Genomic DNA, 119,047 nt, shown 5'->3' on the forward strand with positions numbered 1-119,047 from the left:
TCCCCGTTAGCTCTCTTTCTCCGTCATATAAGTATACCTCTTTACTCTATATACCATCATCATCATCATCATCAACATCATCCTTGCAAACAACTTGGATATGTGGTTCGGTCCAAGCGATGATAATCCTTGAAACTTAAACTTTTTCCTTGCACAGAGAAAATGAAACATTGAAGTGCTTATGTTACCCACAAGCTTTCGATTTTCACATTCAATTTCTACCAAATACGATAGTAAACAGACTCTCTTGGAGATTGTAGTGCACTTCTATGGGATCTATGCAGTGTGGAAACACACCCTTCTTCCTTCTTCTTCTTCTAGTTTTTCTTCATCTTCATCTTTTTCTCATTTCCCATCATGCTATTACAACTTGAAAACTCAGTTCGAAACTTCAAGCGTGAGTTCATATATCTGTCGGATAACCCTTTAGCTATTAAGGTGCATTTCGTGAGAACTTTACCGAGAGCCAAACAAAAGGATAACACACATCGCTTTGTGAGAAATATAAGACTAACAAAAAAAAGATCCTTATCTCCTGCTGGCACAGCGTGCAGTACATCTATCTATCTATTCATTTGCCCCCCCCCCCCCTCCCCCCCTACTCGGTTATGTGTAGGTTGTGTGTGAATTTTTAGGCAGCTGGTTGGTTGGGGGGGAACAAAATAAGAAACATAAGAATATACTCCTTTCACATTCATAAATCCATTACTAGATACATCTTTTGCAATCAAGTGGATTTCTTATCCTTTTGAACTCTAAGGAAGAATGGGAAATTAAAAAAAAAAAAACAAAATAAATAAAAGGATAATGCGCCAGGAAGGCTAAACAGTTTTAAGAAGAATTTCAGCAGAGGCTTTTAAATTATTTTTGATATTGAATTGCAACCAAAAAACGGTTTTTCTGCTTTTGTAAATGATTAACACGTTCCGATTCTGCTTATTTGCGACATTCTCAGATTAAGAAACTTCTTCAACATTTTTTTCTTCTGATTACTGCGAGAATATGCTTATTCAGAAGTAGGACTGAGGCTGCTATTGCGATAGCTGTTTTTAATCACTCTGCTCTTCCACTGAGCAGAGAACAGTTGCGATTGCTCTTCAATATAGCTAGCTGCTCACTGCTCGGTACTCAACCTTATAAAAAAGCAATAACAAAATTAGAACAGCCAAATTTTTGTATGGACTAAAGGTAGTAAAAAGCTAGGGTAGAGTTGTCTAATTCCGGCCCTCTCCATTAGCCGACCACCTTTCAGAAAAATCGTTATAACTAGTGATTTCGTAGGATTTATTCCAAATTTTTGCTCTTATGTTGTTCTTTTAAATGTCTCTTCTAAAATTACAAAATTCTTATAATTCTTTTTATTCAGTTTTCTTAGAAAAAATAAGTGTGAAGTGATCCAATCGGGTAATTTTACTGCCGAAAACTACTATCGTAATTAGTGTTTTGTGGAACCAATTTTAGGGCTAATGCTTTGAATTGTTGTTTTTCTTATTAAATATATATTATTCTTCAAATAAAATAGATTTTAAATATGTAAAAGATGTGAATTTTAAGGGGGGGCCGGAGATAGAACACAAAAAAAGGTTTGAAATTCAAGAGTTTCCTGTATTCGGCCTCCTTTTATTGATTAAAGTTTTAAAAATTAGGAAAAGTAAATACATTTTTGAATAATTTTATATTATAATTTATTAACAATCAAAATTGTTTCTAAATTCTTCAAAACACAAAAATTTAAATAAAAAACATTCAATTTACTTAAGCTTGACCTAATATAGTCAGTGGCCGGAAATGGGACACCAGATGGCCGAAAATAGGAAACAAAGGCCGTATTTAGGAGAATCTGACTTTTTTATACAAAAACTTCAATAAAATATTTTTGGGAACTATTACCTATTAACTTTTTTTTAACCATATCGAAAAATTAATAAATAAAGTACATTTTATTTCAAGAATTATTCGAAAATGTTGATATTTGACGTTTCTGTGCTTTATTTTATGAGACAAAATCCTTAAGGGGCCGGCTACAAGCAACTCTACCCTATATATTAAATCAATAGATGCTTCATCCAAGTGAACATAGCCACATGGGAAACACTTACACTACGAATAACCCAAAAATCATAAGCAAATTGTTCAATGACATTGCTGAATTTTGTATGTGTTTTTTGTTTTTGTTTCCTATGCAAAATGGCGAACATAAAGCGATGAAATGAACAGTTCAATTTTTACGAATGTTCTTTGCTCCTATCCTAATGATTTCACTGCTTTTTTAAACAAAAATGCTCTCTGCTCTTTTTAACTTTAAGACTTTTTTACACAAAATGTTCTCTTCTCTTTGAAAATTATCTGCTCTTTTGTGAGCATTGAGAATTTTGTTTCTGTTTTTCATATTCTTTTAAATAGCAACAATTTAGAAGACTCAAATATTAATTTAAAAAAAATTGTTTATTTTGACTTAGGTACTTTCATTACTTTTACTCCAGGGTACAAAATTTCATTACTTTTCGTCAAAAAAGGACCATGCAAATGGTTTTTGACACCAAAGAAGCATTAAGCAGAGATGAAATTTAATGTGATGTCTGCATGTCGTAGATTTAAAAATTATCAAACATTAATCACTTTAATCGGAGTGAAGAATTTGGTTACAAGAATTAAAAAACAAAACAGGTCTTATAATGGTTCCTTGAAGTACACCAAAGAGAATTAAAGATATTGTTGAATTTGCTTGTAGTTTTTATACAAATTTTAAAATCTCAGCGTTTTTATTTTCTCAAATACTTGTAAAATTCACCTTCTTCTAAAATTTATTAAAAAAAATATATATAATAATTTTATTCTTGCTGCAGGTATGCTAGTTATTGTACCTACTCTTTCGTCTGTCGGTCGTACCTGTTTTATATTATTTCAAATTTATAAAAGCAAACTTCTCAACTTGAAACTAAAAACACAAATTGTTTACATTTCCTCGATAGATCCTTTCTTGGTCACCTATCACACTGCGATATGCCCCCGCTGATGATTATTATGATTATGATGAAGATGATGCATTCTCTGACGATCTATCCTGGGCATTAGATAACAACAGAGGGACGACGATTCAAAAGGGACTCCCTCTGTACTGTATTTATTTATTTTTTCTAAAGAAAATTATTATTATTTTCGTATAATATTCGTTTGGTGTTTATATGCGAACAAAAGACAGGACACACATAAAATAAACTTCTTTCAATTCGTTGTTTGGTCTACAACACGGAACATAAATATGAACAGATTCACTCTCCGTCCTTCGTCGTCGTTGTCTCTGGCAAAGGATTCTCGTGTCGTGATGCCTTCGAGGAGTCATCGAAGCTCTTCAGTGTTCTCCTCTCATCCTGATGCCCTATGCTTTGTCTGTTCAATGTGTGTTTTTTTTTTTTTTTTTGCAGGAGTTCAGTCAGTGTTCTGTTCATATGTGGTGTGCGGCAGAACAAATCTAAGTTGGTGATCTGAAAAGGATTCCATGAGTGTGTGCCGTGGCATGTTTATGTTATCTGAAATTAAATCTCGGCTGGAGAATAAAAATTCTCGTTATTATTGTATGAAAGTGTGACTCCATTCCTCATAATAATCATCGTCTTATCGTCGGTCGTCGTCTCCCCTTTTCCTTCATTTGAGTTGGGGTTGGCTCTGTTGGGTGTGTAGGCGTTATAGTTTTTTTTTTTTTTTATTTTTACTTTTTTTTTCATTTCATCGTTCATCCTGAGTGAAGGATCTTAAATTCCAATACTTAAAAACTTGTTGTTTGTCGTGTATGAGTTTGCACTAGATTTTGTTATTCCGATTTTTTTTTCTTCTTTTTTTAATTTTTTTGTTTTTTTTTTTGTTTGCTTTTTCTCTGAGAATGACAGTTGTTGGTTGAGTGAAAAATAGAACGAAGAATTTTTGTTCTTCCTTTTCGTATACATATATAGTTTGAAGGAGTTGATATTTTGTATACAAAAGTTGAAAGTTGTCCTCACACAAAAAATCGAGAGAGGGATACATTTTCAAGAGGATTATGGCATTCAATTTGATGATTTATTGAAAAAGGATGTGACAGGGTTAATTTTTGTTCTCCTCGTGTACAATGCCTCGGGGAAGGTTGTTTATTTTTTTTTTTTTTTTAACTGAGAGGAAAGGGTTGTTTTTTAAGAGGTTGTTGGTGGGTGAATTCGAATTCCTTAAGGACAACGAACTTGACAATGTTTTTTTTTTTCTGAGAAACAAATTTAATTCTGATATCGATATTTTGTTTATCTTTTGCTAATGTTTTTGTATCTTTAAAGGCTGAAAGTATAAGGTTATGATAACTTTATAAGCTTTTACATACATTCGCCCTACTAACAATTTTGCTTCTATAATGCTTTACAGAAGCAACAATTGCATCTGTAAAGCTCTATAGAACCAAAATTGTTTGTCGGGCGCTTGTCTTTAATTTACAATTTTTCTGAACTGATTGTTAAATAAAACTGCAAATTGACTATGGCTCGATATGTTTATTAATTTTATTTATAAAATTTTTCTTTAACAAACCTTAAAATGGTACCCAAATAACTTAAATAAATTTAAATATACACATACCTATTTCATTTGAATATGTATTCAATAGATGATTCTTTACAATAAGCAATAAATAAATAGAAAATAATAAAGAATATTCTTGACAAAAAACTGACTTTCATTGATCACTACAATTTTTTCGTAAAAAAAGCAAATAGAATTTTAGGATTTATTAAACGATTTGCTCTAGAGTTCCAGGATCCTTACGTCGTAAAATTACTTTATGTGTCTTTTGTGAGACCAGTTCTAGAATACGGCTGTGTAATATGGGCACCATACTACTCAGTTCACATAGACCGCCTTGAGAGCATCCAAAGAAGGATCATGCGTTTTTGTCTACGCTTTCTCCCGTGGTCTCCAGGCTATACACTTCCCCCGTACGCAAATAGATTAAGGTTAATCAATCTTCCGTTACTAACGTGCCATAGGCAATATTTACAGTTATGTTTTATTTTAAAATTAATAAATGGGTCAATAACATCTCCATCAGCTCTGGATCGTCTAAATTTCAGCTACAGTCAAGCTAATTTACGTAGACAAATTATCTTATGTCCAATATTTAGCAGAACAAACTATATGGTTTAAATAGTCCCTTAAATCAACCGATTTCAGTCTTCAACAGATACTATTTTATATTTTCTTCATTTAATGTTAATTTTAAGAGTAAGAACTTCAAACAAAATTTCTTTAATGCACAATTTTAATGTACATATATGTAATATTGCATTTAATGTTTTTCTTTTAATATTTTTTTTTAGTATATAAATTTAATATTAAGATGTAATGTAACGTAAGTATTTAACGAATTAAATAAATATAAGAATGCGATGTGAATAAAGCCGTATAGATCGAACCCCAGACATTGGTTATTGCATTCTTTTGTGTGCTGTAAAAAACAAAATTTAAGTTTAAATGCTTATTCTGACCGCTATTTTGTAAAAAAAAAATGTTGCGACGCACATAGGGGTATTTACCTTCATGAGAATTTTTTTTGCTTAATGAAGTTGTACTTGACTAAAACCACTAATTAACAGTAATAGAGCTTTTTTCTAATGAATTTAGGTATAAAAAAAAATTTTGGATACACTGAAAAAAAAATAGTGAATTCTGATATTTTTCAATATCAATAAATATTTGATAGTTAAAATGTCACGGTTATATTTGTTTAATTGATAATAAAATATCAATTCGTCAAAAAAAATTTTTTTTAATTAAAACTGTCAATAGTTTTCACAAAACTAGGTTCACATAAAAGACGATGAAAGCTTCAAGTACAACAAATATATTTTTTAAATAAAGTACACACCTGCAACTGAAACTTCCAAAACAAAAATTTTATGTAAAACAATAGAAACAAAAAAAAATTTACTATTGCCGATGTAATTTTTCACACAAAACAACTGAACCACATTAAAGGATTACAATCAATGACTTTCAACTGATGCTGTGGCTAAATGCATGCATAAAAACAAAACAAAAATACGGGACATTATTCCGTGGGTATTTAAGAGTAGCCAAACAAAAAATCACTTCTCAACTCCACATTTTGCAAAAAAGTTATATGAGCGGGTTTTGGAGTTGAATACCCCTATGTGCGACGTTCATAATAATAATGCGTCATGTTCAGGTTAAAACATCCAACCTTACGTCAAGGTTGGATGTTTTAAGGTGTTAAAAATTAAGGGTTCCGTTTTATATCAAATAGAATTGAAGATTGAATCTGTAAAACATTTATTTCAAAAGTTCCTTTAGTTCCTGAGAAAAAGCTTCTCAAAGTTCAAAATAATGCACAAATTTCAAATGGACTTGTACCATTATTATTCTGATCTCCTCAACTGTCACTTGCCGAAATTCATAACAAGAAAACCACTGTGCGTATGTCACTTTGTTTGTAAGTTTCACCCACTCATTTATATTGATCAAATTTAAGGTACACCCAATTTTATTTTGAATGCATCATTTATAGTGCCATACTAAATTCCGGGGGTTAAGATGCTTTTAAAAAATTTAAGAAAATTAAAAAAAAAAATATAGTACGCATACACCATAGTGTACGAATATATTTCCTATTTTCATTTGGAGCAGATTTTTTTTCTGACACAATGAGTGTGTACTAGAAATAAAATGCACGACTGGGTCGCACGAACTTGCTCTTAGAAATAAAGTTGCTTTAATTTTTAAGACTTTCATATAGAAATTTGGAAAAAAAAATAAAATTCGTTTTTTAAAAAAATAAAATAAAATCTGAAATCAAATTGCCCTCCAAAACAAGTATGCAGTTTTGATTGATATGTTAAGATGCATTTTTAGAAAAAAAATTTTCAAAATCTTTAGAGCCGTTTTTAAAAAACTAATTTTTTGGAAAAATATTTTAAAATAAAATTGGTATGCCATTTTGTAGAAATCACTAATCAACATCTAAAAACAAAATTTCAAAAAAATTCAATGTCCCGTTTTCGAAAATTTGATTTTTCAAAAAAAAAGAACACCTGAAAACTTACCTAAGAATTTTTCTTACTATGTCTGGGGTGCTCGCCGCCCATGGATTCTAGGTTTAAGGGCTTTAAGGCAATTAAATCGCAATTTCTTAGTCAAAATTGAATAACAAATAATAATGTAATTCCAAAAGATAAATCGATGATAAGAAAAGGCAAATACGAAAGAACTGCTTGCGCAAGTATTCTTTCATTGTTTTTCATTAAAATAAAACAATTTTACTGCCTTAAGGCCCTTAAAGCTAGAATCCATGGGCGGCGAGCACCCCAGACATAGTAAGACAAATTTTCAGGTAAGTTTTCAGGTGTTATCAATGAAAAAAGTTGATCAAATCAGGGTTAATCCAATACTGTATCACTTTATTGTATCCTTATTTAAGTCTGAATGTTTAAAAAATAATTGGCGAATGGTTAATGTTTCATAAATTAATTTATCAACAAGTCCAGCCTCGTAAAAACAGAAAATAAAGAGGTTTTTTTTAGAAAAAAGTAGTTTTGGTTTTTTGTTAATTTCTCGAAAATGACAAGATATTTTTGAATTTGGTTTTCTGTTTTTGTTTAAAAATAAATAAAAATTTCAAAAACTAAATTAGTACTTACTTACATAAAATTTTGAAAAAATTAGTTTGAAATTTTTGTTTTTAATTTTTTTTTCAAAATTTTGAATTTAAAAAACTGTGCTATAAAATGGCTTTGTTTAAAATTTTTGTAAAAGACTAGGGTTTTGGCTTTACAAAAAGGTATAGCACATTATTGTAAGTACAACCGTTGATTTTTAATAATTTTTTTTCCAAAATAAGTCAATTTTTTTTTTAAATTGCCCCTCCCGGCTAAACGAGGGGGAATAGACCCCCCCCCCTCGCATACGATTTTTTTCTTGTCTCGACCTAACCTACACGCTCTAGCTTTTTGGCACATTACTCCTGAATCACCCTGTATAGTACCTATGTCGCAAGTAAAAAGATAAAACAGAAAAAAAAGTTGCCTTTAATCCAAGGTAAAAATTTGACGAATAATTTTTGTACGATCCAATATGATAAGGACTTTTCAAATTATTGTCTGCTGTCATTATATTCCTGCTTAAGAAAGCAAAAGTGTAATGGAAATTCTTATCTATAGTAACAAATCCAATTCAATATTTTTAAAGTTTTATAGAACACCATCATTTCTTCAAAACCCTGTTAGCATAGAAATTATGTATGTTCATAGAAAAGATACCTATTCAATCACATCAAAGCTTGCGAACTTATAAACTTAAATTGAATAAACAAAGTGAAAAATATTATCTATCGATTCAAAAAAAATAAAATATCCTCAAGATCATCTTACATCAATAAAGTGCCAGAGCCCACCCACTGGCCCCAATGACAAACAGAAACATGAAAATAGCGGTATTGAGCACGCAAGTCGGTGGCGTGGGCAGTGAGAAAAAAAGATAAACCTTGTGTATAGCACGCGTTGGATGACAGGATATAAAGATAATCAGTAGCTTATAACACCGAAGCACAGCAAGGACACCAACAATATTATAAAAAAAGCAAAAAATATATAGTATAACACCAACAGGCGACTTGAAAACCTGTTCAAATTTATTTTTGATACGAAAAAACTAATTAAGGTCACACGAAAGCGATGTTCTTAAGGGTGAACGATTCGACACGACATCATCAGTGAAAATTAATGGGTTCGATCTGGGCTTGGCCATGTTGCTTCCTCAATGTGGTTTGGTATGGTGTGTGTGTGTGTGTGTGTGTGTCTCTTTCTCTCTATCCATCCGCCTGAATTCCTGTTTGCCAGCACCAGGCCCCAGCACCATGTGGCACACGACAAAAAAAAAAAGCTGATTTAGTTTCTTGTCAATATTATTTATCGAGTGGCTGTGTATAGTGTGTGTTAAGTGTAATCTATAAAAAGTGTACGTTTGTGTGTGCGTTGCTTTTGGATTGAAAATGAGGTTGTTTTTTTGGTTTTGAGATTTTGTTTAAAGTCCATGGATAGGATATGCTTATTTTTTAACATTATTAGGCAAATTGGGCGAAAAGTTTGCCAATTAGTAGTTAGTCATTTCGTAATCTGGCTGATGTTTGATCAGTGAAAACTTATTTATTAACTAAGTCAAGTACTTTGGTGTAATGAGAGAATTTAAAAGAAACTTATCGCTACAACCGGATATTGATATTTGTCTTATTGGTGTATGAAAATAGCTGATACTTGCCTATACATTTCTCTCTGATTACCTATTGGTTTATTTTTGTTACTTATTTAAGCTGAGTATTGCTACAGTGTGGAATCGCAAATAAAAAAAATTTTCACTATGGCGTATGCGTACTTTTTTATTTTAATAAAAATAAATACATTTCTGGCTTGCTTCTAGGACTGCCAGATAAAATATTATTAATGTCGGGACAACTTGTCTTAAAAGTCGGGACAAATCGGGACATCAAACCAACTTATTTCCTACATTTTTGTGGATGGTAAAAATTTGACATTTTTTGACAGTTTTCTAATTTTTAATGCGGACTTACAAAACAATGGAGTGTGAATGAATTAAGGTGAGCAATAACAAAAGTTACCGTGCTTACAAAACATCAAGACAAGACAAAATGTTTCAAAAACATGTTTTGTAAAATTGGACCGGTAGTGTTACTTTTCATTTATACACAAAACAATACCATATCATCAACAGCGATTCATTACGCACACGGAAAAAACAGACCACATAGAATTAAGCGGATCGCACCTTAATTTAAGTGGTAAGATGACTTTCACCTTAAATTAAGGTGACAAGTCACATTAATTTCTTGAATGCGCAAATTACTACTTACTTACTAGGCTAGTGCCTTACCACTGTGCTATATCACTCTTGGAAATGAGTATGATAAACTGCAAGTAAAGCTAAAGTGTGACTATAATTTAAAATTTTTTATTTTTGGTCGGTTTTTTTAAGATGAACATTCACATTAAATTGAACCGAGTTAAAGTGGAATCACCTTATTTTAGGGTGGTGAAATTTAATGTGCGCATCATCTTATTTTAAGGTGACACTTTTTTCTCCGTGCAGTCACATTTTTTTCTTGCTGGAAGCTTTCAAACGAAGACGAATTAAGAAAAGAAATTTCGGGACATTTTGTAAATCGGGACAGATATCGGGACAGGACCCTATAAAAGAGCAATCCGCTAACACCTTCACTCATTTTGGTGTTTGTGGTACCTAATTTATTTGCAAGAATGGAAGTGACCTACAATTAACCGTCAAATCAAAACGATTAGACAGATATGCACTTTTTCATGACGTTCCCCTGAGAAAAATGTTTCATGTGGTGGAGGCTGGTATTCGAACCCAAATCTCTGACAACAGGGTCTATAGCCTCACGGGTTCTCATAACATTTTTTTTAAATCCTTTATACAGGGTGTCCTAAAAGTAATGGATCAAACAAAGTATGCTGATAGGGGATCTTAAGGGCTCTCAGAATTTGGTAACTTGTTCATCCCAAATCCTTACGGTTTTCGATTTAATGCAATTCTTGTGAAATTTCGAAAAATCCCTACTTTGCAACAGTATTTTGCTTCCTGCTCCCATTATTGATTTTTGGTATTTACAATTCTTTTACTAAAACATTGCCAAATAATTAGGAACAATTAAATAATCAAAACATTTTGTATTTCATACGCCATTTCGCTGCAAATTAGCTAACAGTTTCAAGTTTTATAAAAAGTCAATTTCTAACTTTTATTTGAGAGCAACACCGTTAAAAAAATTTGTAAGGTGTGAGAATGGTTTATTATTTTAAAAAGTTGCCCTGTTATTGTTGTTTTCAAAAAAGTATAAAAGTTCCCAAAGTTGCAGTTAGATCGCAATATATTACAATTTGAATTCAACAAAACAGGGTTCTTCAGAGCAAAAATACAAACAAAAATAAATTGCACGACTGGGGTCGCACGTACTTGCTCTTATGCTTAAAGTAACTATAATGTTAAAGCTTTTTATTCAAGAAATTTAAAATTTGATATTTTGAAGAAATTTCATAAGTAGTATAAAAAAATTAAATCTGTTTTTATAATTAATTAAACTCCGTTTTAAATTATCTTAAAGTAAAAAACAAATATGCCATTTTATTTCTCGTATAAAAAGGTATTTTTAGAAAAAAAATTTCGAAAATTGTAGGAGCCGTTTTTTAAAAAAATAATTTTTTGTATATAAAATTTTTTTAACATTTTTCAAAAAAAAAGTTGGTATGCCATTGTGAAGAAATAATTAATTTACACATAAAAATTAAATTTCAAAATTTTTCATTGATCCGTTTTCAAAAAATTGATTTTTCAAAAAAAATTTTTGAAATATTTTTTAAAAAACCAAAAATGCGTTTTTTGAAAATTTTCTAAAATTTTAATATTATCTTTACTTACACACTTTTGTATAAAAATTTTCATTTAAATCGGGTTAATGTTGTACGAGATATTCAGAAACGAAAAAAACCGTTCTATGACAGGTACCGTTAATAACGGTACAAAAAATATTTTTTTTATTTAAAAAGTTGCCCCTTATGTGTAGTACTACACACAAAAATTTTAATCAAAATCGTTAGAGCCGTTTTTGAAAAAAATTAACTTTTCTATTTCCCTTATATGGCAGGTACCGTTAGTTTTGGTCTTAAAAAAAAAATTTCAATTTCCCCTCTAGGGAATCACCAAAAACTGCTAACTACCAAGTTTGAAGAAAATCACTTCACTCGTTTAGGCTGCAGCTCCAGATAGAGACAGACACACAGACAGACAGACAGACAGACAGACAGAATTGCCGGACCCACTTTTTTGGCATTCTCCATCATCGTAATGTCATGTAAAATTGTTATCTCGAGTTCGATTTTTTTTACGAATCCTAAACTTGCCCTATAGTACCTATATCGCAAGTAATAGAGGCTTTTGTTCAAAGAAAAATAAACAAATAACAGTTCGAGAAAATGTGTTTATTTTGAGTCAAATTTTCTCAAGTGGGCCACCTAAAACCGATTTCTCGAATTTGATGCTTTTTTTTTTGCATATATTGAAAGATTTGTATGTTAAAAATAATATTCCAAAGTATTTTTGAAAAATTTCAATTTTGTTAAAAGTTATAAACAAATGAAATTTTTCACGTCTTTTTGTTAAAATGGCTTTATCTCAGTAATGAAATCATAAAAATAAATAAAATTTGGTACACATATTACCAATTGTACACCCAACAATTCACTAAAAAAAAATTATTTATAAATAATTGATTTTGTTATAAACAATTGCATTTTTTACTAACTTCTGGAGTATGTAGGAAAACCATTTTTCTTATATTCGATTTGAAATTTTATAAGCTTTCATTATCTGAAATTTTAGTGCAATTCATAAGAAAAAAGTTATGCATGTTTAAACTTTGCCGCATATTTATTTTTAATAGCACTTGTCAACAAAATTGAACTTTTTTTCTGCCACAAGAACCAAAATATACTTTTCTAGTGGTTTTTGAGGTGTTGAACTCGAATCCGAAGTCAGAAAAATGTGATTGGCCTCCGTTTTTGAAATATTACCGTTATAAAAAGCAAAAAAGCGTAATTTTGGCTAATTTCAAGGTTATGTTTTTATGTGGTATAATTCATTAAAAACAAATTTGTAACGGTGTCTATGAGAACATATTTTATTCTTCCAAAAACTGTTTAAATCTTTTCGATATCTTTTTTATTGGCCGAGATATTAAGTAAGAGATAATTAAGTAAGTCTTTGGCTCAAAAACACACGAAAAACCACTAGAAAAGTATATTTTGGTTCTTGTGGCAGAAAAAAAGTTCAATTTTGTTGGCAAGTGCTATTAAAAATAAATATGCGGCAAAGTTTAAACATGCATAACTTTTTTTCTTATGAATTGCACTAAAATTTCAGATAATGAAAGCTTATAAAATTTCAAATCGAATATAAGAAAAATGGTTTTCCTACATACTCCAGAAGTTAGTAAAAAATGCAATTGTTTATAACAAAATCAATTATTTATAAATAATTTTTTTTAAGTTAATTGTTGGGTGTACAATTGGTAATATGTGTACCAAATTTTATTTATTTTTATGATTTCATTACTGAGATATAGCCATTTTAACAAAAAGACGTGAAAAATTTCATTTGTTTATAACTTTTAACAAAATTGAAATTTTTCAAAAATACTTTGGAATATTATTTTTAACATATGTACAAATCTTTCAATATATGCAAAAAAAAAAGCATCAAATTCGAGAAGTCGGTTTTAGGTGGCCCACTTGAGAAAATTTGACTCAAAATAAACACATTTTCTCGAACTGTTATTTGTTTATTTTTCTTTGAACAAAAGCCTCTATTTTTGTTTGTATTTTTGCTCTGAAGAACCCTGTTTTGTTGAATTCAAATTGTAATATATTGCGATCTAACTGCAACTTTGGGAACTTTTATACTTTTTTGAAAACAACAATAACAGGGCAACTTTTTAAAATAATAAACCTCAAAACCTCTCAAAAAAAAAGTAAGAAACTGATTTTTTATAAAACTTGAAACTGTTAGTTAATTTGCAGCGAAATGGCGTATGGAATAAAAAATATTTTGATTAATTAATTGTTCCTAATTATTTGGCAATGTTTTTGTAAAAGAATTTAAAAAAACAAAAATCAATAACGGGCGTAGGAAGTAAAATACTGTTGCAAAGTAGGGATTTTTCGAAATTTCACAAGAATTGCATTAAATCGAAAACCGTAAGGATTTGGGATGAACAAGTTACCAAATTCTGAGAGCCCTTAAGATCCTCTATCAGCATACTTCGTTTGATCCATTACTTTGGGACACCCTCTATAGACCATTAAAATGGAGAAATGAAAATTGGGGTGGGGATTTTTCGTTTTTTTTTTTTTTTTTTTTTGATTAACTGAAGATTAAGTCTTAGAATAAGTTATTTCATCCATCGTAAAACTTTTTGCGAGTTTTTTTTTTTTTTTTTACAGGGCTTCCGAAATTTAAAATAGCATTTACCTAAACTAAAATCACTCTAATAGTTATAGGTTGTTAAAAGAAGAGGAATCATCTGACTTTTTGACCGCCAGTCTTAAAGATTATTGATATCGTAACTTAAAGATAGTTTTCCAGCTAGTCTTTTTTAATCAGCTATAAATGACTTCTTAAGGTGCTTACACCAATTCATTTGTTTAATTTGGTGGGAAGACAATCATTCCAATCAATAAAGTTTCATGTACTGGGTGTACCTTAAACTTGATCAATATAAAAGCTTTCTTAAGAGCTCATATCGCTGATTTTTATTCAGGTCTCCTTGTTGAAAATTTTCCATAAACGACAGTTTGAGCATAAGCACATCACATTCAAAACCAGCGATTACTACCTTCTTGATTCAACCACAAAATAATGGCCACTTTGGTGGCGCTAAATTCATCCACTCCAGGTGAGTCCCAGTATAACTATCCTAAAAACAGTTAACCTACGTAGAAAAATATAATTTTTTTACCGAAAACCATCAAGTTATCCAATCATAACACGAGAGGAATGTAGGTTTACCGCATTACATAACTCTTTTTCAATATTAAAATTTCTATGGAAAACCTTTATCCCATTATCATATTGACAAATGCATATTTAAAAAGCTTTAATTTGGTTTCGTACCTAGAGAATATAAAGACTATTTCCATACTTTCATCTGTGACTAAATTTTTTCCAATACACAGAGAAAAAAAACCCTTTCCAAAAAACCTTAATCTGCAATTTAAATGGAATTCACTATATTTTATCTCCTGCTAGCTGGCGAATGCCTCCCTCTCTCAAAAAATACCATAATAGTTCGACATCAAATTCCGCCAGCCACTATTTTTCCACTGACATCAGAGGAACACGCTTTGCCAGAATACACAAGTATCTACTTTCATTGCTGTTCGTCCGCGTCGAACATTGCAATTGCGGCTTGTATTCAATTTGATTTAAACGCAATAAAAGTGAACAAAGCTTTTTTGCTGCTACCAGTCACAACCACGCCGCGCCGCCATCACCAACTACCATCCAGGACAACGCAAGTAATCAGCCAACTTCAGGCTCTAGGATTATTTCATCCCGATGGGGATACACAAGTACAAACAGAGCAATACAATGACACAAAAACACAAAAAAATTAAAAAAAAAAATGGCGCCCAAATCGAATCCACACAATTTTGGAAACCTTTGCCCTGTCCTGTGCGAGAGCCGAAGCCGGGTTCACTCACAATAAATAATTGTGGCATGACAATCACGTATTAAAAAGCCAAAATGGCCGGTGGCACGTTTTCATTTTCAATATGCTCCGCTCACAAACTGAAATACAAACCGATACCTTCCCTCGGCTCTGACTCACGCGGTGATGTCCACGCGTGCCGCTGCTACCCTCTGTCGATGTCCTTCCAATGTGAAACTATCAATCTGGCTGGGATAGAAACACATCAGACCCAACACCAACCAACGCCAGATGCCTGCTGAGCTTTGGACCTTTGGTTCTCATGCAAAGTAGCAACAGCTCTACAACCAATAACAAGGTCAATTCTGTTGGTCTTAAGTCCACCTACACCCGCCCGTCGTCGTTGTTATCCAGGCCCGGAATGGGAGTGGGTAGGATGAGGGTATTGAAAAATTAAAGTGATTCCATATCCAGCGAGTGGACCAGGCGAAAGGGGTTTGGCAAAAGCATTTAAGACCAAAATGAAGGGACGACCCTGTTGTCGTGCTAGGGGGTAATGGGGTAATGGTGAACCTGAAGCCGGAGGCATGCCCACAAACTATTACCGACCTATGGAGCGATATTCAAAAGTCCGATAAAATTTTATGACACCATAAATTTTCGAGTAATTTTCCTTTCTTTTTTTTCTGCGTTGTTTTTGCTTTTTTTGAGTTCACATGCCTGTGCCTATATAGGCTTTGAAGGTTTTAGCGACCTTTTTTTTTCTGTGTTGCTTGGCGTAGTTATAGTCATTGTGTACGCGGAGTTGTGAAACAAGGAGGCGTCGTTGGGCCTGGCAGCTGTTAAGCTTTTAAGTGAATAACAATTAGGCAAGAGTATATATATATTGAGAGAGTATCAGAGAATTATAATAGCAAGTCTATAGAGAGTGATGCAAAAGTACTTCAACGAAGGGAGTGGATGAAGTAGGGGAGGGAGTGAGGGGCGTATGAATTCGTGTGTAAGCTGATTCTGATTTAGTAGGCAGATTTTACTGATACACTCCCCTCACAACAGGTTGTTTTATTTAGTTTTTTTTTTTATGTATATTTTTTTGTTGTTTTTGTTGAGTTTTTAATGAAGACATTATTAAGTTAATTATTTTAGTTGTATAAGCAATTAAGAGGCAACAGTGTTTGGTATACTTTGGCAATTATTTGGTATTAGAGAGATGGAAAGACTTCGTTCAGACGACGTATCAATTCCATGGGCATTTTTAATGACAATTAAAAAGGATGATAACGATGATTTTAGGAAGAGTGAATTGCGGGTTTTGGTTTGAAAACTTAGAAATTGGAATTTTATTTAAATATTGATGAGTAGAGAATTGATGGAATCAACGTAATAATTGTAGATGTATAATACACTTAAGTGATGTTTTGTTTAATTAACACATTTTGAAATGAGGACTTTGGGACCAATTGGTTTTAAGGTATTCCATTCGAAATATTGAATTTGTGAATATCGATTTGTGGGTGTTACTTAAAATTTCATGACTAACGCAATGTTCAGGTCCCACAGCTTGAAGACGAAACGGTTGGAATGATATTGTGAAAAAATGAGATTTATTAAAAATCTGCGACTCAAATCTGCAATTCACCCAAGTAACAATTAAGCTTTCATAAGGGTCAATGCAAGCTATTTTTTGGCTTTCATAACAAGAAGGACAGGTCTTATGCAAATCATTTTGGCGCATTTTACCGAAATTGCATAGGACTTTCCTTCACAGGTAATCCACAAGCTAATAGCTTGTGACAAACAGCTTAAAATGGCCTTACGGAGGTCTTCCTGCAGAGGGTTTATCTAATGCACAAACCTGATTACTTGCGTAGAATGTTATAATAAGGCCTTATAGAAGTTGTTGAAGGTGTTGTAGAAAATGTTGAATTTATGCATAAAAAAAAAGAATTTATTGAATTTTATTTCATTTTTTTTATTTTCTTTTGATTTTTTCTGTTTTGCATTTTTTACATATTATTTTGTTTATTTTAATTTTTTCCTATTTTGTTTCTTTTCCTTTTTTGGAAATTCCACTGCTTTTTCTGTTGTTCTGAAATGATGAGAATATTATTTTAATTGAAAAAGAACACATTTTTTTATTTTCATCACATGGCCCGGCCAGGAATCGATCCTACGTACCTCTGCATACCAAGCCAGCACCTACCAGTAGACCATACTCGAATATTAAAGATGAGTGGAAAAAGGGAGCTAATTGAAACCTCACATAAAAATGCAATGTTTTTTTTCTAAAGCGTTACAAACATTGCATATCTGCAGGATAAAAGCTTTGCATACTTACTGGTGAAAAACATTGCATACTTATGAGATGAAAGCATTGCATACTTAAAAGAACCTCTTGGAACAGGTCTTATGAAAACCTTCTGTCACTTGAAAATACAAGGCTTCTTTAGAACCGTTCGAACGGTTCAAACAGGTCTTATAAAGGTCTTCTTTAACTGATATTTACAAGGCTTCTTTTTAAAACTTCTAGATAGCCTTAAGGAGACCTTCTTTCTTTCCAAAATGGATGACTTGCGTAAGTAAGCCTTAAACTAAACGTATACAAACTATAGCTTGTGGAATCGAACAAAATGGACCTTATGCAATTAAAATTGTTACCCAAGTAACAATTTTACTTGCATAAGGTCCATTTTCTTCGATTCGGCAAGCTATAGTTTGTATAAGTTTAGTTTAAGGCTTACTTACGCAAATCATCCATTTTGGAAACAAAGGAGGTCTCTTTAAGGCTATCTGGAAGTGTTTAGAAGAAGCCTTGTAAATATAAGTTAAAGAAGACCTTCATAAGACCTGTTTGAACCGTTTTAAAGAAGCCTTCTATTTTCAAGTGACAGAAGGCTTTCATAAGACCTGTTCCAAGAGGTTCTTGTAAGTATGCAATGTTTTCATCTCTCAAGTATGCAATGTTTTTCACCAATAAGTATGCAAAGCTTTTATCCTGCAAAAAACATTGCATTTTTATGTGAGGTTTCAATTAGCTCCCTTTTTGTCACTCATCTTTAATATTCGAGTATGGTCTACTGGTAAGGTGCTGGCTTGGTATGCAGAGGTACGTGGGATCGATTCCTGGCGGGGCCATTTGTGAAATAAAAAAATGTGTTCTTTTTTAATTAAAATAAAATTCTTCCCATTTCAGAACGACAGGAAAAGCATTGACATGGCCAAAAAAGAAGAAAAAACAAAACAGAAAAAAATTAAAAGAAAAAAAAAATATCAATAAAATCTTTTTTTTTATTCATAAATTCAACATCTTATAACAACCTCCATAAGGCCTTATTATAACATCCAATGCAAATGATAGTTTCCTTAGCGAAGCTATAGTTTCCCTAAAATGTTTCATTGTTTTGTAAAAAGGCCTGCATAAGGTCGTTTTACGCTGTTCGTCACAAGCTATTAGCTTGTGGATTGCCTGTGGAGGAAGGTCTTGGGGAAATTCGGTAATGTGCTCCAAAAAGATTTGCATAAGACTTGTCCTTCTTCTTAAACAAGTCAAATAATAGCTTGCATTGACCCTTATGAAAACTAAATTGTTACTTGGGTACTTTGGCAAATCTGTGTCTGAAATCTGCGACTCGAATCTGCGACTCAAATCTGCGACTCAAATCTGCGACTCTAATCAGCGACTCAAGTCTGAGACTCAAAATCTGCGACTCAAGATTTGTCAAGATTCGTCCTTCTAAAAAATGATTTGTAGGACTTTAATAGCTGCGTTCCTTTGGAAATATTTATCTACTTTTTAGTACTTAAAACTACTTTGATCTACTTTGCTATACTTAAAAAGTAGTTCAAAGCAGCTTTAAGTACTAAAAAGTAGATAAATATTTCCAAAGGAACGCAGCTAATATTGTAATGTGTTACTTCCGGGTTCACAATAAAACTTATTTCGTTTATATTTCGAGATTCAAGAATGTCTTCGAAGGTTCTCGTCTTTGCTTCACGAAACTTCCTTTCCAATAGGGGCGCTTCATATTTCCAGTCCAGTGGGATATTTTGGGATATTCAGCCTTCAAGGGATATTTTCAGCAGTCGAATTTCTTAGGGATGTGTTCAGAGGGTAGTTTCTTAATTATTAAAGGTGATCTCACATTTCTACCTTTGGTGTAGTAGGTAGTGTGTTCAGACATTTAACTTAAAAAGAAGTTCTGAAATTCGTTACAATACTATCCTGGCATTAATATTAAGTCCATTTGAATTTGGTTTTCTACAGGTGGCTCCATTATTTTACAACTGACAAAAAAAGAAAGTACTCGGTCATAAAACGAATTTCTGACCATATCAATAGTTCTTCCTTTAAGGCTATGAAAACAATTTATAAAAGTTTTAAAAAGTTATTTGTATTAAAAATGTTTCAATATTGATAAAAAAAGCAGATAGTTGAAATTCGCAACAATACTTAAAGAAAAAGGACTATTAACACGAGACGAAAAATCATTCTTTATTCGGTACTTTCTATTTTTGTCAGTTGTAAAGCCTCACCTTATTAAACCAAATTTAAATGGACTTAATATTAATGCTAGGATAATATTAAAGTCCCTCAAATCATTTTTTTGAAAAGGACACTGCCCCGTTTCTCAGAAATTATGGATAAAAACGTTTAAAGAGAGCCATAGTTTAAAAAAAAAACTAAGTTGGCAATCTTGTTCCTACTGCTTTAAATGCAACGGTAAATGTGTGAAATCAACTAAAATGGACCGTGTATAAATATAGAAAGTTGTATCAAAAGAAAGAGACGTCAAATGATGGAATCCAAGCCCCTTGGGATAACGTTTCATCAGATCTGTTGAAATTTCTTTATTATTCTTTAAATAGTCGTTTTTTTTTTTGACAAATAGGGGGCGCTCGAAGCTTTAAAATTATTTGTTTAAGCCTAGTATGCAAATAAAGCGAAACAAAATTTTCCATACAAAATTTCGTTAACGAAATATTGAACAAAATTAACTTACTTTCTGATGTTTTTTCTTGATTTTTTTTATTTTTAGTTTTATTATTTTTACTTTGCTATAATACCCGATAGTATTTTTTTGTTAACATGTTCGTTGTTGACTTTGGAGACTTAAAAACTTTTAGTTTCGCGCAGCTGAAGTGAAGGCTTTACGCAGTAAATAATGAAATGTATATGGAACACTTAAGAGTTTTTAAAAATAAAAAATTGTTTAAATTTTAAATTAATTTCTCATGTGAAAAATATATTTCAATACAATAGTAGGTATTTATTTCAGAACAGTACAATTAAAAAATGTCATTTTCCATCCCTGGTATACGCTTTTTATTTTTGTTTCAATTTTATTCCTACCTGCGAATTTGTCTCGGCCATTTTAAACGGTTATTCTGTGTTTCCTTCCGGATTTTGTATATCACAATCACGCATCGAGTCGTTTGAATTCTTTACAACAACCATGAGTAGTCGTGCATACGTATCCTTAATATTCGAATTATCCCATACAATGATTTTCTTCGAAATTCTAGTAGCAAATACACAATCCATTTATATGTATAATCTTTCAAATAGAATTCCAGATGTCACCTAAATAGATTGAAAGAAATATCAACGAAAATTTAACGATAATCTTCAAATGTGCAAAAGAGAAGGGAACTAAAACAAAAAAATATATTTACTTCTTTTCTCTCTCTACACTATTGTGAATGATCCAATTAACTAGCGTTCTTATATCCCCATTGTTGAAGTAATAACTTCGGGTGTCGGCTGTCACATAATCTAATAAAACTTTTCATCCAATAAATCAACAAAAACAAGTCAAAAACATTCTTTAGTGTTTATAGATGTGTTTTAAATAAAATTCTTGTAACTTTTCATTGATTATCTTGTTAAATTTTCAAAATAAAACTAACTTGTGTGTGTGTGTTTTTGTTTGATGCATTTTTATTTTCAGTGCAAGTTGATGTGAAAGAAAAAAAACACACATCTAAATCTGTTTATCTCTTTCTAAAATAAATTAAGTCGTACTGCTTTAACTTCTTGTGTGTTGTTGTTTTCTTTTTCTCAACAAAAATTTTTGTCTAATTTATCGGTTGATTCTTTATCTCACTCATTCTTTGCATTCAGTCGAGAAACAGATACCGAGACAAGTTGATTGTGAATTTTTTGTGTCTTCTCTTCGCCGTCGTGTGGGTGAAGAATTAAAAAAAGAAAAAAAATTGCATGGTGCAGTGAAAATTAAATACAAATTATGAATTTAATTTGATATATTGTAATAAAATTGATTGAAAATTACTTGAAAAATATACAAAAAGTTACGCTAAAAAAATTCCCTCTGACTTTCGTTAAATTTTTTTTTTCTTGTTCGTCTCAAAAGGATTTTTTTCCTGTCAGGAAGAAGTACAAACGAGATGACGTACTATATTTTTCCGTGTGTCTGAATGAGATGTAAAATCATCGTCGTCGTCTGGAAAAGGGGTTAGACAAACCTCCTCCTTCTCTTTTTCGAATACGAATCGCTTTTGTGTGAAGATTGTGAATACTTCTTTTTTTTCTGTTCTCTTGGTAGTTTTGTTTTTCTTTTTGTTTAATTTTTGATATATTTTTCGCTTTGCCTCGTGTTGAATTCAACCAAATTGCAATTTTTAAGGATTATCTATTCAATTTGGACATAGCTTCCATTCTGACAAAAAAGGATACATCAAAAGCTGGGCGATTCCCAGAGAGTCATCTAATCGACCGGTGAAGACGGTGAGTAATGTCAAAAGCCAACAAAAAAAAAATCAATAAAATAATATAATTTTTTTTGCTTCGAATAAAAGTCCCTTTCCTGTGAATGAAGGGAAGTTTTGAGATTCACTGATCTGTAACAAGTAACACTTATTTTGGGGTTTTTTTCTTCTTTTGCTCGCAAATTATCAAGAAATAGTTTCAGGGAAGAATACAGAAATGATTTTTGATTCCTCTATAAAAATAGTTTGGCAAAAGTTATTACTTTGAATAGCAAAGAGCAGGGGAGTAATATTATGTCTGTTTTGTTGAGGGAAACAATAGAAAAAGAAAAAAAAAAGGAACAGACGCAGTTACCTTCTCTGTTCTTTGCTTAGTTTGCATGGGATAGACTTTGCTTTGCATAGAATAAAAATCGCAGACGCCTTGTCTGGAGTTCTGGGTAGGATGGCTGGGCTGGGGGTGAGTAGTTGTGCACTGCACAAGCACAATGATGGTTGTTTTTGGTTTGGGTGTTGTTGTTGTTGTTAGTCTCCTGTGTCTGATTTGTCATTAAAAAAAAAGAGCATCTGAGTTAATGGCAAACGGCATCATCAGTGAACCCAGACCTAACACCACAAGGAACGGTTTTACGAACGCTCACTTCCAGTCAAGTCAACACAACATCACCATACCCAACTAAAGATGACGATGTCAACCATCAACTATGTATAAATGGCTTGGCGTTGGTAACAAACTAGGGGCGTAATTAGCGCTGTATCCATGAAACAGGGCCGCCGAGATATAGGGCCTTAAAGAGACAGAGCACAAGATGTGCGTACGTAAAAGTTCACTGAAATCTGGTTTACCTAAAATAAAGTAGAAAAGGTGAAAGGCACTATTAAAAGTGAAATTCTTCCGTCCTATCAATATGTTACCAATGTTTGAAAAAGTGCTAGAGCGTGTAGTTGGTGAACAGCTGAAGAGTACATTGGAAACAATAATTTGTTAGTTGATGAACAGTCTGGTTTTCGAAGTAAAAACTCTTGTGAAACAGCGTTCAATTACTTAACCAATTAATGGAGGAAACAATTTTGGGAGTGGAGGTATAACCAAAATGTGAGTAAGCAGTTTTATAGCTCTATGCGTTCTAAAAACGAATTCAAAAGTCTGGTAGCTTTAAATCGCGGCTTTATATTGGTTGAAAAATGTGAGTTTTTTTTTTTTTTGAGACTTTTCTGTTTAATTTTTTGTTTTTTATTAAGAATGCAAAATTCTCCAAGAAAAGAGCTGATATGGTTAGATAAGCTTAAATCTTGATTTCTATTTGTCGTATCACCGAAATTGAGGTATTTAGGCTTAGGAGAAATGACAGCATCATTCCGTATTATTCAGAATGTGACTTTTCGCTTACTACTTAGAAAACTCGCGAAAAACATACAAAGTTGCGATTTTGAATTCGTTATTAGAATGCATTAGGCTATAAAACTGAATACTCACATTTTGGTTATACCTCCATTCAGTGTTGCCGTTTTGCCCCTTTTTTAAGCTCGGGCTCCACTTTTTTAAAAATTAGCAAAATGGCCCCTTTTTATTTATAGCTTAACTTTTTGTTTTAAAAGATAAAAAATTATGGAGAATTATAAAAGATAGAACAGTTGACTTGAATTAAGAACTTAGATCTGGTTTCTGATGTCCAGCATTTAGTCGATTGAATTCCGAGAAAGTTATTGAGGTATTATATTAAATGCTCGAGGCTGGATCTGCGGACAAGGTTCTTGAAACGCGGGTTATTTAAAAATGGTTTGGATGAAATTATGTTTGAAAACTCTTCATAGCAGTGCTTCAGCTGAAAGAGTAGTTTTCAGACTGATACCAGGGATGCCATTCTAGCGACTTTGTCGCTAGATCTAGCGACATTTCAACTTCTTCCGCGACAAAAAATATTTTGATGTCGCTAGATTATTTCTAGCGACTTTTTTAGCGACTTTTGAAGCCAAGCATTTCTGAGTTGTGAAACGTTAATACTATTTTTATTATATAACAGCACAATTAAGTTGATAAAAGAGATACAAAGAAGAAACGCAGTTGCTGTCAGTTCAAAATGCGTTAAGAGCTGTAAGAGATCGATCAATAATTGATTTGGCTTAAAGCTTAGGTTTTCTGATGAAGACATAGAAAAGATCTTAAAGCAGTGGACAAATATTAACTTTGTGCAAAAAAAAGAACTGCATGATAGTGTTAAATTTTGGGGAGAAGTTTCAAAGTACAAAGATGCAGCGGGTGTCAATACTTATCAAGAATTATTTGAGCTAGATGGAACTGTGATGTCACTTCCCCATTCTAATGCTGAAGTTGAGCGCATTTTTAGAACGATGAACCTTGTGAAAAATAAAACCAGAAAAAATTGTCAACAAAAACTTTAAATTCTATTATTCTTATTCGAAATCAGCTTAATTTACTTAAAAAAAAACTGTCATACCTATGAACTACCAGAAATAGTTTTAAAAACAAATGTATTTAAAAATAATGCTGTTGAAGTTCTTGCAACTGAGAATATTGAAGAAATCGATAGTGATTTATTTTACATTTTTTTTCTAGCGACTTCTAGTGACTTTTTGTCTCCAGAATTTTAAGCAATCTAGCGACTTTTAGGGGTTGGCCTAGCGACTTTTCATTTCAGCTTGTGGCAACACTGACTGACACTGATAAAAAATAAGCTTAAGAAAATTTACAAAAATAGATTAATTGTAAACACTAGCAATTCCTTGATGACAGCCCTTGATTCAATTAAACTAGGAAAAGATCATGAAAACTGGGTAAACCAAAGTCCAAATTAGTGTATAAATATCGAAAGTATATTTGCATATACACTGCCGCTCATTTGAATAGGTTCACATTTTAGTTCATCTTACTTTTAGCCTTTCTAGGTATTTAATGCAATGGCACATCTTTTTTATGTATGTAACGAGAGAACATCTTTATGCGCTTAGTTTAGGAGAAAAAAAATTGTCTTGGGGCCTACCGTTCTTCTCACACAGTAGCTAGACCAAATCTAGTCATAAAATCAAGCATATTTTTTGGCTCATCTGAATAGGTTCATAAGCATAAATGTTAATAAATGATGAGTTGCATGGGTCTTTTGGACTCAAAATTGTGTCTGTCAATAAATCTGACTGTGTATAACCTGTAGGGATGAAAACAGGTCGTGAAAAATATTTAGGCTCGGAAAAAATGGGGAAAATAAAAGAAGTCTTTGAATTAGCCCAAAACCAACGATGCATTTAGACAAAAACAAACACAAGTTAAAATTTAGTGAGCAGTTATTTGCGCAATAACCAAGGGTATAGAAACAACGTTAAAAGTCGATGCAACTTAGTCACAACATGGGCCGATAGATGTGCAATGATCAGAACAGCATGACTTTGCGCTAAAAATTAAGCCGGTATAAAATGCAGTTTAACGACGGCAAAACGGGTTGTCAGAAGGGGTAAACATTTGAGGAGAACAAAACTTCGAAAAAATTACCACTTTACAAACCACGAAAAGGAACTCGCTTACAATAAAAAAAAAAACATGTCGTGGGCTCTCTCTCTAGATAAATGGTGTGTTCCTTGATTTAATATGAGCTTTCAAAACAATTGACAGTAAAATATTATTGTTGAAGCTATAGTCATATGGAATAAAAGATACTGAATTAAAGTGGTTTCATTCATAATTAAGTAGAAGGAGCAAAAAGACAAGGTTTGGTGATACGATGTCGGATTCTATTGGTGTAGAATTAGGTGTCCCACAAGGTGCTCTATTAGATGTGGTTCTTATTATGAATAAACGATGTTAAATGTACCCTGAAATACTGTAAAGTTGTGTTATTTGCTGAACAGTTGTTCAAAAATAAATGCAGATAATGTTAACCTTTGGCTAAGAGCAAATAAACCGAGTCTTAATGTAAATAAAACTAAGTGTATGAAGTTAAAGTTTTTTGACCCCATCTCAGTGAACATAAACAATTGCCAAATTGAATATGTTAAGACCATTATAGTTATAATAGACACTAATCTATTTTAACGACAACTTAAAGACCATTTTCCAAGCTAACAATAATTAAAAGCTATCTCAGAACTTTGAGAAAAAGGAACAGTTATCGGACTTATTAAAAATGTTCTTTTCAAGAAGTGGCTACCTTCTGAATATAGTTTACGTAGCAGTAACAGAAACCTTGCATTCGTTTCACCACGTCATACTTAACACTTTAGTTTTTATGCATCCGTAGCACCACGACTATACAACACTATATCTCTTGATATTCGTTGCATTCGCTCAAGATACCCATTTTGGAGGAAGGTTAACAAATTGGCTATTCAATTTTGATGAAATTAATAGCATTTAAAGAATTTTAATTTGAAAGTTTATTGTAATGAATTATTTTGAATTTTGTATTCTTTGGTTTTTTTAGCTAATTTTTTGATACTTTTTTTTACTTTCGCCACTTGTTTGTAGACAACAGATTTTATCTTTAACTATTTCTTTTTATAAAAAATATAAATTATTATTATTTTGGATAGTATACATTTTTTGTGTTTTCTTATTTGGTAAAAAATAGTCGACACACCTAAATTGTATGTTGCAACGAAAGATGCATTAATTTCAGTGTTTGGTTATGCCGTTTTGTGCACTTTTTTTTTTACAAATTAGAGCTTAAACAAGTTGAACATTTTGGTACATGATTGAAAAATTTAAAATGGATTACCTTACCTTACCTTACCAACATTGAAAAAGAACTTTTGTCAAAATACTATTTCCACTCAGAAATTCGCAATGCTAACACAAAAAAGGCAACATCGAAGCGTAATACCACCCATATGACTGACTTTGACCATCATCAAATTCATCATAACAAACCTATTAAATGACCGTTTACTTGGATCTTTTATCTTTAACCATTATAGATTATTCTCATCAGATCGAAAAATGTTCATTTTGTCAAAATACTTATTCCGACCATTGTATGTTTCTTTAATCTTTGAATTTTTATGTCTTTGAATTAAATGAATCATACTTGTTTTTAGTTAAAAGGCTATGACATAGTCTAGGGATAGAGGGCCCTAAAAAAAATTGAATACAGGGCCCCCAAAGTGCTAGCTACGCCACTGCAAAAAACACACAATCGCAACGGAAATGCACTTAAAATGGGAACTCTGCAACTTTGCTTTGCTCTTTTTTTTCATAAAAAACAAAACAAAATTGATACTTCTTTTTTTTGTTTTTCATTTTCAAACTACTGTCAGTTGTGTGTGATTCGTAAATGTGTTGCGTCGTCGACAACGTGGTTATGATTGTGGTCGATGCAGATATCTCTCGCCTCGCTTTTGGACAAGACAACAAACAAACACACACAAATTGGAAAAAGCGAGTGATTCAATTAGGATTTAATCGATATTCAGGTTTTTTTTTGTTGTTGTTGTTATCGTTGATATATTGGACCGGCAGGTTTACCATTCTATTTCTATTTTTTCTTTTTTTTATATATTAGTTTTCATTCAATTCTATCCATAAATGGAAAGACAGACATTTTTGCACTAAACCAAGAGTAGTATATTGGATGGTAAATATTGGTGTTGTTGGTTTTTGGCTAACTGGGTAGTTAGTACTAGTACATATATATACTAGGTGTCTATTTTCAAATGTGTTCCAATTAGGTAGTATTTTTGAATGCAATGGGTGTTTTGAAACTTTTTTGAAGCAATTAAAATAGAGTTGGACTAAAAATAGTTGATGACGGATGATGATTACGATTGATAGAGGATCATAATATTAATAGACTGAAGGCATTAAATAGTTCAGTCAAATTCAGGGGATGAATAAAGTTGTGACGTCAGCTACTTTTAATTTTAAAAAATGGACTGAAAGTTCATTTTACTCTGAAAAAAAATAGATTTATTTTCGATCATCAGAGCCAAGGCAAACATCCTTCTCAAAAAACTCAAACACTAAATTGTTGCCTGCGAGTGAATAGAACTTTCACAAAGAAATGCAATTGTGGGCGTTTTAAGGCATCTCGCACGATTATTGCTAATGTAAACAAAGAATATTGTGTTTCGATGTGTCAAGCACACTTATAAAAAAGGAGACCTAATGATACTGAGTTGTAGAGATGGGTAAGCAAGAAAAAAACACAGACCACCTAACATTTGCTGAAAAAAACATCTGAATAAAAATGAATGAACAAGAACTAACTGCATTGGACCCGATGGTATACTCTCAAAACGATGGTACAAGGAGGTTGCGATTTGATAGTTGGGAGTGCATTATTTTGACATAGAAAAGGCCTATTGGTGAGAGTAGATCACAGAATGGAAATGTTTTCCTATCTAAATATACTGCAGAATACCATGGAGTCATATTTCTCTCCAGTAAAATAATGACCCCAAACATTCATCAAAATTATTAAAAGTTTGGTTTTCGGACGAACAAATCAATGTTTGCACTGGGTCATTTCAAACTCCCAATTTTAACTCCATAGAACATTTTTATGGAATGATCTCAGGGTTAAAACAAGAATCCCAGATGCATGTTACCTAGAAATGCAGTTAAAATGATAAAAACAACAGTGAAAATCAATTTTTGTCAGGTGATTCTTAACAATAATAATCCTTACATCATAAGATTCGTGAGATCTTATAGAAAAGAACGTATTTGTTTATGAAACTCTTTTTGTTTACCGTGAGGTTGTTGGAAGAGTTTTTATTCGATCCGCTTAAAACCGCATGTTTAGTATCTGCTAGCTGATAAGATTTCAAACAGTATAGTAATAATACAAATAAATGGCAATCAATTGTTTTTGAACTAACCATGGCAAATTGCTTCCCACAAAGTAGGTACACAACAATTCTCTACTTGTTAAAAAATCAAACTGTGCTTTTGTGCTCCAATTACTTGTACAAACAAAAAAATTATTATAAGGATACCTAAGTTTCACTTAACCTAGGTCAATAGCCTTTTATACAGATTTTCCTACACACAAAAGAGCAGTTTTCAACATTTTCATTTTTATTTTTTATCGTTCAGACGACAGAAGCAAAAACCAAATATCCTACTTATAGTACTTCTTCTACTTGTACATATGTACCTTCATTGCTTTTGCAACTCCACCACAAGCTACCTTACTTTTATGTGCAAATAATTTTTCTGCTGGTAAATGGTCTCTTTAGTGGCACTCTTTGCGTACCTCTTAAGTTCTCTGTTTTTTTTCTTCTTGTATTTTTTTTTTTTTTTTTACAATAAATTGAAAATGTGAATTTTAGGCAAAATGTCACGTTCCACCTCAGTTGCAATGAAATCTATACTTGATGAGGGGTGGGTGTTGAAAAGTCTCTCTCTTGTAAGGGTTCTATTTTTACCTTCCTGTCGTCGTCGCTTGGTGGTGGTGCTTGAATGTTGGATGTGGTTTAGTACTTTGCCTTGTCTGATGCCTTGGGGGATTGGTGCTGACAGAAAGGAAATACCAAAAAAAAAATTAAAAAAAATATTATATAAAATAAAAGTGTAATGTTGAACATGATATTCCACCTATTTTAGCTAGTTTGAAAGATTCTCCTTTTTTTTATTTTTTTTTTAGATTGAAAACATGACTTGTGGGGTAAGCTTTCTGCAAATTTGAGAATTATTTGAAATAAAAAAGAAAAGTAGAAAAGTTAAACTGTATGAAATTGAGAACTTTTTGTGGAATGTAAATAGAGTTTTTTTTTCTATTTCTTCAAACTACCCAAAAGTATAAAACAGAAAATGTGGGAGAATAAGTAGGTATTTTATAGGCAATACTAACACATTGATTTTGAAAGACTTATTATTTAAATTATAATGAAAAACGGAGACTAGTAATTTCATATTCGTGAGATGGAGCTAGAAAAACACAGCTAATCCATTCGGTTCGCATGTATCAAAAGATTCTCTTGATTAATAACCTACGTCAAATCAGTGTCAGCAAATTTTGAGTGTCAAAAATTTACAGAAGGTGCTTCAGCCAAGTTGGACCTCTGAGAGAGCTCACACTTTCTTTATATCCTTCCAAATCGTCATTTAACTGATGTTCATGTCCAAGAACATGTCAGGCAAGTAAGAGAATCCATTGTTAGTGAATGGACAGTTAGGAGGCGACTAAATAATGCCCGACTTACTCCAAAACATCCTGCAACGGGACGAAAATTGACAACTTGCTCAATTGCACTACGGCTGCGAAGAGAGGCCAATAGAGGCGAGTTACGTGAATCTAGAAAATGTCTTAAGAAGAGCTTGCAAGCGGTTTAAAACCTTGGTTTGTTAAGATATGGAGAGTCATTTCAATGGAAGGTGTTTTTTGACCAACGTTGATACTTACAACTGTACGTATTCGACGAAAGTTCAAATTTCATAAAAATAAGAAGTCGGAAGCGGTGATAATTTTATTAATAAATGTAAGTTTTATTATCCGTTCAATTTCTTAACAATTATTGGATAATGCTTAATTAATTAAATTTAATATAAATAACTATTTTCGAAAGATTTGTGTTTGACGTATATTGCCATCAAACACTTTCCAATCGAATTTTTAATTATAAATACTACTTTATGTTAATTAATTACTAACAATCACAACTAAAAAAGGGTTTTTTCGAGATTATGTTCGAACGACGTATATTGTCATCGATCGATTTCAATTTCGAATTTCACCTTTTCTTTACTATTTAGTTTTAAATGTTAATGTTAAAAAATATATCAAATTATATTTGTTTTACGTATATATTCGTAAAACAATTTCAATTTGATTTACAACTTACAATTTTTGATAGATCCTTCTCGCTTGGAATGTCGGGAAAAAGTGAGTTTCTCCAGAAAATTGTCGCCCTTTTATATTCTAATTCGAGCTTTGGTGCTGCCATTCAAATTTGTAGAAATTTGTTGAAAATAATGAACCTTGGCAGCATTTTTCTTCCAGCTACTTAGCTTTCATATGATTGTTTGTTGTTGTCGGTATATATGTTTGTCTCTTTTTCACTTATTGGATCTATTAGGAATTATAAAATATTAAATTATTAATAAATTATTAACATTTTTTATAATTCATTACAAAATTATTGTTCCCCAACTAAATATTTGTATTGTGAATAAGTTTTTTAATCTCGGTTTATAAAGTTGTATCGTCAAAACAACTTTGTTTATTCGCGCATGTTTACAAGTGACGTTTAACTTTATTTGTTTATTTTATTCGTGAAATATTTGTGTTTTGTTTAATTTTTTATTGTAAAAATATTAAAAGATTGTTAAATTAGTTAAATTTAATGTGTATTTGTTCGGGGACATAAATTTATAAGTGAAATTTTAGTAAAAATAATATGTGTACTTTGTAGGTTATGTTTTGATAAACCTTTTTGTTGTAAATTTGTTTATTTAATTGTTTATATACAATTAAACATTTTCGTTTAGTCATTGAAGTGATTATATTTGTTTATTTTAATTGTTTATGTATATTTAATACAAAAAAATAAACTTGTGACGTTGTGTGTTTTAATATAAGGGTTGCAAATTGCAACTTCAATGTAAATTGTTAATTTTGTGATTTATGTGTTGTTTTTTGTTTGTAATTTAGTGCTAATAGTTTACAAATATGAAACTAAAGCAATTTAATTTAATTTTTCTTTCATTTGCAGGTTCCAACTCCCTTATTAGGCAATTGGATTTTGCTGGTGCTCCAATGGACATAAATTTGCAATTTTTTTTATTTACATTGCATTTATAAAATAGGGTAAATTGATGATATTTTACCTTTGCAACATATAATAAAAATTTTTTTTTTTTTTCAGGATTGAAGCTGAATATTAAGAATTTTTATTAATTTTAAGTTTAGAATTAAGTTAGATTAAGAATTTAAAATGTGATATGTAATATGTGATCTTAAAAAAAAATGAAAAACAAGATTTTTAATAAATTATTTAATCTTTTAATTCAGTGTTTAGTAAATTCATTTCTTTTATAAAATTATACAATATGTTTTAATTTGTATTTAAATTCATTTTAATGTGTGGTTGAACATACTCCCCCCGTTGAACGGTTACGTTCAAGTATTCTGGCCTTTATTTTTTCTATCCCACGGCGATGGTGGTGATGAAAGACAACCTTTCCAGCCTTGTTTACGTTTACCTTAACTTGGTACCTGTCAGGTAGGTTTACCGAAAATTGCTTCCTCTTACTATTTCGGATCCTTTCAAAATCAATCCTACTAAGAGTATCCCTGTTAATGAAGAGTTCTTCCCCTTCGCGGGTTATAAACTTCTGGTAATCATTATCTATCCTCATTTTTATTTCTTGGATAGTGGAGGATGGGCGTAATCTATCGAGGGAATGTATCGTCGACCCATTAATAGTAACCGGAATCGGTATGCCTTCGTTTCTATGAATTTGTATTTGGGGTTCGGTAAAGCCTTCATTATTTTGAATAAATTCGGATTCATTCTCCACTTCAGCCGACCACCTTAATTCGGATTCATTCTCCACTTCAGCCGACCACCTTAGGTTTTCCTGTATCAATTCTACCAATGGGGTTGAAATGGTAGGTGGTGAAAACCTTATATCCTCAAGAATGGTGATATAATCCATATCGTCCCAGTTGGATTGCATATTAAACTGTAAGAATATTTATCTGTAGAAATTTGTATGAAAGTTTTATAAGTACGACACGACATGTAACTACTACAAACAACACATGGACAAAGTATTAGTATAAATTGGTTTCATGTTGTCGTAATAGTTTCGACTTGGTCGATCGGCAAACGACAAATTTTTACAATGGGTCTTTGACAAGTACTAAATCTTGTTCGAACCGTTACAACTCGTACCAATCCATCCTTTCCAGGATGAATCATTTGTATTATCCCTAAAGGCCAAGCAGTCGGTGGAGTGTTTTCATCCTTTATTAGGACAACATCTCCAACCTTAAGGCTTTGTTCGTTGGTTAGCCATTTAGGGCGTTGTTGGAGACGGTTTAAATATTCCGTTGACCATCTTTTCCAAAAATGTTGATTCATTTGTTGGACATGTTTCCATCTTTGGTTGAACGAAGAGTTTGATGCTGTTAGGTCAGGTTCAGGGATTGCATTTAAAGCCTGACCGATGAGGAAGTGACCTGGGGTTAGAACCGCCAGATCATCAATATCATTTCTCAATGCACATAAGGGTCTTGAGTTTAGACATGCTTCAATTTGAGCAAGCAATGTCGCGAGTTCTTCAAATGTGCAAACCGTTGTGCCTAGCACACGACGTAAATGATATTTGATGGATTTTACACCTGCTTCCCATAATCCTCCGTGATGTGGAGCGGCAGGTGGGTTGAAATGCCAGTTAATGTTTAAGGTTGACAAATAATTTGCTATGTTTGGAGCTGCTTCCTTGATGGCTTGTTCTAGATCGCGATCCAATTTCACCTTTCCACCTTTAAAGTTCGTTCCGCAATCTGAATATATGTCCGAGCATAATCCTCGTCGAGACACGAACCTTTTTAAAGCTGCTATGAAAGCCATTGAGGTCAAATCTGATACGACCTCTATATGTATAGCTTTGGTTGCCATGCATACGAAGATACAAAAATATCCTTTGTAATGTTTTGCGTTTCTGTGAGTGGACATTTTAAGTTGTATGGGTCCAGCGTAATCAATACCCACATGTGTAAAGGGTCTTGTGAGGTTAACTCTAGGTGCCGGCAAAGCTCCCATTAGTTGTTGCGTTGTTGCTGCTCGATGTTTTGCACATATAACGCATTTATGAATTTCCCGTGTTACGACTCGTTTTCCATCGAGGATCCAAAAATTATTGCGAAGAGTGTTAAGAACCAATGAAGTGCCTCCATGCAATGTTTCCTTATGGGCCTTATCAATAATCAAGTTACAGACGTGATGATCTCGTGGTAAAATGATGGGGTGTTTCATATCATATGGAACATCTGCGTTTTCCAGTCTACCTCTAACTCGGATCAAACCATTTCCATCTAAAAATGGGCTGAGCGTCATAAGCTGACTTTTCTTGGATAGAGGTTTTTCTGCCTTAAATATATGTAACTCAGATTTAAAGGCTGAAATTTGTACCATTTTTAAGATCAACGTGCTTGATTCATTCAATTCCTTAACGGATAACGGACTTGTTCGTTTATTTTCACGGTCGCGACAATTTTCGACGAATCGCAATACCGTAGCTATTACTCTGACAAGTTTAGTGTATGATGAATACTTTGGCAACCAGTCGCTTGAAGACATTGAAAGTAATGCATTTATAGATGGTGCCTTGGCTTCTAAGGTTGTTCCTTCGAGTTGAATTGGATTTCTTGGCCATTGGGTTTGATTTTGGCTAAGCCATTCAGGTCCATGCCACCATAGATCACAATCAAGGATTTGCCTGGTTGTTATTCCCCGCGAAGCTAAATCAGCTGGATTATCCTTTGTGGGAACATGATGCCAATACTCAGTAGGTGTCACATCTTGAATTTCTGCAACTCTGTTTGCAACGTAAGTTTTCCATTTCGATGGATGCTCTCGAATCCATTGTAAAACAATAGTAGCATCCGTCCATAGAAATACAGGAAAGGATTCAAGTTGCATGTCTTGAATCGTAGCTTTTATAAGTTTAGCTAGCAACAATGCGCCGTTTAATTCCAAACGAGGTAAAGTTATTGGTTTTACTGGAGCAACCTTGGATTTTGCAGTTAATAAATTTACCTTGATGTTTCCATTTTCATCTTGGGTTCGAATATATAGAACTGCGGCATATGCTTTAATAGAAGCATCACAAAATCCATGAATTTGGTTTGTTTGGTTGGTTTTCGATATACCAATCCATCGTGGAATTTTTAGTTTATTCAGATTTTTTAAATCTTCTTTAAAATTGTACCATTGTTGTGTGATATCTTGAGAAACCTTGCTATCCCAAGAGTAACCGCCGATCCAAAGGGTTTGAATAAGTATTTTGGCTATTATGATGATAGGCGAGATCCATCCAACTGGATCGTACAATGATGCTATTTCCGAGAGTATGATACGTTTGGTTTTGGCCTGCGTATCTGATAAACCTTGAACATTAAAAGTAAAGTAATCTTCTGCAGGATACCATCGAATTCCCAGAGTTTTTACAGATTCCGTTTCTTGTAGTTCGAGTGAACCTTGTAGCTCCTTATCTTCTGTTGGTAAGTGTGATATGACTTCTACTCGGTTACTTGCCCACTTTCGGAGTTTAAATCCACTCTTACTAAGCATATCTCGTAACTGCCTCTGTAATTCCAGGCATTCATCGATGGTTTCTGCTCCACTTAGTAAATCATCAACGTAAAATTCTGATGAAGTTGCCTTCACTGCTAATGGATATGTTTCTTGTTCATCTAGTGCTGCTTGTTGTACTGTGCGAACGGATAAAAATTGTGCAGGGGACACGCCAAAGGTGACGGTCTTAAGTTGATAATCTTTAAGCATTTTTGTTTCTGGATCTCTCCATAGGATGCGCTGAAACGTGCGATGTTCTGGGTGCATCCAAATCATTCGATACATTTTTTCAACGTCTGCTGTGATCACTACCTTATGTTTTCTCCAATTGAGAACAGTAGAGAATAACTTCGGTTGTATGGTTGGACCGATCAATAATTGCTCGTTCAGTGATTTACCATTTGTAGTTTTAGCAGATGCGTCGAAAACTACCCGTAGTTTGGTAGTGGTGCTTTGTTTAAAAACCGCATGATGTGGTATGTAATAATGTGGTTCATTTGGTTTGGGTGGTTCACACTCTTCCATGTGACCCATGGTTATATATTCATCCAAACAGGCTTCATACTCGCGTTTAAGTTGTGCGTTCTTGGATAGTTTCCTTTGTAAATATTCATAACGCCTCAGCGCGAGTTCCCTTGAGGAACCTAGACTTGGTCCATTTGGATCTGTGAATGGTAATTTTACCATATATTGATTATTTGGCAGCCGTTCATAGTTGGCTTTATATAACTCCTCACATTTTTGATCTTCTGGAGTTTGTGTGTTGAAGGTTTGCACTTCTTCCATCTCCCAGAATTTCTGAAGTAGAAATCCGAGTTCGTTGATGGGGTTTGTAGTTGCGATGAATGTCTTTACTGAAACGTTAGGTGAAATAAAATTATTTCCTAATATTATCCATCCAAATATAGTGTTGATGGCGACTACGGATCTACCTGGAGCGTAGCGTATGCCTTCGCGAATAATATGGCCATATACATCAGCTCCAAGTAAAATGTCGACTGGATTAGGTTTCCAGAATGTTGGATCCGCTAGTTCAAGATTTTTGAAATGTTTTAAGACTTGACTTGATGTTTCTTTAGCTGGCAGTAGGTCAGTGATTGTTTCTAATACGAACATTTTCACTTCTACCGCCGTGTGGTTGTTTTTAGTAGATTTAAGTCTTAACTGCACCCTTTGTTTGGAACATGCAGTTTGGTTTTTGCTTAGACCGTGAATTTGTATTGATGTGGGTGTTCCACGTATTTGCATCCTCTGACAGGCGTTTTCTGTGATGAATGAGGTTTGCGATCCTGTATCTATCAGACATCGCAATATTGTTGAACGACCATTGCGGTCACATGCTGTTGCCAACGCCGTTGGCAATAGAGCATTACAATTTTCCATTGACAGGAAAGTGTTTGTCCTTTCAGCATCATTACTGTTAACCCTTTCAGTATTTGAATCCTTTGATGAAGACTCATCGAAATGAAGTGTAGTGTGATGTGATTGATGACATTGTTTGCATTTAAACTTATTTCGACACTTTGCGTGCGAATGTTTGTTTGAAAAACAGTTAAGGCATCTATTCGATGCTTTAATTATTTTTTTGCGTGTAGGTACATCCATATTTAAATAAGTTTTACAGGTCCCAACGTAATGTTTTTCATTGCAGGCGGGGCAATGAGAATTAACGACGGTGTGATAGGTTTGAATGTTTTCCCTTTTTATGTTGGCGGTACTTGGTTTTGCACCAATGGTATTACCGATGGATTCCAATACTCGAATCCTTTTGTTTAAAAATGCTAAAAATGTTGAGTATTTTGGAAGTTCTTGGTTATCTCCCAATTCCTCTTCCCAGAGGCGCAATGTCATAAATGGTAATTTTTGAACTATTAAAAATATTAACAATGCATCCCATTGACTGGTGTCTATTTTCAACGCCTTGAGCTGCTGTAAGCACTCTTCGGTTGTATCGACTAACATTTTTAGGCTCTTTCCCGATTCAGCAGTAATTTTGATTTGGTTGACTAGGGTCTTGAGGTGAAAATTTGCTAAAGTTCTAGTATTTTCATATCGCTTTTTTAATTTACTCCAAGCCGGTTCATAATCTTGATTAGTGATGGGAGTATGTTTTAATAATTTTTCCGCATCACCACTTAGACATCCCTTTAAATAATGGAGTTTTTGTACCGGTTGCAGCTGGTTGTTATCATGAATTAATGATGTGAATAAATCGGAAAATGATCTCCATGAATTATAATCACCATCGAATTTTGGCAATGTAATTTTTGGCAATTGAGTATATTTGAACTGAGGTTCTGCTAAAACCGTTGAATTTGGGTTGGTATCTGTAGCTGTTCTATTGATACCATCTTCAAGCTCGCCCATATACTCATCGTATTTGACTTCGATTTCATCGAATTGTTGCTTTTTTATATAGGCATTCTCACACTCAGCCTTTGATATGATGATGGCTTCATTTATTTGTCGATCTTGTTTAACGAATTCATGCCAAAACTCACGCATATCGATCATTTTTTGTTTGTAAAAACCAGCCGTTCGTTTTTCCAATCTGGTTTTTTTGCCATTTTCGATTGTTTTTTCAATCTTCGTTTTCAAAACGAGTTGGTTGACTAATAGCTTGTCAAGATCATTCATGATTGAATGGATATAAATGCGATTAATTTGTGACCCGGTCGTGTAATTGATTTTTTTTTGCTGTGATTAGCACAGAAAAAAAAACAAAGTGAACAAAAAAAAATAAAAAAAAAGAAGAATATTCGGTTTTAATAAACTAACAAATTATTAATATTTATCACCGTTCCTGGATGGAACCACCAATGTTTTTTGACCAACGTTGATACTTACAACTGTACGTATTCGACGAAAGTTCAAATTTCATAAAAATAAGAAGTCGGAAGCGGTGATAATTTTATTAATAAATGTAAGTTTTATTATCCGTTCAATTTCTTAACAATTATTGGATAATGCTTAATTAATTAAATTTAATATAAATAACTATTTTCGAAAGATTTGTGTTTGACGTATATTGCCATCAAACACTTTCCAATCGAATTTTTAATTATAAATACTACTTTATGTTAATTAATTACTAACAATCACAACTAAAAAAGGGTTTTTTCGAGATTATGTTCGAACGACGTATATTGTCATCGATCGATTTCAATTTCGAATTTCACCTTTTCTTTACTATTTAGTTTTAAATGTTAATGTTAAAAAATATATCAAATTATATTTGTTTTACGTATATATTCGTAAAACAATTTCAATTTGATTTACAACTTACAATTTTTGATAGATCCTTCTCGCTTGGAATGTCGGGAAAAAGTGAGTTTCTCCAGAAAATTGTCGCCCTTTTATATTCTAATTCGAGCTTTGGTGCTGCCATTCAAATTTGTAGAAATTTGTTGAAAATAATGAACCTTGGCAGCATTTTTCTTCCAGCTACTTAGCTTTCATATGATTGTTTGTTGTTGTCGGTATATATGTTTGTCTCTTTTTCACTTATTGGATCTATTAGGAATTATAAAATATTAAATTATTAATAAATTATTAACATTTTTTATAATTCATTACAAAATTATTGTTCCCCAACTAAATATTTGTATTGTGAATAAGTTTTTTAATCTCGGTTTATAAAGTTGTATCGTCAAAACAACTTTGTTTATTCGCGCATGTTTACAAGTGACGTTTAACTTTATTTGTTTATTTTATTCGTGAAATATTTGTGTTTTGTTTAATTTTTTATTGTAAAAATATTAAAAGATTGTTAAATTAGTTAAATTTAATGTGTATTTGTTCGGGGACATAAATTTATAAGTGAAATTTTAGTAAAAATAATATGTGTACTTTGTAGGTTATGTTTTGATAAACCTTTTTGTTGTAAATTTGTTTATTTAATTGTTTATATACAATTAAACATTTTCGTTTAGTCATTGAAGTGATTATATTTGTTTATTTTAATTGTTTATGTATATTTAATACAAAAAAATAAACTTGTGACGTTGTGTGTTTTAATATAAGGGTTGCAAATTGCAACTTCAATGTAAATTGTTAATTTTGTGATTTATGTGTTGTTTTTTGTTTGTAATTTAGTGCTAATAGTTTACAAATATGAAACTAAAGCAATTTAATTTAATTTTTCTTTCATTTGCAGGTTCCAACTCCCTTATTAGGCAATTGGATTTTGCTGGTGCTCCAATGGACATAAATTTGCAATTTTTTTTATTTACATTGCATTTATAAAATAGGGTAAATTGATGATATTTTACCTTTGCAACATATAATAAAAATTTTTTTTTTTTTTCAGGATTGAAGCTGAATATTAAGAATTTTTATTAATTTTAAGTTTAGAATTAAGTTAGATTAAGAATTTAAAATGTGATATGTAATATGTGATCTTAAAAAAAAATGAAAAACAAGATTTTTAATAAATTATTTAATCTTTTAATTCAGTGTTTAGTAAATTCATTTCTTTTATAAAATTATACAATATGTTTTAATTTGTATTTAAATTCATTTTAATGTGTGGTTGAACAGAAGGTAAAAGCGAGCTGGTAGTGCTGGGTATTAAAAAGCTTTCCTTCGAGACTCAAATGTGCTATCCTTTAAAATGTCAACAATTTTTTTAATTAAGCCATATTATTTAAGGAATATTTCAGAATTAAGTAGTTTTTTTTTTCAAAAATATTTTTTAAATTCATTAAATTGAAAGAGCATAGATTGCGTCATAACTAGGTTGGCAAATAAATGTAAGTATGCATTGCATATCTATTAAAAGGAAACGATATTTTAATATGAAATAACATAAAATAATTTACATACCCTCATAAGTCATAACATAAACTTTATGTTACTATTAATATTCAAATAAGAACTCAAATATTATGTAAATGCATATATTTACATGAACAGGATAAAAAAAATTAAAAAAAAAAAGGTCCTCAAGTACAAGAATACCTCACACAGTAATTAAAATACACCAAACGAATCTAAACTAAGTACCTTACTCAATATTTGCCTGTCTCCACTTCAATTTACATTCACGACCCATTCAAAAGACTCTTAAGAGGATTTCAAATGAAAATAGAGTGCATATATACTCCCACTCAAAGAAGCAGAAGCAAGTTGTTTTTTTTTTTTTTGCAACACAAATTAAAGCCAAATATGTACTTGCAAAGAGACATCCAAAGTGGGTTTGTGAAAAATTTTCCTTGGTGACATACATACATATGGCTTAAATTAATTTGGTGTAAATGAAAACTTTTCCTTTTTTCAGCAAGTTCCTAATAAGTAAAAAAAAAAAAAATTGTTGGAAAGGAGAAATAAGTTAAACGGAAATGAAATAAGTTCTCAAAAGATTTCTACTGTCAGCTAATTTTTTGAATGAATATAAATGGATCTTTTAATTTATCGATGGTTTCTTGGGAATACTTTTTTATTAATTTTTTGTAAATTTTTCGGACACATTTAAAAAAAAAAAAAACAAAAAAAAAATTGTTTTGAGGATAGTCTTATTTTTGTATGGCTTGATTAAAATGTCTCTAATTGAAAATTGGAAAGAAAATATCATTAATTTGGTACATACGAAAATTATGTGTTAACCAATTCGGAACAATATTAATAATTCAATTCTGATAGAAATGTACGACAATATAATGCTTAAATGCTCTTAATATATGAAAAAAAAAAATATAAATCAGTGTGATATTGAGTCAAACTGCACTGTGATTATTATGAAGTTTAATACCCACACTTTTATAAAAACCTGTCTGAGTCTCATTCAGTGTGGGCAACTATTAAGTTATGAAGTTTTACCTATGGTTGGTAAGTTTAGCAAGCGTGGGTACATCTTTAGAAAGATTAAAGACAAGTAACGTATAAAATATCAGGATGAGGGAGATTGAAAAATACATAAAAGTAAAAATTGTGAGAACTTTAAATTCGATTGGACATTGGGATGAACTCCAAATGAATTTACATAACTAGATTTGTTTGATGTTATTGATTTCTGTGCGCTTTTGAAGAAGAAGTCTTTGTTATTCTAATTTACAGATAGAACATTAACAACAAATATGTACTCCATTTGAAGAGTTCGTTTCGATGGTGTAAGATAAACTTATATTTATGTTTCTTGTTTGACAATTAACATGTTGAAATTATGTATGTCAATTAAAATTCTGAAAATATCGTGGTTTTCAGAAAGGATTTAACATTTATTTTCAAATATATTCTGTAAAACTTTTGTCTAGCTACGGAATACCGTTTCTTTTTTAATTTTTGGAGCGATAGTTCAAAAGATAAAATCTTTTGGACTTATCATACTTTGAAAATAAACGGATGTTAAATTAGTTTTAAAATGGATATACAATTTTGCTTTTAGTCCCAGTCTATCAAACAATTGTATTTGAGATTAAAATACAATCTTCAGAGTACTTATTTAACTTTAAAGACGTTTTAAACTTAAGATTTTCGGCCAGTAGTCTAATATAGCATTTACACATAAAGAAGCTGTTGTTTTTGATACTAAAAAAATATTTCGCGTAGCTGTAAGATTGGATATAGATGGAGTAGATACTTCATATTTTGAAGACAGACACGTGGTTATCCCTAGAGTAGGTACAAAATTGGTCAAAAAACAAATTTTGAAAAAAAGTGGACTTATCATGTTTTGAAAATAAATGATTCAAATAATCAAAACATTTACACACTTATGTGTGGAACTGTATGTCGTTCATGTGTAACAAGATTACATTGAACAAAATTTTCGATGATTATGCCAGATATTTCGTTTTAAATGATTGCTAGTGCGTTCAATTATGACTCTGAGCTCTTCTAACAACGCCGACTTACCTAGCATAAGCAAAAACGTGATAATTTCAGCATTGAACCCGAAAAATCTTAATCTTTCGAAGAAGTGACGAAAAATATCATGACTATAACTTTTCTGGGGAACGTCGATTATGGCTGTCCCTGGCATAGACCAATGTTGAAGTTTTATAAAAACAATAGGTATGACGGTTTTAAATCACACAATCTAGGTCTGAAATCATGTGACCGTAATACTTCCATTGAATTGGATTTTTATGAGTCAATCGTTCCGCCCGCTGTCTGGGTTATGTCACCGTTTTCTTAAAATTATTATATCAAAAATGCACTTGAAATTAATAACTTTGCAACAGTCTCAAGGTTTATCATTTGAAAGCCCTACAAAACGAAGAATGTCCCGATAAAAGTAGCTTTTGACTTTTTATTCTAAATTCGTCTTTGCTTAGGTACCCTATTCAAATTCTAAAAGTTCTGAAATGAAAGTTATTAAATTAATATTTTTTTTGGCATGTAAATTGATATTTATATCATAATATATAGAATAATTAAAAAAAAACTTTAAAACGAGTCAACCTTATGCCTTGACTGGATGTCGCTAAAGAACCCATTTACAAACTCTTTCTTTAGACACTATCTTTAGAAAAAATTCACTCTCAACTGATTAAAGGAAGAGGGAGGTCGTCCTATGGTACCCTAAGCTATAAAAACTCATTTGTCAAAAAAAAAACCAAAAAAAAAAACACCATTTTGAATAAATTCTAGGTCAAAAGTGTGCCACTGATAAAATTCAAATGTCAATTTAAATCACCTTTGTGTACCTAGTTCTTCCTTCCTTTTTTCCATATAAATCTCATTTCAAATTATGCAAAATCATGCAATGTCACATAGTGTAACCAGCAGCAAAAGTTCCTTCAGCTGGTCAATGTCGTGTCCCTCGTTCGAAAAAATACCTACACAACAAAAACAAAAAAACACACACACATACAGTGCATAATTCATGATGCACTTAACAGAATAATCTTGTTCTATTATTAAAATGACACTGTAACGACCCTTATTTTCTTTTGAAAGTGCGCAATAATAATATGAACTTGTGAGTAGAGTTGTGCCAGTTTTTTTTTTCTTGTTGGGCGCAAATAAATTTCTTATGCAAATCGCAGGCATGGTTGTACGATTAGGTCTAGTTATATCGAACGATGCCGCCAACCGACAACGTCCTCTTCAGTTTGTTGTCTGTTTTAATTCCGAGAATTGTGGTATTCAAAGCCACAATTCCTGTCATTGTCATCACACTGTTTTTTATTTTTTTTTTGTGTTGCCTTGGAATAGAGATAAGAACTACTTGCGGGGGGTTAAGGGTGCATTAGCATTGTACTGCTGCTAATACTCGTATATTTTCCATTTCATTACTAATTAATATATTTTTTTTTTTTTTTCAAATTCAAAGTACTCTTTTCTAGTCTGGTCGTTATCGTCGTTGTCGGTTGCACAAAACCACAAAATAATAGAAAGAAAAAAAAATAAAAGCTGAAAATCAATTACACCACGGGAAACCGACATTGAACCTTCGCTGCTTGGCTTCGGTTCGGCCCGGGCGCAATGCGAGCATGCTTTCAGGTGCTGAACTACATGCGGTGAAACTTTTTAATGACATCGAAATTTAAAACTTGCTGCATTTATACCACATTGAAATGCAAGGCGTGAAGAAGAAGGAGGCAAAAAAAAACTTTAATTTGAATTTTGATTAATTAGTGGGATCTTTTCTAGATACTCGCTCATGGGAATAATGCCAAAAGGCATTTTTTCTCTCAAGAAATACATAAAAAATGTAAACCATTTAACAGTTTTTGATTTGTTGAAGAGGCAAAAAAAAAAAACTAAACAAAACTAAAAAACAACTATTTTTCTATTGAAACTACTTAAAAATAAAAAAAAAAAAAATGCACATAAATATTGTCAACCATGAGCCAAGTGAATTATGCTACCTACTCTTTTTTTGTTGAAGCACATTTTTAGACGCTGCACACACAACAGTGTAAAGACTTATAATCACTTGGGAGGAAACATAATTTTTGTTTTACAACTGAGTCGCTTTTGAGAATAGAAATGCCACAATTTACGGTTCTTACACCTTTTAGAAGAAAAGATTACATGAACTTTACGACGTTGAAGGCATAAATATGTAGATACTTGTATTTTATATTTTTACATCAAAATAGCATTCGGTCAAGGTAAAGTCGTGGGGAGATTATTCTTATGAGAAGGTTGTATAAAATAAGGTCTTTATACAAAGGGAACCAAGTAACTACTCAAACTGGGTTAGGATGGACCAATTGAAATAAATTTTAACCAAAATGGATGACTAATTTACATTGCTTGCTGATATAACTATGTTATAAAGTGCTTAAAAGATGGAAGTTGTAAGTGACGTTTTTAAACATTTGATAAATCCGCAGTGTTAATAAAATAAACCTTAATCTACTACTTTTAGTAAAATGCACGACTGAGTTTTTGTAATTTAAAGATATTGATTTCTTTTTAATTTCACACTCGTTAGGTACATTTTTAAATTGTAAATGTATGTATTTATGATAGCCCAGGCAAATTAGTCAAAATATGTTCATGCTTCTACAATATGATGGTTACAAAACAATTGAGGGCTCATTTTATAGATGATTAAAAGTACTATGATCCATTCTTGAACAATTACCCAAACAAATCAAAAGTTCGTCAGATATTTGAAAAAATGTTATTTTGCCCCAACCTTGCGAGACAAACCCGGACTTTGATCGACTATAAAATTGAATTTTACCAACTCACGAAATTCATTCGTACACCATTTTTTTTTTAGATATTTTTATTGTGAATAAGTTGGTCATTTTTGGTTAAAATAAGTAAAAATGGAGCTATTAAATAAAAACGGAACCAACCTCTTTTCCAAGATGTCGGGATGCTCCCGACACGTCCTATCATCCCAACAAATTGATTTTTATGTTGAGGACATACACCCGAACACATTCCATGAAAAAAAATTTGTCCCGCGAAAAATGCGATTTGATTTACTAATTTTAATTTGTCTGGGCTATAAGAATACAAAATAAATAAAAGTTTTTGGCAGGAAAGCTTAGTTAAATTTAAATCAGATTTTCGATATCGAAACTTGGCAAATAAGTTTTTTAAAGTTTATCTAAGGGTGAAATGAAATATAAGACTGAGGAAGTGACATTAGACAGTGAGCAATTATTGACAGGACAATATTAACATTTTCACGAAATGTAAAAAAAAAATATATTGACAGCAAAATGCATTAAGTGTTGAAAGTTAATAATTATGTACCTTCTTTAGTGAATAATAAACTAATCAGGAACAAAAAATTAAGTAACTGTGTCACACCCGTAACAATGAAAATACCCTACAGACAGGAAATTAATTCGAATACTTCATTTGGAATAAATTAAAATAAAAGAAATGAAAATAAAAAATTTAAATTAAATTAAAAAAGTAAAAAAAATTAAAAATTAAAAAAAAAATTTAAATTAAAAAAAAAAACAAAAAATTAAAATACATAAAAAAATATAAATTCTAAATAAAAAAAAATTAAAATATAAATTCTAAATAACAAAAGAATTAAAATAAGAAATATAAATTCTTAATAAAAAAAATTAAATAAAATGGATTTAAAAAAAAAAAATTAAAATTAAAATAAAAAAAGAATATACATAAATACCTACATGTACATTAGAGTGACCGCAAGAAATCGATTTTCGAAATTTGGTCGGGGGAACCCCATAAAATGTTCCGCCTTTGCAGATTTTTAGATAACCAAAATTTCAGCTCGATTGGATAACTCTAAATGGTGCCGACACTCGCTCAAAGTATCAAAAATCTGTTTTTTCACTGTTAGCTCTAGCTCCCAAACAGATCGGGTTATTTTCACTTTGTATATATTTAATTAAAGGTAGTGTTGGTACACATAATTCAGATGCTAAATTTGTTTAGTTTTACCAAAAAAGAAAAATTTTGTCATCAATTTAAATTTTCAGTACTTACCTCAAAAAGAGCTGAAGTGCAAACTCGATTTAAAATGAAACTTTTTTTTAAACTGTTTTATTTAAAAAAACGAAACATTTAACAGAATTCTAAGGCTGTGTGTGAATTGCGTTAAATAGTTAACACTGTGTAAAATTTTTGACACTATTGAGGTGAACAAAAAAATTTCAGCTGTATGGCTTATTGTTTAATATTTTTCTCTGCCTCTTTTCTGCTATGAAACTCCTTTTTAATAAAAAAAAAAAAAAAACAAAACAAAACCATCTGCAAAAAAAATTTAACTCAAATTTAACCAGGTCCCAGAGCCCAATAAATTTTTAACAGTTGAAAATTTTTTATTCACCTCAACAGTGTCAAATATTTTACACTATGTGAACTATTTTACGCAATTCACACACGGCCTAAAAAACAAAAAAAAAATAACATCGTGTTACATTTCTTATACATAATTAATGAAGTAAATACTAAAAAAATTTAATCAACAGATTTACAAAGTAGTTTTGGAAGCATCAGGATACAATTTTCGGCACTCACTGACTACTTGAAGTACATATTGTTTTTGTTCCTCATCTTTAGTTAAAAGGTTATTAAAATCCTTTATTAATTTGACTCCTCTTTCTGTCATGTCATTTACGACTTTAAGTGATTGTACTTTTTTAAAGCCTTCTTTAAAATGCGGGTTTTCGGGCCAAAGATTTGGAGGTTCTTTGAGAAAACTTGTGTCTATTTTCAATCGGCTGAAAAAGTTCAATGTTTCTTTGTTCACAATATTTTTTAACCCTGCTGTGACAAATTGTTCATCTTCATGTGTCTGTAGCTTTGGATTTACTATTCTGTTGGTTTCCGTTTCACTGGTTTTCAAAATTATGTTGGCCGTTTCTAATTTTGTTCGCCATCTGGTAAAGTTAGGTCAAAGAACGCCAGACCTGCCTGCTCTGAACTCAAATACCATAAATGGTTTGAGAATTTAGCAAGAGCCTTCTCTGAAATATCTTTGTCTATCTTGCGGTATTCAATGCAATTACGCAAAAGATCAAGATCTTGTTTAGAAGCCAGATAAGCTCTTGGGGCATTAAACCAAGCAAAAGTTTTTTCTTGTTGAATGTAAGTTTGATTTTGAAACTACAAAGTCAATTGGATTTTGCCCTAGTGCTTCTATTGTAGCTATAATTATGCGAGAAGCATTTCTATCAGATGCCTTACATCGATCCAATAACAAAGAAAGTTTCATTGTTAATAGCTCTTTCACCCCACGACTATACCTCATACTTTTGCTACCCGAGGGCCCAGAGATAGAGAAACATCCATTCTATCCCTATCCGCAGAATAAAACAGTTAAAAAAAAGTTTAATTTTAAATCGAGTTTGCACTTCAGCTCTTTTTGTGGTAAGTACTGAAAATTTAAATTGATGACAATATTTTTCTTTTTTAGTAAAACTAAACAAATTAAGCATCTGAATTATGTGTAACAACACTACCTTTAATTAAATATATAAAAAGTGAAAATAACCCGATCTGTTTTGGAGCTAGAGCTAATTTTCTTCGAAAAACAGTGAAAAAACAGAGATTTTTGATACTTTGAGCGAGTGTCGGCACCATTTAGAGTTATCCAATCGAGCTGAAATTTTGGCTATCTAAAAATCTGCAAAGGCGGAACATTTTATGGGGTTCCCCCGAAAAAAAATTTGACAAAAAATTTTTTCTATGGGAGTTGCGGTCACTCTAATGTACATACATATAAATAAAAATTGGCATACGAAGAATTTTAGGTGGAGTGAACAAAGAGAAGAGTAGAATCTCTTTTTTAACTTTAGTTTATTTATGCTTATTTTTATTTTGTACACGCATTCAGAAGAACTTTGAAGCCTGTTGCTTTTAAATTAGGGTTTAAATTGAGGGAATTCGAGAAGCAACATTTTGGGAACCATTATAGTCTCACAAGAAAGGCTATATGCAACCAAAATTTCAAAAGATCAGACATGAAATAAAATTAAGTGCATTTGAAATTCTTTTTCTATATTTATTAAGATAAATTAGTCGTATCAACCAGATTTTAATTCTTAATTTGTTTACCAATATTTTTGTATCTTTAACATTTTAATTTGTTTTTTTTTTTTAAGAAAATTATTTAGCTTCCTACTAGTTTTTCAGTTAGTTTGTTTGTAAAAAATAGAATTAGAAGGATATGAAAATAAAAATATTAATCTAATGCTGTTCCGTGTACCCTTTCCATTTTTTCTGAATACCTCAAGTAAATTATTTAACAAACAAATTCATCACAAAATACGTTAAAACTAATTTATAGAGAAAACTTTATAAATGACTTTCTGACAATTACCTAACAATGTAAACTTTTCATATTTCATCATTTTATCTAATCAGACATGCATTTACATACAAAGCAGTAGGTAAATATTAAAAAAAAGTTCATTATAGTAATAAAAGTTTTGCATTTTTATTATTCATAATTTCTTTAGCATCATCATTATTTCTTCCATCCAACAAAAAATTTACATTCATCCAATTTTCTTAAAACGCTTTACAAAAAATATACACATCTTATATAAAAAAAAACAGAATCTCAAGATAAAAGTAACATGTAATTGCTGTTGCTATTGCCTTTGTTGCTGTTGTTGTTTTGCAAACTTTAATGACTAGTAATGGAAATATGAGGTTTTAATGTTTCACTCTTAAGAAAATAAAAAAAAACAGAAAAAACTTCATTCTTACTCTCATTACACGGTACACGAGAGAGTACATCACACCGTGCTTATTATTATTCATAATGTGCCTTAACACCCTGTACCCACTACAATACCGCAATTACGACAAAACAAAACCCAATGAAAAACTCAGAATAAGAAAACTTTCTCATTGTAATTCAGATATACTCTCGTAGTCTACTTTCGTGGTTACATATTCACATTTAAAAAACGGTTAGTAGTTCTTTTTTTTTTATTGCTACTTACATTCCATCTAAAAAGACGTAGAGGACCATCAACAAAAATAAAACAAAAAAAAAAAGGAAAACATCATGAGGGAAGGAAGGAACCACCGAGCAGCAAGAGGGAAGACATAAGAGTATTGTTTCATGTTTGAATAGGATAGAATTTATGTAAAGGCTCGCGAGGCGAGAAAACTATTTCGCTTGTAATTAAAGTAATTAAAAAAAATATAAAATGTTGTCTCGCTTTTCTATTTACAACAGACAAGCTATGGGCGTTGACAGACTTAGCATTTGAATAAGATTGTATTCACATTAAAATTATTTAAATGGCTTTATGGTTGCTTCTTAACAAAAAAAAAACTTTAGAAAAAAATTCAACATTTTCTGAAAAAAAAATATATAAAAAAGCTTAGTTTAATTGTTTTAAATCCTTTGTATTTGGTTTGTTTGGTTTCTTTATATTTTTCGTTATTAACAAATCGATTTTCCTTATGAGTCAACAATCGATTATAACCTTCATGTAACAATAAAATAACAAATCATTTCAATTTTAATTCAATTTGTTCATTTTATTTATCGTTTCTCTTTCTTTGGAAATTATTCTATTGATTTCCTATATTTTGCATCAATTTAAATGTTTACATCTGGAATTATAAATAAATCATTTTGTTTACCTTTTATTTTTATTGGTGTTTTTTTTTTTATTGCGATTTGATTAAAACCAATTTTATATAAATAATTTGATCAATGACGAAAATAAAGGAGACGAGTGGGTCGACCTTGCATACTCTAATAATGCTAAGATTGCTATAAGACTTAGCAATGATGAGGACAAAGTGTAATAAGTGTTCTAATAACTTAGAAAATTGAAATTAGGAAAATACTAAGATAAATTCTCTGCTGCCGGGTACAAAGGAGTTAAGTCAAAAAAATCGATTTCAAAAAACTTTCAATTTCTGTTCAACAACATAAGGATATCATAAAAAAGAATTCATAATTGATGTTTCTGCATCATCACTTTTTCGAAATAATAATATGTGTGTCATGTCATGTGTGTTTTATTTGTGAAGAGAATGGGCACGAAATTTGAGTAAATTGACTAAATTAGTTTGGATATTCATTATTGTCAAATTTTGAAATTTACTCGCAAGTTTTACAGATTGCATGGGGTAGATACCAAATTTTACCTTACTTTAATAAATAAATAATATTACTTTTTACTCGTTTTTCACACAAATAGATTTAATTCTGGTACCGTAATTCTGTAATTAAAAACAATCAGCTGTCATGTTGACAAAAAAACTTTCCTAAATTTTTATGGAAAATTTTCTTGCCTAACTTTCCAGATAGCTTTCCAATTAAATTACCTAAATTATAAGGATTTTTTTTACAGTTGCCCAATCAGAGCCCGAGAAACAACCTAAATATTTAGTCCCTAACGTTTCTGAACCTGCCCAATTAAAAATCAAAAATAGCTTGAAATTTTTTTGTATTTTTTTGCAACGTAGTGAAATTGCTTCAACTTCAATTTATAAAGAATTTTGTTTATCATTTTATCTGGAGAAAATGCATTTGGTAGGTGCATATTGCGGAAATGTTACTTTTTGCAAACCTTTAAAATGTTCAATTTTTTATAGGACCTGGTTACATCTTTAAAAATCTAAAAAAAAATTACAAAAAAGAATTTGTTTTGATAAATAATCACAAATTGAAAATATTTTAACATTAATTTTAGTATGAATTAAAGATAAATAAATTTTCCATACAAATTAAAAGTGATTTTAAGCACAGAATTAATTTTTTTGACTCATTCTTTGAACGAATATTTAATCAATATTTAAGGAATCATACTCTCTTCAATCAGGGCTATGAAGTTTATCTTAAGGGCCCTATTATTACTTGCGGATCGCTAGAAAATTTGGCAAATCAAAGTTAAAAATGATATTGTCACCTCATTTTCCTTATTTTCGGTCGGCTCGCGAATCATAATAGGGCTGTAAAAATAGTTTTACATTCCTCGTAGCATTTTAACCTGCAAAATGTATCGCCTCTTCATGAACCAGGAGCTAGTCGGTGAAGACTCCAAACACTATTTTCAGAAGCGTTAAGACAGACGAAAAATCGAAGAGTTCCATATCTTTTAGCCTCTAGCTAATAAAGTGACCGTGAAGGGTTGGCGCACAATTTTGTGTTTTTGAATTCAACTAGATAGCCAAATTTCGTTAGTATTATTCAAATGTTGCCGTTTTTAACAAGAAAATCCTAAAATGCAACAAATGGCTTTTTTCTGCAATAACATCTCTCTATTTCTTCGTTTGGTCGCCAATGAATGAGTCTGAAAGTCTGCTTCAATTATGGCAATTTCCACCTCATTTGGATAAGCTAGAATATGAAGTAATTATCGACGAACGTTACCAATACCTATTCACAATTAATAGGTCACTTCATTTCGACTATTTAATTTCCCAACTTACTTCATCTTAATGAGGCGTAAATTACCTCATTTCAATCCAATTTGCACAAGTCATCAAAACTTTGTCGTCTGAATGTTATTTCGTTTGAAGGCTTGGTTATAAAAAGCTATATATTATATTTTCTCCTTGCGAGGTAGTGGCCTTGACGGCAGAAGCCTTTAATCAAAACTTTCAAAAAATTTCTGTAAAATTAAATCAACTTCTTAACCAATTGTACTATGATGAATTTCCTAAATATTGCAAGAATTTTTTTCTTTCGTAAAAGATAACGAGTGTATATTTATATTTATAATCATATTGTTTGGAATTTTTCCTTGTGTCATTCTCATTGACAAGGTAATCACTTGAAGATAAGAACACAAAAGAGTGACTATGGCTCCACATCAATTTGTCATACCGTATGTATATCGATTTGTCAATGTTTCTGCAAAAAGTGAATGACTTCTACTTGTTACGAAATCTACCCTCAATGAAATTTAATCTCCAACAAAAAAAAAAAAAGGTAATCCACTCAATTTCCTAAGCACAGTAAAAAAAAAAGTGGAAGAAGGTATATTAGCAAGCTCATATTTTGCAACCCCTTCCATTTATAGGAAGCAGCAAAGCTTTGTTTGGTGTCAATTTATTACACAATTCCCTTACCTACCACACAAACCCCCTAAATGGACTGTCATCCACATAGCTCATTGTAATTCCATGGTTAGCACCTCTGTCGCATGGCCTATTGAATATCAAAATTCACTATAGTCACATCGTTTGGTCACTTGAATCTACTATGTGTATAAAAGTATACTATGACCGCGCGCAAAAATGATTAGATACTCCTTTTGCGTGCAACGTACTCGTTCATACATATAAAAGATGTATAAGAAATTGTGTAGTCAGTCTAATTTCCGGTTGTATTTATTCCAATCACGACTTTGCTTTTGAACCAAAGACACTAATTGTGCAGAGAAAGGTGATTGATATCATAGATTTTGTTTTTTTTTTTTTCTTCTTTTTGTCTTTAAACGATTGAAGGAAATTGACCTGTTAAAGTGTAAGTGGATAAGTGGATAGTCAGTAGTTAAAGACCTAGTTTCTGTTTAACGGAAAACAAAGTGTGTCATCATCGACGTTGTTTCTTGTTAACTTTTAATTATAATACTGGCGCTAGAAATACTGGTCAGATTCATTATTGATGTGCATCGATTCATTGAATATATTAAAAAAAGGTGCATTCAAATCACAACATGCATAATTTCAGAATGTTTTGGACAGGTATTACCCAAAACTTGTCTGACATAAAAGAAACTTAAAAACGGTTATATTGCTTTGACTTCTTAATGAAGGTAACATCAAATACGGACAATAGAAAAAAGGGGTCAAGTGGAATATCAGTCTGTACCTCTAGCTAAATTTAATTAGCCCTAAATTGAGTCTGTTACGGAAATTTAAAACTAAAATTTGTCCTGCTTCACTTTTCTCTTATTCTGAATTCCGGGAAAAAAGCTGGAAAATTGAAGTTTAATTCGAGTAAATCTAGCAATTTCATTCAAAAATTCATACGCACAAAAATATTTCTGATGAAAAACTTTTCACATGAAATTCACAAGAGGGCTGATCAAAACTCCTCTGGTCTATTTTTTTGTCATTAAATTTTGGTTATAGTCTAATATCATCCAAAAAAAAAAGTCGATGGTTAAGGCCAGTCTTCAGTGTTAACACAAAAAAAGTCGAATCTGCTGCCTTCAGTGGGCGGGCTTATATTTATCATCGACTTTAACATTTTAAACGTCCATTTGATATATTCAAGAATGTATCTTTTATGAGACTATTGAGCTTTTGACACCAACTGGCCAATGGCATTGATGCCAAAATATAAAGTCGATTTATAATTGTTGCTTCAAGTATTTTAGCAATTTAAACACGTTGTCGAATGCGAAAATCCCTTCAAAATATTTGACACGGTAATTCGCTGATTTGATCCATCTTGAAAAATGTGAAATTTCAAGAATTTCGGACGAAAAAATTGCATTTTCAAAAAAAATAAGCTGAGGCTGCTATTGCGATAACTGCTTTCAATCACTCTGCTCTTCTACTACTCTCGGTCTTTGTTACATCACTGCTTTTTTTTTTTCCGAAAATATTCTCTGCTCTTTATAATTTTTCTGCTTTTGTGTAAGCATTTTTCAAATCAAATGATTTGATTAACGATGAAAAGAGCAAAGATGTAGAGAAAAGTTTACCATGATAATGACTAAACAGAGAAGAAAAATTTTATACACATTATTTCAGTGCAGGCATTGAAAGAGTTAATTTTAAATAATAAATTTTAAAATGGCCACTTATTAAAAAGGGCTTTTCAGCACACCCCTATAAAGAAGCATACAAAAATCTGCTCTAACAGAATACGCTCTAAAGACAATGAGCTATATTCCCAGACACTGAGGCATATGCATAAAAAAAAGGAATTACTAGTAGTAAAAGGTTTATAGTAAATACTAGTACTACTAGTAGAAGCTGAAACTAATAGTATTTACTACATTCGGTATGCATAAACCTTAGTTTCTACTAGCTAGTATAAACTAGTAGTAAATACTGGATTCATCCCAGTAAATACTACTAGTTCATCTGAAAGTTATAGTATATACTAGATGTCTACATGAATGATGTGCTTTTTTTTTTCTTCTGTATTTTTAACGTTCTATAATTTTCTTCTTTTCTAACAAATTTTTGTATTACAAATTGTTGATAATAACAACTGGTGTTTAAGGCGGTTAAGGAGTTTTAAAGGCCTAGGACAAATGCCGAAAAAAGCATTTTAATTTTAGTACACATAATTTACTTCACGTTGCTCCTCCCCTTCTTTCAGATTGAGAACCTTGAGATTTTTTATTGTAAAATGGATAGATAAATTTATCAGATTCAATAAAATATCTTACCCATAAAATATTCGCTTAGCCACTCAACGTTATCTTTCTCAAAACGGTAGAGCATTTTAAAATTATTATTCGCGGGCGTTCTTCGCTGTTTATACATTTTTTCAGATCTTAAATTGAAAAATGCTGCCATTTTTATATTCGAAATAAATCCTCTGTAAACCGATTGCTTTGAAAGTAAAGTCGCGACTGATGATGTTGGCATTTAACATGAGAAAGTTTTTACTAGTAAATGTTCAAGTTGGTATTAAGAAACTTGAAAAATTAGCAGTAAATACTAGAAAGTAAAAGTTCGTACTAGTTTTTTATGCATACCAAAACCAGTATTTACTACAAAAATTTATCCAAAACTAGTAAATACTATTCTTCTAGTAAATACTACCTATCCAGTATTTACTATGTTTTTTATGCATATGGAAAGTAGTAAATACTATTAAAATTTACTAGTAAAAGCATATGCTACCTTTTATGCATACGGCTCACTTTCTAAGCCGCTTCTACTTTGATCTACTCTGATCTACTTTGCTATACTGAAAAAGTAGTTCAAAGCAGCTTTAAGTACTAAAAAGTAGATAAATATTTCCAAAGGAACGCAGCTAAAATGAACATTTTTCTAACTGATGAGAATAATCTGTAACGGTTAAACATAAAATAAGGAAGTTGATGGTTATTTATTAAGTATATTATGGTGAATCTCATGATGGTCAATGTCAGTCATATAGTTGGTATTATGCTTCGAGGCTGCATTTTTTGTATAAAAAGTACTAATTTTTGAGGGAAAAAAGTATTTTGACAAACGTGTTTCAAGCACGTATACAACTGACAGACTTGTTAAGGCCCCGATTTGTAAGAAATTGGGAAAAACGGCGGAACTTAACATTGAAATTAGTGCATCTTCTGTTGCAAGTCATAATTTCTATGTGTCTGTTAAAAAATCTGTGGAGAACTGAATTTATCGCGGGAAACTAAAATTTACCAAATATACAAACACAAAAATATAATTATACTATTCAAAATTTACCTCAAATGGACAAAAAATGAAAAAAATTCACTTAAAAAAATTGAAGCATTTTGAAGAATTCACTTTATCGCGGATTGACTCCAAAAAGTCTGAATTTGGAAATGCCATTCTTTCATCAAAAACTTTGTTAGCAAAAGTACCCTTTGCATTGAGCTCGAAGAAGACAATTTTACCATGTTTATGGGAAGATAATACAGTACTAACCTCATAAAACAAAAATTGAAAAAAACTGAATTCTCAAAAGAACATATTGGTATGCTTCTTTCATTCAAAAACAAAGTTTTATGGACCACATTCTCACAAATTTCTATCTCAATGATCCGGGAAACTAAAAGGAACTGTTAAAGCTCCGTAAAAATTTAGTCAAGTTTGTTCCAGAAGCGAAAAGCACAACAACATGTCCCTTTGAGAATTCAATTTTTTTTCGATTTTTGTTTTATGAGTTAAATACTGTTATATCTTCCCATAAACATGGTAAAATTGTCTTCTTCGAGCTCAATGCAAAGGGTACTTTTGCTAACAAAGTTTTTGATGAAAGAATGGCATTTCCAAATTCAGACTTTTTGGAGTCAATCCGCGATAAAGTGAATTCTTCAAAATGCTTCAATTTTTTTAAGTGAATTTTTTTCATTTTTTGTCCATTTGAGGTAAATTTTGAATAGTATAATTATATTTTTGTGTTTGTATATTTGGTAAATTTTAGTTTCCCGCGATAAATTCAGTTTTCCACAGATTTTTTAACAGACACATAGAAATTATGACTTGCAACAGAAGATGCACTAATTTCAATGTTAAGTTCCGCCGTTTTTCCCAATTTTTTACAAATCGGGGCCTTAACAAGTCTGTCAGTTGTATACGTGCTTGAAACACGTAAAATGCATTACCTTACCTTACCTTACCAACATTCAAAAAGAACGTTTGTCAAAATACTTTTTTCCCTCAAAAATTAGTACTTTTTATACAAAAAATGCAGCCTCGAAGCATAATACCAACTATATGACTGACATTGACCATCATGAGATTCACCATAATATACTTAATAAATAACCGTCAACTTCCTCATTTTATGTTTAACCGTTACAGATTATTCTAATCAGTTAGAAAAATGTTCATTTTGTCAAAATACTTTTTCCGACCATTGTAGTATAACTTCAAAAATAAACCGATTTTGATAGTCATTTTGCCTATCATGATGTCTTAAATTTACATCTGCGATTTACCTGTGGGAATAAAAAGGGTTTAAGAAAATGTATGCATTAGTGAAAATTTTGTGAATAAGTCCAAAAATAAAGAAGTCAATGTGATGAAATTCAGAAATTTTTTAGACCAAAGTACGCTTTTTAATGAACACATTCATATGAATTCGTTCAGTGAAAATTTTATACTATAGAAATGTATGTTTCTTATATGATGATTGGCGCCTAAATTCAAACTCAAAGTTCAAATACCCACATTGGCTACTGTTGCTGAATCATTTCACTTTCAACCAAATAAACATAACCGAGGGCGTTCGCAAGACATTGCCAAGCAAATAAAAAATAATGAAACCAAAAGTGTGACCGAAATTTATTTTCATATTTTTCCCCCCTGTTTAACTGTATAATTGGGCTTAAGTAGTCATCGCTCTTCAATTTGACCTTCCGCACTTCAAAGTGTTGAGCATGTCACTACTAAACACAAAAGATTCCACAAGGCTAAAATTATTATTGTTTGAAATTATAATTGAAGGTCATTAGGGATGTAAAATTTTTGGTTGTGTGACCTACTTTTAGCAACCACAACAACAACGACATGACCGATCAAGAGCGAACTCCCACTTATGGATCATCATCATCAATAATTGAGAGCTGATGTGCGTTCCACACTCGTTGACGCCCTATCCAAAAAGCATAATTACTATCAAAACCATAAACTTGTCTATGATAAATTTGATTGATGATTGCTAGATTCCTTAAGTACTGCTCTGACATGTCAATTTAAACCGAGAAACCACTACTTCAAAAATTGACATGACATGAACTGAACAGCAAGACATTCATGTGGCATTTCGAAAACGTGTTATTCTCTCCATTTTATATCTATGTATGGTATACGGCGAGTACAACTGCCGCAGATGCTAACATATTATCATAAAAAGTACAAAAAAAAATGTGATGTGAGGAATAATTGCTTACTCGTGCCTTGGTATAGTTTTCGCGCTTCTGATGTGTCTAGAGCAGAAGAGGCTGACGCGCGCGGTTCCTTTCGGTAATTAAAATCGAAATTATTTCGGAAGAATGATGTAATGATTTTAGTTTCCTTATGTGTACACGGACATGGATGAGATGAGAAGTGACTTTTGGAGCAAAGTGGCGAATGAGATATTTAGACATGCTTCTTTCTAGTATTCGAAAGCGTTCCAGCGCAATAACTTGAGAGCAGTTTCTTCGTCAATAACATCCATTCACACAAATAAAGATAAACATGAGGCAGCTGCATGTTTATTTAAGGCGAATAAATAGCTTTAGGAAGTAATGAGGAAGAGCAACATGAAGAGTCTGATGTGACTAACCTTTATAGTATTTTTGATGGCGTAATTTGTGGTCCAAGAATTGAGTGCAAGAAATTATACAAATGAACATCAACATCAAGGCAGGTTTTATACAAATTTGCGATAAGATTTTCGACTTTTACCCTAAAGTTTCGAATTTCGAATTTGAGAAAGTTTTTCTCATATTCATTGAAGCATTTCATTTCATTGTCTTTTAATGCGTCACTTCTTTGGATACACTCATCACAATAAAATAAAATTATATTGAATTTGTGTATTTGGTTGAATGATTCCATTTTTGTGTAACGTTCATTTCTGTAGTTGATAGTACACTCCATTGTCAGATGGGTAATTACTGCTTAATTATTTCGATTCTGCATTTTCATTACACACATCTTCTTGATTATGCAACTGAATTAATGAACTTAATTCCGCACAGACAGTCATAATATGTTTCTATCTATCGTATCAAATGAAGAATATAAATTGCTTTTTTTTTTGTTTCTGTTTTAAAGTTTGGACAAATTGTACATAATTGAGAAGAACACTATAGGGTAGGAAATGTCATGTAATTTTATGAGTAGGTTGAGTTAAGAATAATGTTTACAGTTAATTTTGATTATAATGGACGATGGACCCAGGCCAACTCATTTTGTATGGTCAATTTGTTTATATTAAATAGACAATTTGTTAGAAGGCAGTGGTTTCCAAGTCCTTGTAAAAATGATGATAAACTATTGAATCATTATTATAAGGATAATTTTTAAGTACAAATATATCTATTAGAGTTTAAAATTGGTCGTATTTCCACATAAAATCATGCAATCAATTTAGTTATTTGTTTTATTTTTTTATACTAGCTCCAGCCTTCCATTTTCGATGTTTGTACATAGTGAAAACTTACTTTTTGACAAGAATGAAAGGGACTATCTTTAGTGATCTTAGCACCATCTAGTTCTCATAACTCTAAAGACCCAATTATAATATCAGGAACAGTGCGTACGAAAATTGCCAAAATGGCCTTTGTAAAACGATTATCGTTGAAACTACTTTGTTATCGTTCCAACGCGATTACGTATTACGATAATTGTTTTATGTTAAAGATACTCGTTGATCTTAACGACTGCCATTTGCTAACGTTTGACTTTCGTTTTCGTTACAATATTGTTGCGTCTGCCGTTAAAATGTATATGAGCCTCAAAAAATACTTTTTTTGGGTTTGGTTTGGCCAAACGCCTTTCTCGTTTTAAATAATCGTTTTTTGTCGTGACTATCGTTTACTTCATTATCATTTACCTCCTTGCCGCTCGTTTCGTATTACGTTACGTAATAGACCCCCAGGTAAAGCCATAATAGTGGATTGCTCAGTTTCGTTCAGTTTTGTTTTCGAACGTAGACTTTTCTACCTCAGTTTTCGTACGGATATTTTACATTTTCCATAACAAGGAAACAAATTAATAAAAGAAAGTAAAGAAATCATTTTTGTGTTCCACAAAGCATTTCTAAGCTTTGTTTCTTTATCAAATTTTTGTATTAAATATATGTATGTACTTGTACATATCGGATATCGAATATATTAAGCGAAATTTCTCAAATTGTTCAGGATACGCAAAAAAACTAAATTATTCTGTGAGGAAATGTATGGGCTGCACAATTTTATTTTCGCTCTAGTTTCATTTGTATACATGATAGAACAACCAAAATGGTACCAAATTGTGGCGCTTAACTCGTAGTATATTTCCACATGTAAATGTCGCTTAATACATTCTTACGGGATGTTATCGATATGCATTTGACATAACGGAAAGAAACTGTTCGTTCGGTTTTGACAGTAGCTTCCGTTTGCTTCCGTCTATTATAGTTGTTTTAAGCCTAGTATGCTGCTGATGCGAAACGTAAATTCTAATACAAAAATGACAACGAAATCGTAAATGAAAAATTTCGTTCAACTTTTCATTCAGCAAAACGCTGTTCGACATATCGAAATTGAAAAGTCTCCAATTATTTTTCGCATACAAACAATTGCCGGGGGTATTAATTGTGTACGGAAAAATGACATTTGAGCTTTTTGTTGTATGTTTTTGTTGTTAATTTTGTCATGGAGACCGACGAAAAATTTCCTTTGGGATCAGCAGCGTTCTAGGCTTTAAGGTTTAAGAGCCTGTTAAATGTTTAAAAGTCCTTCGTCAAATCGGCCATTAGAAATCTCTTTACCGAACTTACAGCTTAAAGATACATATTTTGAACATAACTCAACTTCCCCTTTACCGAGTTTAAAAGCACTACTAAACATTAGTAGATATAATATCTTACCCTTATTTCGAGTGTCGTTCAACTTTCGAAAAAAGTCGACGGAATCGATAAAAATCTGTTTTGGTATTGTGTATCTCTTTCCACCAAGATATTTGCAATCGAACGATTAAAAAAAAAATATCGTTCACAAAAGCGATTCACAGTGCCAAAATACCTATTTAGCTTATCGTCTATCGAAAGAGATTCACAATACCAAAATTCATTTTCGATTATTGACAATCGATAGACAAACGACACTCGCAATAAGGGCCATTAGTCGCATTCATTGGTCTCAGTACTCATGAGAACATTCCTAACCATTTTTATGGAACAAATGTTGCAATCTGCAATGCAATTCTCATCTACAAGTGCAGCAGAGAATGTGAACTTTGTAGTACAAGATTTAAAGCTTTCATCTGCTGATGAGTAGTGAGTAGTCTACCACATCGAAAAAATGCATCATCCTAGAATTCTTAGTGTAAACTTCATATGTATGTACTTAAAAGAGTTGACGGACAAAATATTCAATTTTTTTCACAAAAGTCAAAATATTCAATTGTGAAAAATTTTAAATCAAAGTTTTTGAGATAAAAACTTGCGAAAATAATATTAACACTCTGTTCTGTATATTTCTATAGAAAATGGCAATCTTTTGAAAAGTGCAAAATATATATTCAAAAAAGAAGGCAATCATTCAATCAATTGAATTGAAACACCTTGACAAAGGAGATCTATTCATTTTGCTTCATACTTCTATGTATGCGTCTAAAATGCTTCTTACGTCACTATTCGTACATTGACACCCGCACCGGATTGCATATTGATACTAGGGCACCTAACTATAAAACCCACAAAAGCCTATCATGCAAAGTTCGACCTCGAATTTGCATTTTGTGTTCGTAAATTATCTAGGCATTCATATATGAATTGTCTATTTGAGGTAGGCGGTGTGGTGTAGTTTTATTTTGAGCAACAACACTACCAACATGAATGTGCATATTAAAAACTAAATAAAGCACCCACCGGCACCGCATTGTGGCGACTAGCGTGTGAGGGTTGGGTGGAACAGACATAGGAGCTTTTTAGTATACTTACAGTCAGTAGGTCGACCGGTGTTTAGTTCTCTTTTCATTCTTTTTTTTCTACTTTTTTTCCAAACGGCTTTTTTGCTGACGCTTCTATGCATACATTTCACGTCAATTTTGTATATTGAATGGCTGTGGCGCTTCCGAATGTTGTTAAACATAGAAATGTACACACTTTTGGGGTTTTTTGCTTTGATGAAAAAGACAGACTGCTGCAGGTAGATATACCTACTCGTGTATAGGTATACCAGATCAAAGATTCAGTTGTTATATGGAACATGGTCGTTTTTAGGTGGCTTTTGTGGTGGGAAATGATATTAATTGGGGTTAGCTGATACTTATAGTTGATGTTGTTTTTGTTATATGGAATTAGGTTGGCCGGGGTCAGGGATTAGAACCGTATTATAGCTCATTTCAAATTGATGAGTTGTGTTTCTTTTTGAATGTCCGGCTTATGTATTTATATATCCGGCTTAAAAGCGCATGACAGGCAGGTGTACCTAATATATAGGTAATATCGAGACGAAAAGAAAAAGTGACGTTAAATGAGAAATGTATTCTTGTTTTAGAGTTTTTTCTTCTTCTACATAGAACTTAAAAAAAAATTATTCTTTGCGTTGGATTAGTTTGAGAAATGTATGGAAGGTTGAAAGAAAAATATCGGAGCATATTACTATATTAGGATTAAATTTCTGAATATCAAAATGAAAATAAAGTATAGTAATGCATTCCACATTGGTGTAGTTAAACATTGTTACTTGACGAAACGAGTATTATAATGCAATGCAAGTAAAAATTTCATCTAAACACTGAAGAAAATTGCAATAAAACCATACAAGAACATTAATGGACGTCGCACATAAGGGTATTTGACCCAAATATGTGATCAAAATTATTTGTTCGTATTTTCAAATGAAAAAGGTTCTTAAGGGGTAATAATACCTTGTAAAGCACGAAATCGAGTGTCATTTTCATCAGTGTATAAAACAAAGGAGAAACATTATTTTCTTTTAGAGTTTGTTTAGTTTGTTTAAGTATATCAATAGGTAAGAGAATGTGAAAATTTTTAATGAGGTGAAATTTTGTAAATGGCGGCGTAGTTCAGGATGATAGTAAAATCCTGTGCTCCCATCGGGCGACCAACTAACTCCTACAGTTTTTAACCGATTGGGTTGAAATATTTTTTGAAATATTGGTTTTTAAAGAAATGGAAATAATTTGAAAAAAAATTATTTTATTCCAAAAACAAAATTCGGTGAAAAAAAGCTCATAAAATCGTTAAATTTTAAAATTTCAAAAAAATCCTGCGTACTTCACTGGAGAATTAGTATTTTTAAGCTCCACACAAAATTTTAGCCCAATCGGTTAAGAACTGTAGGAGTTAGTTGGTCGCCCGATGGGAGCACAGGATTTTACTATCATCCTGAACTACCCCGCCATTTACAAAATTTCACCTCATTAAAAATTTTCACATTCTCTTACCTATTGATATACTTAAACAAACTAAACAAACTATAAGAAAATAATGTTTCTCCTTTGTTTTATACATTGATGAAAATGACACTCGATTTCGTGCCTTACAAGGTGTTATTACCCCTTAAGAAGTGTAATTAATTAATACAAAAATGATTTACCATATTTTACAATTTTTGTAATTTGTTTAACCAATAAGATATTTCAATATAAAAAAGTTACACATACGCCACAGTGACCCGCAGTTAAGACGCAAACAAAATATTTAAAACAAATTTTTAGCTGACTAAACTATTACACCAGTTTTTGACCATTAATAAACGTCAAAATTTTGCATAAGGGATGCTAAGATTTCGAAGCCATTAAATATCGCAAGCGATAATTGGTAAAGTGTTTTTTACCCACCAGCCCATGCGGAAAACAAATCATAAAACAAAATGGCGGAAGTTGGCGAAACTTTTTATTTTATAACCTGATAGGAGAGAATACTGCGAAATCTATGTAGTACTAAGTTTTTAGCTACCAAGGGCTACTATGAAAAAAGACTATGCTTTAAATAAAGTTATTACATACCTCTATATTTAAAGGCAAAACAAATCTTAAAAATAAAAACAAAAACACTGGAAATCCACCTTATAAAAAACACCATTAAACAAAATCGCACAAAAAAGTCGATCCGGCAAGCACTAGCTTTTCACTTAGAATAAAAGAAACGGATCGACATGGGGTGCTAAACATTGTTGTCACACGATGTGCCTATTTATCTATCACATAAAGGTTAAGCTTTCATGTTACGCTTCACTTTTTATTTTAGACTTTTGATCAGCTTTTTGGTATAAATTCCCCTATGTGCGTCTTCGGGACTCGACTGACGTCCCGCTAACTAGCAAAAGTGCTTGCTGACAAACACAAATCAGAATGAAACTTTATGCTGAATTTTTCTCTGTCTTATAATTCACATCTAGTTCTTTCAGTAGTATACATAAGACCGCATTAAATCAAGTACAAATTGAGTTGAGTTAGAATAAAGTACCAATCTGGTGTACGAAGTAGGTAGGTACTTCTCCACACGGAGAAAAAAAGGGCAGTTAGAAAATAAGACGATGATCACTCTTAATTCCATCCTCTTAAAACAATACGATTTCCGCTTAAAATAAGTGCAATCCCCTTAAATTTGTGTTAAATTTAAGGTGAAGTTCATTTCATTAATATGAGTTTTCATCTTAAAAAACCAACTAAAAATAAAATTTTTTAAATTATTGTCAGACTTCAGCTTTAGTTACAGTTTATCGTACTTATATCCAACGGATAGGGTGATGGGAAAGCACTCGTTTAGTTACTCAACAGTTGTTGTTGGATCAGTTGAAGGATCGATCAATTTCAAACTACTTGCCATAACTACTTGACTTTCAAACTACTTGACTATAACGGCATTCATAATGTGCAGTGACAGAGGCCATATAGTAGAAAATATTTTTAAACCGAAATTCGTGAGCTAATAACGCCAAAATTTTGGTCATTCATAGAATTTTGTTGTGCTTTATTTTTAAAGAAAATTCTTGCTTTAAAAAAAACACCCTATACAAAATATACAAAACAAATTTCATGATTGTGAAAATTTCGTAAATAAAAATTAAGTGGGCGGTGAAAGTTTAGCATTATGTACTTTCTAATGCTTATGATTTGGACTTGTTTTGAATGCACTTATTTTAAAATTGCAAGCCTTGAACCAAAACAATAAGCTCGTTAAATATTCTAAAATCTAATGTTATGCTCGTGTTAACAATAATAATGGTAATTGAAGTTCAAAATTATAGATTTACAAAATCATTACTATGTTATATTAGTGTAAAAAAAAAAGTCAAATGCCAATTTAAATAACTAATATGGGAATTAATCAATTCGTGGACACACTATTACCCAAAAGTGTTAGCCAGCCACATAATTTACCAACCCATAAATGTTAACTTTTAAACATCCGTGTCGCCAATTTGTCGTGTGACCCAAACCATAAACATAGATAAAAATCATGCCAACTACTACCAACTAAAAATAGTAGTCCCTTCCTTCCCATATTTGGGGAAAAACTAATAATTTTAAAATGCAAATTTCTATCGAGCTATTGCTGATTTATTCGTAAGTTATAGTTAGTCATCGTCATAAGCAACCAACTTGTTATATCCATTTACATATTTGCCAATAGGTTATGGCGGTTAGAGTAGAGAGTGAGTACATTACTCATGCAAAAACTACAAGTCTGTTGCTAAAAGACACCCATGTGAATACGTCAAAAAAGGCAATTTACAACGACCATTAATAAATTAATCCAGTGCCAGTCGTTGCAATCGGAAAGAAGCAATTTATTTATGATTGCGCGCGCACTTGCACCATGCAATCTGAGACTCAATTTTAAAATCAAGATTTTTTTCTTATTTGAATTTCCTGCTGACTCAGCTTTATACAAAACCTCATTCTTATCCGATTGTTTACTTTTAAGATTTACATCAGAAACAAGTGAACTTATTTGTTTTTGTTTTCTGTGTGTAAAAACAGTTCCTGTTTAAACAACCATCTGTCAAATTTGAAAAGTCTCTGTTATTGCAGCAGCAGTAGCAGCTGTCACATTGTGTTTTCTTTCATTCTTACAATGAGTGCAAATAAAATTTTGAGGAGATGATAAATTCTCTTTTGTTTGTATGGTTTTTTTTGTATGTATATAAAAAAAAAAGTTTCTCATCATTTATTATTATAGTATAGTCGGTATACGACTATAGTCTTCTTCTCGAGTGTCCTTTTTTTTATAGCTGGATGGATTTTGTATCCTTTTGTAAATTTATTTCGAATTCAGTGCATTTCTGCAGGTGATGTTTCTTTTTTTTATTTCTTTCGTCTTCCTACTCTTCAAAATATAATTGAAAAATGATTTCTTGCTCTGAAGAGATGTCGTCGTCTGATGATACCTCTTAGATTTTTATTATTTTTTTTTTTAAGATTTCAACTGAAGCACTTTCAAGGATGAGAAGGATGAGATAACGATTTATGTAGTTTTCTTTGAAATGATTAATATTAATGCTCTGCAGGATTAAATTACAAATGAAGTTATATCGCAAAAAGGACTTTGTGTTCCGATTTTGTTTCATAGTTTCTTTAACCTTTTAGATGCATAATGTACTTTATTTTAAGAACCCTATTAAATGAAATAGCTTACAATTCATAAAAATTATTTCGAGAATTGAAACTCAGAAATAAAATTAACCTAAAAATACGACTTGATTGCTAATATTTATACTAAAACTTGTTTAGTAATTGATTTATCTATTTATTTTATTGAAATGATACCCTATTTAATTTTTTTTAAATTTTCTTTTCCTTTACAGAATAATTGGCTGAATATAAACATGTTCAAGATGTAAGTATAAACCTATTTTAGATAACACCAAATATGAGCTCTTAATATTAATGGGGCGATCCTCTGCTTCGCAGTTTTCCATTTTTACATCAATCTCATTCTAAAAAAATCCTTATTTTTAAATCGACTTTTAAGCAAATTTCTTTACAATGCTCTAAAAAAAGCTTTATAAACTTTTTTCGTTTATCTAACCGTTTAAAAGATATTTGAGGTCCAAATTTTGAGAAAATCTTTAAAAATTCTTTTTTTTTTCTACTTAGTTTTGTAACAAATTTTAATTGAAATTAATCAAAAAGGCATCATCTTTAGAACTCATCATTCATACAGGGGTGGAATCGGCTAAAATGATATTTGACTATCATATTTTTTACTATCAAATTTGATAATCAACTATTTTCCATCTGTGTAAGGTGATCGTTTTGAGATCATTTTTAATTTTGGTTTTCTTGGTATCACTTGGGTTTCACATCTGTCAAACGTCAGTAAATTTCAAAATAACCGATGAAGAGTTTCAGTTTTTCACTTCCATAGCTACAATAATTATTGAGAAGACAATTATTAAAAACGTAAGTTAATATTTTTAAAACGCTTAAAATAATAATTTATAACTTTAATATCTAGCAAACAAAACTCGAAAAGGATCGCTTAAAAAGAAACCCACAAAATATTTTATAAACTTTCAATTCAGATGGCAGATCCAAACTGTTGAATATAATCAAAAAAAGTATCTTATGTTATTCGAAAATTTTGTACGAGTCTATTAAAAAAACGAAATATTATTTTGAAATAATTTTTTTTTGTGTATATGATTGCACATTATTTTGAGTCGGGGAGGTAAAATATAATTTAATTTGTTCCTCAAGTCTAACTCTTCTTTTTTCTATTTCATATTCATTTACTTTATTTTAATTTTCTAGGTTTAAAATAATTGCACAGGCACAAAACTATTCATTTTTCCCAAACAAAGTAAAAGCACCATGAAAACCAAGAAAAATATATGCTACAATTGTTAAATTGTATCAAATTGACACCTAAATAGGTGTCAGCTGAAAAAGTCAAAAAAATATGATAGTCACTTTTGACTATCATCTTACACAGACGAATTTTCTTGAATTTGACAGTCAACTATCAAAAATCATCTTACACGATTCCACCCCAGGTAAATTCCCTGACACAAAAGATAAAATATAATGAACATTTTTATTAATTTTGAAATGCGTGAAGTTAATAACACAAATGCATTAATTTCCAACTGATAGCAGCTGCTAAATTAATGAAGAAAAAACTAAAATATCACAATGATGAAATGGGTTCATTAACCTATAGAATAGTTTTAATATGGGGTTTACCTAGATAAGAGTATTTTAGATAACCTTTTCGACAGGTTCTTGAACTCAACTTTGGTGTTCAAATAAAAACAAAAACGATTTGTCTAAAAAAAAAATATTTTAATAAATGTTTAAAAACAATAGACATTTTATTCTCGTTTGCTTAGAACCGACAACAAAGGAGCATAAAATAAACTCTCTTTACATTTTTAGATCGCAACTCCATATTAAAATGAAAGCGCAGGAAAAACGAATTTTCTGCCATCAATCCCAAAAAAGGACAGTACTTATGAAGAAAATAAAATGAACTTTATCTTATGGTAAAAGTTACTAAAAGCTTTTGATTTAAATATTTTTTATAATAATTTTAATCTAATCTCGTAAGTATTAATTTTATCGGAATTGTTTGAAAAATATGAAATGTTGTTTGAAATTACGAAAACACTTTTTTTTTAAATATTTTTACCTAGAAACAAAGTATGTAAAGTATGAATTAAAAAAAAAAAGTAATGGAGGCTTTTTTTTTTAATAATTTCTCGTAGCTTTTACATATTATGTATAAAACATTTTCCATGTGTTTTCTGTGTGTTTTTTTTGTGTGTTTTCTGAAGAAAGTATTAATTAATAAATAAAAACAGAACTCCAAGAAAATGCATAGTTAGACTCACTTATTCCCAAATATGATTTTTTTTTTAACTTTAAAATTATTTTTATTTTTTATATTTCAAAAGTAGGACCCTGTTTTTTGGTAAAATACGTATTTTTTAAATCAAAGTAATTAGAGCCGTTTTTGGGAATATCAACTTTTTCCATTTTGATTTTACGACATGTTCCGTTCGTTTTTCCGCTCTAAAAGATTTAAAACTTAACTAAACTATCTAGTTTGAGACAGGCCGAGTAGTGAGATCCACATTTTTCGCATTCTTCATCATCGTAATGTCATGTTTCATTGTTATCCCGATCCAGAGCTCGATTTTTATTATGGATCCTAAAAAAACAATTTGTTCGGTAAAATGCATTTTTGATCAAAGCCTAGTAATGAACTCGTTGTTTTTTTAAAACTTTTCCCGAATTTAACTCAAATTGATGTTTGTGACATGTTCAAATATCCGATAATGCAATAAATTTTATTGTCAATTTATTTTTCTTATTCCAGTCGACTGACTTCCTCATGTAACATAATTCGTTCACTGAGGACAAAAGTTTTTCCCCAACCTTGGTCTATCATATTTATAATTGGATCAATAAAAAGCGACATCCACTTCTTTACCCATTGAGCCTCTTTTGACGTCTATAACCTACATTTTTACGCAAAACATCCCCACAAAGTATGTAATGATCTATTCTAGTTGATATCACACAATCACAATGTTACAACACTAATTAAGGTTTATTATACCTACAAGAGGCATAACTGAATTAGATAAATTTCCAATCTTTTTGACAGGAGATTGGAGGGGGAGGGAGGGAGTGACACGATACGACAATGAGGTGGTAGCTAGCACGGCTCCATCCATTTAATAGAAACAAACAACAAATTATCGATCTAGTTAGTAGAACGAAAGAGGAATCTATACTCCACTCTATGACGCGACAGTGTGATATTGACACATCAATGGAAATTAGCAATGGAACCACTCAATTATCTGAAGGAGGTCGTTACGATAATGGTAAACGATTTTTCATTCATGATTCCGTCAAAAACAGTCATTTGGAACTTTTTTTTTGAAATTAAAAAAAGTAAGAGAAAGGGAGGGATTATTTGTAGGTCACCTGCCATACAGCCTGTCTCTGTATCGATTTAAAGTGAATTTTTTATTTTGCAAAAAAATAAATAAACAAACCCGAGTCTGTTGCCAGTTGTTGGGGTGTGCACAAATGAGAATAATTTAATATTGTAATTGACAGCGAGGGTGGGGGATCGGATCAGGGCGTTAATGGAATGGACAACTTTATGTAATCAAAGAAGAACAAAAAAGAATAATATTCACACAGCAGGGAAGGTATTTTTTCGGTTTTTGTTTATTTCACATTTTTTTTTTGCATTATGATGAAACTCTTATGAGATTTGAGAGATTTAAAAAAGAATTGTGTTTTTTTTTTTTTGCTTTGAAAAGATGAAACGAATTTCAAAGTGGATTCTTTTAAAAATTTCTGCCAGATTTTCAGACAATACAAATATTTGTGTTGTTTTTCATTTTGTTTGTTTAAAATATACATTTTTTTCTTCCTCATCGTTGGTTTTATTATTTCATTTTCAATTTTGGAATAATTTAAGGTTTTTCATTTTTAATTTTTTTGTGTGTGTTTGACGTAGATATAATTTGGAAGAGATAAACAATATTTTTTTTTTTCTGTATTTAAATGAGTTTTTCGGCATTGGTTAACAAAGAGAGATGGCGTACATTAATTTTTAAATACATTTATGAACAAAAAAAAAAAAAAAAAAAAAGAATTTAATTGGAATAAAATCCTTAAGTACAAGGATTGAAAACATTTTTTTAACATTAAAGAAATCTAACATTAAATAGCTTTTAAGCAACGTTGTTGCTATTGTGTTTTTAATTATATTATTAACTAACGACCATATTATTGACAAAATCTGAATGTTGACAAAATATTAATGTATTTAAATGATTACTGTTTCCAATTTTCAATAAATTGGTATTATTTACTTGATTTTATTCCATTCCTAACTTGAATCAAACTCAGGATCCTGTGAGGGATTCGTTCAAATAGAGAAAGAGTATATACATAATTATAATACCTAAATTGTTTATAAATAGAAATTAAAAATCACACGTTTTTTTTTTAATGATTGCCAATTTTGGAATTGAAAGAATGTAAAATGATTTTTATTTAAGTATCCAAATTAAACAAGTGTTCTTAAAATTTCGATAACCGTCTTGTTCTGTTACTTCTTAGCCCTGTTACTTGTTGCCCCGCTCTCCCCTACTTACAAAATATTTATCATTTCATAAAATGTATTATAATTATTTTTGAGTGGTCGTATCAGATCTTCTATTCCTCTTGCACATGCAGTTTAAGAAAAAAAACATAAGGGGATTTTTGACACTTTGGACCTGCCGTAGAGGGTGAAATTTTTGCGTCTATAAAAATTAGGTATATAAAATCGTAAATTAAGTTTTCTGACCAGATTTTCCTAAAAAATAAAATTATTTGTTTCTAAATTCAGTTCCATAACGTCAATATATGAAGCAAATAAATACAAAAAAAAACACGTATACGCCACAGTGCAATGTGGATAACAATGTGAATTACATCTTTGGCCTAGGCATCAACACACCCAAATCGAAGTTAAATAACACTTGCACTCCAAAAATTGAATTGTAGTTTTTTTCTTTCCAAAGTTTTTTTTACACCTGTCTGCATCGTGTATATTAAATTTGCTCTCTTTAGAAATAATAACCGTGTCCGCAAAATAGAGACGGACGGAACAAAATTGAAAAAAAATGTCAAAAGTCATTTCCAATGACGAGCAACAAAAATGTATACGACAAACTATTTTTGCTAAATTTAAAGACCTTAATTTTAAAGATCTAATTATTACAACTCATGTAACAAGCTCTTATGATCAACACAAAATACTGTAAATAAAAGCTTTCCATCAATTCTTTCCATTTAGCTTATATTTCACATCCATTAATGCAATTTTCAATTCACAAATATTTAAGTTTTATGATTTCACTTATTCACTTACAGCATAAATTTCATCATGATCTTTTAAGTCTTTCTTTTTTTTCATTCCATTATTAGCCTTAGTTACACTTCTTGCTATAAAGGACTAAAAATAAATTTTTAATACCCCCATCGGATTTTTCACATGAATGTGTACAATCTCACCCTCCTGAACTTTCACATACGAGTACTTTTTTTCTCCTCATACAATTTCAACCCGAAAATCAATTTCCCATTCAGTATTTAAAATTGTCAATTCGATAACATATTCAGTGAACTTTCGATATAATCAACTCTCTCCCTTCTATGTTTTTTTTTTTTTTTGTTTTGTGTTTCTTTTTAACCATGTGAATGCTGCACTCACACATCTATACTTCTTCAATACATACAAATCAAATAGAATATATATCAAACAGGAGCAAGGTTAATTCCTCATAGTCATTTGCAGGGTTTATATTTATTATTGGTTCTTAAACAGCTTAAGCAGGCAATCTATCAGAATCAATTTTCTATCGATTGTGGATATTTTCAAAAAAAAAAAGGAAATACAAAAAAACCTAATCGATATCAGAGAGTAGAAGCACTATTATTTTTCATTCATGGGGTTTTAGTATAGAATTGACAGTGATGTTATACCATATTTTCCATCAAATTTCTTTACCAATTTCGGACGTAAATGCTTCCCTTTTCTTTCTTTTGCTTCCCAATCATTTAAACCATTTTTTCGAGAATAAAAGACAACAAAAAACATAACTTTCCTAAAACCGTCAATTTAAAAACCTTCATTAAAATTTTTTTATCGTCTTAAAAAAAAAAAAAACAAATATAACATCCCTGAACATCAACTACTGTTCATTTAACTCTCTCATGAAAAATGCTACCCACTCAGGCTTAGGATGTCGAGAAACAGAAGGTTATACAAATTCCAGTTCACATGAACATTCAAAGGGAACCCCTTAAGCATCATATTCTCGTTTTCGTTTTTATCCTCTCGCCCCTCTGACATTTGACTGACGTCACATGAATGATGCCAGGAGGTGAGTTGTTCCATACAGGTCGCCCTCTCGTCTTCTTGTCGTTGTTGTGTTGCCTCTTCCTTCCTGGTTCTCTCTATTCACATTTTATATAATATACATCCTCCGCTCCTGCTGGGCTATTTAGCGCACACTAGAATAACATATCCCTTGTGTGCTGCTTATAGTATATTGTATTTTGTTGGATAGACATTTCACTCCACTCCCACTTGTGCTATCAGTTATTCCACTTGATTTGGGTTATGTTTGTGCTAAACGACATAGTGTCCTCTTTGGTTTTGACTTCTCATTTGCTTGCAGGATGTTTGGGTTTGGGTTGAAGTCTTGAGTTTGGGTTTGGTTTGGTTATTTTTTGACGAGTGAATATGAATACCAACACAGGCATCCAGGCACACAGAAAGACACAGAGAGATATGGTTTTGATGAAAAGAGGAGATTTACTTAAATGTTTAATGAAATATAAATTGAAACGTTAAATTGTTATATGAAAGACTTAATCATCTGTAAAGTAACATGTGCTGAACTCTTTCGGAAATTAGAATGAATTGAGGGGTATTTTAATGGATGACATGTGTTTTCTGTATGCTAAAGCACTCAATATTCATATGTGTGGTGAAGTATGTACAAACTCGATGTGGTAATTCGTTGGTAATTTTAAATTTTTCTTTTTTTTTTGAGATTTTTTTTTTTATTTTGGATTGTGGCGCCAGCTACAAAAAAAAACGATGAAATGACATTGCGTGATATGTGTTTGAAAATAATTAATGGATGATATTGATATTGATTGATATGGTAGTTTTCACAGATATGTTTGATACTGTTGGGGGGAGACTGTAAAATACATTCATAGTAACCATCAATAATTGCAAATACATATGTAATTACATATTAATTGTAAATTCCAAGGAAGGTAACATTTTTAATGTTTACAAGAAGAGTGCATGTATTAGAGAGTTTCAAAAAAATATTATTTTTTTTTTTTTTTTGTTTATTTTGAAAAACATTGGCCATTTTGAATTTTTCCATAGAAATAAGATAGTCAAAATTGAGTTGTTTCTTCGGACCTTTGTTATTCGGTAATTGCCGAATTACAAAAATCAGAAAAAACGACACAATTTTGTATGTAAATGTTTCATTTACGACAGGCACCAATAATCTAATATTGTTTTCGTTTGGTAAAAAAATCAATTTATTTTTTGATCTAAATCTGTCAAAAAAAATACAATTTTTGATCTGTTCAACTACGATTAAGTAGTCGCAACAACTGTTTTTTTTTTTTGACAGATTTAGATCAAAAAATAATTTTTTTACTAAACGAAAACACCATAAGCAGTCTATACAAATTGTTTGGGTGAAATTGTTTTTTTTTTTTTTTTTGAAACAAGGAAAATCCGATAAAATCAATAAAGTTAATGGTACCTACCTTTGCGAACTTTATTAAAAACGTTGCATTTGCTATGGGAATTACAGAACTACAGAATTTACTCCCTCTTTGAAAAAAAAAACACCCTTTAACGGAAAATAATTTGATGAATCTTTAATTTTACTTTCTATTCTTAATGTAACGTTATTACCAAATTTAATTAGGATTCAATCAAGTTAAAAAAAAAACACCCTTTAAAAAACCATGATATTTTTATTGGCACTTTATATTCTTAGGGGTAACATTTTTTTCTTTACCATAGCAAACATAACATTCTTTGAAGCATCTTAAAATGTTTTCTTTATCAGACTCGTAATATAGATAACAAAAATAAAAAAATGTGTACATTATTTAAATTTTTTTAAATTTGTATTTATTTTTTTTAATGGCATAAAAAAGTACGTAATTAAATTATTTTCCCAAATTTTGTCAGCTTGAAAAAATAGTATTTTCCATTTTATCTGGCAACATTTTCATGGATGCATTTTCGTTTTATATAATCGCTCTCTATCATGAATATCGTTTACCTGGATATTTGCCCCTCGTTTCGTAATATGTTATAGAGCCCCAGGTCAATTTCTGTTGCACCCGCGATGGCCTCAAATCTATTATACTGACAACTTATTTATTTATTTTAAGCGAATTTAAAGAGAACGATATAAAATGTACTATTTATCTTTTGTAAGTCACACAATCTACTTATCCTACCATTTCCTGATTGACATATGTAGTTACGAAAAAGTTTATCGTTTTCGTTTCCAACAGTGGAATAGCATAAAATTGTAACTCATCCAGAGGAACAACTTGTTTCATTCTGTTTGAAATTTCAATCAGCTGTTACAAAAAATGAATTTGCATCGTTTGAATAAAAATTTTCTTTTCAATCAAAATTCTTTGAGTCATTTATAGGCAATTGGGTGTAGAATTTGTGCTTCAAATTGATTTTTTTCTGATTCTTTTTTCCTCATCGCTATTACCTACCCCTTTTAAGAAGTTACAGTTCGCAAGAACATTTATTATGACCAAATTATTTTTATAAACCTTCCATCGACATGTTTATAATTATAATTTAACCACAATAAAAAAAATCAAGCCAACGTATAGATATCTACTGCCCACCCAAAATACAAGATTTAATAATCATCCTACTCAAAGCTATCAATTCTATGAATAGCTATTGATTCCATTTATGGGAAATCCAGCTATTGTTATTGCTTCAAAGCATTTCAATAACAGACATTCGCCAACGATCAAAGCATTTCTCAATTTTGACTTATTAGATACCCTAGAACAGAAATTCAATTGATCCTATTATAATCTAATGCATAATAAACATTTAATTCTTAATAAAGTGGGTCCTCATAGAAATTTATTAAAGAAATATATACTCGAAATAAATAATAATTAACTCGATTATTTTCAAATCCTCCTTTTCAAACTGTCCAATAGAGCTGAGAAGTGGAAATTCCAAGAAAAAAAGTCTCAATTTCTTGTTTATAAATGGTTTTGTCATAACCAGGGATAGGATCTTGTGGACCTAAAAACTTAAAAAAAGGCAAAATAAAACTCCCAAAAAGGCATAAAAAGGCATTTATTGAGAAAAGAATGAAATATAAAAATTAATGGCAGTAATTTTGAACAATCATGAGTTTTTTAAAATTTTCAGTTAACAAGAGCCTGCAATTGTCCCTTAAGAGTGCTCTAAAGGAGCTAAAATATCTCTCTACATCTGTAAAGACGACTGGACCCCAATTAAAGAACTCGACATCGCCCACTTCAACATTTGCCGGGAACTCTGTGGTCGAACTACGGCAAACGTTCGTTAACGTTTTGACTATTTCTTTCTCTATTTAATTAGAAGAAAATGATAGAGACATAAAGCGTCAATACGCCGTAGTTCCACCCCTGGATTTGTGTTCCGATGTATTACGCAATTTATTTGTTCAACTCTTTCGAGTCCCTTATTTGCCAAAAAAAAATTGATCTGTATTTCTCGAAAACATCTTTTGCGACTGCCCCTTTCGCAGCTTCTAAATCTCTCTCGAGTATTGTAATTTGAGTAAGTTAGCTTTTGAACTCTAATACGTGTCGGTTGTCGGACGCGCAATAGAACGTAGAAGACAATAAATGGTAGCAATAGCACACAAACAAGTTGCATAGGTAGATCTTTTCATTCGAATTTTGTTTGTGTGGGGTAATTAGTGAATTTATAATATAGAATAGATATATTGAGCAAGTAATATACTGAGTAAGTTAGCTTTTTGTTTGTATATTTGAGTGTTTTGTGTGTAGGCATTACCTTTAAGACGCTAAAAAGATAAAAAACATATAATAGGAAAAGACAAAAAAAGGCAATAACAAGAGAAAAGGCAAAAAAAGGCAATAACGAAAGAAAAGGCAAAAAAAAGGCAAAATAAAATACATATATTTGGCACGAGGAGGACGTGAAACGTGTTTGTTTTTAATCTATAATGTCGTACGATTAAGCAAGAAAAAAAGGCAAATTCCACAACATCCTATCCCTGGTCATAACCTTAATTCTTATTGTGTCATTTTCTTTAAGACATCGTGTCTAACTAATAAACAACTTGAGTCCCTCTTACTGATGTCAATGGAAGACTTGGGATTTCCAAAGTCTTATTTAAATAGTATGGGGACAACCTTATCGATTGTGGACATTCCTTATTGATGATGATTCCTTTTCGGTTTCACTTTTACCTGTAACCATTATGGGAATTATGCATTTTCCCAACTTCATATATCTAAAGTCGACGCCCTGAAGTTATGAATGTATTCATAGACAGATTGTCAACGTTTAATATTTGTTTATCCAAAGATAACTTTATATGCTTTTCAAATAGTTTTCCCTCGACTAATCAATTGTGTATGTAAATGAAAAATATTAAAGCAAATATTAATTAACACTTCTCTCGTGTTAGATACACACTTATTTAAGAAGTGTGAAGGTGGGTAATGGGTATCTGTTGATTGTGAAGATAAAACTAACAATAAGTTCGATAGTGCATTTCTCTAGGGGGAAAGTTCAATAATCTAGTAGTTAGTACAATGATGTTTTGTAATTAGTGTCTCTTTTGTGCATAGGAATTAAATTAATTTTAAATATAATAATATATGTATACAGGGTGGTTTGGTTTACTAGTTTAGATGGGGAAAAAAAAAAACAAAATCATATTTAAAATCAACGGCAAAACTTACAACCTGCCGAAATCCATTCTTAAAATGTTTTAATAAAAATGGGGAATGGAGTTTTGGCTCTAAAAATGATGATTAATTTTTTTTCCATTTAGGTAATTTATTTTTAGAAAATACTGCGAGGCTCCATCCAATATGCTCGAAAAACTCTTAATACGGCTTGAGAAAACAATTACCTATTGTTTTTAAACAAATAGTTTTACTACTTTGTTGTTGTAATTTTCTTAACTAAGTTTTACTTAGTTTGCCTAAAATTCTCAAAAAGGGGAAGTTATCTCGCAAGCGCTCTTTTTTGTGAAAAATACACTGTTTTTGAGTTTCGAAACAAGAATAGGTTTATGAAAGAAAGGTGAAAATATTTTTATTTTGGGTAGTATACCTAAAGAGACCTCATTTAATAGTTTTCTGATGTCATTTTAACAATATTTTCTTCAAAAAAAAAAACAATATTGATATAATAGTAACGTGTTTTGATTCCGACTATTTATTTTGAAGCCTTTTTGTGTAAATTTTTATATATTTTTGGTAACTCTAAGAACTCACTTACGTTCATTGAGCTTTTTCACATTGTGGGTAGTTCTCAAAATGTATGTTTCGAATGATCTCGGATTCATGTTATTTGCTTTAAATTAAAATATTCAACCTTATCGTGAGTTTCATGTAAACGTTTTTCCCCCCGAAATATTTTTGTTCGCCCGGAGTTTAAAAAAAAACGGGGAATTTTCGGAACGTGAACAACTTTTCGCCCGTTACTCACAAAAAGAAAAAAATGAAATTCAATTTTGCCGGGCGGAATCTTGTTCACGTGAAACTCACGGTAGGGCCTATTGTGTAATGTACTAAAAAAAATTACTTAAAAAAAACTAAAAACATTATTAAATAATGTGCGAAGAGCCTTAAATTTTAAGACTTGTTGCACACATGCAGTTTTTACGGGATCGGGTCAAAATTCTGGCTTCAAATTTCTACTTTTCAAAATTCTGCTTTTTTAACGAAAATTGTGTTTTTCAAAACTCTGCTTTTTTTCTATTCTGCTTTTCAAAATTCTGCTTTTTAAAATTCTGCTTTTCAAAATTCTGCTAGCATAATACTTGAACAAAAAATTCTGCCAATTCTGTTTTTTTTTTTCTTATAGCATATGCGCTGACTAAAGAAAAATACACCTAATTAATGTAATTCAACATTGGTACTTTCCTAAATTTTTTTGTTTAAGTGTCGCAAATATTTTTTAAAATGCATAGACTGACTTTCTTTCAAATAAAATCTATAACTTATTGGAGCCGATGTTGTTGATACAAAATATTCCTTTTATTCAAATTTTTGAATTTATTTATTTGATAAATTAAAAAGTTTTGAAATTTTCGGAAATGTTTAGTATTAAAAACCTTTTCTTAATATTTTCAAATATATTCATTTATAAAACAAAAATTTAATATGCATTCAAAGAATGACAAATTATATAGGTAAGTAATCAAATAAGTAGTTAATTTTTAAGTAGATAATTTTACAGAATTTTGCAAAAAAATTAATAACAGGTTTTGGAAAATGTTAAAAAGCGCGCCCTTTTTAACATTTTCCAAACCCTTTTTTTAATTTTTTGCAGAATTTTGAAAAACAGAATTATGAAAACAAGAATTTTGAAAAACAGAATTTTGAAAGCAGAATTTTGACAAAAGAATTTTTACCCCGGCAGAATTTTGACCCCAACCCAGTTTTTACGCATGACGCAGCTATTTAATTCTACAAGAATCATACAGAAGTGCATTGACGAAGCAGTGTTTTGGGAATCTGTGAGTCTTTTTTCTCGAGTGGAGATGTTAAATACCTAACACGTGAGCAAACTAAATTTTAATTATTCAAAATTCCAAATTTAAGATAAGGTCTGTTATTTTCTCTTACTCTCAAGACCCAATCTTGATGGTCCAATAAAAAGAACCCAAAATATGAGCTTTTTCAACCAACCCTATCGACTCTTTTCTTGGAGATTTTTCAATTTCAAACAATCAAACAAGAATCTAAACAGAAAAGTCTCCAAATTCGCTTAAAAACCTTATTTAAATAGTTCTATTAATTATATCGGCAATATTGAAATCTTAGGCTAGGGAAAATTGCCAGTCCATCAGCTCTTGTGCTTGGAATGTGAAAGAATGGTCTAGGTTGAAAAACTCCTTTATTTAAACCTCGTGAAAACTATATAAAGCCGTGAATTAAAGCTGCAAGACTTTTGAATCCGATATCAGGATGGGTGAAGCTTAAAAACGCAGAATTTGGTGGTGGATTTTGTGGCATAGGCCACAATGGTTACAAAAAGTTAACATAGGATTAATTAGTTTTCCAAACCCATTGCAAATGACATTGAAAAATATCGTTGAAGAGATACGAGCAATGCTGGTTTTTTATTAAATAAATAAAAGAAGATGAACGACAAAAGTATAGTAGCAATGTATTTTGTAAAGAAACAAAATGTACATACTTCCAAACTATGTATCAATTCTCTCAAATAACAAGAAATGCGAAAGAAAACATACGACCTAGTCAAAAAAAAAAAAAAAAACTAATTTGAAAATGCAGTAGATATAGACTATTGAAACTGAAAAGAGAATGAGTTGAGAACACTGTTCGCAAGACAAATAACCCCTCAACAAAAGCACCAAATCCTTAGAAATACAACCAAGAGTAGGAAGACAAATGAATTGCCGGTGAAACAACACACATTCAGAATCCCCTAATCTACTATCATGATGTATTGGACATTAGAAGTATGTTGGAGGTTTAAATAGAATTTTAAAATGTTAAATATTAAAACATATCAGAACCCAAAGCTTAGAATAATAATAATATTTAAAAACTTGCATATCAAAACTTCTCATCCAATAGTAACTTTAATATTTTGTTTTATTAAAATGTCAACAAATCTCCTCAAACAAACAGACTTTACTTAGAAGCATAAACTATATAAAATTTGCAAACTTTACGAAAAAAATGCATACTCGTTTCTTACTCCCACTCTAACTATACTAGAAACTATGGTCTCTCATGAAGCCCCATAAATAAATTGGAATAAAATTCATTCCAATTTTTCAAATGGTTGCACATCAAAGGAGAACCACCTTCCTCTTTTGGTTCACTCATTCCACTTCCATCAATACACATCTTTCATCATTCACGTCAACCAAACAAAAAAAAAAGTAGAAAAAGAAGAAGAAGAAAAACTCTACATCATGCGCACAAGATCTTCCAGAACTACACAGTAAAAATAAAACTACTAATGACGAAATAGAAGAGAACTCCTTCATGAAACTTTATATTTTTTCCTCTATTTTTTTTATTTTTATTTATTTAGTCGTGTCTCGTGGTTGATTTATTTATTCGTACCTACACGTTACCTCACAGTGAGTGAGTTTAGAAAAAGGTGTGTGGTGGTGTCCGGGAGTACCTACATAAAATTAGAAAGGTCATCTCTTGCCTTCTCTTCTCTCCAGCACCAAAGGCATTGGGCGGGAATTTTAACTTAAAACCCAACATAAAGGGCGTAAATCAAATCTATTGAATAAAATATTATGTTTCTTTTTCCTTCTTCATCGTCGTTGTTGTTGTTTTTGTAAAAATGTTTAACCTAATTCTTTCTTTCTTTCTGGTCTATTTTCAGATAATTCCATTAGAAACGATGATGACTAAAGAAAAGAAGCCACCAAAATAGATTAATACAAATATTTACTATAAACAGAGACATTTCCCCCCAAGTGAGGACGACGACACAGAAGCAACGCAATTATGTCCAAGTTACCTGATAACGATAATCATCGCAATGACATCTATGAGAACTTGCCCTGCCAGGCAATGTTCAATGAATCAGTTCGAAAGATCAACAAAACAACTGCAAACAATTCACTATTAATGAACAATTGCAATCAGAATAGCCATCGTAGTAAGCATTCGGCACAGTTGAGTACCAAGGAGATGCTTTATGCAACTCCTTTACGCAAATCAGATCGTTATAGAAGTGGAGAACGTAGTCGCTTCCATAGAACATCTGGTGGAAGTGGGGGTAGTAGTAGCATTGACATTGATAAAAATGAAAAGCTTACAAATGTCATGGAATACAAGTTGCTTAACAAAGATAACAAATGTCGCAATGGTAATCCAGATGATATTGATGGAAGTGGTGGCGATGTTGTTGATGATGCTGGTACATCTGCTTCCTTGACATGTGCCAATCAATTGGAAGATCGTAGGATATTGAATTTTCTTAAAGATACAACTCAAATTCATAAGAAAATGGAAATTCTAGGAAGCAGTCGAGAGAGAGATTGCCCAAATGCTAGTTTCTCTTGTTTAGCTAGAGAGGAACATTTTGCTAATTTGGTCCAACAGAACTTTAATATAGAAACTCCACCATTCATGGTGGAAGAATCATCGACATTGAATGAGAATGATCAAAAAGAACCATATTTGGGGGAAGAAAATGATGAATTACCAGTTGCTGGGGAAGAAACAGTTGGGAACTTGGAAGTTTTTATGCATAAAAAGCAATCCCCAGATAAAGAAGTAAATGGTATCATTGCCCCAGCAGCAGCAATTATTGGAATACCACCCAAACCAGTCTATATTCACAGAGAATGGGTTCTAAAAAAGATTGCTTTATGCTTGGAACAACGAAATGCTGGAAAGAAAGCCATTCCTGGTCTTCTTGGAGCAGCAGCTGGTGCCAAATCAGAAATTGGTGCTACAGCATATTTATCTCGCTCGAAAGTAGCTGGAGCAGCTTCAATGTACCATGGTTGTTTAGTATTAGGATCAAATGGTTCTGGAAAGACATCCATTTGTCAAGCCATAATGAATGGCAATTCTGGTACTAAAGGCATACTCAATCGTAAACTTCTTGCATGCTATTTGATAAATTCACAAAATCCCGAGTGCCATAGTCTTAGCTTGTTCATACGTAAACTAGTCCTACAATTGCTAAGTCATTCAAGTCTTATTCACAAGGAAGAGAGTGAAAAACTCATCGAAGATGGTTTGCTATTCCTCAAAAAGGAAGAACAACAAATGGAATCTAAACTTGATGCTGCCATGAATAATATCTCGCTAGAAGAGAATGCTGAAGAAATTCTGATTGCTGAATTGAAGAGAAGTGTGGAACAAGATGAATTCCGTGAACGACGAACTTCTACTTCGAATGTAAAGAAATCTATGATCCGACAGAAGTCGGCACCCTCGCCAGAGCAACATAATCAACTTCATTCAGCGGCGGGTGTTAAGAATTCTTATTCAACACATCCTCCATCAACTTCAGGTCATAAGTTAAACAAAGAGAATGATAAAGAAGCCTCCGACGGAGGATCCAAAGCAAGTCCTGGAAAGAAAATCTCAAAGATTCCTGTTGCAATTAGCGCTAGAGTTGTGGGAAGTCCATCATCATCATCGAAAACCAATAGCAATTCCATTCAACAGGGTGGTGGTGAAGATATCGCCGAAGTTGGTGGCGATGAGATGCAACATGAAATTGCAGCTGCTATCAATGAAGATGAACAACCTGAAGCTGAGAAAAGAATCACTACCACCGAAGAAGAAGAAGAAGGAAACAGTAATCTTATTGATTTTAAAGAAAAACCTGAAAGTCAATGTGAAATTACTCTCATTATTGGAGAAAATCATACATCAGAGGTAGCATCATCATCTAGCATTCCACCACCGCTACCAAAACCAAAGAGTTGCCGCACAACAATTGCCGATGGTTACTATGAAATGTTGATCTCAAATCCAGAGATATTCGAATGTCTAAATGTGGACAATATTGAAAAGAATCCAGATGAATGTTTTAAGAAAGCCCTGCTGTTTCCATTGTTGGAACTTACACCACCAAAGACTGCTCTACTGCTTTTGATCGATTCAATCGATGAAAACTATATTAACGAGGGGAATCTTATTTCCACTTTAAAAGGACGCTGTTCCACAACACAAAAGAGTAGAAATGTTGCTGAACTTTTATCAAATCATATTCATTTGTTTCCCAAATGGTTGTTTTTGGTTTGTACGACCAAGAAACAAACAAAACACATCACAAAAATGTTTACAGGCTTCAAGAAGATCACGCTGGATGATCTGAGGAAGTCACATGTGGTTAAAGATGTTCAGGAGTATATAATAAATCGATTGAATTCAGATTTTAAAGATAGCATAATGCTGACTAAGGAAATTATAGAATCATTGCATCAGTTGTATATTAAGTCCAATGGATGCATTCTTTATCTAGAGAAGGTTTTGAATGGAATCAAGGAGAATTTCTTTTCATTTCGGGAAATCAAATTGATTCCTTGTACATTGAATGGACTCTATCTCTATATTTGCCAGAAATCTTTCAACAAGAAGCAATATCTAAAGATTCGGCCAGTTTTGAATATTCTTCTCGCTTCGACGGGATTTGTTGATAAGCTGTTCCTCTTTAATTGCCTGAGAACTCATAATTACACTATCGATGTGGATGAATTTGAAAAACGACTTCAGTTGATGCGAAATATTCTCCTCTATGACAGTGGACAGAGGCGAGTGAAGATTTTCCACAATTCATTCTGCGATTGGTTGGTGGATGTTAAATTTGCCACAAAGAAATTCATTTGCGATGTGAATGAGGGACATGTTATGATATCGATGTACTACATGCTTATCAGCGATACACTGTGTGCGAATAGTGTGAGGAAATTTGTATACCATTTGATTAAAGCTGGAGAATATCTAACCAATAGAGATATCAATTTGGATTTGATTCTGATGCTATTGGAGTCACGAATCAATTTGAATGATTGCTTCTATACGAATCATTTGAATTGTTGCTCAATATGTGAGTCTGAATTCAAGAATGATGCTAATTTTTTGCCAAAGACTAGGAACATGCTGGAGAAATTCCTAAATAATGAGTTGAATGAAGAGTATGCAACATTTTTGTGTGACTTTTTTAAGCCAAGTTTGCCAACGGATGCTAAGATTTTGAAGTTGCTTATTGAGACTGGCATCAATAATGCTGATTCTCAGGTGAGTGTTTCAGTTTTTTTTTATCCTCCCTTTCTCCTGATTGATTGGTATTTGGGATAAGACATATTGTTCACCCTGTTTAGTGGGCTGAGTTATTTCATCACATTACAGCTCCTCCTCTAACTTAATTCCTTTCAGGAAAATGAGAATTTTGGGTATTTTCACAGAATGTAAATGTTCTTCTTCGTCCTGGTAGCAGCCCAGGTGTTTGAATCATTGGTGTTTTATTGTATTGCAGTTGTCCAGAATGTAGTCTGATGTTGCCTCGTGTTGATTGCAGAATTTACTTGTTGAACTATTTACAAGGCCCAAAATGTTTCGGTGCCTTCTAAGCTTGCAGTGGGCCGGGAGGAGACGTGTGTTTATCCTGAGGTTATTCCTACTAAAACTGACAGAGGATTTGGTTGTAGTTCCCGAGAAGCATTTTGACCTGGAGCCTGTTAAAAAGTTTTTCGTAAATATGTTTTTTACAAAGTTATAGTTTGTGATCATGGCATCTCTTGAAAAGTCAAGAAAGTTTTCTTCTGAGGACATGGTGATGGGTATGCATTTTGCAGTCCCAATTCTTCCTTGGTAAATCTCATCATAGCTCCCTTAGCAGCATTTTCAATTGCTTTGTTGAGTGGAGTTAAATCTAGAATAATCTCTATTGTAGGGCATGTTCTCATTGCCCCGGTGGTACAGGGTCATGCGACTCTTGACACTTTATCAAGTAATTTATTAGTTTTTGTAAGATCTTTTGTGTCAAGCAACCGCAACATGGTTAATTACGAGTATAGGGCTTACACAATCGTGGTGTACTTCCGTCTAGGAATGTGTGGTTTGCTGCCCCATGAATTGCTTGTTAATCTTTTGCATATCAATAAAGCTTTCGTAGCTTTTCCAACCGTTGTTTCTACGTGTTCACTATCTAGTGTGATTCCCAGATATTGTACCTCCTTTCTATTACTTATCCTGCTTACATTATTGGTTTCATACAACGTATGGTTCGGTAAATAGTGTTAATGTTGTCTTGGTAGGATTGATGTTAAATCCAGTCGATGGACACCATTTCCTTATTTTTTTCAATCCTCCTTGAATAATATCGCAAGAGTTTCTTCAAACTTATCACTGGCTGTTATAACTATGTTATCGGCAAGGCTTTCTAGTACAGGAAAGATTCAATCACCACCTAGTGACTTAAAAGGTTGAAAGATGATATCGCCCAGTCAATGAATGCGGATATAGACAAGGCCCCCCTCCCTCATATACTTAAACAAATGACTTCTTGCCTAATTCTTCCACTCATCGCAAATCCGCACCCAAACATAACATTAAATAATAATTATTTTTCTTTAACTTTTTTCTTTTTGAATAATAATCATTTTTCCTTAACAGACATCATGTGACTCATCTCTCATGTCACCAGAACTCTCGGAAAAATCTCAAAACATTGATTTCGAACTTGCTGATCTATTATTGTCCAGTGAGAAATCATGTTTAGTTGAGACTCAACGACCAACGAGCCCATCAGAAAAAAGTGAACCACCCCATCCTGATAGTCAAGATGATAACAACAGCACACTTCATCAGCTATCCGACTCGAATCGCATCGAACTGCACAAAGGCAAAGCCTTGATTCATATTCTAGCAAACGATGGAAATCATCAGCTTCTAGAACGAGCTTTAAATGCATGCAAGGGCCCAATTGATTTGGAAATCGAAGATTACAATGGCCAGACAGCCCTTAATATCGCCTCTCGCAATGGTCATTTAGATGTTGTGAAGCTCTTACTTGGCTTCACTCAATCATCTCCAGAAGTCACTGGTCATATGAAACGAGTCGATGTAAATCATGCTGATCATGATGGTTGGACACCATTACGATCTGCATCTTGGGGTGGTCATACAGAGGTGGTTAAACTCCTTATTGGTTATACTGGGTGTAAGATTGATTTGGCTGATAAGGAAGGGCGAACAGCTCTTCGAGCGGCTGCCTGGAGTGGTCATGAAGATATTTTAAAAATCCTCATCGAAGCTGGTGCTGATGTCAATTCAGTCGACCGTCAAGGCAGAACATCTCTAATTGCTGCCTCTTATATGGGTCATTATGATATTGTGGAAATTTTACTGGAAAATGGCGCCGATGTGAATCACCTCGATTTGGACGGGCGCAGTGCACTGTGTGTCGCCGCGCTCTGTGGATCCTCCGGCTATAGTAAAGTTATATCAACTTTACTCGAACATGGTGCCAATACCGATCAATTGGATAATGACGGAATGTCTCCATTGTTAGTCAGTTCCTTTGAGGGTAATTCTGAGGTCTGTGAATTGCTTTTAGAGAACGGTGCCGATCCCGATTTGGCTGATTTTATGGGCCGAACTCCCCTTTGGGCTGCCTGCACTGCTGGTCATGCAAATGTCGTTAAACTTCTGCTCTTTTGGGGCTGTGGCATTGATTGTATGGACTCAGAGGGTAGAACAGTTCTCAGTATTGCTTCGGCACAGGGAAATGTTGAGACAGTACGTCAACTGCTCGATCGTGGTCTAGATGAAACGCATCGCGACAATGCCGGTTGGACACCACTGCACTACGCCGCTTTCGAGGGATTCCATGACGTTTGTTTGCAATTATTGGAATCGGGTGCCAAAATTGATGAATGCGACAACGAGGGCAAGACAGCTTTGCATCTTGCTGCACAAGAAGGACGTGACAAGTGTGTGCAATGTTTGTTAGAAATTCATTGCTCATTCATTGATCAGAAAGCACATGATGGCAAAACTGCTTTTCGACTAGCATGCATTGAGGGTCATTTGGATTGTGTTCAAATTTTGTTAAGATTCAGCTGTGATGTGAATTCAAAGGATGCCGATTCTAGAACAACTTTGTATATTTTGGCACTCGAGAATAAGTTGGAAGTGGTTAAGTATTTGTTAGATGTGACCGATGTGGATGTTAATATACCTGACAGTGAGGGCAGGACTGCATTGCATGTAGCTGCTTGGCAGGGCCATGTCGATATGGTCAAGTTGTTGATCACAATGGGTAGGTTCTAGTGTAGTCAACTATGTTCGTTGTTAATTTGATCTTTTTAGGTAACGCCGATGTTAATGCCATGGATCTGGAATGCAGATCTCCTCTGCATTCCTGTGCCTGGCAGGGAAACCATGATGTCATGGGTATACTACTCTACTTTGGTGCAATGGCTGATCATGCATGCAAACAGGGAGCAACCGCTCTAGGAATCTCAGCACAGGAAGGACACGAAAAATGTGTCACCATACTTCTTAAATACGGTGCCAATCCATATAAATCCGATCATTGCGGTAGGACACCCATTAAACTGGCAGCAAAATCAAATCGCAGCAACATTCTTAAAATCTTTGAAGGCTACACTAAAAGTAAGATACTAAACCTAATATATCCCTTCTCATCCCTTGTATAAATCCAAAATTAAAAATTAACTAACTTCATTCATATCCTTTTTGTCCCATCTGCCAGCAGATGAGTCTAATAACATCGATCCAACGAAATTCCACCCGAGCATGTTACGTTCACCGGATAATCCTCCACCACAAGGATTCCTATCGCATCCAACAACCAATCAACAACAACAATCCTCCCCGGCTGCCATAATTGGCGGCAATAACAGTCTAATGATACCAAATAACAATAATATGCAATCGCCGAACATCCTAAATGCATCCACTTCGACGCACAGTAGCAATAATTTTTATGAAAATACTATGCAATCGGATACGAGCAGTTTGCAAAAGCGCAAAAGTGTAATATCTAGTCAGTCAACAGGAAGCAGTAATGAAGTAAGTTATAATTTGAGAAATAATTAATTATTCTATTTGAATGGGTTACTAATTAGTTTATGTTTGTTTTGTATTTGCAGCAAGCTCCACTTTCATTTACACAGCAGCTACAAAGACAAACAAAACTCAATTCTCGTAATAATCCTTTTGTGCAGAATGCACCAGTAGTCAGTTCGAAATATCCAAAAGGACATCAGCGACATTCGCAATTGCTGCCAGATTTGAGTGAACATCAGATTAATATGGGTGAATATTTGTTTCTTTTTCTACATTATTATATTATCAATCAAAAGAAAATTATCTGCCCAAACAACAAATACAAACTATAAATCAAAAGGAATCAGTTAAATGATAAGAATTCTTAAGAAATGTGTATTTTGTAGATAGACTTTTTCATTAATTTTAACTATGAAAGAAGAACTTTTTCTTAATAGTCTGTCTTGAGAATTCAAAATATTTTTTTTTTTAACTACGAATAAGCTCTAACCATAATTATTAGCAATGTCAATAATTTTGGACACACATTTTTTTTATAATTTAACTATTTTAATAGAAAGTTTTTGCGCTTTATTAATTTTAGCTTGAATTTTCCACTATCATTTTTGAAAAACTATTTCAATTTTATTACATTCAACAGCAGCATCAAATGACGCCGATATGTATGATATGGAATGCATGTCACCGCTTTATGCTACTCCCCCACATTCACCGAGCAGCGAACTTAGTTCACCCGGACAATTGCCATCGATAAATGCTTTTGAAGAAATCGGTGGAGCAACCAGTGGTAATAACCATTCAACCAGTGCAGGAGGAGGAGGTGGAAGCAAATCATCCTCCACCGACAACCATTTCGCACGAGACACACATATGCGAATTATTTTGGGTAATCTCAAGGACACCAGTCAGTCGTCTTCAAAGTAAGATTTTTAAAAAAATTACATTTCCATTTAAATGCTAATTTTTAAAAAATATTTATTCCTTATTTCAGTAACAAATCAAAACGAAGTGGTATTGCTACAAATCCTGCAATGAGAATGATTCGTAGTCGATTTGATTCTGCAGCTCAGCTCATACGACGAACAAATAATATGCTTAGCATCTCATCGAGTAATAATCAAGGTTCGTCGAGTATAGGCGTTAAGTCTGGAACTTTTCAGTGGCGCAAAGAAAGCCAAATGTAAATGTCAAATAGAAACAAAATTGTCAACCTATACATTTTATCATCATAATAAGATCATTTTTTTTATTATTATTTTATTTATATGCTTCAAACATTTTTAAGATTATTTTTTTAAATATTTTGTGTTGTAAGTTTTTTTAATTTTTGTTTTAGTAAGAAAGAAACACAACCTGATAGAAAAGTGTTTTTGTGATAGCTCAAAATTTTTGTTTGTCCTCATATTTATTTATTTCTATTTTAACCAACATTTAACAATAATATTAATTAAACACTTAGTAGTTTTTAAGAAATATTTCTCACATTTCACATATTTAAGTCATTTTTTTACATATTTTTTTTGCAATTGTTTGTTTAAAAATTTAAAAACTTATTTCATAAATTTTTATTGTGTTTAATTGAATTTTGTTTGAAACTCATAACAAAAAAAGAAACAAAAAAATTATACGTATTATGCCTAAAGTATAAAAATATATATTTTACAAAACAACTGATAATTTATAATTTATAAACATTTAAAACAAATACTCGTTTAAATAAAAGACCAAATGTTGAAACATTAAGACAGAACTTAACTGCACCGAGTAGAGAAAATATTAAAAGAAAAAAAATAGAACTACATTCATATATTAATATTTCAATTATTAAAAAGAAAAGAAAAATCACATACAACAAAAGTTTAGAGGCCTATAATTTAATTGCAATGAAAAAAAAATAAAATAAAAAAAAAACATTATCCGAACAATTAAATTAAAAAAAGAAAAAAAGAACATTACAATAATCATTTAATCAAAATGAAACAAAAAACAAAAATATTAACATACATAATGTATTTTTCAAATTATTTAAGCAAATTAAAAATGATGGATTTTATTTCATAAAAAAAATCAAAAAATTAAGCAATTTATTTTATAGATTTTTTAGTATTTAAATTCTCATTCTCAACTATATATCGCGATATAAACTTAAATTATATTCATACAAAGTACTGATTTAAAATTAAAAAAAGAATAAAAATATAAAAAAAACACAAATTATATGCATGTCTTTTTTATTTTTTATTATTGTCTAACTACAATGAAATACACTTTTTATGGACATTTAAAAAACAAATTTACTTGTTGATTTAAATGCAATTACTGTGCTGTTGACTTTATGGTTTTTCTAAGTTTCTTTGTTTGTTCTGTGTACAAGTTACTATTTGGGACTTGTTTTAGAAGCCGTCTTAAAATGGTTTATGCTTTGCATGATAAATGTTATTTAGCTAAATCATATTTGCCTTTTTTGTTTTACTTTATCTTGGGAAGTTTTAAAGTTCTGATAAAAATTCTTGACTTCAGTTTTATCAGTGGTTGAATGGCAGAATATGAAATGAATACTTTTAGATTGTGAAATAGAAAATTTCTTTGTGGATTTTTGTTTTGACGGCGATGCATGGTTGAAAAACATAATCGAGAATAAAACGATTTATTGCAATTAACCCTTTCACTCGCTGGGTGACTTGGAATTTGACATTGAATCATTTAAATTCGTGGAGACAAGTAAGTGTGGTCTGCATTCCCAAAGTTTTTGACTGGGACATGAATTCGAGAAGGATTTTCGGTCGATCAACTTTAAGTTAATCCTAGAAACTTACATCAAACGCATTTTTAAAAGATGTCCCCTGGCGAGTACGAAAACTGCCCTCCATGAACAATACTATCCACTTCAATGAATATACCCTAGCTACTCGAGTCCTAACATATCTTTGAAGTAGGGAGTGACACCAGGAGTTGGTTTATAAATTTAACCAAGTTAAGGAAACAGACGCTGTTTTAGATGCGTGGCTATTTACCCCTTCGAGAAAAGTGGAGTGAAGGCAATTTTAGTCCGACATGGGTCGAGGAAAATTAGCCCTCTGTGATCTAGGTGAATCGTTTTGGACACTTAATTGCGCTTGAAGCTAAACATTAAAGACCCTGTAAAGAAGGCAAGCATTGCTTTCTATGCCAGGAGCAAAACCTTTGGAAAATAAAATGCCTGACTAGGTCGGACGTACTTGCTCTTATCTTAAGAGTTTCTTGGAATATTAAAGATTTTTCAAAATTCATCAGTTTTGTTTTTGTAAGAAATAAGGTGTTTTAGCAGTTTCCATTGAAGGCAACAAATGTTTTGTTTTGCCTTAAAAAGCCGATAATTAAAAAAAAGGATAACATGAAAAGTTGAAATTGGCCTTTTGTTTTTTGAGAATAAGAAGAATATGGTAAGTACCGTAAATCTTGATCCTAAACAGGTAGCCACACCCACTTTTTAACATTTCTTTTCTTTAATGCAAGCAATTTTTTAGTAATGTTAATTTTATTAAACGGGAGAAAAATTTTTAGTTCATCAATCCGTTTTTAAAAATTTGATTTTTAGTTAAATTTTAATTTCAGAAAAGTTTTTTTTTTTTTTTTTGAAAATATTTCTTAATTTTCATACTAAAAACTTAAAAAAAAAAAAAAACAAAGGCATTAAAATCGGATGTGTGTACGTCCTTATTTGACAAAAATGTTTTTTTAATCAAAATCATTAGATCCGTTTTTTTTGCCGTATGGTAAGTACCGTTAATTTTGGTCCTTAATTCAAGCAATTTTAGGTAATGTTGAAATGGGAACTAAATTTTAACTTGCTATATAGTTACTGATTATGGATAACATTACGATGATGGAGAATACCAAAAAATTCGGTCTCCCAATTATGTCTATCACGGCTGTTCTGATTTCCGTTCGGATTCTATTTTCTCCCGTTTTCAAATTTAAGCTGTTCCGAATTCCATATTCGAACACATTTTGCGAATTCATAGGTGTTTCGAAAAACGAACGGACTTACAATCCGACAATTTTTTGCCGTTTTCAATTCGGGTAGCAATTTTCTACTGGGAAACAATATTCTCCAACTGAAGCAATTTGCCTCAAACACAGTTCTTCCCTAAAGTGGGAAAATTGAAATTTGTTTGTTAAGCCTAGTAGGTACGCAGATCGCAGCTAAGCTCGGCCTAATTTTTGAGATAATTTTTTATGGGTGCTAAAAATAAGTTCGATGTGCGTATCAGGCTTTTGGCTCAAAATTAACGGTACTTATCTAAGATAAAAATGAAAAACTTTTGTTTTTCTCTAACCATTTTACTATCAACGGTACCTGCCATACAAGCGTTTTCTAAATTTCTGAATTTTTTTGAAAACAAGGGGGTTTTTCATAATTTAATGAACTTTTAATACTTTTTTGAATTTCTTTTTAATTAATGATAAAATTACGATACAATTTTTTTTCTACAACAAGCTTTAACATTCTAAGAGCAAGGACGTGCGTGTGCATTTATTTTTATTTCTTTATAAATTAATATTTTAATATTTACACTTTTTCAATGGGTAATGTATAAAACTTTAAGCTTCAAGTCTTTGCATTTAAATCAATATAAAAACAAATCGAACAAACATGTATACAATATTACAAAGTTAACAACACACCAAAAACAACAACAAAAAATTTAATCTAACTACAGGTCGCAAAATTACAGTAATTTACACATAAATAAAAAAAATAAACAAACAAAACAAAAATAGCAGAATATTATATATTTTAAGAGAAACTGTAATTGAAACGAATTTTTAGTGTTACTAGTATTTAAAAAAAAGGCAAAAGAAAAGAGTAATCAAATGCAAATAATAAAAAAGCAATTATTTTAATATCTTATTTATGTACAGCATTTTTTTGTGTATTCTTTTAAATTGTATTTTAAGAGAGATAAATTTTATTATAAGGTATAATTTTATTGAATCGGCAAATAAAAATTATTAAACAAAAATAAAGAATAAATAAAATAAAATTGGATAAGAAAAATGTCAACTTAAAATTATATTTATTTATTTAATTAAAAATCTTATCTCCCATAAATGTATAACTAAATCAAAAAGTAATATGTAATAATCATATTACTCTCGTTAAAAATACAGTCGTTGTGAAAAGCAAATATCTGTTAACAAAATTGATAATAAACTACATCATTTTAGTTTTAGTAAAATTTTAATTTATTATATAAAAAAAAAAAACTTAAACTTAATTTTTTTAAATTGATTTAAATTTTTCTACAAATTTAAAAATGCAAACAATTGTTAAAAATGCTGTATGTATACTAAACCTGAAACACACAATTATAAATGTTGGGTTAAGAGAAGTAAACAAAATGAATGTTAGTTTTCGTTAAGCAATGGAAAATATAAACATTTAAAATATTTATTTATAGCAATAAACTGATTGAAAAAAATATATTTTGTATTTATTTTTGTACATACCTAAGCGAATGTTATGTGAAAATAGTTTTGGTACGAAGACCAAGCTATTTGCTTATGCAGAAAATGAATTTCGATGTTTCTGCGATGTTTTTATGAATCATAGTAAAATCGGTCATGGAGGCTCAGTGCGTGACCGGATGAAAAAAGTTTTGGTACGAAGACCAGCTGCCTACACTTCCAATGCTATTCAGCATAAATGTTTGAAAACAAAGGACATCGAGTTTTTAATGTAATTTAATTTTTGTTAGCCTGTGATATTCAAGTAACAAGGATTAATTTTTCAACGTGGCCGGATGAAAATAGTTATGGTACGTACGCCTGCGGTTTCAAAATCACTGATTTATACTATCTACTCAAGTAATGATTAGGAAAAATAATTTCAAAAAAGGCTCCAAGAAGAGCTTTTCTTGTTGGCGTGCATTTTTCCGGGTCTCTCTTATGAATGTTTTGGGTATGATTCGCTTTTTTTTCCATTGGTGCCACTTGATGTCTGTGTTGAAATCTTAAGCATCAGTGGCAAACATAAAAGTTTAAAAAAATATACACTTGTTTATGTAGCCTTGAAAAAAATAAAATTTATACACAACAATTTATCTTGCAAAAATATCATCGATTTATTTGGTTTGGATAAATTCAAATATAAATATGTATGTTATACATACATACACAAAACTTTTATAAAATACCACTTAATTTTTTATTTAACATATATTATTTAGCTTTATAACTATTCTTAACAACTTTAAAATAATACAAACAAATTACCACTAAGACTTATGATTTACAAACAAAAATATAAAAATACTTTATTGTTTAAAAAAAAATATATTTATATAATTCACTTCAATGACACGACAATCTGAAATGAAAAGGTATTAGAAAATTAATGAAAATATTATAATAACCAGTTGAAAAAGTCTTAAGAATTATTGAAAAAACAACTGAAAATATGTGAATGTTTGAGCTTTATACTACCAATAAAGATGAACTTGAATCTTTAAGGCCCTGTTGGCTCTGCTTCCATTTGATGAATTTTGAAAAATTCATATTTTTAGCATATTTATCTTGCGTATTAAGCTTTTTTTTATTGAATGAAACATTATATTCAACAAAATAAAAAACTTACGCGAGAGAGAATTGATATTTTAAACTTAGAAAATATAAAAAAAAACAAAACAAACTTACTCTATCATTGCAAATAAAATTATGTATCCTTCTTCCACATGCACATCCGATTTTCTGTAAATGAAAATAAAGAAGAAAAAGGTTAAAACTAAAAGCTTTTAGTTGTTATGAAATAAAACAATATTAAAGTATATTTACAATGTTTGAGCTTGATACTACCAGCAGAAAAGAACTTAAATCTCTGAGGCCCTGTTAGCTCTTAAAGAATTTGACTTTTTCTATCTAGCGATTGCTGACTCTTATATTTAACTAAATCATTTTGCATAATTAAACAAAAAAACAAGTGCATTCGCAGCTAAACGATTTGATATGCATCAAAGAGACTTCTTTACCTTGTAGTAACTTTTTTGAAAAAAATGGAGATTCCATTAAACCAAGATCCTTTCACAGTTGATTTTGAAATCCGCTTCCCAAGTGTTTAGTAGTGTAGTATTAAAATAATATATATCAAGGCAATAATATTTATAAAATATTGAATCAATCAATACACACAAATATATTTGATGCAAAATGATATAAAAATAAACAAAAAATAACAAATTATAAATTTAATTATGAGAAAAAAATAAACACTTTGTGTAAAACTAAGAAACTGTTGTGTAAAATTCAGTAGACGACAGGATTTATTAATTCATTCAACTACAAGTTCATATTGGCTGACTTCCTTGCACATTTCATTGAATTCATTTACAAATTTATTTAAATCGGGCTGTAAAAAAGACAAGAAAACAAAATTAGTATGATTCAGGAGATGGTGATTTTTTTTTTAATATTAAATTACATTTTCCTTTTGACGTTTCTTCGGTTTAGGTTTGTAGTTTTTTACGGGTTTTTTAATGGCATCTGCTTCTTCTTCATCATCCGATACGTCACTATCTATAAACATTGCATAGTTGGAACACACTTTACGCTTTCTTTTAAATTGCCTGTTGTAGGTACGCCTGGGATTCTGTTAAAGAATAGAAACAAAAATTACAACATTATTAATAAATGAACACAAAGTCTGTATAATCTTCCAAATCGATTAATAAAGAAAATTTACAACCCACATGCGGCACCCATGAAAGAGCAAGGCCTAGTGACTAACAACTACTCTCAACCATTCTTGTGTTCGTGTAATTAATTTGCAAGAATAGAAAGGGACCGACTAAGCAGAGATGCACTTTTTTATGACAATAATACTCTTGGGGGCTTTCTCAACTCCTCACAAAAGCTAATAGTACCCCTGAAAAAAATATTTTAATTTTTTTTTTGTATGTGGTTGGAAATCGAACTTAGGCCTATGACGTGATAGTCAATCGCACTAATCATCGCGAAATGGGGTACTACATGAGTTTACGCAGACGAAAAAATAGAGAATATGAGATTATGTACAGCTTAAATATATATAAATATATATAAATAAAAATATAAATATTTCGGTCACTTAATTCAGATTTAACTCAAGAAAATAGTTAAGTTGACTCGGTCTTAACTTTAACTTCACATTGAAAAACTGATATACATATTTTCTAACATTTTTCAAAAAAAAAAAAAAGGTTGGTATGCCATTTTTAAGAAATAATTAATTTACACTTAAAAACGAAATTTCGAAATATTTCATTAGCCCGTTTTCAAAAAATTGATGTATCATAAAAAGACATTTTGAAATAGTTTTTAAAAATCCAAAAATGCGTTTTTTTAATTTTCGAAAATTTTAATATTACTTAAACGCTTTTGTATAAAAAATTTCGTTGAAATGTAGTTAGTTTTGTGGGAGATATTCAGAAACTAAAAAAAACGGTTCTATGGCAGGTACCGTTAGTAACGGTTCATAGCGGTAACTTTATAGCGTTTTCGTTTGGTCGTCCGGGACTCATTCGAACGATTCTGAAATTGGTTTGGCACTCAATGACAGTTCTTATTCTGAAAAGAAGAGAAAATCGATTCCGAATTTTGAGGCATAATCAAAACGAGAATCACGCACAAATGTTCACACTTAAGACGTGAAAGTAATGGAATGTTATTGTTTGTTGTTGATTTCTGAATATTGAGACTTTTTACTATGCCAAACTTTAAATTACATTGAAATAAAGTAAAGATAACAAAAAAAAAAACGATAACTTTTTATGGAATAAACAAATTCAACAAAATAAAACTTTCATCAGGCGTTCGCATTATTTGGCGTTTCACAAATACAAAGAAACCCTAACTTCAGAATCAAAAAGAAGTATCCAAGTTTTTTCGTTTGGAATTCGGGATCGGACAGTCCCGGACCGTTCTAAGAATTACCAAACGAAAACGCTATTAATTTTGGTCTAAACAAAAAAGACAGACAGACAGAATTGCGGGACCCTTCTTTTGGCATTCTCCATCATCGTAGTGTTTTGTCTGATTGTTATCTCGATATCGATTTTTTGTCCGAATCCTAAACTTGCCCTATAGTAACTATATCGCAAGTTAAAAGCACTAATACTGGATACTAGTCAATTCCAATTGGGAAGTTAGCTTGAAATCGACAGCAAAATACATTATATAGAACATGTTCTAACATAAAACAATTAAAACTATTAAAATATCAAAAAACAACTAGCACATACAAAATCAAAAAAATATTATCTATATTAACAAAACTCACCGAATCATCAAAAGTTGTCTCTGGTTCAAGATCTTTAAACAAATTCGATAGATCTTCACTTTCATTTAAACCATGATTTCCCACTTTATGATTTTGTTGATTAGTATCAATCATAGTTGAGCATAACATTTGTTTGATAGTTTTTTGCATTGGTTTAACATTATCAAATACTGGTTTAATACGATTCGCTGGATTTGAATTTATCACTGGTTGTTTGGGACGTAACTGTTTGAGACGTTCCAATCTCTCTTTAAGATTTTCTTTATTCGGTAAAATTGTTTTGTCAATATTGCTGCTCGAGGGGGAATTATCATCATCAATAAGTTCTTCAAAACCAAACAAATTTGTTAAATTATCATTTGAAGCATCACTTCCAGATTTTCTTGAGTTTGTTGTTTGATTATTTTCAAGCTGATTTCCGATATTTTCATTGGAAACATGCAAGTTAGAATGATTTGAGGAATGATTTGAAATATTTTCTGCTGCATTTTCTTTTGAATTATTTTTCGATGTATTTTTTGGACTGGGAAACTTTCCATACGAATGTAATGCCAACGGAGGCAAATTAACTACTTCTAATATGTTAATTGCTTTCAGTGGACTACGATAGTTCAAGGCTTTTCGAGTATTTGATAAAGCTTGTAGGCTGGCCTCATTTGTAATAGTTTTAGCACCAGGTGGAGCTGTATTCTCACCATTGGAATCGTTCGAAGAGAATGACGACAATGATTTGGATTTATTTTTACTTGGTGTCATTGGAATGTAATCTGATGAAAAAGATGGTAAGTTATCGGAATTGCGACCAAGGTAAAAAGTGTTTGGCAATTTATCATCATCAACTCGCCAAGGTGATTTGTTGCCAGACATTGGCGAAAATTGTGGTCGACTTATATTAGCCGGTATATGTGGAGGTGTCATTCGAACGGGTGTCGATTGATTGACAAATTGCACTGCCATTTGGAGAAGCTTTTTCTTATCGGTTATTGGTTTTCGTTTTAAAGGTTTCTGAATTCTACCTGCTTGCTTGATCATGGCAGATCTTGCCAAGTTACTGAAACCACGTTGATCACGTACATGATCTTCATCTGGAATCTCATTATCATCATTATCAAAATGCATACCATCATCAAAATGAAAACCATCATCATCAAAGTCATCTTGTATTTTTTCCTGCAAAGGTTGTTTCTCAGTTAAAGGTTTTGTTGTTTTGGCAGCTGCTTTTTTGTCAGCTGCTTTTGTTGGCTTTTTCTTTTGAACTCTATTTCTTGGCATAGTCATTTTACCGGTTCCTTTTTTATGCTTAGCTACAACTACCTTTCCATTTTGTATCATTTTCTGAATTACATCATCAACTGGATCTTTTGAATCTGATGATGATTGTGAAAGGAACTCATAAATGCTGTCTTGTTTTTTTCTTTTACTCGATCTTCGTTTTTTGAGACTTTCAGTAGATTTAGGCATAGAAACTGTGTTTTCTAAACGAGATCGGGAATGAAAGAATTTTACTGGACATGTAAAATCGATGGCGTTTATTTCAGTTTCATTATGGTGAGGAGGAGAATTGTGGTTGTCCATATGATTTTGTTGAGGGGATGATGGCACAGTTGTTTCTTTGCAAACTGAAATAAGAGAAATGTAAATAAATTATTTCTTGTCTTCCATTTAAAAAAATTAAATAAATAGGTTGTAGGTATCTTCTTTGTTGTTTTCATAATACTATTCCATAACCGGACAAAGTAACAGCAGATTGGAAAAAATATAAGAGTCAAGAGTTTAAAGAAATGAAGAAGACGGAAAACGGCCCGTTTTTTTCAATTAAGACAAAGGGTAACAAGAGCAAGGAACAAAGGAATAAAAGAATCGGAATCTTGAATACTGGCTGGGGATTGCCCGTTTGGCAAGATTTTTAAAACCTTCTAAAGTACATCCAAGAAGACTTCCTTGAAGAACATGTCGGGAAACCAAATGAAGATTATGAAGATTGGTCGCATATATTAAATATAGCACCAGGTGAAAGAAACCCGATAAATGGTACCTTTCAACAGCGAAACCAAGATTGAATGGCATTTGGTATCAACAAGTTTCATGAAAAGTCGAATGAATGAAATTTTATTAGCAATCGCCTGTCCTTGTATTTATTTGCTATCATACGAATGATAGCAAATAAATACAAGGAGAGGCAATTGCTCAGAAACGCAGGGTCTTGCTAATAAAATTTGGAGGCGGCAACGACATCAAACAATAAAAGCCTTATGGTAGGTTCAAATGGTAATATAGATAAGGACAAAGCCGAAGTTTTTTTCTGATATAAAAATTATCTATAAAACAACATAGTTTGAAGAGAAAAGCGTACAGCAGAAAGTATTTGGGATCTTGTACAGCGAACTTGGTAAGACAAAGCCGAAACACTGTTAAATGCTTCAAAAGGACAATACTAAATATGATGAATAAATGATGAAGATAATGCAGTGGTTAATAGAAATAAAATGGCCTTCAGAGCTTTGTTAAAGTGCCATCCAAACAATCCAAACTCAAAACTCAGTGCTGTACCGAGGATTGCAACTAACCAACAAACATAAAAACCAAATCAAATTTTTGTAATTTTATTAAAAGCGGTTTGTATACTTTTGAAAAACTTGTAACAGTACTTATAAAAACCCAGCAATTTATTTGCTAGCTAATTTATTAATGAGCACTAATTTTATTAAAAAATTGAAGTTTTATTACCAGGGCAAGAGTTCTTATGTGAATACATATTTGTTTTCCCCATAAATAGGAGCAGTTTTCTGAATCAAGCAATTTCTTTGTTAGTGCATATTTTGTTTAAATTGTTTTTTCAATGCATATTTTCATTTTTTAAGCGCATATTTTTAGATTTAAGGGGCATATTTTGTGCACATATTATGGGTTTTTAGGTGAAGAAAAAATGTTGGCCTATTTTTAACTAATTAAATTAATAACTTCAAGCAAGGAATACGAAGGGCCTGTTCCAGGAGCTAGAAGAAATTTTCCCCCGACTGCTCGTTGTGTCCAAGAGCTCCGACTTAACCCGAACTAAAGAGCATCTACCTTCAAAATAGCCATGAAAGAAGGAAAAAAGCTCAAGAACAGTTTCTTCTGAGAGAAGACGGTTTCAGTATTGTGACGGATTTTCGGCTAAACTTTCCAATAGCTTCACCTATTTATGTTAATCCTATGTATGCATTTGACAAAAGTCTGTCGAAAAGGCTATTAACTTGATTAAATACGTATGTACTTAAAAAGCTATAGAAAAAACCTAAGTTTTGAAAAAAGAAAAGATTTAAGGTGGAGATGGCTCATAATTCTTATCTCTAAACTAATAAACAACACATTATGGAATTGCCATTCTGTTGAGGGAAAGTTGGCACAAAGAGAATGCTAATACATAAAGTCGTAACTAAGCTGATCTCACACCCCAGGAAAATGATATGGCATGTTGTTCACCACAACATGGAAATTGAAAAAAGAGTTTGAGGCCGAGATCCATTCTGGACTTTGAGCGTCACAGATACCTTTAAAGTATTAACATTATCCTAGAAAATTAAAAAGAATCAAAATCCTATGGACTATTTGTTTGAAGGAAAATTTTATTTTTGATTTAACAAAAATTCTTGGTTCCGATAATCATGATTCCTTCCAAGCAAATGAAATGAATATTGTATTGTCAGAGAATGAAATGTAAATAAAATTCTTTTCAATTAGAAACAATGAAAAATTTTATATAGCAATTTATGTACTGCTATAAATGTAAAAGAAAATTGTAACAGAATATAAAACTACTTAACAATTTTTAAAAAGAATAGAATTTTTAATAACTACTTACCATTGTTATCTTCAGTAGAATTTTGTTTGTTATCTTTGATTTTTGTAAAGGCTGCTTTCTTATTAGCAACATTTTCAACTTCTTTCACTGTCTGCTTTTCTTTCTCTTTTGTTTCTTCTTTTTTGTTGTTAGGTGCCTTCTCTGCCTTAGAATCCTTAACTTGATCATTATTACTAACAACTTTCTTCTTTTTCTCTTTTTGTTTCGGCTTTTCAACTTTTTCTGGACTTGGTCTTTTAGAACTAATTCTTCTTGATCTCCTTGCTGTTATTTCTTCTAAAGGAGCATCAACCACTCGATCAGTTTCCTTTTCCTCATTGCTCTGACCTTTTGCTTTATTTTCTTTATCAACAGAAACCATTTCATCATCATCTTTCTTTTCTGTTGGTGACTTTTCTTCCAGTTTGTCTTGAACAAGACTATTGGATCTTGTTGACCTTTTTAATGGAATTTCTTTCAAAGGAACATCATTTGTAGTTTCACCCACAGAATTACTTTTCATCTTCTTAACCGTCGGTCTATTCTCTTTATCAATCACATCACTTTTATCATGTTTCTCTTTCTCTATTTCTGACTTCTTCTTCTGTTTCTCAGGACTGTCCTTCTCAGAACTAATTGTTCTAACCCTCTTCAACCTTACTTCAGGTTTCTTTACCTCCCCCGATTCATTAGTTTTATTCAACAATTCCTTCCAAGTTGGAGCTCTCTTCGATCGACTCAAATTACTCATCTCATCATCACTTTGAAATTCAGCCGAACTTGAATATTCATCTTCATTATCATTGTGTTTCCTTGTTACAGAAGCTTCTTTAGACGTCTCTGTTACTTTATCACTTAAAATACTTCTATCCTCTAAACTCATTTCAACAAGAGGTGTAAGACGTCTTTTACCAATTTGTTTCTTCTGATTTGGAGCTTGTTTCTGTCCTGGTATTTCTTCAATCGAAGTACTTGACCAATCAGATTTCAGATTTTTAACCAAAGTATTGTCATGGCTGGATTTTTGTGATTTCCGATTGACTTCGGAAGATGGGGTTTTCGGGTCAAGACTAGTGTCCTTTAAACGGACACGAAGTTTACTACATTTGTTTTGTTTAACTTGGAGGTTAGGGTCTTGGTTTTTCTGGCATTTAGGAGTTTTAGCTAATTTTCCAAGGACCCCTGAATTTGAAGTTTTCTCTCCAATTGTTGAACTTGACCAATCACATTGCAAGTTCTTGACCAAAGTATTATTTGATCCAGAAGTTGGAGGTATTCTTTTTGTGGGAAGGTCAGTTCTTCTATCAGGACTACAAGACGAATCACTAAAGACGCAAGACCTAATTGATTCATCATTCTGATTGATTGCATTACTCTTTTTAGAGATTCCTTGGTCTGAGGTAGAATTTTTAATTGGAGAAGCGACTTTTGGAGTTCGAACACGCTGCCGACTACTTCGAGATTCTTTATTCTCTTTGTTTGGCAAACTTGTTGCAGGCGTTTGCTTCTCTGTAACATGTCGAATGCGAATTCTTCTCTCAGGACTGCAAGAAGAGTCCGTAAAGACACAGGACCTAATTGATTGGTCATTTTGATTGATTGTGGTGGTCTTTTTGGAAGAATCCGAATCAGAACTTAGTTCAAAAGAGCCACTAAGTTTAGGCAATCGAACACGAACACGACTTGTTCGGAATTCTTTTTTTTGATTGGTTGACAGACTTTCTGAAGTTTGAGGAACTTGAAAGACCCTTTTAGGAAGTTTTTCCTTTGAAACCTCGAGACTACTTTGTAAAGAAGACTTCGAGGTTGAATTTAGTGACTCAATTGAGGAACCAAGTTTTGGAATCTTAACCCTTACTCGGCGGCTTAGAGTGTCTTTGTTTTGATTGGTTAAAAGTCTTTCCTGATTTTCAGGAGACAGAATTTGGGCGGGTTTTACTCGTTTCCCAATTCGAGTTGTTGGATCAAGATTTTGACCACTTGGGGACCTTAAGCCGCTTTTTGGAAGATTTTCTTTAGCAACATTAACTTCCTCTGGTTTATCTTTTTTATTCTTTTCTCTTTCATCTTTTGCATTTTGCCGATTCTTGTTGTTGTTGGTATTACTTAAAATTGGACTTAAAGGTAAACGTGATTGTAGTAATTGCTTACCATTATTTGTTGGCTTATTAATTTCACCATTGAATGGAGTGGATGTGATCATGGATTTTTTTGAGAATGGCGTAACAAATTGTTGACTTTGGAATTTATTATTTTCTTGTCTTTTTGGTGGTGAATTGAGTTTAATTTGAACGTTTTTCATTTGTTCAGTTTTCTTTAATTTTGTTACTCTACCAGTTATCATATTGAATTTATCTTTTTGTAATGCAGATGCGGGTGGTTCTTTTTTTGATTTCATTTTTGTACTTTTTTAAGGTTTGTTTTTTTGTGAAAGTTTTTTTGCCGCGTAAAAATATTTTGTTGGGCTAAGGAGAACTTATTCGTATTGTAAACATTTATTGAAAATATATTAAGTTAATATGGATCAAGGATATAAATTAAGCACTTTTTTATTTATTAAATTGTAGAGTTTTAAGAATAATTTTTTAATTTTCATTTGAACTGCGTATATTTTTGTTTGAGATTTGTGTCATTTTTCAAATAATAATTTAAAAATGGCGGTGCGGGCAGTGCGTTTAGGTGCGATGAGTAGCGTTCATCGAACTCTCTTTTCGGAGTCGATGGGTTCGTCAAATTCGGTAAGTTGAGGTCTAGTTACATTCGTTTCGTTGGATTTGTGTTGTTTTTCATAACACCCCGCCTCCACAGGAGATATTTTTCTCAAACTCAATGGGCCTTACCAATAATCAAATTTAAAGCTCAGTTAAATATTTAACTGAGCTTTAAATATTTCTCCATACCAATAACCAATTTAATAGTCAGGTTAAGGGTTAACGCCACGTTAATTTTATAGTTGGGAAACTGAACTATAAACGCACGGTTAAATGTAAACGCACGGTTTGCACTGTCATTTGACAGCAAAAAAAAAAATTGTCAAGTCACGAGTTGTTGAGAAAAATTAATAACATTGGCGGCAATTTATTAAATAAGAAAATGGAAAAATGTATTGTTTATAAATATTTATATTTTTATTAATAAATATTCATTACTTTCAGAAAAGGCTGAAAAAGAAAACTAGCCCCCTGAATACAATGGTGTAGCTGTGGCTGTAGCTTGTAGCGCAAGTTCAAGAATTCTCAACTTTTTGCTCAGCTGACGCCATTGTTGTTTCCCTCAGTAAAATTTTGGCAGTACTACAAGCCACAGCTACACCATTGTATTCAGCAAGTTAAAAAGAAATAGAACTGCAAATTTTCATCGTCGTACTTCACGACACGATAGAAGAACTTTTTTTTAAGCACTTTTGGCTTCCTTGCTTGGGCTCCATTTTTTAACTTTTACAACCAAAATAAAAATATATGAAGATATGTAGGTATTTTGTAGTTATGTTTGTGTTCATTATTACATTACATGCATAAAATGTCACTTCAATGATGTCATTTTGACAACAAATGTAATAGATCTGGTAATAGAAGCACAATTAGTTAAACACGTGTTTATTTTGATTATTAGTATACACTCAATTTAACGCGACGGTAAAATTTAACCCGACGATACTTAAACGTGTGTTTAGCGATTCATTATTGGTAAGGCCCAATGTCTAACATCTACAACATAACAATTTTTTTTTTTCTTGGCTGGGCAAATTTTGTTCGGACAATTCATTTCATATGCTTCGTTCGCCAGAGGATGATGTATGTTTTTTTGCGGACAAAATTTATTTTATATGGTCAATTTTGTATGAATACTTCTTTTTTTTTAATTTTTTTAAATTTATACATGTACCCATTGCTTGGTCTATTTTTTATTTGCCTTCCAAAAAATAAACAATTTATTTTTAGAAAAATCAATTATAATACCTGTTTAATAAATTCAAAATAAATAAATAAATTCAAAAAGTATATACCATTTCATGAAATCTAATTCATTTTAACATAAAACATGCAAACATTCGCAAAACAAACAAATATATTTTATCGTCCGCTACTACGGAGACAACCTTCTTCATGAGAGGACAAAAAATAATGAAAAAACTACAGTTCCAAAAGAAAAAAACACATCTGTCAAATTCGATGTTAGACAATCGTGTTCAGACAAAATCGAAGACACACGGTTGTCTAACATTTGGTGTGTTTTTTATTACCACCGGGCTTAACTGGTTGAAAAAAAAAAACGCCTCGGGGCTTAGCGAGAAAAATTGGCAGCACTGCATACTAAATGTTCCAAAATCAGCTGACACAAAAAAATATAAAATTGTCATATTTTTCGCTTTTGGATTTTCTTGTGTGTTTCTGAAAAAAAAAAGTTTAACTAACTATTAAATAAATATTTAAAATAATAATTGTCATTCCAAACATCAGTTTTTATGTGTTTAAACAAATTCTAAACAATTTACGAACAAGTTAATTTGGTAGCACAGATTTAAATCTGTTGAAAAAGTTAAGCCCAGAGAATTCTCCGGGCTAAACAACTAAGCCCAAGGGGCTAAAGTGTTGTTGCATTTTACTTTTTACATGTAAATTGCTTAGCCCCGACTGCGTTTTTTTTTGTCCAGTTAAGACCGGTGGTAATAAAAAACACACCTATTGAATCATAACAAGAAATGGCGAGCCTCCACAAGACATTTCTTGTTAAGACACGTCAACATGACAAAAATTATCTCCTGTGGAGGCGGCCTGTAAGGGGGTAGCACACAGCTATTCTTTCAAGGCTCTGCCAAACCAACGAAGACCGATGACAAAAAAGGGCCTATCATAGTTTTTTGATAAAAAATTCAAACCGGAACGTCAAAATTAACAGGCTGCTTTCACTGGACATGAACATGCCTTGAAAAAATCCAATTGTGTCAAAAAAAAAAAAACCATGCCCACACTGACAACTTGTCGAAGAATCTTGTTCTTTGAACATGATATGAGGGTTGGTCAAATCATGGGCATGAATTTTGACGTTTCGTGTTTTCTCTTGAGTTAAGAGGTAAAATGAGTCGTTTTACCTCTACATTCAAGAGAAAACTTTACATGTACACGAAAGATAAAATGAGACGACATGACATAATTCGCCCAGCGAAAAAATTTTGCTGTTTGTGGATTGGATTGTGGAGACGCTGTGTAAAGCCTAGTTAGCAGTTGAAGCGCAACGAAAAATGTTCAAGTCTCTAAACTCGATAGCGATTATGGTAACGAAAATATATATTTGAGTATTCTGTCAAAGTCAAAATCAAGAAATTCCAAATTGATTTAAAATCATGACAAAAAATAAAAACATGAGTTTTTAAGCCTAGCACGCTGCTGAAGCGAAACGAAGTCAACAGCAGTCAACGAAAAAATCCCATCGCCATCGGGTATTATAGCAAAGTAAAGGCTTAAGCCTTAACTACAATGACCTAAAAAGTGAAAAAGTGGAAATTTTACAAAAGTAAAAATTTTTTTATTTCTTTGTAGTGCTATTTGTTTTTAGAAAAAAACTATCAAAAATGTTTTTTAAATCGAAAAATAAGCTTTCTGCATCATTATTTTTAGTTTTGTGGTCGGAAAAACTGTCACAAAATGAGTTAGAAAATTTTCACTTTTTGACTTTTTGCAAAAAGTGGCCGTTGTAGTTATACCTTTAACTACATAAACCACTTTTTGAAAAAGGACAAAAGTGAAATAATTTTTTTTTCTAGGTAGCGCAATTTTTTTGTGAAAAAGAGGATACAAATTGTTTTAAAAAAAAAAAAAAAAACTTTCTGCATCATTTTCTTTAATTTTCCAGCCCGAAAAACTTTACAAAAATGCGTTTGAAAATTTTCACTTTTGTACTTTTTCACTTTTTGAGCCAATGTAGTTAAGGCTTGAAATTAATCATGACGAGAAGCTTCTCAGGATTATTATAGCAGCAAAATTGTTAATTGTAACACAAATTTTCGAAAAAAGCTAAAATTAATCTCGATCTGCATACTAGGCTTAATCGAGCAAAATTGGCTGATTAAAGAAATCTGAAATTAAATGCCCAAAGCATGTATTCCTTCATTGTGCAAAGTGCCAAACCTCAAAACCACTCAAACAGATCTAAAAAAAATTCACTACACAAGAACACGCCTAAAAATGAAATTTTTCTACATCAGTGAACACACATTCCTCGTTATAAATTTAACGAAACAAAAGTGGCAACCCTAAAAAATTTTTTTGACTTGACATTTTTGTTGTTTTTTTTTTTCTTCACAAAATTCCTTTTGGCGGGACTCGTTTTGTGTTTTGTCTGAGGAAAAATCTATTTAATTAATTTTTAATAAATTAAAAACCTTCATTTGAAGGGATTTAACAAAAAAACTTAAAATTGCATCAAACGAAATGAAAGTATCATTAGAATGGAAGCGACGTGTAAAAGTAGAATATTTAAAAATACGCCAAAAGAAACGATACAAGCGTGCCGACGAAATAAAAGAATTGTGGATCAAGAATTGGTAACCCAATTTGTGTAGGTGTCTGGAATGCTTTTAAACAATTTGTTTTATTTTATTTGTAGGGATGAGCATAATTATGATGAACAAGAAATATGGTGCGATTCTAAAGTCTGGGATCCACAACCAATCGATCAACCGCATATCGACTGTATGAAGAACGCCGAGGTTACTACCAGCGATGGTAAGTTACACCCCCTTTTTAACCCCTTTAACACACTTTAACTTCGATTAAATGAAACAGGTACAACACCTCAAAAAGTTCCAATATGCATAATTAATGCTGTCACGCCCATTCCCACAATGTACACTTGGGCACCAACTCAACAGAATTTCATGGTTGAGGATGAAACTGTTTTACACAACATTCCTTATATGGGCGATGAAGTTCTCGATCAGGATGGCAAGTTCATTGAAGAACTGATAAAGAATTACGATGGCAAGGTTCATGGGGACAAGGATCCATCATTTATGGATGATACGATATTTATTGAGTTGGTTCATGCTTTGATGAAGAATTATTCAGAGGATACTGAAGATGGTAATGAATCACCATCAAAACCGGAGGTGGTTAAAAAAGATCCAGAAGCTAAAGAGGAGACGCCTAAAGATGCGGCGGCATCTTCTGGTGCTGAAAAGTTGGCATTCCCAAGGCCAATTATATTCCATGCAATTAGCGCTAATTTTTCTGATAAAGGAACTCCTCAAGAGTTGAAAGAAAAGTAAGTTAGATAAATAATGGAGAAACTAAAGCTAAAAAAATGGCAATATTTGGGAACCCGCTCGAACAGCTTCAATTTTGATGATTTTTTTTTTTATAAACATCGGGAATTAAAAATACTTTGACCTCTATAGTATATGTTACAAATTACCGCTGAACAAAAATTTCTTTAAAATTTTATAAATTAAACGATACCAAAAGATTGTCTAGGACAGGTAATTTAAGAATAACAAATATATGGCAGTAAGGGATTCGATAAGATAAATATTTATTGGCACAGTTTTTAGGCTTTATTAACAATATTAACAAATTTATAATTTTAAGCAATTCTAACATTTTAAAGCTTCTAACATAAAATTAATTGAGGTACATTTTATTACATTTCAAAATGCTTCTCATTCCTTTATTTTGCAATATTTGTAGTCTGGCAATTGAACTTTTATTGCATAAAAACAAAATAGTTGAACAATACTCAAAATGCGGTTTAACAATGACATTATAAATATTAATTGCTGTTAAAATAGTTATATCTCTTCCGATTCTTTTTAAAAAAACATATCTTTTTTGAAATTTTTTTAAAAGTACATAATATTCAATATGACTTTGAAACTTAGGTTTCCTATCTACCAAGGAATTTTATTTTATCAACTTTTTCTATGATTTGGTTTTCGATTATTAGATTGCCATTGAAATTTAAACGCATTTAATTTAAGTTTATTTTGGCATAGCCAAAATTTAGCATACACCATTTATGTAGGTTTTCTTGCACTTTCTTGTGACATTCTTGAATAGTTTCTCCAGCAAAATAGATCAACGCATCATCAGAAAATAGGGCAATTCCACAGTATTTTAAGACACTGACAATATCGTTAATGTAGATTATAAACATTAGAGTCCCCAATACAGATCCTTAAGGAACTCCCAAATCAACATTATTTGGTTTTGAAAAATATCCATTTACTTTGACTTTCTGAATTCTATTTTCGAAGTAAGTCTTAAACCAACAAAGTTCAATATTTTAAATTCCATATTTGTTTAATTTACTTAATAGAATTGATCGATCAATTGTTTCGATCGCACGTTTCAAGTCTTAGAAAACACATTCACAAGAATGCGCTTTTCGAAAGCCAGATTTAGAGTCAGTTATTATTTTCGACAATCTTCGATAGTTAAAGCGATAGATGTAATTTTCTCACAAGTTAACTTCAAAAAAAAAAAAAAAAAATATTTGAACATAACGGCAACACATACAGTATTTAAAAATCTACAAACTTATTCTTAAAAATACTTACAAATAATTAAGGCTTAACCATACCGAAAAGGTATGCGGTAGTGGTACGGGTAATTGTATGAAAAAAATCCGTACCGGAACATCAATGTTCAGGTGTGAATTTTGTTCATACAAGTACCCGTAACGCTTCGGCATACCTTCCGGTGTGGTCAAGCCTTAAATTGAATCAAGTTTTTTTTTTTTTGAAAATCTGGTCCTCAAGCTCAGAATTTAAAAAAAAATGTATTTAATAAATTTTAAAATGTTTTTTTTTTTTTATTTCTCGTAATAAAATGTGAAAATAATTCATTTTCAAAGAACTAATTGTAATAGAAGTTTTTGAAAAAAAATTAACATATTTTTTTTCAAAGTTCATTGTAATATAAAGTTAATTTTTCTTCATTCTTTAATGTTGAAGATTAAATAGAAAGTGTTTGAAGGCCAAAGTCTTAGAGAAATTCAATTGTTTCAATATAAAAATTAAGATTAAATAGAAAATGTTTGAAGGCCAAATTCTTAGAGAAATTCAATTGTTTCAAAAAAAAAAAATCCAATGAAATTGAAGTAATTTTTTTTTTTTTTTTTTTTTTATAATGAACGCGCACTAAAGGGGTTTTGGGTACCCTTAATATGTATATATACACAGTACGAGCATTAGGAAAAGAGGAAGGGATGTAAAAGGAGATACCGATGCACATTGGTTTTAAAGTTCTGAACATTAATTTTAATTTTTTTCCAAAACTGTATACGTTTTCCTCTTCTGAATTTAACTAAAAATATTTCTGCCCAAAAATTTTTTAAAATAAATTCATATTTTTTTACGAAAAAGTTTGAAAAAAGTCATTAAAATTTTTTGTAATAAAATTTTTCTTCAAAATTCTGAGTTTGACGACCATTTTTTCAAAAAATTAAATTTATTTCATTTAAATTAAACAGATATGTAGGTAGGATTTTTAAGTATGTACATCTTAATATTGTAGGCGTTGAGGTGTTGCCATTGTGCTCAAAATATATATATTTTTTTTTAGGTCAATTTTTGAGAAAAGTGCATTTATCGCTTCTTCTTTGGGAGATTGTCACTCATACCCTTTATATATTTTTTTCCTCTAATCACCTAGACAATGCATTGAAACTATAAATTTAAACAAAAAAATTGTCAACGTTCATAAAAAAAACTTAATTTTAATTAAAAAAAAAAAAAAGAACAATACGGCAATATCGGCAATTTTTAAAATTTATCAAAGTCGGAGCTGTTCGGTCGGGTTCCCTTATAATTTGCTTTAATTAATCCACTAGAAAAATATGCATTGAATTAGTATTTCTAAAATATGACTATCATTTCAGATATATTGAATTAACAGAGCGTCAGGATCCGGAACGCCCACAGGAATGTACACCCAATGTCGATGGGGAGAAGGCAGAAAGTGTGTCTCGCGAAAAGACTTTGCATTCATTCCACACACTCTTCTGTAGACGGTGCTTTAAGTACGATTGTTTCCTTCACCGTAAGCGATGGAATTTTTACTTTCCTTATTTTAAAGATATTTAGAATTCTATTTTTTTCTATTTTTTTCAAGGTCTCCAATCGAGTCATGCAGGACCAAATTTGCAAAAGCGACGATTCCCAGAGTTGAAACCATTCACAGATCCATGCGGGAATACTTGTTATATGCTTTTGGTTTGTATAAGTAATTTTTTTTATTGTAGAGATTTGTATAGCTATGTATTTTTGTTTATAGGAAGGAATGAAAGAGAAATTAGCAGCTGATAGTAAATCTCAAGCAGCCGATTCAGGCAATGAGATAAGTTCGGAAGATAGTAATGATAGCAACAGTCAGTATAGCAATAAAGAATTTAATGCAGAGAACAAAGACACAGGCAATCCCAGTATAACAGCATCTTCAGCTGAAATAAATTCCATGATAAGTGAGTATTATTAATGAGTTATCAAACATATTAATGTGAAAATCCTTTAATTTTGAGACGACGATTGCAAAAACTTGTTTAGGTTAAAGTTACTGCCAGGCGAAAAACTTGAAACTTAGACCTCATGGGTCCATTGTATTACCACAAAGACAAACGAATTAAATCACCATGCAGAACTTCTTATAAATAAATAGAGATTTTTTTTAGTCTGAGTTAGACCAATCCCTGATATTGTCAGAAGAAATCTCCTAGATGGTGTTTTATATTGTTGGAAAATAGGAGAAGTACAGAAAAGATGGTGAACTTTTTATATTTTGTTCATATAGCTTCGACAAAATGGTTTGAAAACACACGAAGTTGTTGGAGTGTCTAGTTATTAGAAAGTTTCTGTTTAAAACACCTTCGCTGAAGCTTTGAATTTTTGAAGTCTATACAAGATTAATTTTTCCAAGTTCAAATAGTTTTGAAGTGTGCGGTATGTACTGGAAATTACTCTTATAAGTTTGCAGGTTGAGAAAAAGAGAGTATCCCCTTAAACTTTTTTCAGATCATAGTTGAATTCTTTTCTAACATGCTTTTGAAATAAAAATTCCACCCCCTTATTGAAATCCCAAAAGAATCGACCCGAAGAAATTCGTTCAAATTTTTAGTTCAAAGCTATGCAGCATACCTAATCTGAGTACAGATACGGTTGCGAATCCTGAGTCAAAGGTAATAAATAATAACCTTTGAAAGATCGATGATTACTGCCTTTAAAGCCTCGTGTCCGGTAAGACATAGCCGTAAAGCCTTTCTTCCTTAGTGGGACGAAGACTTGTCTAATCTGAGGTAAATACCAAGAACAACCTTCATCATCTGCCACAAAAATTAAATTATATCAACAAAAAGAAAGCTGGGAGAAATATTGGAATTTCATTGAATATAATAAAGGACTACAACAGGTTAAGCTAAGTTTTATCGAGAGAACATTCTAATCCCTCGTCCCTTTAAAAGCTTGAAAGAATTAATTAATAACTGCTTCCTTCAAGTACAGTTGTCAGTCTTGACTGCGGTGATTTCATAAATTGTACCTAGGTACAATTTTTATGACATTCAAACATCTATTTTACTGTAGGAATGTCTCATTCTGTTTCGCTTGGAGTGCATATATTCCTGCTCAGTGCTCTGCTATGTCCTTCTCATCGACCTTTACAATAGCATGCTTGACAATCTCGTAAAGGATGTAGGAAAACCTTGGAAACTGGATCTTGAGAAAGGCATTTGTGGACATTTAGCGTTGCTGCTCGCAATGATTCTTGTTTTTGATTTTACTGTTTGGTTAACGTAGAACAGTAGATACTTTGGCTGTAACTATGCTACGCGATGACTTCTTTTTTCTCCAACATTCCAAGCAAATTTTGGTTTGTAATTCTGTTCATTGCAATAAATAAAAGCTTCAAATAAAGATCCTTTGGTTGGATAGGTTCATAATAGAGGTTCCTCGTGTCTCTTTCTTAAGTAGTGTTTACGTGGTATTCAAGTCGGATATCCTTACGGCAGACTCTATTAAAGTTTCTAATCTTAAATTTAAATTGTCTATTCTAGCCGACATGATGAATAAGTCTAATACAAAATGTGACTGGACCGGTGCTGATCAATCTTTATTCCGTGCTCTTCATACAGTCTTTTTGAAGAACTACTGCGCTATTGCACAGGCAATGCTTACAAAAACATGCCAGCAGGTAAGTGATAAGCTGCTGAATCACAAAAAACAAAACTCTTATCTTCTTTTTGTATTTTAAGGTCTATGAATTTGCACAAAAAGAAGCTGCCGACTTGAGTATTGAAGAAATGCGTCAAGATTTCACACCACCACGCAAGAAGAAGAAGAAGCAACGTCTCTGGTCCCTGCATTGCCGAAAGATTCAACTCAAAAAGGATTCTACTTCGAATCATGTATACAATTACACTCCATGCGATCACGCTGGCCCGTGTGATGCCGGCTGCTCTTGTATTCAGACGCAGAACTTTTGCGAGAAATTCTGCAATTGTAGTAATGATTGCCAAAATCGTTTCCCCGGATGCCGATGCAAAGCTCAGTGTAACACCAAGCAATGTCCATGCTATTTGGCAGTGCGTGAATGTGATCCGGACCTGTGTCAAACATGTGGAGCAGATCAATTCAATTTGACGAGAATAACCTGCAAAAACGTTAGTGTGCAACGGCAGCTGCGTAAGTGTAAAATAAACTATTTCTTTTGGAATAAATCGAATTGTCTTAATTAATTATTCAATATTACAGATAAACATTTATTAATGGCACCATCTGATGTAGCCGGCTGGGGTATTTTCCTCAAAGAGGGGGCCCAAAAAAATGAGTTCATTTCGGAATACTGTGGTGAAATTATTTCACAAGACGAAGCTGATCGACGTGGAAAGGTCTACGACAAGTACATGTGCAGTTTTCTATTTAATCTTAATAATGACTTTGTGGTCGATGCCACTCGTAAAGGTAACAAGATTCGTTTCGCAAATCATTCGATAAATCCGAATTGTTATGCAAAAGTTATGATGGTCACTGGTGATCATAGGATTGGAATTTTTGCCAAGCGGGCCATTCAGCCCGGTGAAGAACTCTTCTTCGACTATAGATATGGTCCAACAGAGCAGTTGAAATTCGTCGGCATTGAGCGAGAAATGGAAATCGTTTAGAAAATTATGTATTTTTATTTTTTTAAATTAAAGACACAGGAAAAAGTAATATTAAATTATGTGTTAACGATTTTAAAAGATTTTTTTTTTGTTTTTGGAGAGGAAAGGTTTTTGTTCGAATAAATAAAACCGCTTTTAATCAAATGATATCAGAAAATTCCTAGTTTTGATTGTGTAAACTTTTTTTCTCCGGCATTTATGTAATCGTCATCTCCCCTGGAATTAATTTCGAGGGTTTGGAAGTTTTAAGTAGTGTACGACAAGCTTTAAGTCAAGGATAAACATTTTCAAACTGAATTTTGATGATTTTTCGAAATGGAAAAATTACAAAAATGATGCAGAAAGATTTTTTTTTCGATTGCGCTTACGAAAAAAAAAAATATTTTCACTTTTGTACTTTTGTAAAAAGTATCCAACGTAGTTAGGCTTTTTACGAAAAATAAGGTTCTATAGCAGGTATCGTGAGTATTTATCGAACAAATTTTTTTTAGTTTCAAAAGTAAGAATCTATTTTCCACTAGAGCCACTTTTGAGAAAAACATTTTTTCATTTGGTCATGTAGCTATAAGTACCGTTAATTTCGACCCAAAACAATTTTTCAATTTTCCTATTTAGGTAATCACCCAAAACTCTAAACTACCATGTTTAAAGCAAAGTAGTTTGGGCTGTATCTTGTGATAGAGACAAACAGAATTGTGAGACCCACTTTTTTTGGCATTTAAAAAATTTAAAATACTACTTTTGTTGATACCTATGTACCTACACCATAGATGTTTGCGGTAGCGGTACGAGTAATTGAAAGAACAATTTGGAATTTTTACTTGCGATATACATAGGTACTATATGTCAAGTTGTAACGGTTTAGACCCTTTTCCCACCAATGAAGGTGAGAATGTAGTCAACCCTTCCATCCTGTAGGTACAGATCCTACACAAAATTATGGATGGAAGGGTGTCCAGGAAGCAGAGCCAGGTCAGACATGTTTTTTTGCTTTGCTTAGCTCGCCGGATGTGGGGGGGTTCTTTTTGACCCGCTTACCTGGACTACCGCATTGTTATCATGCCTGGTTTATCAATAATTAACATTCTAAATACCAAAAATCTCAAAATTAAAATAATCTAGGACTGAAAAACTATACTTGAACAGACTGACAAAACGGACATTAAAATTAAGCTACGTTATAGAAAAATAAAAAAATTAATTATGCCGGAGGTAAACGAAGAATCCCTGTTTTCCAATTAACCTATTAGTCATTTTAATACACGGGCACCATGGTGTAATTGGCACCCTTGAGCACCCTCCCCTTTATTTAACTCATAACTGAGTTAAACACCTTGGCTGTCGCGCGCTCATAAACAAAAAATGCAACAGCCCCTAAAATAAGACCTCAAGCCTCACCTACGGAGACTCAGTTAATTTGTGGACTCTTATGTCCCATCCGTCACCAGTCGCTCCTCATGAAGTTTAGTATTTCATACTAATATTTTTTCTGAACCAAAATAAAAATAACGAAAACTTGCTCATTTCATTTTCAAAAGAATTAAGATTAATTTATTACTATTAATTATGTAATAATTATTTATAAAAATAGGATTGTTTATTGAAAGAAAATTAAAATTAATGAAATTTTATTATTCAATTACTAGCTATGTATTTTAATTTAGCCAATCGTATAGATCAAGTTAAATCTAATATATATTTAAAAAAGAGATTATAAAAGAAAATTCACTCAAACTCAATGTAATTACAATTATAAAAATAATAAAAAAAAATTAACAAAACAAAAATCACATACCTGTATCCTTTTAGATTGTGCGCACAAGCTGTTTGGACCTGTATAGAAAAGTTGGAATAATTAAGTAAATCACCCAAATTTGAGTGAATTCCTTGCACAAGCTTCCACGAATCAGAAAGTAAAACAACTTATTTAAAAAAAAAAGTTAAAACTAATGAAAATATGAAAACGAACACAATTTAACATAAATACACAATTAGAATAATAAAAAAAAAAAACAAATTATTAAGAACAGCAAAAAAAAAAGTGACGCCACAATTGTTAAAATTTCTTCAAAATTTCTTGAATTGATATTATTTCCTCGAAACTTCAATTCTTGATTCGCACTGGATTAAGAAACGATAGATTTTTTTTAAAGCTTAATAGTTTCGGCTTTTGCTTTTAAAAAATGTTAAAATCCGTCTGGATCGAGATAGGATTCGCACTGGATTAAGAAAACGATAAATTTTTCAAAGCTTAATAGTTTCGGCTTTTGCTTTTTAAAATATTTAAATCCGTCTGGATCGAGATAGGATTCTTATTATTTTAATTTGTCGCAATTAGCAAAACTTTATTCGAGATTGAATGGCATCTTTAAAAGATGTATCTTAGGGGCACAGCACTGTTTGGATAGAATGAATATCACTCTTATATATTTTTTTAATTCCTTTTTTTTTTTGTTAAACTCCAATATCTAATGAAACCATCAATATGATTTGGTAGATAATATATGGATTAAAAGTATTTTTCAGGAATTTTTTTTTTTTTATTTTTACGTTTTCAAATCACAAAATGCCCTAGAACTTTCCAAAAATGTATTCTTATTTTTTTTTTCTAGCAAAAGTCTTTTCGGTTTAAAATTTCAAACTTGAATGGAAAATTTTCAAACGAAATTTTCAAATATATTTTTTTGTTGCCTTGACAACTCAAATATTGTTTTCTGAGCTACTCGATTTTTTTGTTATTGACCAGCTAAGTTGTTTTGATGCAAAGTGTTTTTTTTAAATTTTTTTTTGTCTTCTATTGTTATATAGGCGACCCTACAAAACATATCAGTCTGAAGAACGTCGGCGTTCAAAGAATGATATGAAAAAGGAGCTAAACCCGAATATCCTTGCAGTGGAATACACCTAAAACATTGCCAGCTAAATCCTCCAATTCATATAAACTATTACCACGCACTGACTTAACCCTTGCTTTAAGAAATTTTGGACAAAGCTTAGCATTTACCTTCTTAAATGCATCGCTTTGAACGAAGTTTCGCTTGAAGACAACGTCCCCCACTTTGAACTGCACATCCTTACTACGCGTGTTGTAAGTGCGTTCGTATACTCTATGTGCTTGTTCTAGTGAGTTCTTTAGGTGGCTATGGATCATATTCATCCTTGACGGCAAAGGCAACAGCGAAAACTCCGGATTATTGACGGACTTCAGTGATCTCAGTAGTTTGTAATCGGATCCATGTTCTATTTTGCATTGTCCAAATAATGCCTCATATGGAGACATGTCTATGGCTGAGTGCACCGTCGTTCGGAGAGCACTAGCAATCGAGGGAAGATGTTTATCCCAGTGCCTTTGATCTTTATCTAAATAAGATCGTATTGCACTGAGGATTGAACGATTCACTCTCTCACTAGCATTTGCCTGCGGCGAATACACTGCAGTCCTTACATGCTTTACTCCATATGAGAGCAAAAACTTGGAGAACTCTTTGCTTACAAACTGTTTACCATTATCCGATAGCAAAGACTCTGGCACTCCAAATACCGAGAAAACTTGTTCCTCCAAAAACCTTATGGCATTTTCACTGTTCGCCTGTCGTAAAGGATGAACATGAACGAACTTGGTAAGTTGGTCCAAGCAGACGATGATGTAAGTATTTCCTTTTGTTGACCTTGGGTACGGTCCCAGGAAGTCAATGAAGATATGCTGGTACGGCCTCTCAACTATAAATGCTTTGCCCATTTTCGGCCTTAAAATTGTGTTAGGGGCCTTCGAAACTTTGCACACGTCACAGCTTGCAATAAATGATTTTACTTCTGCCGCCATACTAGGCCAGTAAAATCTATCACGAAGACGGTACAAAGTTTTAGCAACACCACCATGCGCGGCTTTAGGTGGTTCATGAGCAAGAAGGATTAAAGAATTGGTTAATTCCGATGGAACCCATAGCTTCCACACCATGTCATCTTCGACTGGGTTGCCTGTACAGTGTTTGACTTTTTTGTACACAAACCCATCAGATACTTGAAGATCAGGAAGCTGGTTTTCATTTTCTCTGACTGTCTCAATCAACTTCACATATTCCTCTGACCTGAAACTCAAGTCATCAAGGTCAATGTGAAGGACAACCTGGTGGAGATCTTCTGATAATGAAACATCGCAAAGGGCATCAACAGCGTATACTCGCGATAACGCGTCCGGAACAACGTGCTCAGAACCCTTTCGGTGTTCAATATCAAAATCAAACCCTTGAAGCTTTAAACTCCATCGGGCCAACCTACCATGCAAATCCTTCAGGTTCATCAACCACTTTAAGCTTGCATGGTCAGTTACAACTTTGAAGGGATGCCCTTCCACATAAGGCCGGAATTTCTTAATTCCCAAAACTGCCGCGTAACATTCCTGTTCTGTTACAGAATAATTTCTTTGGGACTTATTTAGCTTATGAGAATAATAATATATAGGCCTTTCTACACCTTCACTGTCCTCCTGGCACAACACACAGCCAACTCCAGTACTGGATGCATCGCAAAGGATTTTGAAAGGTTTGCTATAATCAGGGTTCACTAAAATTGGGGCGGTGGTTAGTGCCTCTTTGAGTTGATTGAAGGCACTGATTGCTTCAGGACCAAACTCGAATTTCGAACCCTTCAACGTGTTGGTAATAGGAGCAGCAATCCCTGAATAATCCTTTACAAATCTCCTATACCAACCCGACAATCCAAGAAACCTTCTAACCTGACGTTTTGTTTTTGGAACCGGGAACTCCATAATAGAAGAAACCTTTTCTGAATTTGTTTTCAGGCAACCCTCCCCAACAACATAGCCAAGATAATTGAGTTCCTTAAAACAGAACTTGGACTTCTCTACGTTAATAGTAAGTCCAGCCTCTGTTAAACGGCCCGCAATTATCTTTAGCATCCGAATATGCTCATCAAATGTGGAAGTCACAATTAGTAGATCATCAACGTACGGGAA

General features: G+C 31.9%; 4 protein-coding genes across 7 annotated transcripts; 2 read left to right on the forward strand and 2 right to left on the reverse strand.

The window, feature by feature from the left end:
* Positions 1 to 21,190: 21,190 nt before the first annotated feature.
* On the forward strand, positions 21,191 to 89,006 carry LOC129916985 (ankyrin repeat domain-containing protein 50). Of its 4 annotated transcripts, XM_055997284.1 has the most exons (10): positions 21,191 to 21,827; positions 21,913 to 22,013; positions 66,247 to 66,278; positions 80,625 to 84,007; positions 85,385 to 87,032; positions 87,083 to 87,388; positions 87,489 to 87,808; positions 87,889 to 88,054; positions 88,446 to 88,725; positions 88,797 to 89,006. In XM_055997284.1, the coding sequence occupies exons 4-10, from the start codon at positions 80,750 to 80,752 to the stop codon at positions 88,987 to 88,989; spliced, it is 6,171 nt and encodes a 2,056-aa protein (XP_055853259.1). In that variant the 5' UTR covers positions 21,191 to 21,827; positions 21,913 to 22,013; positions 66,247 to 66,278; positions 80,625 to 80,749; the 3' UTR covers positions 88,990 to 89,006. The 4 variants fall into 4 exon arrangements, with proteins under 4 accessions (XP_055853259.1, XP_055853257.1, XP_055853260.1 ...); XM_055997282.1 differs by having other exon boundaries at positions 21,191 to 22,013; XM_055997285.1 differs by having other exon boundaries at positions 21,191 to 22,013; positions 87,492 to 87,808.
* LOC129914918 (uncharacterized) lies at positions 32,738 to 37,762 on the reverse strand. The gene has a single exon (XM_055994368.1). The coding sequence runs from the start codon at positions 37,760 to 37,762 to the stop codon at positions 32,738 to 32,740; it is 5,025 nt and encodes a 1,674-aa protein (XP_055850343.1).
* A 5,954-nt stretch (positions 89,007 to 94,960) lies between the features above and the next one.
* Positions 94,961 to 103,565, reverse strand: LOC129914353 (uncharacterized). Its single transcript, XM_055993555.1, has 4 exons — positions 100,945 to 103,565; positions 97,101 to 98,719; positions 95,265 to 95,432; positions 94,961 to 95,192 (listed from the first exon to the last, which is right to left on the reverse strand). Exons 1-4 carry the CDS (start codon positions 103,319 to 103,321, stop codon positions 95,115 to 95,117), a joined length of 4,242 nt encoding a protein of 1,413 aa, XP_055849530.1. The 5' UTR covers positions 103,322 to 103,565; the 3' UTR covers positions 94,961 to 95,114.
* Positions 103,566 to 107,235: 3,670 nt separating this feature from the next.
* LOC129916058 (histone-lysine N-methyltransferase E(z)) lies at positions 107,236 to 114,229 on the forward strand. The gene is made up of 9 exons (XM_055995820.1): positions 107,236 to 107,467; positions 107,530 to 107,648; positions 107,709 to 108,186; positions 110,800 to 110,960; positions 111,033 to 111,133; positions 111,195 to 111,381; positions 112,966 to 113,102; positions 113,164 to 113,593; positions 113,663 to 114,229. The coding sequence occupies exons 1-9, from the start codon at positions 107,355 to 107,357 to the stop codon at positions 114,070 to 114,072; spliced, it is 2,136 nt and encodes a 711-aa protein (XP_055851795.1). The 5' UTR covers positions 107,236 to 107,354; the 3' UTR covers positions 114,073 to 114,229.
* The last annotated feature ends 4,818 nt before the right edge of the window (positions 114,230 to 119,047 follow it).

The sequence above is a fragment of the Episyrphus balteatus genome, chromosome 3 (genome assembly GCF_945859705.1).
Source record: "Episyrphus balteatus chromosome 3, idEpiBalt1.1, whole genome shotgun sequence".
NCBI lineage: Eukaryota > Metazoa > Arthropoda > Insecta > Diptera > Syrphidae > Episyrphus > Episyrphus balteatus.

Excerpts from the sequence above, each read along its gene's own strand:
- LOC129914918 (XM_055994368.1), bottom strand. The coding sequence starts at position 37,762 with ATGATCGATATGCGTGAGTTTTGGCATGAATTCGTTAAACAAGATCGA.
- LOC129916058 (XM_055995820.1), top strand. The coding sequence starts at position 107,355 with ATGAAAGTATCATTAGAATGGAAGCGACGTGTAAAAGTAGAATATTTA. Across the intron at positions 110,961-111,032 it reads GTACGATTGTTTCCTTCACC|GTCTCCAATCGAGTCATGCA; the intron begins GTAAGCGATGGA and ends ATTTTTTTCAAG. Across the intron at positions 111,134-111,194 it reads ATACTTGTTATATGCTTTTG|GAAGGAATGAAAGAGAAATT; the intron begins GTTTGTATAAGT and ends TTTTGTTTATAG.
- LOC129916985 (XM_055997282.1), top strand. The coding sequence starts at position 80,750 with ATGTCCAAGTTACCTGATAACGATAATCATCGCAATGACATCTATGAG. Across the intron at positions 88,055-88,445 it reads TGAACATCAGATTAATATGG|CAGCATCAAATGACGCCGAT; the intron begins GTGAATATTTGT and ends TACATTCAACAG. Across the intron at positions 88,726-88,796 it reads ACCAGTCAGTCGTCTTCAAA|TAACAAATCAAAACGAAGTG; the intron begins GTAAGATTTTTA and ends TCCTTATTTCAG.
- LOC129914353 (XM_055993555.1), bottom strand. The coding sequence starts at position 103,321 with ATGAAATCAAAAAAAGAACCACCCGCATCTGCATTACAAAAAGATAAA. Across the intron at positions 98,720-100,944 it reads TTCTACTGAAGATAACAATG|TTTGCAAAGAAACAACTGTG; the intron begins GTAAGTAGTTAT and ends CTCTTATTTCAG. Across the intron at positions 95,193-95,264 it reads AGAAACGTCAAAAGGAAAAT|CCCGATTTAAATAAATTTGT; the intron begins GTAATTTAATAT and ends TCTTTTTTACAG.